Source organism: Patagioenas fasciata, chromosome 14 (assembly GCF_037038585.1).
Source record: "Patagioenas fasciata isolate bPatFas1 chromosome 14, bPatFas1.hap1, whole genome shotgun sequence".
Taxonomy (NCBI): domain Eukaryota; kingdom Metazoa; phylum Chordata; class Aves; order Columbiformes; family Columbidae; genus Patagioenas; species Patagioenas fasciata.
In genome coordinates this window covers 19,554,863-19,675,838 of record NC_092533.1, presented here as the reverse complement: position 1 = coordinate 19,675,838, position 120,976 = coordinate 19,554,863, and the positions used below count along the sequence as shown (strand labels likewise).

Genomic DNA, 120,976 nt, shown 5'->3' with positions numbered 1-120,976 from the left:
ACGTCATGTTTCTGAGCATCATGAGGCATCTGCATCATGGCATAAAAATGACTTCACCGGACCCCGGTTAGCTTGCTGTGGATGTGCAGGACCACACAGTGTACGGCACTGTCCCTTGCTGCGTGGTGCTGGCTGCAGCTGCTCCCTGTGGAGTTACTGGATCTCAAAGTCTGGTGTTGCTGAGTGTCTCATTTCAGAGGAGGTGATAACAGAGGGATGCTGTCCTGCAGTAAAACAACCTTTTCCAGCTCTGGGAGGTCTTGATCTATGTCTTTTTCCTTTGAGGTATTAAAAAAAAAAAGTGCTTGTGGCCACTTTGTCTTGCTCAGGGTTCTGTTTGCTCCTGTGAATCAAACCAGCTTGCCAAAATGGCACCTTGGACCCTGAGTGCTGTGATAACTGTAGAGCTGTATTATTTTGCCTGTGCTGCCTGGCTTGTTGTGGCCTTTGGAGAGGAACAACTGGAGTGTGGCTGGGAGAGGATGGAAGGGAGTGTGTGTGGGCTGAGGTAATGGAAAACAGGGCCAGGATGGGTGGTGGTTTTGGGCTTCTTGCCACCCAGACAGTCCCTTGGGGGCTAAGTTCATGCTGGAACATGCTCCTTGTCCTCTCCTAGAATCTTACCCAGATACCCCAAGCTATGCCCTGTCTCCTTTCAATGTGCTGTTACTGACTAGCAGCCAGACTCTCCCAGCTTCCTTCTTTCCCTGTGGAACAAGCGCGTAGATCCTTACTCGTCTTGCCGTTTTCCCAAGGAGGAATTTAAGACTGGATTCTACTTCATAAAATGTTACAGAAAAAGCTGCAAATGAATGGGGTGGTTTGGAGCTGAGCATTCAGTGGAGTGCCTTTCCTCCCTGGCCTGGTCTGGTGGGCAGTAGGTCCTGGCAAGTGCGAGGGCTTGTGTTGAGCGAGGTTTGGAGGTTTTGTGATCTGGTATTTATGAAGACTGGCTTTGTCGAAGTCCTGGCTCTCGTAATCTGAACGAGGAGAGCTGAGCTTGCGTGACTGGGCCCAGGAGAAGGGGCTCAGGACTACGAGGTGTGTCTGAAGGTGCCTGACTCGTCCTTTTGGCGGACAGCAGAGGGAATCCCCTGCACTCACTGGGGGATCTTACCTATGTTTATACTTTTGGCAGCAATTCTGTGTGTTTTGTTGTGTTGGATCAGCTCTTCAGTGACTGTTGGGGTTGTCTGTTACGCCAGAGGATTTTTAGAATGGATTTTAAGCCGTGACTTATTGGACCAAATAAATTGATCACAATTATTGCATGTTAATTAAAATTATGAAAGTGTTTCATGGAGACCACTGGACTCTTTTAATTATATGTGCACATAGGCTGTGGTTGGTTGTAGGGGGATGACTTTTGCTCTGCTCCTTCCTTCAGCAACTCTTTTCCCCTTCCACCACTTCTCTCAACTCTCCCTAACCAACCCAGAGGAGCTTTTCTGGGAAAAGGATCCTGTGAAAACACAAAGACTGAGAAAGGGCATTGAGTAAAAAAGAAAAAGAGTAGAAGGTGGTTGAGGGTTAGAAGTGAGAGGGGACCTCCAACAGAGCCTGCATCCCAGGGTGACCACGCGGTGGTGACATGAGACTTGGCCAGCCAAGGGAAGGGAAATCTGACAAAAGCAAGGAAAATAATTACGCCACTCAGCAGGATTGATGCACCTGGCTCATCTTGTTTGGTTGTGCTTGCACTACAAACTGTCTTTTTCTTTCAAACTGAAGGCAATTTTGTGAGAAGGGTCCTGCAGTCTTAAGATCCCTTCGGCTAATTGCTGGGGCCCTAAGCCTGCCAAGCCCTATCCAATTCTGTTGACTTATCTGGTATTTAAGAGGAAATAAGTTCCTCTTGAATGAGGATATAAATTTTCAAACTAAGTGTGAGGGGTTTTTATTTTTTTTTTTAATGAAAAATAGCTGCAGGGAGAATTGAAGGCATATTGTAGCTTGTCGAGGTACTTGGCATTTCGCTGCTGTAGCCACTTATCTGTGTCCGGTTCATGTAACTTTTCCCATTACTCCCTGCATTTGTCCCAAAGCTTTAATTGCGATATTTTCCCAAGAATGTCCTTGATGAGCAGCTTCTAGTGGTGCAGATCATGCTATGTTGAGACAGTATATATTATGCCAGCATTGCTTTGAGTGTTGCTTCCCACAGTATAATACCTGTGGCCTTTCACTGTTCCCTGTGTGCAGGTGCATGTGTGTGGACACTGAGAACAGTGGACAACTACAGCTAATAGCTTTCAATCTAGTAATAAAGCCACCTCCTGCTTTTAGAATGTTCTTCCCTGCCCCTAAACTCTTTCCCCCATTCTTTTAAGCAATTATTTCAAATTTTCCTCAAGGAAACAGGTTTTAACTAAGTGACCCTCTCATAGCTAAGGGCAATAACATGTCATGGGGTCACCATGATGGAGGGGACCCAGCCCTTGTGATCTCCAGAGACCACAGAAGGACATGAAGATTCTTTTTTAGGGTTTCACACTAGGCGATATGCTTCTGTTTGTCCCCTTTATGGTTCTGCATAGTCCCTTCCAACTCATTCCCAGTTCTCCATTTTGCTACAGCCTTCTCCTTGCTGACTTGGTCCATCCTCAGTCTTCTCTCTCTATTACTTCTGACCCTTCTCAGTTCCTCCTCCAGTCTTTCCCGCCCATCGCTGTTGAGAGTAGCACTGTCTTTCCCTGGTCAGCCTTGGTCTCTCGGTCTCCAGAAAAAGCCTGAACACCATTGCAAATGTGGCACTCCTGCATGAATCTGTTCCCCCTCCTGTGTTGCTTAGCCAAGCGTCCCTGAGAGCACACAGAGGCTGGTGCCCTCATTTCAGCCCTGGTGAAGGGTGCTGATGACAACAGCCCAGCCCTGCCTTGCTGCCGGACCTCCAGCTGGATGGAGCATCCAGCCTTACCTCCTTGTGGGGCTGTGACATGCTTATGCCCGAGGAGAATGGAGATGTCTCTTTGCTGACCTGTTTCTTCCAGAGATGCCTGTCTGCTGACCTGTGACATTGATTTTCCAGGAAGAGGCCACGTTTGGCTGTATTTTTGTGTGAACATGAAAGATGACCCACCCATCTGTTTTAATTTTTGAGCTCTTGCTCTGAAGGAAGGTGTGGCCTACAGCTCCTCTTCAGAGGATTAGTAAAAACATACTTCTTCCAGCGTTGTCCTCAGAAAGAGCTGTCCTGTGTCTGTCTCAGGGCCCACCTCGAGTTGCTCCAAGGTTGCTCATTCAGTTGTGCCATCCCTGAGGACAGTGGCATGGGGCATTGAGGGGTCTGGCATGTCACCAGATGTCACAGTACCTGCTGTGTGCAACAACACTGAACTGCCCTGAGGGTGACACGTGCCACGTGTGGGGACACAGGTGGCCCTGAAGCCCCCACCAGAGTGTCCTGCCGGTGGGACAGTGCCCGGAGCAGGAGCCTGCGGTGGTGGCGTGGGAAGGCATTGGCCATCCCAGAGAGAAGGAGGCTCCACAGCCAAGGGTTCAGATAGTGCCTTGCTGGAGACAGCTTAGTTCAGGAAACTTCAGTCGAAGAGGTCTATATTCAAGAGCTGTCGAGCTGAAAAGCTCCAAGTTAAGGAAATATAAAGTTTTGAAGCTTAACAGCTTGTGATATTTTTTTTTTCTTTTAGGGAAAAATGAAACCATGGAGGAATATAAATCCAAGAATCCGAGCCCCAGGATTTAATGCAGTGCAAAGGCTGGAAAGTGGAATTTCCCACTGTTTTGTGTTGGGTGGTTTGCAGAGGTTTGCCTGCTCTTGCCTCCTCTCTGAAGCATGGAAGCAGCTGCCATGTGCTCTCAGGGCAGAGCTGCAATGCTCCTGCTGGTGTGACCAAGGAAGAGCCCACCAGGGAACCACTCCACTGGTCTCTCCTTCAGCTTGACATGCCCACCACTTTCAGTGGTCTCATTTTCCCTCATTGCTCTGCTGATAAAGTGCCGAGATTTGTTTAACGAGCCTGCTGGAGTTTTCACTTCCCAAATACCATTGAAATTCAGAAGGTGTTTCAGGGGAGAAAAAACTTTGCAGACCCTGGAACCATGGCTGCTGAGTAAGAAGCTTTGCTAGGTGTGGTGCTCTGTGTGTTTTGTTTGCATGTTTGTTTGGGTTTGTGTCTATTATTTTTCTTACACGCTGATACACGCCAGAGTAAGGGTTGCAGTGTGCTGGCTTCTCCTTCTGTATGGGGCCATGAGATGTGCATTTTCCATTATTTTGTTCTTTTATGCTTATATTTGGCATGTATGATATGCTTTTTCAGGCTTCATTCTCCAAGGCAAGAGCTCCTGGTGGCCAAAAGGGATGGCCCCTGGTCATGGCAGTGAAAACTCCATCAAAGCTGGGCTCTCGCTTACCATTAAGGGACTTGAGATCATTCCTCACAGCTATTCTCTCCTTAATGCTGAATGATGGATGTGTTGTCTTTATCCAGGTTCCAGATAGAGACTTTCACCTCTCTCCAGCTGGTCTTCCCAGCAGTTGTTAAATAGCTAATATTTCTTGCTCAAAAGATGGGGTCATGCCACACCTACGTCTCAGTAGTGCCAGTATTCAGGTTTCTTGATGAAGACCTTAACCCAACCAAGTCCTGGGTCACCAGATGGGATTGATTTTTCTGTATTTGCAGGATTAGTGTCTCTCAGTCCTGGTGCCATCCCCACTGGCTGGTATGGTGTGGTGCAGCTCATGTGTTCCAGGTTGGCATCTGATTTGTAGGGATGGTGAAGCACAACTAAATGGTCACAAGCTAAAGACTTGGTGAGCGTAAGTCACCCAGCAGTGAAAGCATTCTTTTGGGTTCTTTAGATTGGATATTAGGAAAAAGTTCTTCCCAGAATGGGCTGTGGGGCATTGGAACAGGTTGCCCAGGGCAGTGCTGGAGTCACCATCCCTGGAGGGTTGGACAGACGGACATGAGGTTCTCAGGACACGGGGCAGTGCTAGAGTTGGGTTATGGTTGGACTCGATCCTGAGGGTCTCTTCCAACCAAAATGATTCTATGAAAGCTCTATTACGCATGTTTTGCTTTAATGTTTCAAATGCTTGGTGTAGGAATTCAGCATTTCTGCTTTCACTGTATTTATGCCTTTGTTCGGTCTTGCAGTTCATTTCTTATGCCTTCCTGCATTTTTTAAGTCCAGGCAACCAGAAGAGTGATTGCAGACACACATCAGGTCTGTTCTGTGCTCCCTGGCTCCTCAACTGTCTGAGGGCTTGGTGAAATCCCAGTGTAAAAGCTGACGAAGTATGAATTGGGTTGCTTTTGTTTTTCCATGGGTGATTTGTTTATGTCCAGAGAGAAACCTCAGTGTGCTAAAACCTAAATTCCATCTGGAGTGAACTGATAAGTGAGGCTGCCCCACGCCGTGTGGTATGCAGTGAAACCTGGGAGCTTCGGCGCTGAGCACCAGCACCTTTCCAGCCTCGCAGCTGCTGAGGACAACCCACAGTGAAGCAAGGTGCTAGGGACCAACCACAGCTGCAAAGCACTGAAATTCCTGAATGCCACATGCTCTTCTTGTGTTCAGACCGTGCTGTCACAGAGGTACGGAGCTGCTGCTTTCTGCTGATACCCATAAGCGCGGGGCCAGTGTCGCTGGGTGTGTTAGCAGGGTTGGGGGCTGCAGAAGGCCAGCAAAGCCAACCAAGCGGCTCCTGGCTGCTCTGACCCCCCCACACTGAGCACCTTGCCCATGTGGTTGTTTGCAGGGCTCTGTGTCAGGGAATGCATTTTCATTTGGAAATGGCAACTTTGCTCATTAACCTTTTGTATGGCCTTTCCCTCTCCTCTATGTATCAGCAGGGCTGTTGGCCATGCAGCCACATACCACACCAGTGATTTGCAAATTGCTTGCAGTATTTTCATGTAAGTTATATATATACATATATATATATACACACATCTATATGGCTCCATTCTTTGCGCTGCCAGTGCTTCTAATCAGGGCTTTAGCCTGGTGTTTTGTGGCTGACAATCTGTGTCTGGACTGTTCTTCACAGTGTTGCCCCGCAAGGCTGTGGCTGAATGTCATGGTGCTAAGACTGAAGTCCTGTCCTCCTGGGTATCAGTTCAGGGTTATTTCGAGGTGGCTCCTCTGTCAAATGGCAGTAACTGCAAAGCGTCCCCTCCCTCCCAGCCTGTCTAGGCTATGTGGTAGAAGTGTTTCTAAAATCCCTTCTTACCTTGGGATGAAGTTGCCTTTTTGTGTGTAAACTGGAGAAACAGGGAACTGCTGGAGAGGGTCCAGCGTAGGGCAACAAAGATGAAGGGAGTGGAGCACCTCCCTTGTGAAGAAAGGCTGAGGGAGCTGGGTCTCTTTAGTTTGGAGGAGACTGAGGGGTGGCCTTATTAATGTTTATAAATATATAAAGGGTGAGTGTCAGGAGGATGGAGCCAGGCTCTTCTCAGTGGCAAACAATGATAGGACAAGGGGTAACGGGATCAAGCTGGAACACAAGAGGTTCCACTTAAATTTGAGAAAAAACTTGTTCCTGGTGAGGGTGTCAGAGCCTGGCCCAGGCTGCCCAGGGAGGTTGTGGAGTCTCCTTCTCTGCAGACATTCAAACCCGCCTGGACACCTTCCTGTGGAACCTCAGCTGGGTGTTCCTGCTCCATGGGGGGATTGGACTAGATGAGCTTTTGAGGTCCCTTCCAATCCCAAACACACAGTGATACTGTGAAAGACAGAATAGGCACCGCAATCCCTTTAAAAGTTGTCGTTCCTTTTACCGAAGGTTTAATTAAAATGTAGAAATCCTCTTCAAGCTGATTTTCAGTAAGAACTGCTTATTGAAATGACCCAAGGCTGGAGATGCAGAAGATGACAGGAACAGACAGCACACAGATTCACTTGCCAGCAGCAGGGCTGAGATTTAGAGCTGAGCTTGGTCTTAGTAAAACCTCAACCTGGGATTTTTCTTTTTATAGGCCCTGATGGCACGGCATACCAGGTACAGCAGGGCTGGATCGTGCGCCAGCCTTTGCTGCCAGCTTCCCATTCCAAAGGCATGTCCAGTGGCTGGGACAGTTCCCATTGAATGGGTTTCATGCTCTGAGCAATGTCTGCTCATGGGTGATCTGGTCCACTGGAGCAGGGCAAGCTGATTTCACCGGGGCACCTTCACAGCCCTCCAAGCGAAAGGTCGTGCTGCTCAGACTTGGATTTGAGCTACTGAAGAGCAGTCACTAATCCAAGAAACCATCAAGACACTGTATTAATTGAGGGGTGAGTGACAGGCAGTAGCAGAGACTCTACCTGGCCCATGTCTCCCTTAACAAAATGTTGTGAACATCAAGCTCCCCGGAACACGCTGTGCTGGCCTTCGCACCCTGAGGAGTGTGCTGCATGAAAAATCAACAGGTTAAACTAAGGGTGTTCCTTTTCCCATGGGCACTGGCTGTGCTGGTTGGGTTTGCATTAGGAATCGGATGAAATAGCAGCCCCCAGCAGTGCAGCAATAGGCTTGGGCACCGAGCTCTTAATTTTATATTTTTATATATATATACACATAAAATTATAACAATGTGCAGCTAAGTGATATTTCTATTTTTCCACAGAGATGTGAGCTGCCTCATCTATTTTTCACAACCCTTTTTGTGAATAAATGTTTCAGAAAAAAGGGCTGTGGGGCATTGGAACAGGCTGCCCAGGGTGGAGTCACCACCCCTGGAGGGGTTTAAAAGATGTAGAGATGAGGTTCTTAGGGACATGGGTTAGTGCTAGAGTTAGGTTACGGTCAGACTTGATGATCTTAAGGGTGTCTTCCAATCAAAATGATTCTATGATTCTATTTTCTGTGCTCAGCTGAGTTCTTCAAGCTAGTTGCTTGAAATTCACTTAATATTGGTATTATTCTCCAGGTAACTATTGGAATTTTATACATTAAAGGGCTTTGTCAGACAACTGAGGCACAAAACATGGATCTAGTATAAATAAAGGTCTCCTGTAGGATTGCAAATGAAATGTTTTCATAATTGAAACAACCCCCCAGGTGTTGCCCTGGCAGTTTTCGCTTAGGAAGGCACAAAGTAAAAAAGCATGAACTTCTCTTTAGATGCTGTTGGCACCACTGGGATATACAGGTGTACATCATCATCCTACTTAAAGACCCTGAGGTCCTCCAGGCCAGCCCACGTGGTGGTAATGTAAAGCAGCTGATGCGCTTGGGGTGTTGAAGGTTCTGCTGGTGTGGGGAAGGCGGCAGGTTGTGTGTAGGATGCTTTGGAGTTGAAAACCTCACTGAGAAATCCTGACTTTTGTATTATATTTGCTAAGTGTTTTCTGTTCTAGCAGAAGGATGAAAATGTGATGTTTTCCATGGGCACAAAATGTCACCTCTGTGAAAATCTGAGCTTGGAGCCTTGGCAGGATGAACCTAATGCCTAGCGGTATCAGTACAGTCGCTTGGCACTGTCATGGAAAGGATGTGGATGAAGTTTCAGTTTCCTATTTTCTGCTTGGATCCTGCTTCCTCAAGGGTAACTCTGGGATTGGGAAGAGGGAATGGTGACCTGGGCTCTTGGTGGAGCAGAAGCCTGGTTTCAGCTGAGGGTGATGTTCTTGGTCGGGCATGGTCTGCAATGCGCTGGCACCTGTGGGAGACTCGGTGGCCTTTTTAGGAGCTCTGCTGGGCAGAGGCTGTGCAGGACTTCCCACAGCCACCCTCTACCATCTTGCCCCCTCAGTACCTTATTTATGGCAGATTGATTTTACAGCCTCACTTTTGTGCTTAAAGAAGAGTTAAAGGAAAAAAAAAAAAGGCCAAAGAAACCCACTGGGCCCCAACTCCTGCCCTGGGGCTGTTTCTGAGACAGTTCAGGTTATTTTTGTGATTGCTGTGAGTTTTGGTGGTGGGGAAAGCCAAGAAGGAGCAACCAGAAGTCATGCTCTCAGATGACAATGGGCAGCTGTGTTAGGGTGGGATTATTGCCTTCTGGCTTTGCAGAACAGCTGTGTGTGTTGTGCAGGGTCTCCTTGGGCAGCAGATACTGGATTTATCTGGGTGATGGGCTGATGCACATGGAAACCCTTGGCTTGACCCTGCTCTATGGGATGCCTTTCCCATGGGGCCCTGAGAAGTTCTTCACAGCATAAGGTGGCATAGGCTGAGTTCCTTCCCATTTAGGAAAAGAGATATAGCTGATGACTAGGAGTATATTGAATATTTTCCCATCTAAACTAAATGCTCTCATCCTGAGAGTCCCTGGACTCTGCTCAGACTGTTTCTGTGTGGTCGTCTTGGTGAGCTCAACTTGCAAGGCTCAGGAAAGTGGCTGTGATGGTCTTGGCCATCCTTGGAAACAGCCTTCAGCTGCGGCAAGGAGCCATGGGACAGTTGTGACAGGGATGTGTGGTGCCAGCTGATGTCAGTGGCATCAGTAACTGGCAGTGGTTTGGATTTTTTTGAGTTGTGCATCTATAAGACCAGAAGGGCAAAATCCATTAGATTTTCCACGTGGGAGCTGCAGGGCCAAACACTCTGTGCCGACGTGCGCTGTTACTCTAGAGAAGAATTTGGAAAGCTCACAGTCATGAGCTATGGTTATGTTCTCGCTTAATAAAGTGTTAACTGATGTTAGGCTCTCTTCGGAGAGTTAGACTTATGCGTGGAGGTTAACAGTTCCTGGCGTTTTGTCTGCTATAGCTTTCGGAGATGGGGCAAGAGTTACCGCACGCTCTCAGCGTGTGAATTCTTTTTTACCTTAAAAAAAAAAAGAAAAATCGGGAGGGGGAAGCCTGTTCGCTTCTACCCAGGGCTGCAGGAGCGTTGCAGCAGGGGGTGCGGAGCGGCGGAGCGGCCACTGGAGGGCAGGCGAACCGTGCCGGAGCGGCAGCCGTGCCGGCCGGACCCCGACAACCTGACCCCGCTGCAAACCTCCCGCCGTGGCGGCGATGCCGGGCTCATGGACCCGGCGGCCGCGGCGTTGCCCGGCCCGGGGGGCGGCTGGACCTGCCCTGGCGTGGGGGGGCCGCGCCGGGACTGCCGGGACTCCGCTGCCGCCCGCCCGGGGCTGGCCGGGGCCGCGCCGCGCTCCTGCCCGCTCGGAGGTAAGAGAGCACCGGGCCCCACCGCCCCCGCCCCGGCCAAGCGCGGGCTGGGAGCGGCCGCGCCTGACACGTGTCGGCGGAGCGGAGCGCGGAGCAGCAGCGGCTCTCTAGTGGTTTTTTCCCCCCTTACGTTTCACGCGAGCAGCGGCGCTGCCCGCTCCGTCGGGCCGGGGAAGGCGCGGAGGGGGCCGGAGCGCGGCCATGCTCCCTTCCCCCCGCCTTTTCATTGTTGTTATTTTTTTAAAAACACTTTCCCCGCCGCCCCTGCCTTCCCGGCCGGGCTGCGCGGGCGGTGCCAGCTCCGCGGGGGCTGCCCGGGCGAGTCCCGCCTCCCGCTCCGCGCCCCGCGCATCGCCATGCAACCCGCGCGGAGCGGCGGGGCGCGGAGCGGGGCCGCGGAGCCGCTTTATCCGCCTCGCAGGGCTGGCCCGGGGGAGCAGCGGGGGGGGCACTTGCTGATGATCGGAAGTTACTGACAATAAGCACCTTCATCCCCCCCAAAGGCGGAGAGAGAGGGAGAGGAGGAGGAGAGACAGGGGGAGAGGAGAGCTGATGCCTAAGCGAGTCACTCGGAGGAGGCAAAGCGGGCGGTACCACAACTTCTCGGCGACGCGGAGCGGCGCGGAGCGGCGCGGAACGGAGCTCGGCGGCCGGATCGCTCCCATGTCAGGGCGGCGGTGGGGACCTGCACTCCGCTAGCGTGAAGCCACTGACCTCCCCCCTCTCCTCGCCCAGCGATGTATTCACTGCTCTCCGCCTGCACTTGCCTGTAAGGATTATGGCATATTTTAATTTTTTTATTATTATTTTTTAAAGATTTTTTTTTTTAACTTTCATTCTGGAGGCTCCGGTGGCATTTTGCTTACAATCAGGTGGTAATCGTGACCCGAGCCTTTTTATAAGCTGAGCATAGCTCTGCACCCTTTAAAAATTGCAAACATAAAACAAAGAAAAAAAAAATCAGCTTTAACCATTTTACTGCAGCATTTGATATTTTGTTGCCTTTTTTTTTTCTCTTCTCCAGATGTTTACATTTCCTGCTGCTGTGCTTTCAGGTACAGGTACGTGCCCTTTCTGTCCTCTTTCGCTTTGGGTTGCAAAATAGAAACAAAGGCGGCGTGCTGACCTCGCAGTGCCAGACACTTTTGGCTTGGGCTTTCACTTTTTTCCCCCTTCTAGTTTTTATAGCCGTATTAAACCGATCCCTGCGCCAGATGCTGGAGTGTCACTGGCCCTGGGAAGGGGCTGCCCCTCTCACCAAGCTGCTTTTCGGTGTTTGCTGGTGCAGAGGCTCCGGTGTGGGCTGGGTGCAGCCGGTGCGCCGGTAGCCTCTGCCGTAACGGGATCCTCTGGAGTGCATTAGCCTGGCTAATGATGTGAGAAGGAGTGCTGGACTCTTCTCCTTGCACAATGTTGATTGATGCACTTGCCTTGGAAGAGCAGGCACTCTCCTGCTCGCCCTCCTTTTATTTTTTTCTTCTTCTTCTACCCCCCTCAGTCCCCCCGTACTAGCGAACTTACTCCTAAAAACTGATACTTTGAAAAACACGAGTTTCCCTAGCCAGGAGAAGGAGGCTGCGTGCTCATTCCCCATTATTCAGTAGAAAGCCGTCCAAGTCAGATCCTGCCTTTGATCCTGCCTCAGCAGGAACGAAGCCGTTGGAGGAACACCCTGAGTGCCACCGCTCTGCAGCCCGGCCTCCCGCGGGACACAGGGCTGGGGGTGCCGGAGTGGCCGCAGCCCTGGGGCCGCGCACCTCTCCAGGGTGGGGATTTTAGCCAGGCATCCTGGAGCAAACGCACCTGCGGGGCCGGGCAGAGCAGGTGTCACTGCTCTGGTGGCTCCAGACCACCATCCCACTGGGGCTGGGGGCCACTCATGCCACCCCGTCGGCCACGCATGGTGCTTTGACTGGGATTGCACCTGCTGGCCCCCTTGCAGATACACGATGGCAGCAAGGGATGGTCCTGGGTGAGCACAGCTGCAGCCTTGGAGGGGACTTCATCCCTCCAGCCAAGCTAAAATGCAAACCAACCCCATCCCCTGCTTCCCCACCCCGGTTGCATTTTTTTTCCTCATCCCCTCTGAAAGCTGCAGCTTGAACCTAACACCAGCGGAGCCTCCCCTCGGCAGAGCAGCCTCCTCGTCAGGAGAGGATCCACAGCTGTAAATTACTCTGCGGTTGGAAGGCATTTGCTATATTTCTCCGGTGCGTTTCTGTTTTTTTCAAACCCGAGGAATAACAGGCTGTGCAGGGCTCGTGGCGGCGGCACCCTCTGCAGCGGGGAGACGGTTTTTGCGCTTGTGCGGTAACTGAAGTTAATCAGCACTCCAGCCCCCTCCCTCTCCCCCTCCCTTTGGTGCTTTTAGTGAATCAGAAAAAGTTTGGCTGGCTGCCTGGAAAGCACTTGCTAAAATCTGATCTCTTACTTCAGCAGCCTTAAAACTTGGGAAATTATTGGCATTTATACAGTTGGAGCTTGCAGGCTTCCAAAGCAATAAAATAATAACAAAAAAAGAAAAAGCAGCTCAGTGCTCTGGTGCTATTAGAACCATACTTTGCTCCATTGCGTGCTGCTCTTGCAGCGTTTTGCAGGACGTGAGGCCAGGATGCGCTGTGACCGGGCGCCGCGGAGGGGTCTGGGCGGCCGATCTCACCGGGTGTCACACCGAGAGGTGAACGCTCTTTCAGTGATTAGCGTTGGGAGCCAAAACATTAGATTAGTCATACTCAAGGGCCTTTGAGTGAGTGTCTACAGTATTAATGGTAGATGAAAAGATGTGAATGCTGTAAGTTTTTATTGCCTGTTTTGTTACACTTTCTTTCTGGATTTATTCACGGGATTACATGTTTTGAGCCTGAATGGGAGCGAGGGATTATAGGATTTCTTTTATAATGATCAGTTTGGGTAGGAGTTAGCCTTCGGTGAACTGAAGTAAATTAATGCATCACTTAGGTTTAATATTTATTTAGGCTGAAGGAAGTTGTTTAGTTTTGCTTAAAGAGCTCTATGTTGTATTGGGGAGATTTAAGAGTGCCTGAAATGGATTATATTCTAAGGCTGCCTTTTGCCCTCCTGTGCAAGCTGCAATCAGTGGGTCGGCCCACGTGTTAGTTTTAGGATTAGCCTCCTCTGCTGCTGACTGTTGCCCCCTGGCTCTTCACGCAAAGGTAAAAATCCCTCCAGCATGTGTTGAGGCTGGAGGTATTCTGGGGCAAAATAGAACGGCTCAGGTATTTTGTGTCTTCTGCTAGTTACTGGTGTACAAAGGCTGTGGTGTGTTGGCATGCAAGCTGCCTTCATTAGGCAGTGTGGTGGCTCAGTGCTGGTAGAAAGTTTTCTCCTAGACCCTGAGGTCCTTGGAAAGCCACCCGTAGGTGACCCTGTCGGGTGCAGCATCACCCATGGGTGGGTTGTGGCAGCACAGGGGAGACTTTCCCCAGCCCGGACTGTGGGGAGGTCAGAGGGATGGGAATTTTCAGGAGCAGGATTTAGACTCCTGGACAAGTTGGGCTTTGCTGCTGGGTGACATTTCCATGGAGGGACACTGGGGAACAGTGTGTGGTGCGTCGGAGGGGAACGCAGGCAGCGGGTGCTGGTGGCTGTGAACTGGCACCACGAGAGCAGCCCCGTACCTTGCAGCGCTGCAGGGAGGACAGCTCGTTCTCCGCTCCCTTGCCCTGTGGCAGGAATGTCCCTGTCTTGTTTTCTTCTCTCGAATCTTGAGAAGTTCCTCTGCTGCTTGTGGTTGCTGTGGACCCAAAGGCAGCAGGGACACTGGATCTTCTTGGGGATACTGGAGAGATTAATTTATTTGCACAGGTTGTTCTTAGGGGTGCTGTTTCACTGCGCATTACTGTACTCTCCCTCTATCGCTTATCTTTAGCATCCTTCTGTTTAATTTTCCTGCTGCCTCTTCACACTTCCAGGAGCAATTTATCCTCCATGTGCTTTTACTCTCTGCATGTCCCAGAGCAGTTTCGGGTTTGGCCTTAGAGTCAGTCCCTGCTCTTCACATGGGCAGGAAACCTAGGAGCACTTTGGATGGATGGAAAGAATCTCCTGTGCTTTGCCGGCTCTGGCAGCCCTGATGGCCCTTAGGACATCAGGTTTGGGGATGTGGGACCTCAGGAGCTCAGAGGTTGCCCTTTGCCAGTGTGGGTAGGGGCTGGAGGCAGCTTCGGTGTCAGCTGGGCAACAGGATGTGAGGTTTTGGGTGCTTCCCTGGCTTGCAAGAGCTTCTAGCTCTTCTACCGCTGGGCCATCTCCATCGTCGACTGGAGCACAGGGTGACACCAGTGCCAGCTGCCCCGGCTGTGCCATAGAGCGCAGGCAGATGCTGCCTCAGCCTCTTTGCTGCCCTGATAAACCTCGGCATGTCCTTCTGCATGAAATGCATCTGCCTTGGATTATGAAAAAGGTCCCTGATAGGGCCAAATCCTTTGCTTTTATGGTTCTTGTAGGTTAAGATCCAGTTTTGGAATCTGATCCAGAAGCAAACAGGAGGTCAGACGACTGCACAAGGCAGCGCTGGGCTATTTTCACATCTGCTGGTGTTGTGTAAGAGGAAGGCTGCTGCACGCCATGCCAACAGTAACTTATGTTTCTCCTAAGCTCCTGTGCAGTGACAGACAGATATTGTTTGGGGCTTTGTAAAGTGAGGCACGGAGAAGCATTGCTTCCACACGTTCAGCAAGCCAGATCCTGTGGTCTGGCGGAGCCGCGCGCCGCACATGTTGGAGGCGTGAGTCTGCCGAGCAGCTCCCTCCCCTCTCCCCGCCTGCTCCTCTGTGGGCACGAATGCCACCAAATGATGCCAGGGACACTGCTCTGGCCAGGCCAGAGCGTGGTCTGCCCACAGCCTGACCGGCTTGGCTTGCCATGGGGCTTGTGGCCACCCCTTCTGTAGGCATGAACTGGTGCTGGGGATGAGGGTCCTTGCTCACCCTGCCCTCGCCCAGCGGGGTCATGCTCATGTCTCCCCTCCCTGTGGGTGGGCACCCACCTGCCTGCGCCCTCCCTGGGTGGCACGAGCATTCGTCTCAAGATGGTAGCCAAGGCTGCGTGTGCTGCTGGGGATGGAGGCTCTGATGGCCTACGCTGTGGGGTGGGACAGGTGCTGTTTGGATGCAACGAACCACTCTACTCCTTGTGGCCAAGCCCTGCATGCCGAGACTCTGCGGGGACCCGGCACCCTGCAGCTTCCAGGGGCATCCTCCCCTCACCACCTTTGCTCAGCCTGGACAGGGGCCACCGAGTCCTTGGCGTGGGGTCCCTGTGCCAACACCAGCTCTGTGACAGTCTCTGAAGCCCCTCAAATGACAGCGGTGCTCGTCCATGAGAACAGCTGAGGTCAGGTCTGCTTTCCAGCCTGAGCTCACCCACCCTGCACTAGTGTGGGGCTACTAATGCTCAGGCTGCAGCAGCGATGATGTGAAGGACAGAACACAGCAAAAGTGGTCTGAGAAAGGCTGGGAAGCTTTCTGTCAATTTTTTTTCTGATCACAGTCAACTCTTAATTACTAGGCAGTGAGAAGACAAGAGAAACAGCATAAGCAAACCCTGATTTAATTAGCGGAGGAGGAGCTCAGTGATGTTGATGAAGCGCATGACCCTGTCACAGGCTGGAGCTGATGAGATGGTCCATGGCTCTGGGTGTGTGATGCTGCTGGCCTCATGACAGGGGACACGATGTCTGTTGGTGTGGCTCCACCAGCCTGCCACCCACGAGACTGGGCTTGGTAGTGTATTAAATAATTTGGTCCTGTTTAAAACCCCCTTGCTCTCCAAGAAAACGACCATACCCTTGCCACAGGGATTTTTATTCCCTGTGCTGACTTCTAGCACTGGCCTGTGAAGTGTTGTGTCCTGAAACTGCCCCTTGTGTGGGCGCTGGTGCACGCTTGGATTCTCCTGTGGGAGAAGTAAGACCGAGATTCGTGTGGGGTGAGTGCAGGTGGGGGTCCCGCCCCTACACAGACGTGGGTTTGCAGCCCGTGCTCCGCTGCACCATCGGCTCCCGCCCTGGCCACACGCTACCTTGGCTTCCCATGGTCCTTCAACGTGCCGGGACAGGTCCTGTGCCAGGAGACGCCTCAAACACACAGTTAACAGGAAAACTTGCAAGGACAAAGCTGTTTCCAGAGTCCCGTCCCAGCGAGGCAGAAACAAAGGTGAACTCTCTCGGCACGTGGGAGCTTGGCGTTTTCTGGGTGTGCTATGGCAGCAGGCAGCAAAGCAGAGCTGCTGCTTGGAGGCTTCGATCCGCACACCCACCTGGATTGCAGTTTACTTTTTCAAAGCTCTAGAGATGTGCAAGATGCTTCATACAAACAGAGGAGGACTCAGGTGCTGAGAAGAGTACCTAGGAGGGTTCAGATTTCCTCTGTTTGAGATAGCTGGTTGCGTCGCGGTTGTTATATTTAATTTCTCTTTTGCTTTCCGTATTGCATATGGTGTGTCTAAGCGGGACAAGGTGAGTGATGCTGGCTTTGGAGCAGGGCTGGGTTTTGTAGGATGATTGCATGCTCAAGCCCTGCTAATTTTTCTGCTGGTAGAGTAGCTTGGCCGTAGCGTACCAAAGCAGGGAAGAGTGGAATGGGCATAGGGTGATGCTTCCCAAGCCCCGTGGGCGTGTTTGGGATGTGGTGATGCAGCTGGTGGCGGGTCCTTTAGTGAGGAGGAGGTGGGGGTGCCTGCTGAGGGCTTCTGGGGGCTCAGGATGAACAGCATTGCTGGGACTCAGGTGGCCACTCAGAATATTTGATTTTGCTGTAAGTTGATAGCAGCAAGCTGGTCAGCTGGGCGAGTGGACATCTCCCTCCATTGCAGGACACTGAGCTCAACATAAAGACTCTTCTGGGGCTGAATTCTTTTTTATCTATAAAGCTACTTCCTGGATCCTTGGGAGTATTTTTATGTGTCTCTTCCTTTCTGTAGGAGCTGGGAAAACCCCTGTCCTGCTGTCTCCTCCCTTCAACCTCACTGAGCAATAGCTGCTTTTGCTTTGATTTTACCCAGATACGGACACTTTAGGTATCTGATGTGATGAGAACAGGTGAAAAATGTGTTCAGGCAATGGCGTGATTTAAAAAGGAAAAAGAAGGACTGGCTGCTGTTGATGCCTGGGCAGGGTGTGCAAGGGTGGGTACCTGCTCCCAGGCCTCTGGCTGGGCTCTCTGCAAGCTGGGAGGGCTGGGGTGAGTCACGTCGTGTTGGAATCTGTGGTCCCAACAGGTCTGAACCTTATCTCTTTTCTTTCCTTCCCTGGGTTTTTGTGTTTTGATCACCTGCGGTTCCATTACAGCAGAAATCATGCAGAGCTGTGCATTAGGCTGCCTACCTGGTGTGTCACATCTGTGTCCTGCTACCTCTGCAGATATCCGTGGAGGATTAGGCACCCAGTGAAGCAGCTGGAGGAAAAATAAGAGAAAGAATGAAAAGAAAATATAAAAGACTGTCTGGCTCTGCCAAAGTATTTTCCTATTGCCATTCAGCAGCCTTACCATAGCATGAAGAGAAAGAAAGGGGAAGAGAGAGAGGAAGGAGGAGGCTTAGTCTGTCATGGTCTGCCTGTTTCCCTTTGTGCAAAGTCCCGGCCGCGCCGGGGGATGTGGTGGGTGGGAGCCGACGTGCCAATCTTCCCAAATCGACCGGGGCAGGTTGTGGGGTTCACCAGCTCGCTTCGATGTGGGATGGGGCTCCCTGGGCTTTGACACCTCCGTCTGTTCTGTCTGCACCAACAGCTGAATCTCAACCTAAACCACAGGGCAGTGTTTTCCACGTAGTGACAGCACATCCTCCTCTGGCACAGCACCGTGCCCTTCGCCAAACTGCGCTTACGCTCTGCTCACTGCGAGCATTTGCTTTTTTTAATGAGAATCTCTGCTTTATTCTGCTGCAGCCAGCAGAAAAGGGGTCGTGCTGGGGGAAAATCTGAAATGCCTTGAATGTCCTGACCTTAGGGTGTGATAGGGGTGTCTGGCAGCATCCTCCTGCAGACAGGTCCTGCCAGTGCGATGCTGCTCCTGCTGGCGATGCCAGCTGGGACCAACTCTGCTTTGGGGACAAACTGGGAGGAAAGAGGCAAGATCTGAGGCTGTTGCTGTTGGGTTATCACAGCCCCTGCCCTGGGGGCAGCTGAAACGGGATGAAAAGTGGGCAGCGGGGAGCAGTCCTGCTCACTGCCGCAGGGCTGGTATGGACGGGAGGTGCAGTTCCTCTGTTCGCATTTTATAATCCAAATCTCTGATGAATGCTAAACCTTGATGAAGGCCCCATATTGCGTCGATACAAATACCAGAATGCAGCAATTAATAATGGATTTCTTCTCCTGCAAGGTATTTCCAGCACTCCTTATTCCTCCCAGTTGCTTTTTCTCCTGCTGGATATTTCAAATCCTTTTATTTCCTGCTAAAATACTATCTTTGGCACCATTTTTAAGGACAGCTTGTTATAAAGCTGTTGCATCTTTTGGAATACCCAGAGCTACTCTTCAGCAGAAATGCAGAATTAACAGAAGAACACAGGGATCCCTGGTGGATGAGGGGGCGTGCACCTGCGTGCTGGGTGACACTGGGCATGGCTGGAGGGATGCAGAGCCCTGGGAATAGAAATTAGAGTGTGGGATGAAGGACAGTATTGATAGAAGGGCATTTTCCTGCTTCTTGGTTGCTGTTAATCCGTTTGAAGAGAGGGGTGGTTTGGAAACCCAGTGTAGCGGTTGCAGGGCTTCCCTCGCCCGCAGGTGGGATGGAGATCACCCCGTCCCAGCAGGCCCCGGGCAGTCTGCTGCCCTGCTGCTCCGTGGGCTTCTCCCATCCAATTGTCAGGTAGGGACCTGAACAGATACTAATATTTGTTTTCCAAAGTTGGATTCAAACTACATGCAGACTTTTACTCAGTTTTACAAATATACAACAGTGAGTGGGGTACGTACGCTCCTTCCAACCATGGTTTCCATCTATAAAATGAAAGCTGATTTTGACCCTCCTTAAGCTGCCAGACCTTAAGGTCACAATCCTGTATGAGGAGCATCAGTGACTCCCTGTGAGGCTGCACTGTAAGACTGCGTGGTGCACTGCGGTATTGATTATCTGTAAAATAAATTATGATGTATGTAGTGCAGGTTTCTGACCCCATGGTCGCGACCTTGTGGTGATTGGGGAGACTTCCGACCAGCTGAGATCAGAATAGCAAACAGCCTCCCAGCAATCAATACAAAAAAACCAGCAGGTCTGATTGTTGGGACCTTTTACAGGAATAACGTTGGATGCCACGTTTATGTGGCATTTTTATTCTGGGGACCGGGCAGTTCTATAAACTTTGCCTAAAATGAGACGTGAAGCTGTGTGGGGTGTTCTGCTCTGTGACAAGTCAGCCCAGCCATGGGGCAACCAGGGATGGAAAACTTGCAGCGCAAAAGGGCGTGTGATTCTATGTTGGGGTTTTTAATGATCAGCAAAGCTGCTGGGGCTGGGGTGGGACAGGAGGAGTGGGCACAGCACTGCCAGCACCCACAGAGGGTCCGCCCTGCCTATGTCGTGTATTTATTTTGTGAGTTCCAAATAGCGTTATCTCAGCCCCTACTAGAGAACTGTTCTGACCAACAAGCCAAACTGACGGATTCATGACAAACTTGATAGCGAGATTGCAGCGCTGTGTTTTCGGAGATGCGCAGGTGCAGGTACAGACTCTGCACCGTGCTGGGAGGGAATGAGCCGCCCGCTGCGGTGCTTTGCTGGGGCTGCTCCCCAGCCTGTGTGGGTGCAGCTGAGCCACCAAATTACTGGCGAGGTGGGGGACAGGACACCCCAAAAGCATCATTCTGACTCCTGACCCCGCTGGTGTGAGGATCGCAGCAGTGCCTCCAGCTTCTTGGTCATTCGGGCTGTGTTCCGCTGGTTTGGAGAGGGTGCGAATAAATGGGAATAGGCACAGGAACTGCTTTTGTGCTGTTTATGTTGAAAGAGTGTTTAAAAGGCATTTAGATGAGGTTCTTAGGGACATTGTTTAGTGCTAGAGTTAGGTTAGGTTATGGTTGGACTAGGTGGTCCTGAGGGTCTTTTCCAACTGAAATGATTCTATGATAATATGAATTTAATTGCCATTTGAATTTAACAAGCAAGACAATGGAATTTATTTGCACAGTTTTCTTTCCAGAAGCCTCATTTTCTCCAGCGTGCACCATCACTGTGTGTGCCAGGAACCTGAATGTCACCACGTTAAGTCTCGGGGTTTCACTTCTGGAGAAAACCTGAAAATCCGCCCGAACTCTGGTGCAGGACCAGCAAGGCTGATGTCGCAAAGCTGCTCTGTGGGCAGGGTGCTGGGCAGCTATAGGCATTCCCAGAGCAACCCGGGAGCTGTTCATACTGTTCCATGGGCCCTATTTGTGTGCTGGGCTCCGCACGCTCCCTTGCAGGAGGATGCTCGGGATGCCTGGACCGAGGTTTGGTGCTTTGCAGCATCCCGTTGCTGTAGGCACAAATGCCGGTGGTTCAAAGAAAGGGCTGTCGGGGAATCTCCAGTATCATGCTGTAAGGTCTCCTTTCTGTGCTTGCCTACAACTGGCCTGAATTTCTCCCCAGCAGCATTTTCCCTGGTGCTGGTGACCGGCGATGGATGCAGCGAAGTGTGTTGGGTTCCCCTGGTACTCTCCAGCTCTGTGGGGATGCAGCAACCCAAACCTCGGGAGGTGCCTTAGTGTTTGTAACACCTCTCTATCTTCCCCCCCCCTCCCCCCCATTTTAAATGTTTTGGAAAGGATTCATTTTCCAAAACTCTGGAGAATTGTTCCCTGAAAATGGGAAAGCTGGAATCTGAATTAATTAAAACCAAATGAAACTTTTCCCTCACTCAATAAAGCAGAAAGATAAGAAATCCTATTTGTCCAGCATTTGCAGTGTAAAGATTTCCATACAGGAGTGCAGCTAATAGATATCAGTGCAAATCTTGTATTAGAAAACAAACTGTGCTTTTAATTTCTGGCCCTAGGCTCACATGTTTGTTATATCTGATCCTGAAGGCAGATCGACAGTTTGGTTTGGATTAAGTTCAACACATGGTTTATGCCATACTTTTGATAAGGCTCAATATTAATCTGATTTTTTTGTCTCTGCTCTCTTCAGTACATGAGCAGCAGAATTGTCTGTTCCTAGGAATACTTTTGTGGTGAAACCATTGAGGAATTTATTTCTGGAGGGAAGATGAAATTACTGATTTTAAAAACTTTCGGGATCCTAAGTAAAGTTGAAACCCATTAACTGCAGACAATAAGCTTGACATGACCTGGGCTCGTTTCGAGCTATTTTATTAGCTGATATACACAGCGTTTTCTTTAAATATCTCTGGAAAGGCAGAGAGGAGGAGACTGGATCACGCAGAGGGACCAGAGCAGTTTCCTGTACCTTTACCACCAGCATCAGCTCACAGTTCTGGTTAGCCGGGAATGAAGATCCCCGCCGTTTGCACCTGTATGTGCTCATGAGCTCAGGTTTCTTCACTGAACTATGGGCGTTGCTGCTGTCTGCTGGTTCCCTGAATGACCTGTGGTGCATCCCTGAGATGGGCTTTTAGGTACGTTGGCCCATTAGGTACAAATAGCTGCTTATTTGCATGAGTGTGTATTTATTCCATTTTTGAATGGGCTTCACTTTCTAAAACTGGTGCATTTTGTCATTGGTCTGTTCCATATAAAGTGAGTAAAAAAAAAAAAAAAAAAAAAAAAAGGTAGAAGAATTGAGAAGAGAGAAGAGGCAAGGGAGAAGTTGCTTGTTGCCTTAGAGCTCTGTGGCTGAGCAGGTGGGTGCCTGGAAACCCGTCTGCAACACTTTGTTTGCATCCTTGCTGCAGGATGCAGCGATCTGTTGTGGCTCATTTTGGGGCCGCCTCCACTTCCAATGCAAACGTGACATCTTGCAAATGTGGTTATTTTATCAGGGGTGGAGTTGGTCCCAAAGCTTGTCTTGGGTGCTTGAAGATAACGGGTGCTGGCAGCAGCTGTTGGTTGGTTGTACGGTGCTAGAACTGGGTGCTGGAAAAGTTCAGACTTGGCAGTGATGCTGAAGGCAACTGAGATCCTTATCCCAACTATATGTTACCTCCACAAAGTGAAATTAATGAACATTGCTTGGGTCTGCATTGATTTAAAGTGGGTTGCACCCGGTGAGATGCTCTGGTGGACGCTGCTCTGCATGATGGAGCTCTGGGGCACCGTATCTCAGGATGACGTCCTTGTTTCTCAGCGTGATGGTGCCGGTTCCCTGTATCCCTCTGTGTTGGGTGAGCTGCGGATCCCCAGTCTCATACGGAAGATGTGTGTTTGCACAATTAGCGTAGCCCCTTCCTTCCCTGGGAGCAGAATGGTTTATTGATTTCTTTGGCCTGCTTGCCCCCACCTATTCAGCAATAATGACCCTTCCACCCCAACTCTAAATCATCCCAGCCCACCTCACCCGTAAGCCCTTTTCGGGTTGTTGTTGGTATTTATGCTTGTGGAGGTTTATGATCTGTCGGCGCTGGCTGCCGAAATGCTTTATTTGTCCATATGCTGGGCCACACAGTGAGCGTCCTTATTCTGGTATCATGTTCAGGATGCTGTAGTTAAGGTTCACGTCAGCACTTCCATGCACAAACCTTGTTATTCAGGGGTTTTGCAACTCCATGGAAAAGAAAACTAGTGACCTGGCACGGCAAGGGGAGCTCAGAGGCACACGTGAAAGCCCAGCAACAACCCACTGCCCATTTAGGGATTATTAGATGGGCAACCTCTTTCCTCAAGGAAAGCAGCCAAAACCATCCTCTTTTGGTTTGATATTGTGAAAAGAAAACCCCTCTTTTGTGTGCTTGTATGTGTCAGATGGGGAAAACCCAGCGAGGCAGGACCCAGGCTGGGATCCTCTCCGGATACTTAGAAAATAAATGTTAGGCCGATGCAGAACTGAGCTGTTTTCTCCTCCGAACACATCGTGTGCTGCAGAGGGTTGGGAGGAGGCAGCGCCTGCTCCCTGGCCCCGTGGCTGCCCGGCACCACAGCCCTCTGAACAGTAGGCAACAGGGTATATAAATGTGATTTATTGCCCTGTTAGCACAGGAGCTTGTGGGCTTATAAATTACTTGGAGATTTCTTGATAATAGAAGGAGTGTGGTATAAACAGAAGAGAAAACAGGGCTTGAGAACGTATTTCAAAGAACTTTCAGGGAAGGAGACATTAGGTGGCTGTTGGCAGGTGCTGGCTGGTGGTGGTGGAGGAAGAGCCTTCACAAACCATCCCAGCATGGATATTTTTTTAATTGCTCCCTCTTACTGGCTGATGTGTTTTGTGGGTGCTCCATGGAGCAGCCTGGAGCAGGGTTGATAAGTCAGAATGAAATGCTGGCGTAGCCGTTAGCCCAGGATACCAGGCTGGGTTTTGCATTGAGGGTATTAATTAATAACTTATTTAAGCAGAGGTGATCAGCCACTTGTGTCTGCCAGCAGGAGCAGGCAGGGATGAAGCACCCTTTGGCTTCCTCAGAGGGGACACTGGCAGCAGGGTTTTTATCAAGGGGAACTGGGAGTGCCGAATACACGCTTGACCCTTTTGTTAGCGTGACTGGAGTGACTGACAGTGCTGTTATTGCTCCAGAGCTGTTTTCCTCATCTCTGATGACGCCGACAGGTCTTGCAGCATATCGCTGCATTTAGCTGAGGTGACTCTATGATGGTGCACAAGATATGACTGAAAGCAGCAGTGATGGCACAGGAGCATCACTCTGGGGAGGGCTTCAGTGATTTGGGAGGTGCAGGAATATGTGCCTTCGGCTGGGGCCAGGGGATGCCCAGCTCTGGTCCTTCCCTCCCTCTCAGCCCTGGGTTTGCTGACCCTTTGGCAGGACACAGGGAAAGGGATGGGAACCTCTCTGCGGGCTCGTGAGAGCGCCAGGCTTATAGAATCATAGAATGGTTTGGATTGAGGGGACCTTCCCAGCTCCCCCAGTGCCACCCCTGCCATGACAGGGACATCTTCACCAGCTCAGGTTGCTCAGAGCCCCGTCCAGCCTGGCCTGGGATGTCTCCAGGGATGGTTCATCCACCACCTCTCTGGGAACCTGGGCCAGGCTCTCACCACCCTCAGGGCAACAATTCCTTCCTCATGTCCAGCCTGAATCTCCCTCCTTTAGTTTCAAACCATCACCCCCTGTCCTGTCACAACAGACCCTGCTCAAAAGCCTGTCCCCATCTTTCTTATGGGCCCCTTTTAAGCACTGAAAGGCTGCGCTAAGGTCTCCCCGGAGCTTCTCTTCTCCAGCTGAACCCCCAACTCTCTCAGCCTGACCTCCCAGCAGAGCTGTTCCAGCCTCAGGTCATTCCTGTGGCTCCTCTGGCCCCTCTCCAGCAGGTCCGTGTGTGTCCTGTGCTGAGGACACAGCACTGCAGGGGGTCTCACCAGGGCGGAGGCGATGAGGAGCATCGTGGGTCTGAGGTGGTTCCCCTCTCTTCTGTTTTCCCCTGAAGATTTTTGAGCTGACCATACATTTTGCTCACTGAACAGGAACTTCTGTGTCATTTTCGAACATCTTGGTCTCACGCTGGGGATGCTCTTGGTGTGAAGTCGTGCTTTGCTGATGGCTTCTGGAAACGCTGTGGCGCGTTACTGTGTGGCACCTCAGACCGTGCTTTCAGGTAGGGCCACCCTGGAGAAATGGTAGGAAACAGAAAAGGTTGTGACTTTGAGTTTTGCTAAATAAAAGTGGGTGTTCCCAGTAAGTTGATTTGAAGATATTTATTTAAAGTAAGGAGTGCATTTTCAAATGGAAATTAGTTCTGTCCGCTTCCCCTGTCAGCAGGGCTTCTGTGGTGATGTATTTGGGGTTTAGAGAGCTCCATCCTGCCTCATAGTTCATGAAATAGGTTTTGTAAGGCAAGCAAAGCATAAAACAAGTTCAAAAGAAAATCTCTTCCTTGCAGAAATGAAGGAAATTTTGCATCTTATGTTTCAAATAAGTGAATTACTGATCAAAATAATCTCTGGAAAGCCCTGTTCCAGAAATAGCTTGCTAGACTTCATGTACAAGGGAATTATGCAGGAGCAACTCTAATATTGCAGGTGCTTGGTCATGGTAACCTGAGAAAGTTTCAAGGAAACTTGTCAGCAATACATCAGCAAAATGTGCGACTGAAATGGGGAAAAGCCATCTGAAGGACAAAGGGATGCTCATCTCCATGGCTGTGATTTCACAAATTGCAATCTATTTTTAGGTAAATTGCTGGCCTTTTCACCCTGACTGCTCTTTTTCAACACTGTCACCATGGCACCTTGCTTTCAACGAGTCCCGGTGGGTTCAGGGAGCTCCAGGGCTCGTTCCTGGGAGCTGGGCTCTTGCTGGATTTTGCTGCGCTCTTGTCCCAGTTCCTGCTCTCTCCTCTTTGGGAGCCTCTCACATCATTTCCGAACCAAAACCTTCTTTGTGGCACAGCAGCGCTGGACATCTCTGGGCCCCTGCATCAACATGGCAGATGAATCTTATGTCCCCTCTGTCCCTTTTTTGTGAATTTTGTGCACTTTTCTTTTTAAAAAGAGGGTTGTGCCCCCCAAGTCAGGGCTCATCTGATGGACTTTTTGGGTATGGTGAGTGAAGTCCAAGGACAGAGAATATGTCACTACATGTTGTCAGCATCGCTGGTGAGTGGGAACTGGAAGGAGAAAAGGAAATGCCCAGTGGTGGTTGATATCGCATTGGGGTTTTAGAGCTGAGGAGAAGTCACCGTCTGTGGAAATCATAGCTTGAAGTTTGCAGAGATCTTCTTCACATACAACTCCTTTTCCTGTTTTGACACTGAAAGCTTTGGATCAGCCTGGCACTTGGGGAAGGGCAGGTTAAAGGGACCCCTCGTAACGCTGCCGCGTGCCGGCCATGCTCAGCAACACCAGTCCTGCTGCTGCAGCTTTATTTCTCTGGGTCTGGGATAAAGAGCCCGGAGAATGTGTCTCCCAGGCTTGTCATCCCCATCGGTGTTGCAATTAGGGTCTGAAGGAGAGATCAACCCAGAGACACAGGCTTTTCCCCCCTCAATAACTAATATTAGCAGGCTGGTATTCAGGGAACATGTAACCATTGAGGCTTCCGTGTATTTACCAATTCCAGTGATGTTTTGGTATCTTCCATAACATAGATTTGATCCTTTTCCTGAGCCTGCAAACATCTCCCTTCAGAGCAGTGCTGTTGGAGATGGTGGGAATAAAGAAGATGCTCAGTTGAGTGATGGAGAAGATAAGCTCTAAATGAAGGAGGGGAGGGTGCAAGCTATGGGAAGGTTTTGGGTCTCAAACAGCTAATGTCAGCCAGCCCTAAAAGTGGGCATGAAAAACTGGGCCGCAGGCTGGTGGAAATGAAGGCAAGGCAGAAGTGAGGTATCGGCACCACAAACATCACTGTGGAGTGACTCCTGCAATTCCAGTAAATCCCCCAATTGGCCTCTGGTTATTGTTAGGTGGATTAACCCCTCTGTCCTTGTCTTATATCCCAGCATGGTGTAGATGATGCCAAATGATGAGATGAGCAAGCAGTGACACCTGAGGAAGTCCCTTTCCCCTTGACACTGTTCCGGTGTGGGATCACTGTGTGTTATCTTGCCAGAATAAGCAGGAATGGGACTGGTTGGAGCTTGGTAATGTGTTTTCAGAGAGGAAACTTGATAGAGGAGAAGTGGCATGGGATAATTTGGTAGGGTCTGAATGAGCTGTGTGCTTTTGGAGAAGCCACCTTTCACATGGGGTCAGTGCTTGGGAGCCACGATCCAAGAGACAGTTGTTAGCCACATCTCTATTTTCTTTGCAAGTTCAATAGAAAAAGGCGTTTTGGAAATCCTGCCTGGAACTCGTGTGCACTGCTCGGCAGTTGCCATGTCTTACCCTAGAGGGAGTTGCTTTTCTGTGCTGGGAGCAGGATCTGTGTGTTCTTTGGACGATGTCAGGGGATCGGGACAAAAGGAGCTACCAGGGGAAACATCACATCACTGCTGTGGTGCTGCCACTGCAGATGTTTGGTTTTTTTATGGGGAGACTGGTCTCTGGTGATCTTCTGTCTCCTTCTCATGGTTGTGTTTTCCTGAGTATCACTCGGGTTTCCCACGTCTTGTGCTTTTGCTTCTGTTTTCATGGAGGTCCCAGCTGGGCTGGTTGGTGTTGCAGAAGAGCTGGAACTCTCACCTTGATGGGCCTGTGCCTTAAGCCGGTGTTGTAAGTCCTAAGGGTGAACGACTCTGCCTTTCTCCAGGGTTTAGAAAACTGCTGACCCATTTCAGGGGAGTGGCCTAGGGGTTTCTACTCTATCCCACTGTCGTGGCCAAACGCGTTTGCAACTGGAGCATCCGCCCCATGAGAAATTGCTGCTGTTGGATGGAGGGAGGGAAAAGGTCAGGAGTGCTTTGAACCTGACACGTTTTCCAGTAATTGGGCTCGAGTCTCATTTGAAGAGATTACTGGTAAGTATTTTTAGTGGGGTGCCAGCAGCTTTTGTCCCAGGAGCACCTGCTGGGTAGTACGATGGGGACAGCTCGGCTGGGATGATTTGGGATGTGGGGGGCAGCCCCCTCACCCTGTATCTCCCCTTCAGGCAGCTCCACGTGCTTTGTGCAAAGGCTTTTCCATTGTTTCGGAGCAAGCTGTCCACTGCTGCTGGGTTTGCTCCAGAAGGAACCTCTCCATGGCTCACCATGCGGGTGATACGTGCTCAGACACGGGTCAATGTGCCGCTGCCTTGCTGGGAACCAGGTTTGCTCCTCGTGTGATTTTACATTTTCCTCTCAAGGTTTTATTTCTTGAATGCCTGTTTCAAATGCTCAAAAATACTAACAGACAACTACTTGCAGCAGTTTGAATTGCTGAATGGTTTTAATTCGTGCATATCATGGCAGTTTATTTCAACAGGAGTACTTTCTCCATAAAGAAAAGAAACTTTCTTATTTTTGCTTAAGACAGTGAAAGCAGTTGTAGCATGCCAGGCTCCCCGGATCCAGCTGCCAGCTTTATGGATCCATGATTTCTCAGAGGCTGGTTTGGACTGTTCCACAAAGCCTCATTGCAGTTTTCTTTGCAGTGATACCAGTGCTGTGAGGAGGGACCCGGGCATGAAACTACTTCTGAGCAACCCTGTGGCCTAGTGCTGGCTGTGAGGAATGGGGACAGTGGCACAGAGCCAGGCAGGGGTCCTGGGTCACACGTGACCATGCGACACCTGAAGGACATTGTCACCATTCAGCAGAGCATGTGGGGAATGAATGAATGAATATTGAAACTTTCCCCTGAACAGAGAGTGGGAGACATGGTGGGAAGAGTGAGAATAATTTTTGATTTTATTTTGTTGAACTTTTCTTGTTGAACTTGATAGTGTTGAAAATAACTGTGGTGAAGCGGCAATGATGAGAACTTAGCTCTTCCCCAGCAAAACCATCTGGGGAGAAACCAACGGTAGGGGATTTCAGCTGTAAAGGGGAGTGTTTTGGAAATCTTAGGCTTGTGGAAGCAGTGATTTTTGCAGATCAGGACTGTTGTAGTGTAACACATCCTTCTCTCCGTGGGTTGTGTGTCTCAGGGTGGGTTTGACCTCCATGGTAGGACATGTCCAAAATACGGGCAGGGAGGTCTTGGTCCTGGAGGAGGTGCGGGGCCTTCACCCTGACCCTGGATGGCTCTGCCAAGGTCTAAGGTGAGTGGCAGAGCTAAATAAACAGTTGGGGGATACCAGGCCAGCTTATTCCTATGTGCAGTAATAGATGGGAACACTGCACATTTTGGAAAAACAGGTGCTGAACATTGCTACAAATTTGCAGCCCTGCAGCCCGGTCTGTCTAACCTCTGTCTGGCCAACTGGACTGCTACAGCAGTAACGCTTGCAGCTTCTTGCAGCCCAGGCTGCACAGAGATGCCCCGTCGAAGCCTGAGGTGACCTCATGAAACCAACTTGGAAACGTAATGTATTTCGGTAAGCAAGGGAGGAATCTGCATGCTGAGCTGCTTGTTTGGTTTTATTTTAATATCCTCTATTTTTCCCCCTGCTTATATTTTTAAAACCGCTGTTCTAATTATTCTGGAATCATCACACTATTTCGTAAAAAGATAGTTTCAGTAAGATGTGGTTTTTTTTTAAATGGAAATGCTATGGATCTTGTGAGACAAAATGGTAGCACTCAAGCAGAGCTCAGCTGCTTTGCACCCGCATAGGCCTCAGATCTCTCTGCATCAGTATCTCTTCCTGAGACAAAAATCATGTGGATAAATGTCAACTTTGAGACAAGATTACTGAGATCACCCTAAACTGGTATCACAGGTGTCCTACGAGCCCCCAGAGCTGGACACTTTAAAGCTCTGTTGTGATCTTGTGTCCCAGTTTTGGAACCCTAGAAGGGAAAACCAGAGTTACTTGACAAATACGCATTTTGGCGTGTCCATCTGCTACGTGGAGCATCTCGGTTTCACCCTTGAGACTTCGGTCGGCCAGTGGTCGGAGCTGCAGAACTGAGCACCTGCAGATCCCTCTGGGCACATGAGGACTTGCAGCGACCCTTCAAAATCATCCGGGGGGGGACGAGGTGCCAACACTGGAGTCGTCGCGGCTGCACAACGTCAGGTGGCCTTGGTCGGACCTTCCTTCCAGCATTGTCCTGTCTTGCAAGCAACATTTTGCCCACTGCAGTGGAAGTCAGAAGGACCACCCAGTTCTGATAAGGGCACTTGAGAAAGGAAGGGGAAGATTGTGAAAAGAGGGGCAAAGGGGCACAAAGGGAAGAAAAAAAACCAACACACCCCACTGCTGAACAAAAATGAAGATCAAGACCGCTGTTAAACACACTGCCTGCGAGGGAGGTCTCCACCGTGCCTTTTCTAATCTAGAGCCAGCAAGGATTGTATTAACAGCTTCAACGCAATGGAACAAATTAATCCCTGATGTAATTGAAATCGGTGAGGTCTCACAATAGGTGAGTTTGACCCAGTGGGATAGAAATAGAACAAGTATTGGAATGAAGGAGTGAAATGAAGTCACACTGTTCAGACATTGGTATTTCATTCCTAGAAACAAAGGCCAGACAAATGCAGAGAATACATGGCTCTGCTGGGCATGGTTGAAAGCTGCTCAATAATATCAAGCTTTGAAGGGATATTTCTGTGTGGAGAGGAAGTATATAGCAGAGATATAACAAGCATTAAAAAGAAAGAAAAACAAAGAAAGAAAGGAAGAAAGAAAAAGCCCTGCTTGCTGGTTGCCTGATTGATAGCTGTGGTAAAATACTACCAACCCATAATTTTTTAAAAATAAATAATTAAAAAAAATATATATATATATATATATATATATATCATGACTGGAGAAAAATAAGAAAGAATAATAATTAAGTTCTGAATTGTATTTCTGGAGAATCAGAACTGCCAAGAGCTCATGGAGGGGTGGGCTCCCTCCTACAGGCTACTGAGCTGCTGTTGCCCATGGTAATTTTATTAATAATGTGACTTGGGGGCTGCAGCCGGTGACCTGGTTCAGAATCCATGGGAACGGGCAGATGCAGGTGGAGATGTGGAGGACGGGGTTGTTGGAGCCTATTTAGGAGCAACAACACTCTCGTGCTGGGCTTTGCATGGCCCTGCAGCACTGGCTGGACCGTCCCTTCCCCCGGTTGCACGTGAGTACAGCTGGGGTTTTAAAGTCATTAATCAAGGCTGAAACCCTGCTCTTCCCCAGACTGAACCATTTCCCAGGGTGGAGCAAGTTTAAAACATCACCATCTCACAAATGGTGCGTTTTCACAGTTCTGGCTGAGGCTCACTCCATCATCAAATGGAGAAATTTGGTTTTCTCGAAGGTGGCATCATCTTTCTCTAGAAAATGGCCAAATAGTGACTGATGGGCCATAAAACATTCGTTTCCTCAAGCTCTGTCAGGCTGCAGTTTCTTTGCGCTCCCTGCTGTGGTTTCATCCCAGGCTCGGTAACACTGTCTGCCGTCCCAGGGCTGATGGACACGTTGCTTTCAGGGAGCGGGACAGCAGGGGTTCACGGCTTGGCAGGCTGGCGACATCTCGGGGAGATGCTGGGGGGTTGGCTGAGCCGTAGCCAGATTTCTCAGAGACTGCGTGTTTCAAAGAGACGGAAGGCCTGACGCTGCCCAAGGAGATTTAATGTATGGCTTCTCTGAACGTGGCAGGCAGCTCTCTGGAGGAAAAGAGACTTTGCTTGCCGAGCAGCTTCTGGATTCAAGTATGTGTCACCTCGCTGAGCTGTATGTCCCCTCTTCCAAGCCCCGGAAACTTCTTCTCTTTTGGTCTTGTTTAACATTTCTGAAATCCGAAGGGATGGGCAGGCTCAACCCCCTCATCACCCCATTTCCTTCTCCTTTCCAGCTCCATCCCTACATGCACTTCACTTAGACTGCATTAAAAACCAGACAGCATTGAATTTCATGTACTACAGAGACTTGAAAGTGCTCAAGTCAAAAAAGTGAGGCGCTCAGTTTTGGAGCAGAGAGAGCTCTGGGTTTCTCTCCGTGATGGGCTGATGTCCCCTGCATGGGCCATGCCAGGGCAGAGCTCAGCACCTGCCCTTGGAGTAGGAGCTCTTTGGTGACGAGGGATCCAGAGGTCATCTGGTCCTTGGCTTTTGTCCTTTCCCAGCACAATGAAATGGAAGTTGGGAGGAGAGCAGGAAGAGGAAATCGCAAGGGGGAAAAGTATTATTCAAGCTGAAGGATGGTGTTGGTACAAGAATAAACAGATGTGAACTGTATGTATGTATATGAGTTAGAAAATTAAGACAGAGAGTATTAGGGAGGTGAAAGATACTTCTAAGGAAATAGCCAAAAGATGGTTCATGATTCAATTTATGAATGGGTGATAGACTGGTGCAGCTCTTGTGGGGTGAGGTCTTTTGGCATATGGGTTTTAAATAGGACATCCATGCTTGTCTGATGGATATTTTTTTCCCACTGAAAAAGAAAAAAGAAGGCAAAAAGCATTTCAAGTGTAATCCTTTGTAAATTCCATTGGTGGAGTCTTTTGTGGAGTTTGGGAGTCTTGTGTCTTCTAAACAACCACTTCCATGGTGTTGCCCGTCCTCACAGCGCATCCTGGAGCGTGCATGGTCATCGTCAGAGGTGACGTCTCCTAAGACCAAGAGCACGATTTAGCTTTTTGGATATTTTTCAAGGAAAAAAATACTTTTCCTTGGATAGCAGGAGGAAATCACTTTGCAAAACAACACAGAAACAAAGGTCTAAGTTCTGTTATTTTGAAGGGTTTACTTACGTTTGTGCAAATCTGTGCCCTTTGCTCTGAGCTCCTGCTGGGCATTGCAGTATGGAGCTGCTTTGTTTTAGATGAAATTCTGTATGTGCTTCTAAGGCCAAAGAAGTGACACGTTAAGGCAGTGCACATCCACTTTTGCCTTGTTTCGAACCGCGCTTTGTAACCTGAAAGTAACAGTATCCTGGTGATGGATTGACTTTGCAGTTAAGAGGAGGAAAAAGCAGAAAATAAGGAGTGCATTGTGTTTCGCTGTACGTTGAGGATGGGGAGCTCGCAAATCCCGCTGTAATTGGCATAGAGGAATTCTGCCAAAGTCATGGGAGCAAAGTGGTTTGTTACTTGCCTTTGCAGACTTGAGAGAGATCTGTCTTGGATATCCTCTTGTTGACCTTTTCGAGTTAACTTTCATGTGTTTAGAAGGTCATGGAGAAAATCATTAATATTAGATTGATTTGATGGCTGAAAGGTAGTAAGTATTTCCTGCTTATCAGATTGTGTTTGAAAGGACTTTGAATAGCTTGTTTATCTTTTGCAATCGGTATGGCCCTTAGTGAGAGGGATTTTGTATTCCTAGCTCAGTTTGGGGAATGACATACGGTTTGCTCTCTGATGAGGCTTGGAGGCTCCATAGGATAAAAAGCTAAAAATCAGGAAATTCTGAAGTCCAGCTCCCAGCTAACTTGGCCATGCTGTGGGTCTTGGACATCGCGTGCTGTAACGCTTTATGACACGAACAATAACAGATTAATATCCTATTTTACTGGAAAGCCAAAAATAGAAAATTCAAGCTGTGTAGAGGCTGGTTGGATGGATGGAAAGGCAAATCCCGTAAGCATGGCTTGGCACCGCGAGGGTTTAATTGACCTTGGTGGGGCTGTGGTTGCTTTCTGTTCAAAACAAGGCAGAGATGTGCTTGTGCAGGACTGACATCGCCCTGCTGCTGGCAGAGGCCCTTGCTGTTCTTGAATGTTTCTTGGCTTACTTAATGTGAAACCTTGGGCTGCATCAGCAAAATGGTCTTTCCTTCACCCTCCATCTGGGACTTAACAAATAGGAGAGTAATTCTTTAAGCTGAAGGATTGTTGTAGAGCCATTTAAGATGAAATCCACTCATCGTTTGAGAATCATTTGGCAAAAAAGCGCTTGAAGAATCTCCCAGTCAGAAGACAGATGTCGTTTCTGGTTTCTGCGGCCCTTTGGAACAGAGGAAGGACTAAACGTGCTTACCCGGAATGACTGAGCAAGTACAGCAGCGGGGAGGGATGGCTGCTTCTTTCCAGGAGTAAGGCAATTCTGATGCATCCGTGGCTTGAGGTGGTGGTTGGTTTTGAAAGGAATGCAGTTTAATCCCTTTCATAAACTCCTGTATTGACACCTGTATTTTTAGGATGTCTCTGTAGATGTATATTGTTGCTGAAAGATGTTGTGATAAATAAATACTAAATAGTTGGGGAACTGCTTGAAAAGAAAAGAGGAAGAATAAAAATGAAACTGGATTTGATGCTCTGGATTTGTTGCCTCTGTATTAATGACTGGGATTTTGCAGACTATAAACCAGTGCCACTGAACAAGATGGAGTTATATGAAACCCGCTATCCCGAGATGCTGAAGTTGTCCTGGACAGACAGCAGCCCGCAGCAGTTTGACAGATTTGCAAAACAGACCACAATACAACCCCAAATCCCACCAAAACACTGGATGAGACACAGTAGTGCCAAAAATCCTTTTCCTGTCCCCGGAGAGTGTCCTACAGGGTGCATTCCTGCTCTGGAGCTAGAAGGTGCCAACAGCTGTCATTTCAGGGACCTGGACCCACAGTCTGTAGCCTCTCCTACCTACAACACAGATGTGTGGATGACCAGATTAAAAGGCCAAAAAAAAAGTAATCATTTTGTGTATGATGTTTTTATTTCCAGTAATAACATATTAACAACAAAAAAAATTGCTTTCGTGAACAGAAGTGGAAGCTTCTAAGTTTTCAGGTGGTACTTGAATCACAGAATCACAGAATCCCAGAATGTCAGGGGTTGGAAGGGACCTGGAAAGCTCATCCAGTGCAATCCCCCCATGGAGCAGGAACACCCAGATGAGGTTCCACAGGAAGGGGTCCAGGCGGGTTTGAATGTCTGCAGAGAAGGAGACTCCACAACCTCCCTGGGCAGCCTGGGCCAGGCTCTGACACCCTCACTATGAACAAGTTGCTTCTCAAATTCAAGTGGAACCTCCTGTGTTCCAGCTTGAACCCATTGCCCCTTGTCCTGTCACTGGTTGTCACCCAGAAGAGCCTGGCTCCATCCTCCTGACACTGCCCCTTTCCATATTGATCCCCAGGAATGAGTCCCCCCTCAGTCTCCTCTTCTCCAGCTCCAGAGCCCCAGCTCCCTCAGCCTTTCCTCACACGGGAGATGCTCCACTCCCTTCAGCATCTTGGTGGCTGCGCTGGACTCTCTCCAGCAGTTCCCTGTCCTTCTGGAACTGAGGGGCCACAACTGGACACAATATTCCAGGTGTGGTCTCCCCAGGGCAGAGCAACGGGGAAGAAGATGACATTTCTGCATTTGTTTTTGTGTGGTCATGATTGTTACAGACATGTGTTTGTGGATGGATGGACTTGGTTTCAGGTGACCTTCTTGAGTGAGTGTTGGCAATCAGTTGCCGGAGGAGGTGTATGTTACTGATTTTTTTGAGATTTATGAAAGAGAGCCTCTCTTATGATATATATAAATGGACTTTCTTATCTCAGTAAAGTTAGCTGCTTGAGGGAGTATTCTCTTAGGGCAGGGGTACAATGAGAATGGATTTCAGTGATGACCAAATAGGTTTTATCTCATGAAATCGACACTGCATGAAATTTTATTTCAGAATATTGATGCTCTGTGCTGCGGGCCGGATGCAGCCCAGGCTGGCACGGCTAATTCCCCTTGGCCACATTCCAGCAGATCATCCTGTTTCCACTGAGTGGTTAAGCGTGGACTTATCTTGAAGCAGGCGGCTGAATCCTGGTGGTTTCACTGCTGTGCTGGACCAGGGGATGGGGCAGGTGCAAGGAGAACCTGTGGCACGTTCCTCCTCCAGGATTTCTTCCCTGGGTTAGAGCTGGCCCTGTTGCAGAAGTGATGGAGTCATAGATGCTCGAGCTGACTTTGTCAGGCCTCAGTGTCCCCTGCTGATCCCCGCATCAGGTGGCCGCTGGGCTTGGACAAGCTGTTGGGATTGTGGGTGACAATGAGAAGGAGATGTCATCTCTCCTGCTCTTCTTGTGATGTCAGGAGAAACTTCATTAGCTGATGTCGGGCAGGAGAACTGTGCCAAACATGCGCAGGTGGGTTTGTGCCTGTTCAGAGCTGCCCACGGTGCAGGACGGCACCGTGGGTGCTGGGGCCTCTGTCTGCGAGTGTTCCAGAGACAGTTAAGACAAATGATTAAAACGTCTTTTGGAAAACAGATTGCCTTTCCTATTTGAAGTTTCCAAGAAAGCAAAGCAACCTGCCCTTCCCCCAGCTCCAGATCCCACCTGTTTTGCTTTTTTTCCTAGAAAAATGTGAAATTCATTAACATGTGGCGAAAGCAATGTAACAATATCATCTTGATATAAAGTCTGTTTTAAATCTTATAGTGATGGAGCCAGAATCCTAACTGCAAATAGCCTTGCAGGTACCAGGCAGACTGTCAACATTACTTGAACATCTCTAATTTTATTAGCTAACCGTCCTTTGCAACAATATCATTTGGAAAAAAAAAAAAGGCAAGAAGAGATGTAGGAAGACAAAAAGAGCTGGATATTATTCCTGTTAAAAGCCAAGTCCTGTTTGCTGTGCTGAGATACAGCCACGGGAGAGGAGGGTGAGCAGAGCCTGGCTCCATGGTGGCTCCAGCTCCATCCGCGTCCCACGGTCCCTCCTGCACGGGCTGTGGCTCCTTTTCCTCTCGCATCCTCAGCTTTGGGTCACGGCTTCTTGCTGAACTGTTTTCTGAGGGTGGGGAATATCGCTACGATTAATTGTGTAATTCTTGTTTGTCGCTTGTGTTGGTGCCTTGATTGTCTGTTTAGACCCAGTGTTGCCCTGAACCTCCTGTGGTGCAGCCTGTGGGTTCAGCTCCTGCAACCCCTGACTTTGATGGTAAAGTAAGAGAGTGAAATTGATTTTTCTCTTAGGGCTTGGGATCCAAACAGTGTAATCCCAGCATTTAATAAGGGCAGCAAATGTGATCCTGCAACATCCCTGTGAACCTCATTGCTGTTGCCACTGTGCTGAATATCGTGTTTGTGTTTGGGTTGCTTAGTGAAGATCTGGTGCTAAGCAGCACTGCCTGCTCAAAGTTCTCCTTCTGCTGCTGATCCATGTGTCTGCTTGATAACTGGAAATGCTAAAAAGTTCTTTTTGAGCTTTTGACTTTCAAGGAGTATTTGACTTAAGAGATATTTGCTAGTATGACAGAGGCAGGAGGCTGAAATGGGGCTGGTTTGCCTGTTGTGGCCACTTGTTTTTGTGAATTTTAGCCTGGAATGGACCCGAACAAGCATTTATTTACCTTTTTTCATTTACATTAGCAGCTCCATCCCCATACCAATATATCAGAACACTATTGCTTCCACACGAGCAAGACAAGCATGCCATAGTGTGAATGTGTTAGGAGTAGAAGCAGTAACTCCGCTAGGAGTAATTATTGTTCCTCTGCCAGCCCCAAACCTAGGCATCATTAAATTTCTACATGATGCTTATAGGCATCATTAAATTTCCATGTGATTCTCATTTTGTGGTGGATTTTGCCTCTTACATGCGAGTGATGCACAGCATTAGAGCTCATCAGCAATCAGTAGAATTGGAATGGTCTTTGTCTTGGTCGAATTAGAAAATTACCTATTGTGCAGTAGTTTCCTGTATGTGCTACTCGATAATCTTTTGCTTTTCACTTCCAAATAATTTATTGTCCTGCTCTCAGGGACAGATTCATGGAGCAATTTCTGAGCTTTCGTATTCTTCGGGTACAAGGTGCTTTTGGGTGCTTTCTGCCCAACTTCCCTGTCTGGAGGGCATCTTGAGAACATCGTGGTTGTCAGATCCTCTGACCTTGGGCAAGGCGGGACCTGTTTCAGTGTTTCTTGGGAACCACAAGGTAAGATAGGAAACAAGATCTCCAGAGAAGTGCAGATGAGTCAGAGAAAGTTTCTGATAATGTTTTAAGGCTGTAGTGAATTCAAGGTTAGTTTAATCTGTTGGCCAGAAGAAACAGATGAAGTGGCTCGAGCTCTTGCTGCTCCTCATTATCTCTCCCAAAGCTCCGACCTGGTTGAGGCTAACAGAGACCCATCCTTAGATAGTCACCAATGAGCTGGCTTCACATAAAAGCAAAGCTGGCAATAAAGTTAGGCTGAAGAATGGCCATGCACAAATGGTGCTTTTATCTTAGTAGATTTTATGCCTGTGCGTAGCTAGAGTCCAGTCTGCTAACATCAGCATAAATAGGTTTTTCCCTTGGCTTCTTCCCTGCAGTTAATCTGGGCAATAAACGCTGCTGCTGAAAGTGAAATACAAGTTCTGTGAAATCAAGTTGTCCATCCCCTTCCTCCCCTACGTGTCTGCGTAACCTGGTAGAGACTCTTCATATGCAAAAGAGCCTAATTTATGGCCAGCATGTCTGACCAGGATTAAATCAAAGCAGGACCAAGCAGAAGTTTTTACTCAACATCCCCCCACCCAGTTTCATTGTAAAAACCCAGGTTTGCTTTACTGTCGAGAGCCAGCTCTGGGTAGAATTACATGTTGAGAGCCTGATCCTGCAGCTGTTGGGTGAAGGACACCCAAAGCCGAGTCCTCCTGCGCCAGGTTGACGGGCGATGCTTCTGTCCGAGGCGCTTGTTTTGTTTCACGGGCTCCTCTGTTCTCTCTCCCCTCCCCATCTACTCTCAGATGTTTGCTGCCGAGGAGAACGTAGATTTTCGGATACACGTGGAGAACCAGACGCGAGCGAGGGATGATGTGAGCAGAAAGCAGCTTCGGCTCTATCAGCTTTACAGCAGGACAAGTGGGAAACACATCCAAGTGCTCGGCAGGAGGATCAGTGCCAAAGGAGAAGATGGAGATAAATATGGTAAGGATATTTACTGGGATCCCCCAGACTCCAAGTCAAAGGCTGTAATCCTGTGTGGTGGGCTGAGGGCCTCTTGGGAGAAAAATAAGAAGAGCAATAAAAAAGGATAAAAGGAAAAAAAAGCCTTTCCAGGTTAAGAACATGGGGTTTGTTGTGTTGGAGCAGGCTGTCAGCCTGGCTCCCAGCTGCAAGCAGTTCCTGCAGGAGCATCATACCCCAATTTATTAGTGTATGTTGGTGCTTGAAGAGAAAATTCTCTTTCTGCCGATCGGATGAGCTCACAGTGTATTGACTATAATTTGTAAACCATACCGAGATAGGTGACTGGGGATGTCTTTCCCCATGAACTCTGGGCTTGAATTTGGGTGAATCAAGTGCTTTGATGAAAGACTCTAATCTTTCTAGGCAGAGGGGACATTTGGTTTGAGCTGAAGTTAAGCAGACCTGGGAGCTTTACAGAGTCCCAGAGCTTAAGCTGAATCTTGAGGTGTGTGGATCCTGCAGGAACGCAAATAATTGAAGTTCCCCTGGGCTAGCAGTGTGTTCAACTACTCTTTGCACACAAGCAGCATGCTAGAAATGCTGCTAGTGGGCTGAATTACAAAAAGCTCTGTAATTCTGGTACATTTTGAGATGGTTGCAGCAGAGATACTTTTTCTCAAGTTGTTTGCTGGATTTGAGGGCTGTTCAGAGAACTGGTCCTTTGTGTTTTAGGGACGTACAGCCCCTGTGCATTCATGCGTTGCTCTGTGTGTGTGTGTTGGATGGTGTGCACGTTCGCATGAGGTTGATTTCAGGGGGAGCACTGGTGAGGTGGAGGTAGGATATGATGGTAGCAGATTGAAATCTGGACAGGGTTGTTCCCTCAGGGAGCTGCAGGCGGGATGAGGCACGTGAGGGCAGCTCGTGCTGCTGCCAACGCGGCAGAGGAGCAGGGTGAGCTGTGCCACAGGAGGTGACAGCTCCAAAGCACCCGCCTGCTGTGAAACGAACCCCCATGGCTGCTGCGCAGTCATCCGGTCTCTCAGAGAAAGCCCTGCCACAAGGTCTCATCAACCTTGTCCTTTGTCTTTCCCAAATTTCCAGATGAAACAGGAGTGGAAAGCGTCACTGGGCTGCTAATTATTGTGTCATTTTATTGTATTCATCCCCCTAAGGTTTCATATGTAAACCAGTCGCTGCGCTTGCTGCCACTTCCCAGGGAACACTCCTGCCCTCAGTGTCTATCGGGTACTGTGATGGAGTTTTCCTCGCCATAAAAGAAGTGGCATTTACCGTGGGGTGCAGCAGGGAAGTGTGCCCGTGAGCAGCTGACAAGTGCTAATTTATGTGTCAAAACCCATCTTGTCCCCTTCATGCATATGCAATCGTGTCTGAACAACAAATCCTCGCGCAGGAGCATGCTCCTGACCGATGCCGATGCTGCACGGTTGTAGATTCCCTGTCTGGGGAGCTCCCTGGTGCCTGCGTCGCCACTCACCGCCGAATCCTCTCCGCTCCCGGCTGCTGGCATCCTTTTGCAAGCCAAGGTGCTCCAGCTGTGGGGGGCATTTGCTGACACCCCCGCCTGCTCCCCCCACCGCTGCATCAGGCTGCAAAGCCTCCCCATCCCTGGCCATGCTGAAAGGTTATGGAAATCTGTTCATCATCTTGCTTGGCATGGGAACACTTAGAGCATGATAATCGGGGAGACAGTGAGATGGGGCCTGGAGGTCCAGGATGTGACCACACAGAGCTCCTGGCTGTGATAATGAAGGGGGGAGAGATGTCAGAGTTACTGAAGTGAGAACCATCTGTGTTACAGCCAAAACTGGATACAAAGGCAATGACACAGGATGCATTATGTGCTGGGAACCCCTCCCCCGTGAGGCATTATTATGGAGTAACCTTTGATCAAGACCAGAGAGAGGCTTAAACCAGGTCTGGGGATCTTAACAGTTGCAAACTTTTGATCCACATCTCCGTCTTGCTGGTCAGATCTGCCTCTGAAGGAGGATGGACACCCTTCCTCTCAGCAGATGGCTGGTTTTCCTCCTGCCCTTTTCCTCTCCTTCCCTCTTTTACTGCTTCTACACCGGGTCAGTCAGAGCCTGGCTTAGCACTGGGGAAAGCCCAGCTCGTTCCTTGGCTGTGTCACCCTTGCAGATGGTACGGTCTCCCACAGCTTCTCCGTTGGCTTAACCCTGTCCCACTGCCCAGGGAGATGATGGTGGGGGTGATGTGGGTCGATGTTCTAAGGATTACAGCCCAGGGAAGTCTTTGGGAGGATGAGTAAGAGCTGATATCTGAGAAAAGATGCCCGTGAGCTGGCTCCAGCCCTGAATTCTCCCAAGAACTCAGTACCATTAAGAGGAGGCAAAGGGAGGCAAGGGCAAAGCAGATTCAGTCTTCATGTGGGCAGCTCGGTCGAGCTGTGGCCATGGTCCATAGTGCCCATCACCAGCAATTGACACCAGTCACTTTTTTTTTTTTTAACATTTTAACACCTTTGTCTCCTCTCATACGTTCACAACTGGTTAAACAGCAGTGTCCAAGTGTAGAGATGATTTAGCTTCCAAATGGCTGGCTTGGGAGCGTTGCCCTGCCTTTGAAGGGAGGTTAGTTTTATTGCAAGGTTTTATTGACTTCTGTAAAACTTCTCACCTCTTGGTTGAAGAGAATGCCCAGAAAAGAGGGGAAGTGGCAAATCTCAGGCAGCCACCGCGAGCACAGCAAAAGGACCGACCGGCCCTCGCGCGGGGAGACGAGATCCCGTGGGATCAAGGGGAAAACCCCCTTGAATGTTTTATCCAGATCTGCAAATGCCATGTGCAAGGATGAATGCGTGCTCTGCAGTGCAGAGTTTTGCTGGCATAATAATTCCGGGATGTGATTTTTGGTTTATGTGTTCTTTGGGGTCAAGATCTGGCCCCATGTGTCAAATTATTAAATGGCAAATTAAGTCAGTTAATAGAATTAATTGAGTCGATGTAATCCTTTTAATCAGATGGATTTGATCCCTTCTCAGATGAATTAGAATCCATTAACAGATAAGTCAATTATTGGACTAAATTAAATCTAATAATAATGCCTGCTGCTCACAGCAACACTAATTAATCTAAATACACTTACCTATCTCCCAAGGTGTTTTTTTTTCTTTTTTAAGGCTTAATTGATGTTCCTAAAGTGCGCCGAGATCTTTAGATAACAGGTGATGTATGTGAGCAAAATATTATCTCTTAACAGTCTATAAACTAATTAAAAGCCTGATCTATTTACAGATTACATTTTTACTTTAATCTCTTCAACCTATTCAGGAGGAGTTTGCACTGGCCCAGAAAAACAATATTCCTGCTATAAGCTTATTATTACTTTACAGGTTCCTAAGTGGTCCTTTCATTCAGAAAATAAAAGAAGGAAGGAGAAAAAACAACCATTAAAGTGCTGACAAAAAAAAAAGGACCTGAAACCTTTATATTCTACCTCCGATAAATGGTACAGATAGGGAAGAGAGGGATCAGTGACCTGAAACCTTAGATCCTTTCATTTATTTTCATTTCACAAAAGGCAGAAGACATTCTATCCTGTTTGTCCGTGATCTTTGTATCCGGCACAGTTGGGGAGACAGAGCTCTCTTGGTTGGGTGAAGGCATTTTTTGCTTCATTTGTATTTCACAGCCATGTGATTTTGGTTTTAATTTGTCCCTGGCTGCTGCTGTCCTGCGGGCGATGAGAAGCAATGGCCATCAGGAGAGAGGCGAGGGGGCGCCAGGGGCCTTGGAGCTTGTCTGCTCTGTGGGGTAACTTGTGTTTGTGGTGAGTGCGGAGGTGTTGTGACTGCTGGGATGCAATATGTGTGGGTAGGTGATTAGTCAGTGTGTTCCAGGTTATCAGCTTGTGGTATATTGTCTGTTGACTTAGCCTAGCACAGTTTAAAAAAAATCTTGAGTCTCCTAGAAGGTGGTAAAGCATCTGTCTTTTAAACCTTCTAGTTTGTAGCTTGGTTTGAGGACACCCCGCAGCACACAGGTACAACTTGTCTTCTTCTCAGCGTTCGTATCTCAGCGTCACCCCTACCAGCTTCTCAGCCACCCGGAGGGATGGACCCCCAGCCGGTGAAGTCCTCTCCAAGACTCTCTCTTAGTTCAGTGGGGTTTAACTCAGGAGATGCTCCAGAGACAGGAGGTTTGGGGAAGCTCACAAAGCCTGGATTTAACCAATCTGGGCTCAGGCAGAGCAAGGAGGGAAGCAAATCCAAGAGGTGTGCAGGCATGATGCCAGGCATTACCTCCATGTGCGGTGAGCGTTGCTGGTACAAGACATCACACCATATACAGATGTGCTTTTTTGGGTGGTGCGGGTAAAGCGAAGAGCTTGGGAGATCGGGTGTCTCCTCCTGGGGCCACCCCAGGCTGGGTGATGTGCTCCACAGCTTGCAGTCCCACCTTCTGCTCCAGCTGGAGCTTCCCAGAGATGCCAGTGGACAAGCCCATGGAGAGCACATTACAGCTGTCTAGACATCGTTTGTGGTAGAAGTGGGCTCTGTTCCATGAGGAGGTGTAATATGTGTGGAAAATATTATTATAGCAAAATAGCCTCCTTTAATTGACTCTAAATTTTGCAGGATTCCTTCCTAGGTTTGGGTAATCCTGTGTTCTGCAGAATTAATGAGCTGACATAGCACTTCTTGGGGTTTGGCAGCCTGACAGCTAATTTAGAACTCCCTAAACTCATTTCACTAATGGCTCCCATTTGTTCTATCTCAAAGCCTGGAAACAAATGCAAAATACCAGTGCCATTGTCCCATCTTTAGCAAGTCAATTCTTTCCCCTTGTATTTCTGGCACCTTAACAGCAAGCTGCCTTGGGAAACCTGATTAACCCTTTCCCTTCCCAAAATGGTTCAAATCAATTTTGATCCCTCTCCTGGGAAGCTTAGGAAGAAAAAACTGAACTCATTGTGGCTGGAAGGCTCAGAATTAACCTGCAAGAAATACGGGAGCTGTAGCCCAAAGAGTGGTTTGGTTAGTTAAATACAGCTGTATTTCCACAGGCTGGATGTTCAGAAACCTGCTTTTCTTCCCAGGAAGCAGGTATGTGCGCAGGGGCCGTCCGTCCCGGCACAGCTCATGCATGAACTGCGATTTGCTTTGTAATTTATTCCGCTGAACCCTCAGGATGGCTGTTTCCTATTTAAACACCATATCACTGCCTCCAGTCTCTTCCCATTACAGTTTTGACATGACAACAAGACAAATAATTTTTTTAAAAGACCTTTTATCTTCTAAACCATTTATTTTCACTTACTTAGCCCGGGGGCAGAGCTGACCTCAGCGGAGGGACGATCATTCACCGTGGCAGCTGTACAGTCAGATGGGTCCTGGGGACTGGCCTGAGCGGCAGAAACCTTCGCTGTCCAGCTGCTGTGTTGTGATTCTGCTTTTTTTTTTTTCTCCCTTCTGCCCAACATGCCATGATTGCTTTATTTTTGTTATTTTTTTTTCCTTGAAGCGCCTCCCGTTTCCATCGGCAGCAGGGCAGGTGAAGTGTCCTCGGGGAGGAGGAGCCCTGCGGCCCGGCCGCGTCAGCGCGCACGGGGCGGCCCGAGCGCCCGGAGCAGCGGGGCCTGGGCTGCCCTCGCCTCCCAGCCCGCTCGGGAAGGTTCAGCTGCCGTTTGAAATGCTCCGTAAGCATCTCACATGAACCTTCTCTACATCTAAGACGTTTTTATTTTTTATTCTGCTGTATTCCGTGCCTGTGCCAGGCTAGGGGAAAGCTCTGCTTAAGGCAGGATGAGAAGTTTGGGAAGAATTATCCGAGTGGCTTGGTTTTTGATTTGTGACAAACCTATTTCAAACAACGTATTTTTTGGCAATTTCCTTTGCTTTTGGTTTTGATAGCTGCTACCCCAAACTGCACTGTGGCCAGCCTCACACCTGACATCCAACTCGTTCTACAGCAGTCCCTCTTTTGTACCTCTAGTAACAGCAGAAGCTGTTTGTTTTTCCTCTGACACTGCAGTGATTTTTGACTTCCCTACTTCTGGAGCTAAACATAGCTTAAAGACCCTTGACTTTCCTGGGAAAAGAAAATTTTAAAAGTCAACTTTTAGCTCTGTGTCCAAACTTCAGGTCTCCGTAATCACTGATCAGGGTTTGGAAAACATAGGCCTGTCTGTCAGTAAATATTAGGGACCCAGAAATAATGAGGAGGAGTAATTTAGAGGTCTGCTGATAATTTGTCATTTTTCATTTCTGTGTGGGGTGGAAAGTGAGCTACAAAGTGAAAAACCTTTATTTTCATGCAAGTCATAAAAGGGTTTTTGTTAACAGTTTGTGTGTGTATATAATTCTGTGCTGTGACTGAAGTGTTCCCATTAGAAATGCAGAATAGGAAATAGGATCCCATCTGTGAGCAATTTAAGAGGAAGTGAGACAATGGAGTCGATTGCTGCTTCAGTTTAGATAATCAATACAAATATTATTAGTATAGTGATTTATCTTGTGAGACGCTTTATGAAAATGTGAATGCCAGACCCTGCGGACAGGTCAATATGATACTATCTGTTCCTGCCTTGCTGTGATGATGATTTTTTTTCCCATGAAGCTCAAGCAGCTGCTTTACTAAATGTTCTCTCCTGGCTGTGATGAAATAATGTGGAAACAAAATCGGGGCTTCCCTTTCCCCTCTGTGGCTCTGGAAACACACTGTGCATATTAGTCCAAAGGTTATTTTTATCTGAAATTGATACTTGGGGGCTACTGGGTGGATAGTGGGAGATGATCTTTAAGGTCCCTTCCAACCCAGACTGTTCCATGATTCTGTGATGAAGTTCTGGAAGAAGTTTGCATAATTTTGAACATATTTCTAGGCCATGAGTTATTCCGTGCACAAACGCTGAGAGAGCTCCTTTGAGTTTATTGCAGTTGTTTTATGTTAGTGTCTGTTATCAAGTCTTGTATTGTGGTATCTGAGGTTTTCCCATATCTAAGCATTTGGACGGTGATGAATTCAAGTCAGCTGTTGGGATGCAGTCAAAAGAACCCTGCAAATAGGCTAGTCCGCATTTCTGAAAGGGCTTTTTAATTGTTTTTACTTTGAGAGGGAGGAAGGAAAACATCGTCATAAAATTGTCCTGTAAATTTTGGCTTTGGTGTACATTACCATGCATGTTGTCAAGTGGCCACTGAGATTTGTCCTTCATAAGAAACATTTGGAGGAAATGAAAAATGTCAGTAACCCTATTAAGAATGTGCTTAGATTGGGTGGTGGGGCGCTGAGGCTGGAGGGAAGGAACTTTGCTCCTCACGTATAACAAAGTGGCACAAATTTCATCCTCTTAATGTGTCCCTCCCTCATCTCCAAAACAAGGGTTGCACCATTCCCTCACCTCATGGGCGTGCAGCCAGGGTAAAAGCATTGCAGATGGAGAGGTGCTAAACAGACAGTGGTAACAGAGACCACATCGGTAGCCTGGTTAGAAGCAGTTATTTTGTTTTAGATGCTGTGAGACCATTCCTGTTTTCACATTGGGGTTTCCTCAAGTAAGATGTTAGACTTTATAAAAAGTAAGGCACTTCAATTGCTCAAATTTCACCTCGGCTCTTTTAAAAACCAGATAGTCAGGAATTTCCGCAGCTGTGAGGTGGAGCACAGCAAACATTCACAACATCAGGAGCATTGCGTGGCTGTCTGGAAGAGGAGGGAAGAGCCCCATCCCCTGCAAAACTGCGCTGAGCCTCAGCCCCGGTGGAAAGGTGAAAAATAATAAAGCTCCAAAGAGGCGAAATTGCTGATGTGTGATGCTTGGAAATCTGGAAGAGTCCAAAAAGGGAGCTGAAAATACCCCCAACAAATGACTATCTGTGGCTTGAACGAAATAGTGTCCGATCAGCATTCAGAAACCGCTGAATTCAGGCCCTTCCAATACTGGCATTTTCCAGACTGCCTGCCAGTCGGATGTAGAGGAGAACATGTGTAGAGTGTCTGCGGTCTCGGCGCTCACAAGGGGAAGGCAAGCTGGAAGTAAAGGGAGCAAGAAGGCCCAGTAGAAAAACCCTGTTTTTTCTTACTGTGAGGAAGAAGGGGTGTACTGGTGTTAGAGGGCAATGGTTGTGTGGCTGCAGTCTGTGAGCATCCCTTTTAATGAGCTGTACCAGCAATAAATAGCGCACACTTTTGTCCCCAATGAGTTTTAAGTATTTTCTGCATGCTCGTAGCAGACTATTCAATGCTTTTATGGTGATGGAGAAGCTGAGACCTTCTAAATGTCTCCTGAGCTTTGTGTCCCTTCTTCTGCTGTGGTTGCTTTGGGGATGTCCCTGTCCTTTGCTGGTGCTGCCTGGAGTGGTTCAGCTTGAAGAATCACCGAGTGGTGCTCAGATTCGTTTTGCCCTGAGAGCTGAAAGGAGTGCCTGTAAGGCCTTCTCCTCTACATTTGCAGCTGCCAAAAAGGATGCCTTTCTTCCCAAAGCAATGAGAAAAAAAATCCTGCCATCTGCCGTGACCCCACCACCTTCTAGTTGTAATGAGTTTTGGATCTTCTCCAACAAGCGGTTTCCCAGCAATCGCAACTAGATGGCGGCTGTGCCAGCTGGAAGGATTCGGCCCTGGGTAGCACAGGAGAGTAGTCCTTGTTCTCTGACACTGCTCGGCTGCTTCTATTCCTCATCCAAGAGCTGGGCTGGAGAAGGAGCGGCAGATGTTGTGCCCAAGCAGCACGATGGTGATGCAAGCCATTGGCGTTTGAGCATATGGTAGATGACACGTACTTGGGATCCTGGCTTCAGGTTGGCACGGCTGGTGTGGTTTGGTTTATACCTGGTGTTCTCAGGTGCTTTTGGAAGGACAAAGCAGGAGAGGATGTGAGAGAGGAGCTCCGGCAGCAGGAGACATCACGCACAGCCACTGGGAGTCCATGAAGTCCTCCAAGCAGCAGCAGGAATGGCTAAGGAAAGGATGGCACGTAAATGCCAGATAAATCTAAAAACATAGTGTCCCGATGGCCTTAGCACTTGGCCAGAGGCAGTCATGAGGCTCGCAGTGTGTCCATGTCCCTTGTGTGGTTTGGGTGTGAGGGGTGTCCTCGCCACAAAACCCCTGTTTCTGCTTGGCGATTTTTGCAGGGGTGAGTGCTGAAGCAGCCCAGGGGGGCTTTGGGTTTGTGGTTTCAAATCGCACATTGTGTTGAGGCAGAAAGTGAGCTCCTCAGCTGCAGAAAGCTGATCGTGTCCTGTTGGGATCAGTGATGTTGTCTCAGATTCCAGCAGCAAAGCAGCTTTGCCTGAAGGTAATTTCAGTATAAATCCCAAATAACGTTTCTGCTGGTTGCACAGAGGGATGGCAGGGCTGGATCTCTCTTACAACAGGGGCCTGATTATCCTCTTTTCTACACTCACGAAACTCCACCGACTTCAGCAGAGCCATTGCTGGAGCTCCTGTGTGAGACTGAAAGGAGATTAAGTGCCCAGCAGTGCCTCCCATTCCTCCTGTGTCTTGCACCTTTGTTCAGACCTTGCATTTCAAACCATTTTAGCTGGTGGGAGGCAAATCAAAGCTGTTAGGTTTTAGCTGGTGACAATGGCGGGGTGCTGCGTGGTGTGCCCAGCCCCTTGTCTTTGTGCGAGGTTTGCTCAGCGGTGATTCTTGCCTTTATTTCATTTGCTTCTGCATCTGCATTTGTAACCGCTTTTTTCAAGTTAAGTTTCTGACTGGTGACTCATTAGGAGTAAATAGGCAAAAGGATATTGACTTTACACCTACTAATTTGGGGGTGCTAACAAGCAAATGTAAGAGCTGTATAGTCACGGGTGAATTGTTCCACCTGGGAGGACTGGAGGAGGGGGGGAAAAAAAGCTGCACTTTTGTTTTTCTCTGCTAGCTTTGCTTGTTCTTGTGACCGTAATGAGTTTGGATGAACGTTTGAATGTCACCATTGCTGTAACCTGTTTTGAGCTTTGCTAGGATTTTCTAGCGCCGGAACTATTAGACCTATGTGGGCACGAGAAGAAGCTAAGATCCTAATTAGAAGATGCTCAATATGTTCACTCAGAAATGAGGTGCCTTTTCCGGTGGCTGCGGAACAAACCCTTCTTCCTGCAGCATATGTGAGTGCCGGGCAGCGATGAGTCAGGATGCGCCTCGGTGCCGACGTGTGGCTGCGCTCGGGGGGGGGAGTTCGGACATATAGTAGCTTTAATATAGCTAGTATAGCTACTGACAGCAGCAAATGTGGCTGGTGTGGGATGCCCATTAGGTAAATGCGAATTGGCGTGGCTCTGTGAACTGTGGCTGCAGGGATAGGATCATAGAACCATAGAATGGTTTGGGTTGGAAAGGACCTTCCCAGCTCCCCCAGTGCCACCCCTGCCATGACAGGGACATCTTCACCAGCTCAGGTTGCTCAGAGCCCCGTCCAGCCTGGCCTGGGATGTCTCCAGGGATGGTTCATCCACCACCTCTCTGCCCAACCTGGGCCAGGCTCTCACCACCCTCAGGGCAACAATTCCTTCCTCATGTCCAGCCTGAATCTCCCTCCTTTAGTTTCAAACCATCACCCCTTGTCCTGTCACAGTGGGCCCTGCTCAGAAGTCTGTCCCCATCTTTCTTATGGGCCCCTTTTAAGTCCGGAAAGGCTGCACTAAGGTCTCCTCAGAGCTTCTCTTCTCCAGGGTGAACACCCCAACTCTCTGAGCCTGTCCCCACAGGAGATGGCAGAGCTCATGATCACCGCCATGGGCAGCTCACTCCCCTAAGCTCTGTGCTCACTTTTGCTGATGCTGGGGCCCACGTCGGCTGCAGATATGTCTGTCCCTCTGCAGCCACCTCTCTGACAGGCTGACCAGGCACCCTTAGGTGTGCTTAAATCGAGACAGGGATGTCGGCTTTCTCAGGAAGAGCAACCTGTAGCAGGGGACCTGGAGCACAGAACGATGGTCTCTAGCCCTGATGGTCCTGCTCTGGATGACCTCTGGAGAGCCTCCCCAGCCTAATTTATTTTGTGCTTTGATGAGTGTCTTTCAACAGTGTGTGTCAACAGAACTGGCAGATAAAGTCATCAATGATCTGTTGCTTTGAAGGCAGAGGTTCTCCTTTGGATGCATTCGATGGGGCCCTTAGGAAGTGTCTTTTTGTGGTTTATCCCTCCCTTTTCTCCTTGTGATTTTTGTATTGAGATTTTTAAGAATTTAAATTATTTTAAAAAATTGAGTGTAGGCAAAGTTTTCCGTTCTACCACTTAAGTTCTTCTGTCCTTTCCTCCAGCTTGAGGTGACACACTTATATCTGTAAAGATGATACCATCTGCACAAAGGTATATGAACTGTAGTTCATCCTGTAAAGTGGGTGGAAGGGAAGAGTCCCCAGCCCAGCTGTATCCGATGTCAGGCTCCTTTTCACCAGCTCCTGCTCTGCGGCTGTGGCTTCAGCCTCCTCCTCCTCCTCGGTGCCTGGCCTGGCTGCAGCCAGTATCTGTCTCTCAACAGGAGGAATCTGATGAAACACAGCAAACTTCAGCTCCTGGGGCTAAATTGTCAGGCTCTGTAACAGCAAACTGTGTTGAACTAATTGACAACCAGCTTTAAATGTACTCCGATCAAGCAAATACATTGATTTATTTTTTCCTCTCTTAGCGAGTGTTAAGCGGCTTCCAGCTTGGTTTCCTCCCCAAGAACTGGATAACTCATCTATTGTTTAGTAAAACTGATGGGCAGTTTTGACCTCTATACAATCATTTCAGTATGTTGAGGGAGGAAGGAGTTTCTTATACTCCTATGAATGTTTGACCACTTAAAAAAAAGCAAAACAAAAAAAGCCCAACCCAAACCCACACACAACAACAAAAGATGATCCATTTTCTCTGGATGTCTTTGAAAGAAGCTTAGTTTAGAGACAGACTGGAGAGAAAGGCTATTGATTTTGTTTGACCTCCAAACAGACTGCGGTCAGTATATTTGCCCTGTTGGAAGCGGTTCAGGGCTCTGAATTTCCGTGTCAGCGTTTGTATTCTGAAGTGCACTGGAGCTTTTGCTGCTGCTTCAATAAATAGCAAGCTGTAGGGAAAGGTAATGCTGGCATATATGTATTTCCCTCTGGATCTGCCCTTCTTTTCTTTTTCTTTCCTATATAACTTGGTCATATTGCTGATTAAGCATTTACAAGTCCTTTTCACTGAATGTCAGGGAGGTTAGTGGCTTAAGCTGGGACTACAAGCAGCAATTTTGTAATCCCTGTCTTGCTTTTTCCAGTGCTGAGCCAGGTCCTCTTGCCTGCACCAGCACCCATTGCTGTACCTGGCACGAGGAGAAAAACACCTACTTGTACATAGTAATAAACTCTCTAAAACATACCATCCCCTTTTCTACCCTGATTATTCTCAACCTTTACACAGAAAAGCCTTCCTGATCTGCACTTAGGTCTCCTGCAGTGAGATGGAGCGTTGTTTTCAGTGACTCCCATAGTGCTGGAGATGCAGTTACTGCTCTGCTTAGTACGGGTTTGTGTGGTTTTGTAGCTGCCCATGCGAAATGGCTTATGACAACTGATGTGCCCTTTCTCGGACAATTGCCTGTCAAGGCGTAGGACGTGTTGATTGTCAGGTTTCTAAATGAGCTTCTCAGAGCTTCTTTGAGATGAGTACCTCCATGCCGAGGTGCTGACTGCATTTTCTGCTCCTAATTGTACAATAATGCCTCACACGATGTGGTTTTGGTTTGTATGCTTCTGCTGGCTTTGTGGCAAATTCGACACAGCAAGTTTGCGGCCGTCAGCACTTCAAAGGGCAGCACGATAAACCCGCCATGGTGCAATCGAGGTGCTGGCAGAGGGTCGCTGATGTTGGGTGCCAGCTGCTGGGCTCCCCTGGTGGCTTTGGCAGCTTAAGCTTTATTTCTAGCCCACACGGATGGATGTTCCTCTTGGTCCTAATGCTGACCCCTCTTTAGAGAAAGGGTTGGTCTTCAGACCACTGCTGGCATCACAGCTGCTTCCAGGTGGGTTTTGGATCAGGGTGGAGGGTGCAGGTGTGGGTGTGTGGGAGCCTGCCACATATGTGGTCTGCTGACAATTATGGAGCATCAGTTTGTAACTTCAGTGCTTTATTTCCCAGACAGGAATAGCCCACTGCATCACTAAAAGATCATAAAAGGTGGAAGATGTATTTGCACAGCCTGTGCCAAGCCAAGCTGAGGTTACCGCCTGCGTTGTGTATCTAACTCTAGTGACTCCTTGGAGCAGGGCTTCAGGTGTCCCCTTGAGCCTTTCCTTGCTGTCTTTAGCCTAACCCCCCCTCCTTGCATCTGAATATTCAATTACCTTAACCCTTTGCAAATGGCTCAGTGAACACCTTTGAGAGTGGTGAGAGAGAGAGACCTGTGACTGTTAAAGCTCTGCACAAACATGAAGGCAAGGAGGTGATGGAGGGAGCTTGCAGGAGGTGATGGACTTGCTCCCGGAGATCCCCTGGCAGGGCATGAGCCTGCCCAGCACTGCCCAACCGCTCCCCGTACAGATCCCCATGGCTGGAGCTGCTGGAGGTGGGTCCCAGCCTGCCCAGCCTCGCTTGGTGCTCATGTCTGCCCTGAATACCAGTGCTGCTAATTGTCCTCCAGTTCCTAAGACCTGCTGGTTGAGTGGTGTCCCCAGTTTGCATTGGGCCGTCTGGCAGAAGAGGGCAACGCAGAGGGGCTGCCATGCTGTCTGGGGTGATTTAGTAATAACACAGCAATAATGCTAATCAACCTGCCGTTTGCCTGGGGAGTAAGTCATCCTGGGCTTGCAGTCCAAGCACAGACGGGTTTGCGTAGGTATTACTCACCTCAAAGATCTCCTGAAGCTTTGTTATTTAATAAGCAGAAAGTTTTGCCAGAGCTTGGAGTAGCAGGTGATGTATCAGTAAAAAGTCGTTGGAAACATAGGCTATCCCTGGGAAAGCAGCAATGCTATCAGTTACCCTATTGCAATGGTTCCATAGGTGGTCTCCAGAACATTGTGATGATGGATCAGGAATATGACAGTTTCTTTTTAATGATCTAAATCAAAAACCAGGCATGTGTAGAAAAGCAAAGATGTCCTTGTGTTTTAAGTGCCTGTAATCTGTTTCTAAGAGCTAGGTACCAAAATATCCCTTTGATTCTCAGAGGTAATTGTACCTCTTAATTAGCTGGAGGGAAAAAAAAAAAAAGCACAGCCTGAGATCTTGCTATATAAATTATAATTAACCCCTTGGCACTGGAAGTTGAGATTTCCTGCCCCCGAGCACAAATGCAAAACACATTAGCAGCACTTAACGTCAGGCACTCTCGCCCACCACAGCCGAGGGGTCAGTGCGCTACCCCATAAATACTGCTGCGCTCCCCCGGACGGGGGAAGATGGCAGGGAAGCCGTGGAAGCCGGAGGGGCAGCACTAAATACGCCATTTGAGGATGTTTAACCTGCTTTTTTTTTTTTTTTTTTTATTTTAGAGCCCCAGCAGGAAGGACAACACAGGAAAAAAAAAAATAAAGAAACAACAAAACCCAAATCTCAGTGAGGAGATAGGAGCAAGGAGAGAGACGCTTCCCGGCGAGCGGTTTTGTTAGCCGACATGGCTGGTTGCTTCGCCGTGAGAACGGCTCCCAGCGCGGCCGCCTCACACACCTCCGGTGAAATAATTGTCTGGTGCCAGACACACTTGGCTGTGCCTGTTGTATGCGCAGCCCGGCGGGCAGGGGCCGTGACCACCCACTGCCAGCATTCACCAGCATCCTGCTTTTTTGTCTCCTTTTCATTCCTGCCTGTTGGGGGATGAGCTTTAACTCCTCGCACCGGAGGTGGACCTGCGGTGAAGCCCCACGTCCAGGCAGCCTGGCGGTTGCTGGTGGAGGCTGGAGCTTGGCCCAAGTCCCTCCCACTCCCCTAAGCCACAAAGGGTCCCCAACTCACTTCATGACCTGGGGGGAGCACCTAGATTTAGGGCAAGCCATCTGTTTTCCCTACCAGGAGCTTGCACAGAAGCTCCAAATTCAAGTTAACTGGGTTCCTTTGCTCCTTTGGGGTTCTGGATAGAGAAATATCTTTCTGCCATGGGACAGTTCCAGGTGGCTGCAACTCTGCACCAGGCTACAAAGCCCTTGCAGATAAGGTGGTGTTTGCCGAGGGCTGTTTTAAACTAGAAGAGGGGAGATTCAGGATGGACACAAGGAAGGAATTGTTGGCCCTGAGGGTGGTGAGAGCCTGGCCCAGGTTGGCCAGAGAGGTGGTGGATGAACCATCCCTGGAGACATCCCAGGCCAGGCTGGACGGGGCTCTGAGCAACCTGAGCTGGTGAAGATGTCCCTGCTCATGGCAGGGGGGGCACTGGATGAGCTTTGGAGGTCCCTTCCAACCCAAACTATTCTGTGATTCTGTGGTTCTTGCTTCAGGGGTTGTGCAGTGCGTCCTCGGGCTCCTCCGTGCTGGTGGCTCTGCAATGGGGGATGTCATGGGCACCTCCTGCAGCAGCAGAGGTCGGCTGAGCTCAGGTGGCGTCAGCAGGTGTGGGTCGGCTTGGCCACCTTGGCAGGTTTCTAGGGTGGCTGCATCCTCCTGCAGCAGAGGTGAGGGGCAGTCGTGCTCCTCGGGCTTGATACGGAGATGTGGCTGTCAGGACTGCCTGTAAATATTTCAAGTCTGCTATGTATAAAATAGTGATGGGGAATTTCCTTCTCCTGTCTGCTCCAAAGATTGTAGAGGGAGATAAAATGGGAGAATAACAAGGTGTCCTGGTGGGGAGGAGGAACGTGCTCACTGGCACGTGGCAGCGAGTGCTGGAAGGATGGTTTGTCCTTTGGGTTTCCTCATTTGTCTGCATGTCTGAAGATTTTTCGAGTGAATTATGTGCTGATTAAAGAGCTGGCCAAGGAGCCCTCCAAGCTGAATGAGTTCTGTCTTTCCGTGTTAGGACGGGTACAGGCTGGAAACCTACAGCAGTGGTGTCACCATTGTCTCGAGGGATTGTCCCCTGTGCAGGTCCAGGGTGGGCAGAGGAGGGATGGGTGCTCTGGTGCAGAGAGTAGAGAAAAGGGATGAGAAACATTTGGATGGAAACATGGGACTGAGCCTGAACTTTGTAGGTGACATGGGTCTCTAGGTAAGTTGAAATTGGGATAAGTAACAAATAGCATAATATGGATTTTACGTTGCCAGTGCTGATTCTTTAAAGCCAGAATACCCCAAAATAAGCTGTTAGAGGTATTGCCTCTTTGCCGCTCGTTTATAGCACCACAGATGAGGACTGGCTTAGTTCTGTACTTTATTTACTTTTTATATTAATATTTAACATGGGATCTCCTTTTCTTAATCCAAACCCTTATGGTTTGAATGCAGAATTATATTTGAGATTTTTAAAGCACCTTTATTAAAATGTAAAACTAATTTTACAGTTCTGAGAGGTCTTATTTAAATACCTAGTGCCAGATGTCCCAAATGACTCTAGGGAAAAAAAGAAAAAAAAGACTTTTAAAACTTCTCATGCAATTAAAATGCAGTAAAATGCAAGTAAATAGTCTTACTTGTGCAGTGGACGGGGGTAATAGTTTAAGAAAAGCCCTGTGATGGATGTGTTTCCAAAAATAAAGATATGAAACCAAAGGTGCTAAAGGCAGAGTTAATGTGATACCTGTGTTTTTTTGTTGTTATTTCTGTTGCTGCTGCTCTGAGAATAGTAGAAAGAATTGTGCTGTGTCTATATGGAGAGACCTTTCCCAAGGGACTGGTGCAGGGACCCTCCAAGGTGCTTCACCCCAGGCACTCGCTTGGTGGTTCTGGAGGATCTGGGTTCCCCAGGTGCTGTGGAGGATCCATTCTTGTCCACCTCTTTCAACCTTTCCCCAAAAATAGTCACACTCTCTTATTCTTATCTAATAGTGACAACTTTCTATACTTCGTTTAATAATACGTTATCTTTTATTTGGTAAAAGTGAGCTTCAGCAGCACAAGCATTAAAAAGTCAGATATCTTTGAACTTGTGTTTGTGTCCGTTTGTAAGAGCAAACCGCGTTTAAAATCGTTAAACACAGAGGGATTTTCCCCATGTGCCAGAACATTTTTTCTGGTAGGTTGTGCTGCTGCTTCTGCTTCTCCGGGTTCCAGAGCCACAAGAATCCCGTTGAAAATACTGTAGCATCCTGCAGCTTTATTTTCAGCATATTTTTTACTTGCTGGAAGAAGGGAAGGTTACAATGAGCCCCTTGAAGAAAATTTGTGAGCACACTTATATTCCTACCCATAAAATTAATTGTCATCATTTCAGCTTTTACTGGAGGGCACAGAATAATAAAACCTGTTTGGCAGAATGTGGCATCGTCGTATATCGGGCAGGGCTGATAGTATTAATTTATCTAATGCTGCAGATACTTCACAGATTTCTCCCAATTAGCCCCATTTTGGAGCACTCACAAAGACAACAGTGGAACCCTGGATGGACTGACTTTTGGAGTCCGTGCAACCATCAAGATGTTGGCATATGGAAGAGATTTATGTGTTTGGGACTCCTCAGTAAAAGGATACGCTGGTGTGAACATCTCGCCTACTTCATCGCTGAGCCCCTGGCTGCCCGTGAGAGGTGGGCGAGCACTGCAGAGTCACCGCGCTCTGTCCTCCGCCCCGGCCACAGATAAAGCAGCTTTGGAGAAGTGGGAGTACGTGGGGTTCCCAGAGTTGTCCTTCTCCGCCTGTTGTTGTTTTGGTGTACGTCAGTATTTTTGGGGGGCTTGGCTGAGCCTGGGAATCAGAGAGTCAATGTAACTTGAGCAGCGTTTGTTCTGGTGGTAATTCCAACCCTCCTCAGAATGGGAGAGGTTCATGCGATTTCCAGACCCAGGATACTCCAGCACTTTGGATGTGTTTCAGCCAGGAGCCGTGGGCCAGGTTCTGAGGTCCTTGTATTAGGCTTCACCATGTCAGTAGGAGTCTATTCAAATGAGAATGATCAAAGACATCGGGGTTTGGCCCTTTATTTTTCATTTTAGGTGCTTTTTCAAGCATAACAGAGCTTCTGAACTTTTTTAAATCTTTCTTGAGGCTCATCCTTCACTAGTTCTGGACTCGGAGCCTGGCAGCTTGTCAAGCAGTTCTGCCGCTGTAGCAACAGTGTCCGCTGGAGCTGTGCTTGGGGGCGGCAGGACGCCCCGGTGAGATAGGGGAATTGCTGTGCTGACACTTGCAATGCTTCCCGGCCTCCTCCTCAGTCACTTGCGAGTGCGCAGGTGGCAAAGTTCAGTGCAGAATTTGTTCACTGCCTCTCCCCGCCCAGGTGTTTTTAAACCTATCGCCTCCAGTTTTTACTGAATCTCGTCTAAATAAGCTTATTACTGAAGCAACCGCCAAAATATTTTAGTGTCTCTTATAGCAAATTGTGTATAAAACATCTGCAAGAGGCCAAGTTTGGTTCTCCACTACTTAATCCTGTTGCTTTACGTCTCCAAATGAGTGCAAATGGCTTTGTGTCAGAATGGCAGTATTTTACATTCATTTTTAATGTGAATAAATTATGACCAGACTCTGGGTAGTGCAGACTTGAGCCAGTAGCATGGTACTTACAATTTTAATATTGTCCTCAAATATTTTTTGTTTCTGACAGAATCACAGGTTCTGTGATATATTAACTTTTTATGTAAGTTGGGGAAAATCTGTAAGACCTGCCTTCGTATTTATTCTGGTCTTGCATGAGCTGAATTATCAAACGATTTTTCTGTGTGTGGACCTCAAATTATGAATTTTTTTTTAAGCTTCTCCCAAGATGCAGTGAATGGAGTTATTTTACAGGGACCATCTCTGGAAGCTTCAGGAGGCAGGGTGGACAGTTTTGAAGAGAGTGCTTGTGTTTCAGAATATTCTTTTTTTTTCTTCATTTTGCCATTCTAACATAAGCAACACATCTTCAACAGGGTGGGGAGGCAAGTTCTCCCCAAGGCGGTCCCTGGGATGCTCAACATTGTTCCCTGGGCACGTCTTGTTAGCCAGCACTGAACTGGTAGTGAGAATTTTTTGGGATTGGTGTCCCTAAAGATGAGACCACTGTAATGGTGTGACAGACTGAAGTGGTGGAGGTTTCAGAAGCGTGAGTGTGTGCGTCCCGCAGGGTTAAGTGCCTGCGGCAGCGCGTCCTGCTCGCACATCTGTGCTGGGCTGGGTGCTCGGGCTGGCGTGGTTGGCACCAGCCTGGGTATTTCCACGTCTTGGCCTCGTGTCACGTAGACATGCCCAGTTAACCCCAAGGGGACAGTTCAGCATCCTGGAAATGGGACAGGACACCTTCTGGGTGTTAGATGGTTGTTTGCAGATGAGGGTGCCTGAGCCGTTCCCCAGCACGTCCAACCATGCAGCCGGTGACACAGCCGGGACCCTGAAGCCATGCAGGGGTCTTTATCAGTGCTCGAGGGACTTCCGATGTGTGTCAGGTCCTTCGCATGAAAGTATTTGCAGGATCAGGTTGTTGCAGTGTAAGTGCCTTTGAGGTCTTTGCTGCATTATAGGTTCCCTTCTGATGTCCCCCATGCAAATATTTAACCTGTGTGCCTCCTGAGTGCTACTAAGGCGGTTGCATGGGTGACAGGTTGTCTCTGCCGCTTTTCCTTTGTTCACACGGAGCCCTTGGTCCCGCTCCCCTTCCTGCCCCAAAACCAGGCAGACAGAAGTGCCGTGGGGGACTCAGCGCTTGGCATGGAGTGGTGTGTTGATGCTCACGTCTTTTTCCTTAACTGCATCAGATGACCGAGTGAAAAAATAGGATGTTTAAATGAGGTTTAAAAGAAAACCTAATTTAGAGAGATGGCATTTTAACAGCCTGGGTTAAGATGGGATGTGCTTGCTCCTTGTGCGCTCCCCTGGCTCTGACACCGGGTGGTTCCCTTCCTTGTGCATGGTGGTGGCTTAAAAAAAAAACATACCTGGAGCCTGGATCTTGTTACTCCACCTCCCCATGACCATCTCTTTTAATAACTTGACATACATGTATCCTGTGCTTGTTCAAGACAGACTCGATGAGCTAATTGCAGTGGTATGTGGGTCAGAGCTCTGCCCTCCTGAGCTCCAGCCTTATTGATTTTGGTGGTAACTCCTGATTTGGACCTGAATAATTGAGAAGGGAGTTGGGTTATATGTGTTATAATTATTGAAAATTATGCAGTTTGGAGGAATATATGTGTGCGCAAACAAAACTTGAGGATGCAGCCTAGATTCCCTCACTTGTTCATAGCCTGGGGGCTATATTAGACCCTCCAGATTTTACCAAATTTTGGCATTATTACCTTATCATTACATCACGAATGTGAAGTGGAGACAGGGTTGTTCTGTCCTATGTTGTGGTCATGTAGGGGATTCATGTGGGTTTGGTAGGGGCAGGCTGTGTTTGAATGGGTTTCAACTGTTTGGCCATGCTGGGGTTCACACTGGAATATTCTGTCTTACCAGAGAGTAAATTTTATTCTGCTGTCAGATGCGATATAAGCTGTGAACTATGGAAATGCACTTTGTCTCGGTTCATAGCATCAGAATGAGTTAACTGGGAAGTGCTGAGAATGGTTTCTTTGATGTTCTCAACAAAAGCAGTGAAATCTCAGTCCCCAGGAAATCTGTTTTAGCTGCTTCGAGGTGCCTGTGGGCAGCGTAAGAGGCTGTAGCTTCCTCTTCTCTGCAGCTTCTTTTGCAGGATTTATACCTGAAAAAAGAAAAAGAAAATAAAAAGGAATGGTAGGTAGACTCAAAGTATCGAGTCCTGTGCCTCTGTGTTTTCCCCCTTTATCTCTTCATTTATCTGAAACTGGCTTACACTTTTGTGATAGGTACATGTAAACCTCACACGTCTCAGGTGTCCTCTTTCTTCTTTCTTTCCACGTGCTTTCCTGACTCCTGTCCTCCCACTCCCAGGAAATATTTGAAAGATAATTTAGCATATTTTCTGCCAGCTTTACATATCTCCCTGACTTCATGTTTTCTTAGCTGGAAGATAGCTTTTCAACATATATATATATATGTATGTAATCCTTTTCACCTAGACATGTGAGGAATTCCAGTCTCTTCCAGTGGGAGTTTTGATGAACGTTTAGGTTAAACAGGCCAATAAGGCAAAAGCGTGTAGCAGAAGATCTCACCCTCTGAAGACATCTTTTCTCTTTAGCTCTTTCTGCCCCCCCTGCCCTGGAAAATGTATCAAAATATCTAGCTGTCAAAGAATTTAAACAATAATATCTGATCTGAAGGCTGGAGTGTAGGGCTTTTGAAAATAAAGATTGTAATCTCTCTGTGGTATATGCAGGGACTAATGGAGCTGGAAGTCAGGTGTCCTGAGCTGTGGGGACACCACTCCAGCCTGGGGGGACTTCTTTTACCTGAGCTCTCCGTGGAAGTTCCTGTGGATTTTCCCTGGCACTTTCATTGCGGCTATAGCATCTTTATCATAGAGACAAATGAGACGGCAAACCAAGCTCAACTGACTTTTATTTATTATTACTTATTGTTGTCTACAACTATCTGAAAGGAGGTTGTAGCATGGAGGGTGTTGGTCTCTTCTCCTGAGTAGTAAGTGATAGGACAAGAGGAAATGGCCTCAAGTTGTGCCGTTGGAGATCGGGGTTGGATCTTGGGAACAATTTCTTCCCCAAAGGGCTGTGGGGCATTGGAACAGGCGGCCCAGGGCAGTGCTGGAGTCACCATCCCTGGAGGGTTGGACAGACGTATAGATGAGGCTTGTAGGGACTTGGTTTAGTGCCAGATTCAGATTACGGTTGGACTTGATGATCTTGAGGGTCTCTTCCAACCAAAATGGTCCTGTGATTCTATGATTTGTTTAAATCCTTTTGGTGGTGACTGAGCTCTTCTCCTGCCGCGTGTGATGGGGTAGGCGACCTCAGCAGCACCTTCTGGATCAGCATCCATCCACCAGGGATACGTGTTGCAGTATTCAGGACTAGGATTTCTCCCAGCTGATTTTGGCTGACTAGATGTGTTGACAAGGTCCCCTATCTCGCCTCCTGATAGAGTTTAGGGAGATTCCTGTTGCAAAAAGGAGAATCAGCAGTAAGGGGTGCCTTAGGCTGGAAGCCAGCTGGGTTATGAACCCAACCCTACAGCCACGTTGATTGCTCTTGTAGGAAAGGAGGTCAAGGATCCTTAGAAATCAGAACACATTTCCAGCATCTTTTTCAGAAGTGGGTACCGATGGGTGGCTTTAGCCTGCGCTGTGTTAACTGGGGTCATAGCGGGGAGCAGACAGCATCTGCTGAACCTCCTGCCCTCTGCTCCCCACTCCTGGTCGTTGGGGGCAGGATGATCCTGGGGGCTCTTGAGCCTCCTTGGGGCACTGGGCTATGGATGCTGGTGTATTTACTGCCGTGTTTACTGGTGCGGGTGTCGCACTGGATGCTTGCCCAGCCGATGCTGCTCGGTCCGTGCTGTGACACAAGCCCGGGAGGAATCTCAGCGCCAGCATAACCTTTGCAGCCCGCAGGAAAGTTGACTTCCATTTAGTTCTAAATTATGACATTATTTTATTAGATCTTTAAACTTTATTTAAATTCTCTATTTAAAAAGGGGGAGAAAAGTATCGTATTTTAATTAGTAGCGGTGTCAAAGGCGACCTAGATTAATTACTTGAAATCACTCCATCCAGATGGTTTTAATTTTCACAGCAGGGAACCGGCATCTTTTTAAGGTGATATTTTTCAAATTAAAATCAGCTTGGATATTACTCATACTGGCTGCAGAGCGAGGGGGCGGGGAAGGCGAGCTGGCGTGCCCCGTTTGTCCATCCGACGGGACCCACATCGGAGGGATGCTGGTTGCCGACTGTCTGGCAGGACCGCGGATCAAGGCTACTGCTTTGGAGTGCTTTATCGACGTTAGCTCCTGCTTTGGCCGACCAAAACCCGTACCTGATATTCAGCATTATTCTTAGAATTTTTCAGTTGCGACACTGAGACTGGAAGGGCCAGGGAATGCCTTGCAGCTTGGACGGGAACTTGCCATATCCTCTTCTTGCCCGTGTGGAAGCTGTGGAGCCCTCGGTGGGTGGCTCTGGGTCCACTTGAGTGCCTGGGTAGGTTTGGCACTGCAGATATGTGGGCAACTCCTTGGCACTCGGAGTGTTGGCTGTGGTTCTTGGATCGATCTTTCGGACCTCTTGTGCTGGCTCCATAACCTCCTCTCGTGTGCAGGTTGCTGCTCTCCCCAGCTGAGGCTGATGATTAGTCCTCTCTAATGCCCTTGCTCATTTGAGGAGACGACCTTTCCCAATCCCCTCTTTAAAGATAGTCCTACCTCTGGCTGTTCCCTGATTCGTTAATGCTGTGTTGCGTCTGAGCAGCCTCCCTGAACTTCTTGAAGCCGTGGGTGTTCAGCAGGTTATGTACCATGTTGCACATCTTCCATGTTGCACATCTTCCCCTTGAAGACCTGTCTTTGACCCCGTGCCATCCTCCCCCACCCTGACTCTGCTCATCTTTATGTCCTTACTATGATAGGACATTTCTGGTTGGCTTGGCCCTTCCTCACTGATGTGTGTGGATGGTCACTGCTTCAATGCCACCACAGGGGTGCAGAGGGAAATCCTGCAGCAGCCACTGCCGCTGCCAAGCTGCTGTCCTTTGCAGATACCCCAAAACATGATGCATTTCTGAAATACTTAGATGAATATCCATATTTATGCGGAATTGCAAGTAATATTCTTTGATAATAGAGACATTATCCCATTTGCTGTCAGAAATAAGTTATTATTTATATATATCCCCTGTGATAACAGGTTTAACAGATTTATCAAAATAAATGTAAACAGCTAGTAACTGGAAAACCCTGAGCTTGCGTGTGTGACTGAGTTGCAAAGGAAGAACTCTGTTTAGGGCCCTTGTGAGTTAAAGGTTTGTGATATTTGCAGCACTGCAGAAGCCAAAAGCTGACTTTACAAGTGGGAAAAATATTAATGTGTTTAAATGAAACAAACTTCTATTTCTATCCCCATGGTAAATCCTTACAGCGAACATACTTGCTCTTAGAGGGTTTTAAAGTTTGAAATATAAATGCCAAAAAGAATGTGACTTTTTGCAGTGCAGATCAAACATTCTCCGGAGTTTGGCAGAAACCGTGTTTCTGCGGCAAGGCTCGGGTCGTACAAGCGTGAGTGTTTCCAGAGCAGGACCGTGGATTTGCACTTGCTGACACTTACACATTCTTGCATTGTGTTTCGACTGTGTCTCCTCTCTCCCTCTCTGTATCGGGGATGGATCTGAACCAAACTGTCCAGTCTGCCTGCTCCTGGCTCTCCAGGGAAATTCCTGGAATCCAAACTTCGAGCATGACTGGAATTTGTGTTTAGATCAGAAATGGAATAAAACGCTGAATTTGGATGGGGCTAGGTTTTGAGATGATGATGGCACCCTAAACATTGGGGTGGCAGCTCAGCAACTTCTGCAAATACAATTGTGTCGGTGCGGGAGGTTTATGAAGATGTGGCAGAAATCTGTCCTCTACCATGGCTGCTGACAATGCTGCAAACCAACTCTGGCCTCAATAAGCATGTGAGGCACCAAGAGATTGGCCATATTTCTCCCAGCTGGAGCTATTTGGACTGCCAGAAAGTGAGTGACCTCCTAGGAACATAACACAGAGAGGATGTCTGCAGGGCGGGTGTTCATCAAAGAGAACCAGCAGCACCCACTTTCTCCCTTCTAGGTGTTGTGGTGATCTTCAGGAGGTCACTGCGATGTTTTGCACCTTGAACGTGTGGCTTGACCGCTTCTGTGAAGAGTGTGACGGCTGCTGGCTGTGAGGAAGTGGTTTTAATTCTTGTCATGCTAATCTCTTATTTTCATGAGACTAAATTCCATGTTTGTACCCTCTGACAGCCCTCCTGCAGCGTGAAGAAGAGCATCCAGCTTTATATTGCCAATGGGGTGGTGGGGTTGATGCGGACTGCTGGAGCACACGTGTGTTTGTGCACATTTTGTGCTAAACTGACATTACATCCGGAACATTTGCATAGGAGTCAGTGGAGATGTGTCCAATCTGCACCTGGAACCAGGCCTGGAGCTCAGCTCCGGGGTGGTTCCTTGGGTGGTTCATTGCATAGCATTCCAGCGTAGTGGGGGTCAGGTAGAGGTGATGGGACAACACGCTGATGAGCTTTACACGCTTTGACTTAATGGGACCACATTGGTAAGTGCTTTTTTTCTTTTTATTCTTCCTTTACAAGCCCAGCTTCTAGTGGAAACAGACACTTTTGGCAGCCAAGTCCGGATCAAAGGGAAGGAGACAGACTTCTACCTTTGCATGAACAGGAAAGGCAAGCTCGTGGGGAAGGTAAGTGTTTCCTATTAATTCATTTGTGACACGAGTGGTACCTTTAGTAGCCTCCTCGAGGCTGTAATGATTTGTTCGAGCTTTTCCTGTCAGCCTCAAATGAGAAGCAGGATGAGGGGATGTGGGGTTTGGGAGGCAGCCCCTGCCCCTTCAAGCCCCCCCATCTCCATAAAACCAAACTCTGCACCAGCCACAGCATCCTTGGATGACGCTCCGGATGTGGATGGGTTTGTGCTTTGTGGTTGTGTTAAACTGCTGTGAGATGTCTCAGCATCCCAGTATTGCGGCCACCTCCACAATAACTTTGTTACTTGCTCTTTCTTTGGAGCAAAACTCAGAATAAAAGGGTGAGCAGAGTGCTGTGCTGGGCAGGTTGGTACTGGGGGGTTTGGCTCTGTTTGGTGCTGAGCCAGGGGATGCTGTGGCAGAGCTAATCCTGGAATACCAACGTCCTACCGGGGCTGGGCCTCACGCTTCTAGCGGTACAGGAGGATTTTATTACTTTGGATCCCCACACAATGGAAGCATGTAACAAATTACAGCGTGTTCACCCATCACGCTTAACTTCTTTGCTGAAGTCATATTTTTTATGTATTAACTTGTTTTTGTAACTTAGGCAGTTCTTTTGTGTTGTTGGCGAAGCTAGAAGCTTGCTAAGCAGACAGGAGCTTGCTAAAAGCTAAAATATCACGAAAAATTAAATATAAAATATCTCATCCCTCAGAGGCCCCTTCCTCCACTGCTTGCACTTTGCAACACCGGGAATTAAAATCTGGCATCTTTGTGGCGCTGAAAAAGGGAAGCGGAGTTTTGTTTTGAGTGAACACAGCAAAAGACACGCTCCCAAACAGAAACCAGAAACCAAATTGCTCTGAGGAAGCATTATTTACTTTTGTGGTCCCAAGAGTGACACTTGCAGGACAAGTGCCTTCCCCGGAGGGTCTCTCCTACCATTCCGTTTTCCTGGTGAGCAGGGCAGATGCTTCTGGCAGGATCAAGCTCCAATCTCTTGCCAGCAGCTGCTGCCCATGGCGGGGACTTGGACATTGGTGCTGCGGGAGACTTGGAGCGAAGCAGCCGGTTCTGTGCTTCCTGCACGTCTGCCATGTGATTGCCGCCCTGCACGAGGCACCGTCGTTTGAACCTGGACAAGGAAGTTGATTTTTTAACCAGACTTAGACCTCTCGGGATGCTTTTTAATATTGCACTGAACCCAAACGTGGCACTCGATTTATTTTTTTTCCTTAGTTTTCCATCCTTTAAATGTGATAATAGCATTTTCCCCTGAAATGTTATGAGGATAATTTTTTTAATGTTTATGATGTGCTGGTATTGAGACCTTAAAAGCATCCAAATTAGGTGAGGTAAAATGAGCATGAAATCTTACCATTTCTTCACTTGACCTTACCCGGGGTGGATCAATGGTGGGACACAGCGCAACCCACATCCTTCCTGATCCGTGCCAAGTGTCCAGGAGCGTCCTGGCAAAGCCAGAGGCTGTTTTTCAAAATACATAGTATTTTTTTGCAAGATTCAGCCCTTGATTTGGCCCACTGGGCACCAAGGCAGGACAGTTCTTTAGCTTGTTACCTTTCATGCAGTGGAAAGCTTTTTTTATTCTTCTTGATGTGCTTTCCATTACTTTAAGTTGGCAATAACAAATATACTGTAGATGTGCATCTTCCCGCCCCAGACTGCTGTCACGTTCCTAAACCGGCTGACCTGGGCAGGAGCGGGTACCGAGCACGGCGTTTGGAAGGAGGATGTTCCAAACGCGTAGGCCGTATTAACAGCTTTTCTTGAGCAAAAAAAATAAAGTAATAGTGTGTCTTCTTGATACCAAAGAGTGTGGTTTTAATTAGTATCATAGTTTCAGCTCTTTTTGTGGCAAGAGTTCGAGGGAATGCTTTTTAACCTGAATGCTCTAAACAGCTAGTAAACCCCAAGGAAAACATGACATAAAAGTTATGCCTGGGCTTATACAAATATTTAAGTTTAGTCTGGGGGTGGAGGAGAATGAAACCCATAAACTAATTGTTTCACAGTCACCCCGGTATGTTCATTTGGCAAGAGAGGAGCTATGGGACCAAACCGGGTCTTTTTCTCATCTAATTTCCCATTGCCGTACACTGCATAATCGCTGACAATACCAGCATATGCCATCTGGCTTTGTTCTCCTCCTCAGTCAGCAGTTTTGGATCCCCCCCAGTTGAAAACCTGCTTTGAATTTAGTCCTTTTTGGTTTCCGTAATCACCTAAGAAGGGTTTTACAGCCTGGAGCAGGTTGTTGCTGCCTCAGCCGGTGGTGGATGCAGGAGCTGCAGAGCCAGGACTCGCTCCTGCCACGGGGCCAGTTGTGCTGCAGGCGGACAGAATAACCCCCAGGGCTGAGAAGAGCAGCTTATTTTTCTTTATTTATCAGAAATAGTGCCTATGCCAGCATTTATGAGCAGAGACCATCTGATGGAGCTTTCTCAGGAGGTCCAAGCTTTGTGTTTTCACCCTCATTACACACGTGGCCAACGTTGGCCAAAGGGCTCAGATGTGTTTTGGGCAGGATCCTGACTTTGTTCATTGTCACAGCATGCAGCTGCTGAGGTCCCTGGCGCCCTCCGTACTGCTGGGGAGAACTGGAGGCAGGGCAGCTGTTGTACAGGGAGCGACTTTTCTGTTAAAGGTGGCAAACCAATGGGATCGTGTTTCTTCATTGATTCTTGGTGGTGTGTTGAAGAAGGCTCAAGAAAGATTTAATGGTTTTGGTTTGTTTGGTTTGTTTTTTCCTTCTGACCATATTTTTTTTTTCTGCCTGGGGGTTTTTGTTGCCTCTGTGTATACACATGTAGAAATTGTAGGTCCTGTGTTTTCTGATTTTGCTGAAGTCTTCTATGGATCACTGAGCTTTAGGGTGGGGTTATATTACAAAGAGTGAGATTAAAACATGAAAACTCAGAACAGGAATACTAGGTCCTTTTGTTAAAAGCTTTTTTGTGTTTTTTTAAAGTTGTTGTTATTGTTTGTTTCTCTCAGGCTCCTCACAAGTCTGGGGGAGAAGGGGACTCAGAGGTTCAGCTCTCCTTCCAAGGAGGGGCACAATGTGACTTGCCCACTTGTGACAGGTACTATGTGACTAGCCACCTAGAAGGCAAGAACTCTGAATATTTGCCATGATTCAGTGTTAGGGGAGAAGAGGAGCTAATGGTCTCTTTGGAGGAACTAACTGTGGTTCTCCTGGTGAGTCCTGTGGTTTTTCTCTCTGCCCCAACTCCTTTTATCTCATACATTACGATAAGGATGTCAGTAGAGAGAGGGCTTCATGTTTGTAAAAGGCTGTCAAAGATAAGTCTTTAAAGTCTCCAGAGCAAGGAACAGCAATTCGGGGTGTGAGCAGGTGGCTGTTAATTAGCTTGGCCACCTCTGCTCTTGCTGCACTGTCCTTACAGCAAATCCCTGCTCCCTAGAACTTCAGGACGCTGTGGAGATTTCCCTTTCTTGCCCTGTCCCAAGCCCCTTGTCAGCAGAGCAGTGATGTCTGTGGAGCTTAAACTGCATCTGTCGGCACCATTCCAGGCTCACCAAAGCCTAACCCCTTCCTTTAGGCGCTGCTCGGGCTGGTGGCTGCCACATGGAGATCCGAGCATCTCCTAACCCCAGGCACTCTTGCTAGGGAATTTCCCTGGTTCTCTCCCAACCACCCATGGGATCACAGCCTGGCCAGCACTAGTGCTCGGGTTGGAGCAGGTATCTGTATCTCCCAGCTATAAAGGGAGAGAACAGGCCTGTGTTTCTGGGCTGACCAAGGGCAAGAATGGACCTTGCCTTCCTGCAGAGCTGCCAAGAGAGGGAAGAGAGGTTGCTCTTTGCAGACCAGAGTGAGGGCAGCATCAGTTTTCAGAGCAAGATAGAGAAGCAGGAAGGGTAAATAATGACTGGAAGGAACCCAGATTTGAGAAGAACGGGAAAAGAACTAAGCATGTCTTTGATTCGGTCCAGAAATTTATTAAGAAGATGCTCCAAGCAATCCCACTGATGTTCTCTCATGGCGATTAGGTGGATTACATCTTTTCCAGATCCAGCAGCAATATTGTTCCTGGTGGTTCCTCTCTTGTTCTCTGTTGGTTGCATCTTGAGAACAGCTCCATCTCTCATTGCATTAAGTCACTTCTTGATCTCCTCCAGACAGGGGAAGGAGGTGGTGGGTGCTGAAGCCATCTCCTCGGGGTGGGATGGGACTCAGAGTGTGGGTGGAATTGGGACAACATGGTGACCGTCAGTTGTGTTCTCTGCTCCCGTGTGATGTTGCTCCATGTGGTGTGGCTGTCATCTTGATACTATGAGTCTGCAGAAGAACCCCACACCACCTTAAATGTGGGCGAGTTCTTCTTCTGAGGTAGGATGTGACTATGGGGAAAACTCCAGAAATAGGGGCAGAATTAGGAAAGCGATAGACAGAAAGAGGTCTGTCACAGGTATCATCCCTGCCAGCTCTACAGAGAGAGAAGTTGTATTCCAAGAAGTCCCTGCTCATTACAGCAGTTCATCTCCTTCTAAGAAGCCAAGCCTGAGACTGTGTGATACTACAAAATAGGTGATTTCCCACCAAATCCACATACTGACTAGCACCATCTGTCTTTGGGTTATCTTTCACAAAACACTCAGTTACCTGGTATACACACTCTCTGAAAATCGTTATAGTTTATACACATTATTTTTGATAAAGCACTTTAATAAGTTTAGGTGTGTTCCTCTTTCCTTTATGCTTAATATGAACAGCGGGAAGAAGCTGTTCAGTGAAAGAAAGGCTATTTGGGGTGTCTGAGGCATCACTTCAGCTTGTTGCCAAGTAACTTGGGACCTTTCTGGGGACAGCTTTGTTGATGCCGTGTCTGCCGCGCTGAAGCCCTCCTGGTGCTCACAAAGCACAGATGGGCATTGCTGAGCCTGTGCCCTCGAGCTTGGTCCAGCTCCTGAAGAAAAGCTCTGCCAGCCAAAGCGTGGCTGTGCCAGGGACATGTCCTCTGCGCTGGGGGCTGGAGGTGACACGGCTCTGCTGGCCACCATCACCTCTCCTCATGCCTGACCAGCACCGCTGTACCGATACCACTTACAGCAGAGACCTGCCTCTGAGACTTAAGATTTTTTTCTGGTGTGATAACTGCTTTCCAAGCCAATATATTTCTTAATGTTACCAAAAAGTTGCTAATACCATATGGCAAGGCTCTCTGTATTTTTGCAGGACAACAAACAAATTGTTGCAAGATGCCAGACTTCTCTGGCAGAGCTTTATCACTGATGCCTGCCAGCAGTAGCCTTTGGAGGATAGTAATAATTTGGGGTTGTTTACATTGCAGCTTTAAAATAGGGGTTTTCTTGAAGTATGTGTGTGTTTAGTCAGGAAAGTTGGCTGAAAAAATCTCTAACAGCATCAAAGAGTGTAGGCACTCGCTACGGCCCATGCACGCAATCTTGGCCCTTTATAATACATCTGGCCTTGGAGGAGAAGGAGCGTGTTGTGTTACAGGAGCTCCAGGTGGGTCAGTGGGAGCCGCCCTTTGTAGGACAAGGGGGCTTACCTGGGTTGGAGACACCGAGTGGCTTTTCCGAAGCCACTGTATCTGGACCAGCTTTGTCATCAGTTGGCTTTGGTCAAGGCTGAGGTTGAGTTTTCTTGAAAAGCTGCCTTTGCAGGGGTGTTGGACTGGATGACCTTTGAAGGTCCCTTCCAACCCAAACTATTCTATGATTTTATGAAACATGGATGGTGGGAAGCCAGAACCTTGCTTAAAGCCAGAGGTCTGTGTTAGCCTGAGACAAGGAGACTCGGGGACAAGCTCTGAGCCTGATGCTTTGCCTGTGCCCAAGTCTTGCGTGGCCTTTGGCTGTGAGCATTCCCCGGTGCCTGTGTGCGCCGGGGCTGTCCCCGCCGCCAAACGTGCTGCGAAGATGTTGGGAGGTGCCAAGGGCAGAGGGGCACTCAGGGCTTTGCAGCTGGAGACATGGATGTAGTAGATGAGGTGTTTGCACTCCTCAGCTTGTATATTTTAAAACCACGCCTAACTGCATCTTGGATTTGGGGCAGAACTCTGAATTTCTCAGGGTTTTGGTGCTTATCCAGAATTATTCCCGGAGTTGCACAGTATCTGGGTTGCTTGAAAGGGGCTTGTAAAACCTCACAACTTCGGGGGCTGAATGCTGAATTTGCAACAAAACCATGACCAGAATTAGTGGGGTGTTGGGTTTAACAGCATATGTTTTGCAGATCTCTTTGTGACATGTTCAGCCGTGAAGTATTTTGACTTGGCATCTCATGTGAAAGCAAAACTTGACATGGCTTTTGCTGGATCTTGTTTTGGACTGTAGTCTGGTCCCTCATATATGGTGGGATTGGTCCTTTTTTAAAGTGAACCATTGCCAGGATTTCGCTCCCTTGGGAGTTTTTTTAGTTTAAGTCATCTAAATAAACACCTTCAATGGAACCTGGCGCCAAGCAACCTTGGAAACTGTCATTCTTTGAACAGGGACCTGATCTGAAACCAACCTCAAGCCTCCGAAAGTCATGAATCAGGACCTGCAGGATTGCAAAGGTCTTAAAAGCAGTGAGACGACAAAAGAAGTTTTCTTTCATTTGAGCAATTGTCATTTTCTGCATTCATCTAATCAGGCTTTTTCCTGCAACCAGTGTAAAACATTTTGCGTGATTGTTCTGAAAACTTAGAAGCTGAGATTCTCATGAAATTAGAAGCAGAAGTGGAAGCTGAAATCACCAATCACCCTCCTCCATTCTAAGCTCCCAAATACCATGAGGCTTTTGGTAGCACTTCCACCTTTCACACCTGCTCCTTTCCGATTTCTGGGCTACCTGAAGTGTCACATTCAAGCTTTTGTGGATGCTCGTGGACTTTGTACCATCTGGTTCACTTGTTGCATTTTCAAATCTGTACAGGGCTGGAAATATGTCAGAATTCCCCAAGGAGGGGTTGCAAGATGTCATGATAGGGATGTTGGTATTGATGGTTGCAGGGTATGTGGGCACAATAATTTGTCATTTTGCATCTTGGGTGTTACCCGGCTTTTCCAGGAGTCCTCGCTTTGGGTGGCACAACTGTGTAATGATCCCCAAAAAGCTGTTTGTAGTTGAGCCCAGGGTAACTGCTTTGCAGTGTCTATTGTGCTGGGGCTGCCTTGGCACAAGTATGGATGGGCTCCCACGCTGCAGTGGCTCCTTCAACATGGCAGGAGCTCTGGCAAGCTCGCTGGACCTTTGCAGTGTCAATATTTGCTCTGAGCAATAGGCCTCTTTATGGTTCTGCATTTGGGAGGGTTTCTTTACAGCAGCGTTTTGCACAGAAGTCTCTCTGGGGGTGGGAAGGAGAGGGGAAAATGCCGTAAATGTGGGGACTGAATTTTGTGGAAGAGGTTTAGGTGTTTTGCGGTGATGTGGGGTAGCAGGTGGCTGATCTCGGTGGTGCAGGGAGAGTAGAGGTCATTTGGAAGTTCTGTGTGTTCAGAAGAGGGAGAGGAGTTTGGTGGCTACTGATAAACCCTGGATGACCTCAAGGCTTGGGAAGGACAGGTGAGAGAGTTTACAGAGGGAATGGGGACAGCTGGGGGACACTGGTGGTGCTGGAGCTCACATATTGCACAGGATGTTGAGGAGGTGGAAGAAACCGGCTCACATGGAGAAGATCCTTTTTACTTCACAAATGGTTGGACTCTGCATCAGTTCTTCACAGATCATGGCCTTGGGGGATGGGGAGGAGGGGTGTAAGTTTGAAGTTTGAATGCCAGAGGCCTAAGTGCTGAGCCAGAGGACTGCGGTGTTCGTGGCATGGAACGAGGAGAGAGGCTTATGCCAACACATGGACCATGTACCAACGTCCTCTGTTTGCTGATGAGTTGTTAGAGCTGCGAGTCACTTTACCTGCATGGTCTGATGGATTTTAGGTCATGAGTTTCGTAAATGAAGTGCATCATTAAGCACATTAAAGCCCAGACTGTGCTGCTGGGGTTGGATTTGTATTTAGCTGCTTTGCCAGGCAGAATCACAGAACAGTTTGGGTTGGAAGGGAGCTTCCCAGCTTCCCCAGTGCCCCCCTGCCATGAGCAGGGACATCTTCACCAGCTCAGGTTGCTCAGAGCCCCGTCCAGCCTGGCCTGGGATGTCTCCAGGGATGGTTCATCCACCACCTCTCTGGCCAACCCGGGCCAGGCTCTCACCACCCTCAGGGGCAACGATTCCTTCCTCATGTCCAGCCTGAATCTCCCTCCTTTAGTTTCAAACCATCACCCCCTGTCCTGTCACAACAGGCCCTGCTCAAAAGCCTGTCCCCATCTTTCTTATGGGCCCCTTTTAAGCTGTCACCCCTTGTCCTATCGCAACACGCGTTTACAGTGTTCGTTGGATGTCATGTAGCATCTTATATAAGAATAATGTGAACATTTAAGGTCTATGCCAAGTCTTTCTGTGCTACTGTCAGTTCTTGGCAATCTCTTAAGTGCCCCGGGTGGATGCTGATTCTCTCAGGCTGGGCAAGGACAGGAGGTTTGGCTTTAATCAAACTGGGGGTAGAGGAGCTGTGAACCCTGTGAGCAGGGAACATCTGGTGCTTAATACATAATCTCATGGGGCAGGCCAGGTGGTCAAGAGGTCCTTGTAACCATGTTTTAGCCATATATGAACATCTCCAGTTAACTTAAGCTTCTCAGCACAGCCACAATGCTTTACGTGTTTGCTCTAAAATAAAGTGAAAGGTCCTTTTGTTTTAAAAATATGTATCTTCATGGGAGGGAGTCACAGAGCTGCAGATGTGAGTGTTGGACTTTATCTCTGGGTTGTGTCTGGTCACCAGAGAGCTGTGTGACAGGTTTATGGATTTCTTGTGATTCCGCTTTAGCAAATTTAATTGGAAATTCCTAAAAAGCACCAATTCTCTTGCTCAAATCAGAGTTTTGCAAAGTCAAGGTTCACGTTGTAGACAAGCTTGACCTGTAAAACTTTTTCTAACCCTGTGTCTGGATGCTCTATATCCCTTTCTAGGGGAAAAAAGTTGCCACCTTCTTGAAAGCTATGTGTCAATTTAATTTAATCCTTTCTGTGTTTGAGAAGCAAGTGTCACCATAAAGCTGCTAACATCCTGTCCCCTGTGTTTCTTGGTGGCTGCAGCTGTGTGTCATGTTGGAATATTTCAGTTCGCTAAGGTTAAATGTTAATTACAGTTGTTGAGAGGGGATCCGTGAGCCCCAGTCATGCCTCACTCTGGGCAGAGACAATGTGCTTTATGTGTCTTGTGCTGACACTTGTATCAGGTTGAATTTAATTGCTTTTCTCAGAGCATCCTATCTCCCAAGTATGATTTTTCTTGGTACTGGACATCTTTAAGATCAGGGTGATGTCTCTTCTAAGTGTTATGTTGCAAATACATGCATGTATTTAACTCACAGCGAGCAACAAGCAGTGCAGCCTTGTCTTCCTCAGCTGGATGCAGGTGAGATGAACATTCAGGTGGATCCTGTTTCTACTTGATGCTCAGTTTGGTTTTGGAGATGAAGTGAGAATAAAGGCTAATTTTGAAGTGGAGAATAAAACCTATGCTCTGACAGCAGCAAGAGATAGCCCGTTTGATACGGCCATTTCGATACATTTAAGGTCAAAGAAAAGTAGATCTTGCTTAAATATTTTTTTTTTCCTTGACATTTTCTTGCATTGTCTTTTGGATATTTAAATATATTAGGTTTTCCTAGAGGAGGACAAGTCTCAAAAGCCGTGCACTTGTCGTACACAGAAGGAAGTTTGTTGTTCACAGGCTGGAACAAATCTTGATTATAATTTTTTATGGAGGGCACTTGATTTTATCATGGATTTATCTTTTTTCTTAGTCATATAATTTGACACGAAGAGAACTAATGCCATCCCACAGACAATGAATGACCTTTCTTGGTCCTAAATTCCACTGGTTTAGACTTGGTCCAGGGAAACAAGTGACACTACCAGAATGCCAGCTGCATGAGATAGCACTTGTTTGAAATGATAACTTTAAATTCAGTGTGTATGTTTGTTTAATGTGTATAAACCTGGGGTTCACCAGACCTGCTATGAGGTCAGCAACTGTTACAGTCCCATATTCTGGCTCCACTCGTCATCTAGACCTGAAGTTTCAAACTTTTTTCTGTGGTGCCCCAGGTCCCTATATAAGGAGTTTAAGCAGAATGTGCTGCTGTTCTTATTTGGCTTTTATAGAAGGTTCAGGATGGGCCTGTGAGTGTCGGTGGAGGCTGAAAATGTCTGGGGTGAAAGAAAACACAGCAAACCCATCAGTGTATGTAACCAGAAGCTTGTGCTTTGTACAGCTGGGTAAAAATGCCTTCCCAGCCTTAACCGTAGTTAGCATCTAGAAACATATGTGCAACTGGATCAGGTAGGTGCAGGTAATGGTAGATGTCTTAGATGTGCTCAGATGTCATGTCTGAAACCTGCCTGTTGCTTCACATCTCCTGAAGCAGTACCTTCCAATTGCAAGAAACCCACAGTTCCTACATTTTCTATTGGTTTCATAAAGGTTATTTAAGAAGTGATTGATGTCTCCTATCATTAATAGTAAGTACACATAGTTCTCTGAGAAGCAGTTAGGAATTTCAATTAAACAAATGTACATTTTGCCAGGTGCAGCCAACCTCATTTTCTCTAATTAGAGATATGTGCCGTCGTGCTGGCGGTAACTGTGCCTGTGGTGGAAGGAGCCAGTTAGGAGACACATCCTGGTGTAGCCTCAGCCTGGCTTGCTTCATCCCTTTTCATCTCTGTATCCGCCTGTTCATCCTGGGACAAAATGCTCTTCCAGAGCAGTGTGAGGGTTCCTGAACAGGTATTATTAGAAAAGTGGAATTTTTGAATGAAAGGTAGAAGGAAACAAAATTTTTAAATGCTTCTCTTCATTCCTTGGTTCTTGCAGCTTGCTCTGTGTCCAGCACAAACAGGGACAGGGCTCTGCAAAGCCTGTAGGTCCCATCTCAGGCATGCAAGGCCGTACCCATTTTTTGGGATGTACCCCCAGTGCATATGGGCAGGTGTGTGCAAAAATGGGCAACACTGCACTGGGTCTCTGAATGGAGATGTACCCTCTCTTCTGACAATCTCCCCTGCATGGGTTTTGTATTTCTTCCCTGGTTTCACTTAGATGTCCTGTATACATAATTAACCTTTACGCTGTGCTGGCAGACACTTTTATTGAACTGCCCATCATGATTCCTCAGTATTTTTCTCGGAGGATTGTGCAGGTTCAGAGGCCAGAGAGCTGGAGGAAACGTGCATGAAGCTGAGTAACCCTTGGCAGTTATAGATGCAGCTTTTCTGATTTTCTAAGAGGAGCAAGAATGTGCGTTTGAGTCAAGAGGTGTCTCTGTGATTAGGATGCCTTGCCATAGATCCACGATGCTGAACATCAGGATGCTTGTGATAGATCTGCCCCTATAATGCCTGTAAAGTGCACAGGGATGACTGGGCCTAGCTTACCAGCAGCCGGAGCGCTCAGATTTGCTGTGCTGCAAGGGGGTAATATTAATATTTCTGGTGGCTCTGGTGGCTGCTGTACCCACCTCCTTGTCACATCTTCTGACCTACCTTTCGAAGGCGTACCTTTGAAGGGGGCGAGGTGACAGTGCTAAAAGTTGTGACATTAACTCGTTCCTGCCCTAACTCGGGATTTTCCGAGCCAAAAATGCAGAGTGAGTCTGAGCTCTGACCTTGAGCTGAGCCTGTGCAAAAGCACAGAGAAGTAATATGCTTCCTGAAAATCCCATGTCATGGGGTACACACTGTGTAAACAGCTTTAGAGCTTTATAGGGCGTATCAGTGACGCTGGGTGCACCAGGCCTTGATCCGCAGCTGGGGATGCTTCAGGAGTGGCTCACTGAGGCTGCTGAGCCGCACATCTCCTGAAAACCCAAGACTTGAACATTGTTACTGCTCTGAAATTTAGGAAATACAGGGCAGGATTTCTCCTGTATAATGCAGTGTGTGAATCGATAATAATAGTGACAGTATCTGAGGGAAATTTGCAGCAAGCCTTTGAAATAATTGCTGAGCTCAGTGGGTGACCCTGTGCCTGGGGGTGGCGTGAGATCCAGCACCAGGGGTTGCTCAGGAAACTCCTCTGTCTGAATGTCTGTGGAGGGGAAAGGAGGGATGTAGAACAGGTCCATTTTCAGGGGTTTTCATTGAAAAAAAACCTAGGTGTGCACACCTCTTGGAAACCTTTTGCTTCAGTGGCAGCTTTCCCTGCTCCAGGATTTTTAGGAAGACTGGGCTTGCTTTCCTTGCACAGAGAAACGATCCTTCTTGTATGGAGAGCTGGTATCTCCACAATTTGACTGTGAGCATGGGGGGCTGGACTTGCGGAGAGGTGATAGTTAGACAGGAGAGTCATCTCTGCTGAGTCTCGCTGCGCCCTGTGCCAAGCCAGCATTCGTGGGTTGTCACAGTGGTGTTTCCTACGGTTTGATGTTCGTTATTTGCAGCGCATCACCAGCGCATTCAGGTGCCTGACCCAGGGAGCTTCTAATTGCAGCACTGCTTGAGGAGGGGGGGAAGCGTTTTACATAAGCTTAGCTAACAAGAGCTTAACACAGCACCACTCGTAGGGCTCAATTTGTGCCCTGATCTTTGCAAACAGAGAAACCTTTCAGTCTTGGAGGCATCTCTCCCTGCACCGCAGTGTTACCCGAGCGACTTGCGTGAGCTTATTGTTGCCATAAAAGCCGAGTGAAGTTTGGATTTACCGGTGCCCACTGAGCCAGATTTGTGAAGCATAAATGAGAAAACCTGCCCTGGCCTCCCTTTCCCATAAAAAGCTGCTCAGGTGGCTTAGTGGGACAGGCTAATGGGGAGAAGGCGGAGGCAACTGCTGCACCTGCTAATGCTTTGGCTGGGGCTGGTGGCACAGAGGCGGCCACGAGGTCCCCCTGAGCAGCAAGCTGTTCGTGCCAGGAATGCCACGCTCGGAGGAGCTCTCCTGCTATGACAACAAAGGGCCCTTTGATCCTTTCCATTTGGAGAACTTAAAACGAGAAAGCCAAACTACAATAAGACCAAGTTGGGTCATAAAAAAAGGAGAGCAGGAGCACCAAAGCACTCCGGAGTGTAATTGTAGAAGCAGCAAATGCTTTGGCACTTAATTCTCTTTTATTGTCAGTTCAACATGTTTCACATTTAATACCGGAGAGCCCGTCACCAAATGCTCTGCGCAAACAATCTGGTGCTGCTCCTCGGTAAGCTTGGGGCACTTGGGGAGCCCCTGGCTCCAGCTCAGCTCCTCCAGCTCCACGTGGAGTTGGCCAGTGGTGTATGAACAGTCCCATGCTCGAGATGTCTCCCAGGTGGGAGCCTTGGGCGGCTGCTGCCGCTCTAACCCTATCTGGGAATTATTTCTGTGCACAGAACTGAGCTGCAGGTTGTCACCTCTGCGGTGGCTCAGCCTTGTTGCACGGCCAGGCAGCAGCTCCCAGGAGCAAAACTGGCGATTTGGGGGTGTCTCATCACAGGCCCAAGGAGGTGCTGACTTGAAGAGAGCCCACGACTCGCACAGGAGCAGAGCTGTGCCTGTGTGACAGCTCTCGCCCTGCTCTGAGCAGGGAGCTTGGCTGGAAACGTTGCTTGTGGGATGGTGGTGAGCAAAACGCAGGAGCAGTTTGTTCCCACGCATGTGTGGGACATCACCTGTGCCTGCCCTGCTCTGGGGGTGTGATGGGGATGCGGGACTGGGTATGAGTCCTCCCCCAACACGTGGCAGTGCCATTGCGCTGGGCCAGGTGACTCCTGCGCAGCTCTGAGGCACTCAAGAACTTGTCTTTAAATAAAGAATCAGTTCAAAACATAAAACCTTCGTGTTTTGAAGGGCAAGCGCTCTGCAAGGTGCATCCTGACAGCTAAGTATGTGTGAAATGCGGCTTGGCAGCATCTCCTGGCTGGCGGCAGAGGGTGCAGCCCCAGATCGTCAAGCGGGCGCTTGCACCAGGAGCTCCTGGGGAGGCGGGAGCAGGGAGTGATGCTCGACCAAAGCCGTCTGCCGTCCCTCTTCCATCCTCCTCTCTTTGGAGGAGCAAGAGCATGGGTGACAGACCCAGTGAGTGTTTTGCTGCTGTTTAAACGGGGACATGATTTGACCTTAAGTGATGGGCATCTAGTGAAAACAAGGTCACACTTAAAAATCATTCTAAACCCTTATAAATTGCATTTTCCCCTAATAGATTACCATGGGTCCAGCTCTCTGTGGTGTAAATAACATGTGCAAGTGATTTATTCTATTGGGGATTAGAACAGATGCTGTAAAATCAACTTGTAAGTATTTGAGAATAATTTGTCTGTCTCTGATGTGTCTTAGCACGTACAGGAATGCTCTGTTTGGGGAGGTGAGGTCCTTATCCTGATTTATCTCGGGGTACTTGTAAATGTTACTGTAATTTCATTTTATCAAATCATTTAGCTCTTCCTCTTCCAGAACAAAGTTCTTTTATCTCATGCACCTTGTTTACTTCAAATTAGCCCTGAGGTTGGCCCGAAGTTGCACCTTGTTATTCCTCCAACTCCTGTCTCCGTCTTAAGCTCTGTCGGCAAATTTGAAGGTATAAGTAAATACTTTTTTGTTATTAATAGAATAACTTCCCCCTCCTACATGCACGCTTTCTTTTCATTCCAGTCTTCGTTTTCCATGAGAACCTGACATTGCAGGACAAGTGGAAACCTCTCAAATTGCATGAAAATGCCTTAATTCTCCTAGCAACAAGGTCAGGGCTCAAATCCAGGACCTTTCCACAAATGTGGGGGAAATGGCCCCTCCAATTACCTGCTTCCCCTGCGGTCCGGATCCGGTCGGTTCATCAGCACCTGGATTTGGGTGGATTTGAAACTCAGCCATGGTATTGTTTAAAAATTCTCAATTCATTGGAGAAGGGTTTGTAGTGGGCTGAGCCCTGAGAAACCTGGGGCTGGTTTTATGGCTTCCCATTGAAACCTGGTGGAACCCCATGGTGTCAACTGATTTCCCCCTTCCCCACTCATGTGGCTTTGATCAAACCCAGGGCTCGGAGAACGACCCCCCCCAGGAACTGCAACCGCTGAGCTTTGCCCAGTTCTGCCATTCATTAATGTGTTTGTGAGCTTCCAACTGTCAATGATGAAATTCGGACCTTTGTGCCTAGCCTGGTGTGGAGATTGCTGGTCCTACGGCAGAGCTGCCTTTGCCCACATACAGGGGGCACATATAGGGATCACAGACCCTGGATTAACATTCTTGATACAGAAGCTGCTGTGATCTCCCCACCCTCTTAATGGGACCCACATGTGGTAATGAAACCTTTGGGCAGGATAGTGCATTAATGATTTTAGGGTAAACATCACACATTGTTGCACCAATAGAACTGAAGCTCTGCTAAAGGTATTAAGCCAGGGAGGGATGGCTGGTCCAGGAGGCTGGTGATGATGGTGCTTTTCCCCTCTTGTTGCCTGTGTGACTCCAGCTTGGGTTGTTGCACCTGATGGTTCCCATCTTGCAGCTCCATCAGAGCATCTGATACTGTTTAGTTTGCATGGAGAGAGTTGAATAGTAAGCATAGCAGTAAGCATAGGCCTGCAGTACTGAAAAACTCATTATTTGACTTCAGCGTGGAGTTGAACTGGGCTGATACTATGATGGAAATCCTTCCTTTGGCTTTGCTGAGCACTAGATTGAGTCCTGTGTGATGCTCTGTACTGTGCTTATCTGTGTCCAGAATCCAGCTCTGGGTCTGTTAGTCTAGATCTCCAAGCTGAGATGAATCCTGTGTGGTGGGTTGAGCCTGGCTGGACATCAGGTGCCCACCAAAGCTGCTCTATCACTGCCCTCCTCATCTGGACAGAGGAGAGAAAATATAACAGGAGGATCATGAGCTGAGGTAAGGATAGGGAGATCACTCACCAGTTACCATCATGGGCGAAACAGACTTGACTTGGGGAAATTAGTTTAATTTATTACCCATCAAATCAGACTAGGATAAAGAGATAAAAAAAAATCTTAAAACACCTTCCCCTCGCTTCTCAACTTCACTCCTGATTTCTCTGCCTTCTCCCCAACTGCAGTGCGGGGGGACAGGGAACGGGATTTATGGTCACAGATTCACACATTGTCTCTGCTGCTCCTTCCTCCTCAGGGACAACTCCTCACACTCTTCTCCTGCTCCAGCGTGGGGTCCCTCCCATGAGACAGTTCTCCATGAACTTCTCCAATGTGAGCCCTTCCCGCAGGCTGCAGTTCTTCACTAACTGCTCCCTTCACTGACCTTGGTGTCTGCAGAGTTGTTGCTCTTACATATTCTCACTCCTCTCTCTGGCTGCTGTTGCACAAGGTTTTTTTCCCCCCTTCTTAAATCTGTCATCCCAGAGGTGCTACCACCATTGCTGATGGGTTCATCCTTGGCCAATGGCAGGTCCATCTTGGAGGCAGCTGGCATTGGCTCTGTTGGACACGGGGCAAGTTTCTAGCAGCTTCTCACCAAAGCCACTCCTGTAGCTCTGCTACCAAAACCTGGCCACAGAAGGCAAATATACCCTGTTTGCCAGCATCTCCAACCAATGAGCGGTTGAGGAGCTCCCAGCCCACAGCAGTTATGTGCAGGTGGGTTTGAATGAGGCTGCATTGAGAAAAGAGTCCCGGCAGGGTGGATGGGGAGCAGTGCTCAGGAGCTTTTGACCTCCAGCTCTGCATCTAATCCTGGCTCCCTCTGTGAGGAAGAAAGTCTTACGAGGAAAGGCTGAGGAAGCTGGATCTGATAAATATCTCAGGGTGGGTGTCAGAGGATGGAGCAGACTCTGTTCCGTGGTGCCCAACGACAGGATGAGGGATAACGGGCGCAGACTGAAACACAGGAGGCTCCATCTGAACATGAGCAGAAACTTCTCTGCTGGGAGGTGCCAGAGCCTGGCCCAGGCTGCCCAGAGCGGGTGTGGAGTCTCCTTCTCTGAGCCATTCAAACCCGCCTGGACCCACCTGTGTGATCTGCTCTGTGACCCTGCGTGAGCAGGGCTGGGCTGGGGATCTACAGAGGTCCCTTCAACCCAACCAGGCTGGGATTCTATGTGATTTGGTGATTTAGGGACATGGTTGCCTAACCCAGGTACTTGAGCTCTGGGTGGCTTCTTTTAGGCTGAGATTGAAAGATGGGGAAAGAGGGAGGACCACGTGCCCTGGGCCACCGGAAATGAGACCCTCTTCCAACCAAAACCCATCCCTGAAAGAGCAGAGGTGTAAAACCGGGCACTGGTGGGGGAGCTGTGGTGGATCTGGTTGCTGAGGACACTGCTGCAGTGGCATGGGGACATGGGTGGGATGCCGGCCTGTCCAGGGAGACAGCCCTTTGTACCATGAGTGCGGCTCAGGGGTGTGAGCAGGAGCCGGGCCCTGGGTGTTTGATGTAGCTCTGAAATCACCGGCTGTGTCTGGGGACTGGAGTGGGGTGAGGACCCTTTGGCACCGCTCGGCTCATCCCCAGAGCTCCACGTGTGGTTCCTTGGCCGGGTGTCACGCCTGGGATGCTGTGGTGAGAGTTTCCAAAGCACTGGGAAGGCTTAGACTGAGGCTTGTAATCGTTTTAGTGGGATTGGGGTAGTCAGGGATGCAAGCCCATAAGGTATTTCGGAAAGCATATCAAAAGTAAGTGGTAGAAGCAGCAATGCTGTTTGACCCGTATGAGATTCTGATGTTTTTAGGTTTTTTTTCTGTTTCAGTGTGATGTTTCCCTGGCATGAGTTCAATTCATCCTCCTTTCCTAATGGGAAAAAAATAAAGCTAAATGTCTTGCTTTGCTTGCAATCGAAGGAGTTGGGCTGGATAAACTTAACTGTTGTCTTTGAAATTTCTTACTCTCCTTGGATAGCAGTGTTTAAAAAAAGAAAAAAAAGAGAAGTTATGACCTCATGCTTTCGTGCTTTTTTTGAAAACCCATTTCTCTTTAAGCTGATGTTTGTTACAGTTCCTATTAACAGCGTTTGAACCAAAAACAAGGTCCAGATGTGATGATTTTATTTGTGCCAAATTGGGTTTTGGTCACTGAGCTTGCATTTGGATAATGAATTCTTTCTTTCTTTCTTTCCTTTTTCAGCCTGATGGCACCAGCAAGGAGTGTGTCTTCATTGAGAAAGTCCTAGAAAACAACTATACGGCACTGATGTCAGCAAAATATTCAGGCTGGTATGTTGGATTCACCAAAAAAGGGAGGCCACGGAAAGGGCCCAAGACCCGGGAAAACCAGCAAGATGTACATTTTATGAAGAGGTACCCAAAGGGGCAAGTGGAGATACAGAAACCTTTCAAGTACACAACAGTCACCAAGAGGACTAAGAGAATACGACCCACCAACCCCAGTTAAAAATAGGCAAAAAAGTGTCACAATAATAAACCACAAAAAAAAGAAAAAAAAAAAACTGCACCAGAGGAATATTTTTACATTAAAAATAAGGAAGAAGCTCTATTTTTGTACATTGTGTTTAAAAAAAATAAAAATAAAAAAAATTAATAAAAGACTAGATGGCAAACGCTGGGGAAAAGCTGTTAGGGATTTATTGTGACTTGAAAAACAAAATGAACTGCTCTATTTAAATTGACTTCTTGTTGTTGATGACACACAGGTGCTTATTTTGCTTTTTTGGAAAGGACAACTTTTCAAGCATATCCCCAGAGGGAAAAAAAAAAAAAAGTAATTATTAAAAATTAAAAAAATAAAACCAAAGAAAACCAAAGTTGATTCCCAAAGTTACTGACACCCTGCCCCAAAAAGTGCCAGTTTTGCAGTAATCTATTTATTGTCTGCTGCACGCCGGCCCGAGACGAGATGGTGTGCGCTGCAGTGATTGAGTTTCCGTGGAGTTCTCAACACATCGATCTTCTGTAACCTTTCTGATGACATAAGGTGTCACGGCTCCGTGATCCTGCATTATGCTCAGTTCTGGAGAATGCTGCTAACTACATTCAAGTGACTACAAGATGACCTAGTACACCAATGATAAGGGAATATTTTAAAACCAGCTATATTATATATATTATATATATATAAGCTATTTATTTCACCTCTCTGTATATTGCAGTTCCATGAACCAAGTATTACTGCCTCAACAATTAAAAAAATTATTTAAAACTCATGTACATATTTTTGCTGTTCACACTTCTTTTCCCTCCCTGAGCAGTGTTTCTTTTAATGCACATTCATCTTTTGTATGAGGGCAGACGGATATGTTTGGGGTAGTTTCCCCAGTACAAACTTCATTGCTAATTGTCTAATTCCTCCTTTTCCTTAATACCGTCTTCCTCCTCCTGCCCCGTTGTTCCCACAAGGAGGAAATCTCGTGTGGGGTGATGAAGGGCTGAGAGTGGGGGAATCCATGCTGGTGTTTTTCAACAGCAGCAAATTTGATACTTTTTATTCCAATGAATATTTCCTAAAGCTTGGGCCAAGCAGAAGGTAAACTGGAAAATTAGCGTCTGACTCAATTAACACATACTTACGTGTGGCTTGCATTTCCTTCACTGGAGGTTTTGAGAGGGGCTATTTGTTTCAGCTGTTTAATTCAATATTGTGTCTTTTAAAACAAGCCCTAGACCAACCAGATCCCCCTCCCTTGCCCCATGTGGGGCTTAGTGCTAGATTTAGGTTGTGGTTGGACTCTATGATCTTAAGGGTCTCTTCCAACCAAAAGGATTCTGTGGTTCTCCCTGTCTCTTCCACGGTGTGAATCTGACCCACGCAGTTTGTTGGATGAGACAACATTAGCCAGAGAGTGGGGATGAAATAACTGACCTCACATTTTAGCTCTAGGGAGACGCTCACTAGAGTTTTCCCTCTCAGTGTGCAGCCATTGCTACACTCCCCGAATCAAGCCAGGGCTGAAAACGCTCAAAGCCACTCAGCTTTTTTCTTGTTAATCAGAAGAATAACTCTCCCCAGAACAAGCTTTCCAAGATAACTTTGAGAACTGCAGCCAAACCCTGCAGATCAAAGCCATTTGGGAGATGGTGTAGATAAGCGTGCAAGCTTGAGGATGCTTATCTGAACTGATCTCCAAACCTTGCAAGCCTGGAGAAAAATGAGCAGTGCTAAACAGGGTCACTCCGTGGAAAGCTGAGCACCCTTACAGGTGACACCTCCACCCCAGGTAAACACAGGTGGTCACCCCAGCAGCTCCTCTCCCAGTGAGTATACTGGGAGCTGCTCTCCTGGTGCAGCTGGAGACCAGCAGGGAGGCAGGACCCGATGGCATGGTGGTGGAATTTGATGGTGGGGGCTGGAAGGCTTTGCCAGCTTTGCCTTCAGATTGATTCGTGTGGGAGAGATTTGGGGAAAGTTCAGAGGAGCGCTGGGGGTGGGAGATTGGGAGTGGCTGGAGATTCACTGTGTTGGTGCCTTTGAGAGGAGAAACCCACTTGATTTCCAGCATGAGAAAGGATTTATGGGGGCCTTTTTTCTCCTTGAAATATCACCATGGGCCATGGCACTGACGGTTTCACAGTCAGAACAACAGGGTTGGTTTGCCATCAGGGAAATTCAAAGGGGTGGAGGTGGTAAATGCTGGCAAAGGCTGGGCAGAAGGGATCTCCTATGAGGCTGAGAGCAACTGAGGAGGATCTGCTGCCTGTCCCACAATGCCCACTGGGTTTGCAGATTGGCCTCTGATACTTGTGTTGTTGGTCCACAAGAATATTTACCTGACAGTTGTGAGGTGGGTTCCTTGGGCTGTGAAAAGCCGGCGTGGTGAGGAGATGTGGTGCTCAGCTGGGTTAGGTGCCGTCAGGTTTGTTGGCTGAGAATGGTGTGCATGGAGTGCTTGTGTTTGAACATCTGCTCTTTAGGCTTTATTAACAACAACAAAAGCAGGGGCGAAGATGAGAATCGTTCACACCATGTTTCCTTCAGAGCACCTTCACGTTGAGCAAAAGGGTGCTCTGGGGAGGAGACGTTCAAGAAATGACCAGAAATAGGGGAAATCCGTCATGTGCCCAGGTACGGACAGCCTTGTGCTTGCGGCCACCAAGCCTGCGGTGGTTCTACACCTGGATTGGGCTTGGTGGTGAGGCCAGAGGTTGCATGTGGTTGTCACCATCCCCATTGGGCAAGACTCTCTGCTGACCTCCAACCTAAAGAAGCAGCTTGTCTGTGGTGTTTAATATTTGTTCCTTTCAGAAAGTCTTTGAGCTCCATGAATATGAGCTGAGATTGTGTAGGCTGTTACATCTGATTTACTTTATAATTGAAAATTGTTAATGAGGATTTAATTACTATTGTGGAAATAACCTCAAGAGTGAGGGGCGTAACGCTAGGCAATTGCTTGAAGCAACTGATGGCATCAATGTGTGTGGAGCTCTGGGTGGGCACACTTCAAACAAATACGCTGCTTAATTGGGTTTAATAAAAGCATATTGTAGCTACTTTGTCAGAAATACAGTGTGATTTGTAGCAGAGTTTTCATAGCTGCGATCAGGTAGTGGCACACTCTGGTGATGCCACGGTTGGCTTTGTCATGAATGTGCAGACACTGCTGGGCATGCCAAAATGTAAATCCATCCTAGGAGGGAAGCTTTGTGAGTCCAGGAGAGTTTCTTGTCAATATTTTTGATTGTGTTGCACAAACCAGACTGCTGTTTGGTGAGACCTTCCAGGTAGTGGGTCTCCCGTGGTGGCGAAGGGTTGGCAGTCAAAGTTCAGCTGGGCTCTACGTCTGGTCCAAGTAGGACAAGCCTTTCATCATGATGTTGTCATGACCTGCATGGGGCTCACCACAGGCTGAGGGGATGTGGAGTACCTCTGCAAGGTGTCTTTCAGCTCACCAAGGGACCTTTCCTGGACCATGGAGCTGTCAGCTGTTGACCAAGTTTACATCCCTGCAGCTGAAGCCTTGAAGCTGGTGTGGTCTTTGCTGCTCGACAGCCAGTAGTTTTGTTCTGCCTCTGCCTCATTGATGCAAATGAAGGTCCTCCTGCAGCTCCACGCCGCAAAACTGGGTGATTGCTGCACCTGGTCTGCTGCGTTTGTGCCTGGTCTGCCCCATTTGAGCCTGATCTGCCTCTCTTGCCAAGAGTCAGCTTTTGGCAACCTGTCTTTCAGAAGCACGAGCACATGAAACTTGGTGCTTGTTTTCTTGGGCTGCACTTGCAGTGTTGTTTAGCTTGGGATCACCTCCGTAGCTCTGATTCACAGGCTCACAGTTAGAGATGAGCTTTTTGCAGATGTGAAGCAGCGTGGAAGCCTCTCCCAGGATCCTGCTTGCAATTGTAGCTGTGCGAGGGGATGGCTGCACCTGCCCAAAGCTTGCCTATGCAGAGGGATCAATTCCCTCAACTACCTTGCCTCTTACACACCAGTGTGTATGATTTCTGCACAATTAATATCAACTTTTGGGAGCATAGTTGATACATCCCTCCAAGAAATGTCACAAAGTGAAACACGATGAGGAAGAAGCAATCAGGTCAAAAATAATGAAGTCCAGGGAAGGGATGCTGCCCTGATGCTCGGTACTGAGAAGATGAGACCATGACATTTACACTCATGACTTCCAGAGTTAAGGCGCTAGTGCCTGTAAACCTGGTGTGTCTGTGGGGAGATGCATGTGGGAGCAGAGCAGAGCTCAGAAGGGATCCTGGAAAGCACTGCGAGGCCTGAGCTCGGCTCAACCCTGCCACCGCCTTGAATCATCTTGGTCTTTGCAACTGATAGTTTCCCTTTGCATGTGGAAACACAGCAGGGTGGAAATCAAGCCTGGTTTAAGCAAATGCCCAGTATATACCAGTCTCGCAACAAGGCTTGACAGGCATGTACATTGTGCTACGGGCAGTGTTTTGCCCCGGGGACGCCAATCAGCTTTCCGGGTTCACAGAATGTTCTGGTGTCTCTGTACTTTGACAAAAGCAGTGGAATGAGATTCCAGCCTCCAGCTGGAGAAGCTGGTCTAGCAGGGATTGTCCACCAAGGAAGATCTGACTTAGCAAACCAAGGTGGGATAGGTTGGGTAACAGAAAACATATGTGAATTTGTCTCTAAGAGCATGCTATGTTACCATACCTACCTTTGAAAAATAAGTTTGTAATAGGTGAAAATGTGTGTGTGTGTAGTGGTGGTCCTTTTTTAGGGCACTGAATTGCTCTACGATGTGCTGATGAAGGAGGAAGAGGTGTGTATATGTCAGTGTAGCTGTAAATGCCCCCTGCAGAGCCCTTTGTCCCAGCACAGCCCAGAGTCCCGCTTGGTCCCGCTCGCTCAATGGAGCAGAAAGGACCAGACAAAGTGTGGGTGTCACCCAGGAAAAAAGCTTTTCTCTCCCATCCGCTCTCGGGGTATTAAACATGGTAATTTTTGTCTGCTGCGAGGGAAAGCAGGTATATTCCTATGCATAATTTCCTCATGCGGTGCCAAAGGCTGGAAGTTTATACTTAAGATTCACAACAGCTGTTTAAAATGCCTATGTCTCGTGCCAGCTATACCACCTGAATGGCCAAGGGATATATATAAAACTTCAATTATTTTTTGAAAGTTTGTTGTTATTCATTTGGAGACGGATGAGAGGAGATTCCTCACGAATGATGTAACCTACGTAGACTCTGTTATTTCCAACGGTGTGTACTGAAAAATTAGGGATGAAAAATCAGGTCAAACCAAAACTTTTTTTTAAGTGAGACAAAGTACTGGGTGGAGAGATTTGGGTTTACCAAAAACATTTAATTCACCCTGTTGAACGATTTGCTTAATCTCTTTAAATATAGGTGATTTTAAAGGGAAGAAAAAGAAAAAAGAAAAAAAAAAGGAGAAATCAGAAACTTCACTTTGAAAGCAAAAAGCAATATTTGATGTGTAAAAAGATCTTACCTGCCTACTTCTCAGCTGACACTGTTTTCAAAGTCTCTGAATGATTTGACCCCTCCTCCAAAGCTCCACTTCTGTGGCTGTTTACCATTTCTTTAGCAACCGCCACCTTGCTCCACTGGCCAAGGCCTGGATGATAATTCCCACCACCTTTCCCTGGAGCCTGCTGAGGGGTCCACAGCCCAAACCTTCTCTGGGTTGGCCGTGTCTTACCTATTTCTACTGCCTCCCACTTTTCTCTGGATGCTGAATCCTGGCTGATGGCAAAAAAGCTCACGACATTGTTTCCTTTCTCCTGTGGCATCCCCTTGGGTGTGTCACCTGCAGACTCCCTGTCCCGCAGCAAGGTCTGGAACACCCCAGGGTGTCCTGGCAGTAAAGACACCTGGATTTAGTGTTTACCCAGAGACAAGCCAAGCCGTGAGCTGCAGGCGGGTGGCAACCACTGCAGTACCTGTCTGTGTTTGGTTTGGGTGGGACTCGCTTCTACTCAGAAAGGTGTGGAAAGTTGTAGTCTGAGCAGGTGGCTGGCACCCCCCCATGCAAGAGCTGATTTCCAGTTTCAGAGCAGACAAAAGAGTAACTGTCTGCACATCCCGGTGTCTGCTGGGTTGGGGGACCCGTGGCTGAGCCACAGGAACAAGAACTGAGTTAACGCCAAGCTTCGGAAATGACTGGTTGAGTTTCCCAAGCCACATCAAACCCATCTGAAGAGAGATGAATTGGTCTGCTCAGGCCTAAAGGATAGAAAACACTGCCTTTGTTTTGAAAAAAACAACCACAGCGGCCAGGAGTAACAGGAGATTAACTGCATTGAAGTCTCTAATGGGAGTTTCTTCCTCGGTTAAGCAACACAAGTATCATGAGGTTCCTGGTGCGTTTTGAGGGATGTCCTGGATGCAGGACAGCATGGCCAGGCTGGGGGAATCACCGCGGGTGATGCTGCAGTTCCCGCTTCCCAGCCTGGCACCGCTCCTCCCCTGGGCTGCATTTTCATCGGTTTGTGCAGTCCCAGGCTTGGAAAGGTCACTTTTTTTTTCCCCCTTTCTTCCAAAGAGGCAATTCTGAACCTGCTTCCACCCTGAGTAGATGGAAGGAGCTACAGAAATTGTGGGAGAAATTTGTAATTTGAAGATTTCACCCCAAAACTTCCCAGCTAGGGGATCTGGAGACATGCACCCATTTCAGGGTACACCACCTCTCCATCGGTAGCTGGGAGAGATGCGCCAGCAGAAACTTTGGCATGGATGGAGCAGAAAGGACGCAAGGGAAGAATCTCCAAGTGTCTTGGGAGCCTATGTGGAGAGATGGCTCGAAGCAGACCCATCATGGCTGGGTCTGAGCCAGCTGTCTGTGTGAGGGATGTTGTATGCAAGGACAGGAGGAAGCAGCACGGGGAACAAGGAGGGAAAACGATGGTGTGAGATAAGCCATGGCCTGCGGCACGCCAACGATTAGTGCATTAGTTCCTGGGAGGTAGCACATGTTACATTGATCATATGATCGTATTTGCACGAATCAGAATGTAAAAATCTTGGCTGGTGTTTACAAAGGGGCCTAGAGGAATGAGCTGCCTATCTATCTATCTATGTATCTGACACGAGCACATAGACAAAACTCGTCCACTTCTTCGTGGGACTACTTTCCAAGAAGAGAAAGCTACGTGGAGCTTAAATGTTGTTTGCAGCTATGGCAGGCTTTAGGGCTGTGATCATCTCTGCTCGAGAGGTTTCAAAAGGATAAAATGAGCCTCCTTTTATAAGGGCTGAAAATGATCCCAAATGAATAACACACACGCAACCTTCACAGGCACACATTTCTGAGCCATTGGAAATGTTGGCACATGCAAACAAACAAAAACACATGTCTCGGGTCTCTGTTTTTCATAGATTTCTGCATGCCATGACATTTTGGGGGATGGCATTGCCAAGAGCTAACGAACCAGATTCCCAAGCTTGGCTTGCAGAGCTGGCTCAGTGACACAGGGACTAAGAGGGGAGGCCTTTGTGCTGGGGACAGGCTCCAGGGACTGGAGCTCTCCAGGAAGAGCCTTCAAGGGGTGCCCACCCTTGATGACAAGGTTTACAAAGGGGAGACTCTCTGGAGGCAACCTGAGACCAGGGACCTGCACCCACCTCTGCGTGAAGGCAAAGAGGTGATGGGGAGCAAGTGCTCTGAAACCTGCAGTCAATGGTGGAGCCTAAAAACACTCCCTGGAGAGAAAATCTGGGCGAGTTGCATGTGTGATGTGATCCTAAAGTTGCAATGACAGTGACACTGGCAATTGCCAACAGAGCCAGCACCAGCCTCTGGGCACCCAAGGCAGGGGACAGGGACACTGCGTCTGCTCAGAGCCACTGAGAGCTGTGTCTGTCCAGGCTGTGACCCACAGAGCTCACCCAGTGCCTGTGCACCGTCTGTCTGCCTGTCTGTCTGTCTGGGTTGCTTGGGAAAGGTAAAACATCGTTTCCTGCAGGGTCAGATATTTTGGAGGGGGAAGAAAGCAATTTGTGGCTGTGTTGTCTGCCTGATCAAAAGTGTTACCGGACTCAGCTACACAATGTGCCCTCTTTAAAGCAGTCCCAATTAGCCCTTCTTGCTAATGCTGCGTTTCATTCCTAGGAGACTGCACTGGGAGAGCTGTTATGACTTTGTGATTGTGCACATACCTTTATGTGCTTTCATTCTTAATCCCCTTTTTGCAGAAGCCAAAAGGTCTTCCAGCCAAAAAGGAAATCAAAACCTTTTGTTGGCTGCTTCATAAGAATTAAGGGTGGGATGAAGGTTGTAGCAGGATCTTAATTAGCCATTGTAAATAACAAGAGCGGCAGTGCCTGCAACCATATACCACCTTGGGTTGAGATATTGTCAGACCACACAAAGCTAGGTGAATGGGCAGCACAATGGCAGATAAAATTTGCCCCTGACAACTGCAAGGCAAGGCACGGCAAGGAATAACTTGAGCTATGCATGCGCATCATCAGGCTCCAAATTAATTGTAATAATTTACACTTTTATTGAACTATCCACAATGACTCTGGGATCTTTTTTCCTTTTTACTGTCGGGAAAATAGAACAAAATATGAGGATGGTTAAAAAGCAGGATTTAAAATATTCCTGAAAACTCGCCTGCTCACAGCAGAGATCTGGAGGAGACCCTTGCTAACATGCCAGGCTCCTCTCTGGATATCTGATCTCAAAAGGGGATATAGTGGAAATAATAAGTGTTCAGAGGCTGACAATGAAAATGATTAGAGGCCTGATGAGGGAATGCTTTATGGAGGTATTGAAAGGACTGTGCCTGCTTCATTTAGAGACAGGAAAGTAATGAATAGTCTAGACTGCAGAGAAAGTAAATTGGGATCTCCCGCTCACCTGCTCTCCTAACACAGGCGGGGAAATTCAATGAAAGGCAGCAAACTTCAAAACCAGTGAAAGAGAGCGGGTCTTGCCTTGGGAAAGTTAACATACAGCATGACAATTAACCTTTGGGTTCAGACCATGAGAGGCTGGAGATGAGAAGGAAGGGGCATTGGGCAGCGAAACCCTGTACGGAGGAGTGCGTCTCTCATCCCAGCTAGTGCAACCACGGTGGTTCGTCCTGGTTTCATCCACGTTAAACAGCTCTGAAGAAAGCGTGAGATTCTTCCAGGTGTGCCTTGGGTCCTTTTCCAGTCCCATCACATAGGCCTGTCATTTCTCACGCTGGCTGAAGGAGCAGCAAAGCAGCTCTGTGATGGCCTTACAGAGCCCTCGTATGGTCCATCCTGTCTTTGTTATCTTTCCATCCCCACAAGAAGCTCCACAGGCACGTCTCCCCAAGGAGACCTTTGCCCAGGTGGCAGCCACCCAGGTTGCAAACCCCAGCTTGTCCTTTCTCTTGGTATTGTCTGGATCCCAAAGTGTGCTGGCACTGATCAGTGTTGTAGGGCCACCCTCGCCAGCCTGTTGGAGAGGAGAACTACCAGCTCCTGCCTTCACAGTGTCAGCCAGGTCTTTTCCTAACCTTGCTGCCTTTCACACCAGCCACGCCAGGCAACTAAATGCAAGTGATGCAAGTGGTCCCGTTCTGGGGGCAGAGAAGCTGAGATTACTCGTTTGATCTTGAACATGGCACGTTTAGACCGCAGTGTTTCGGAACCTGATTGTACAAGCTCCTCGCATACATTTGGGCTGAGATCTTTCACTGCCTGGAGGATTTGGGTGTTCAAGTCACATCCATTTGGCATGTTGCAGCCAGATTTCTCCTGTGATTTTGGGAGGAGCTCCATGCAGTGGGCCTTTTGCTACAGGAAATGGAATGGCTGCATGGTGCGATTTGCTGGGAAGCATCAAGAATAGCTGCTGGGTGAGAGGCAAGTCTGCTCCAAAAGCTCTGGGGCACTACAGAGAAACTGGGTGTCCTCTCCATCAACTGCATGGGGAGCAGGTTTGGCCTGGCCGGCAGTGCTGCTGTCAGACACTGCAGTGGGTGGTCTGAACCCAGCCCAAGCTGCTCTAATCTACCATCTGTTGGAGCAGCCAAGTTATTCAGGGCTGGATGTTTGCTTCGTACCTCTTCAAGGTGTGAACTGCGATCACGTCATGCTCTTGAAAGGAGACAACAAAAACAGACCCTCACCCTTCCCAGCTGGCTTCTCCAAGCAGACAGCAGCTCTGTTTGGGTGGAGGGACTGACCACCACCAGCTCAGCCCGGATTCCTCCCTGGGGCATCACTCTCCAAATATATGGGACAAGCCAGATAGCAGTTCACTACTGCCCCAGGAGGCAGCGATTGCTTTGAATAAAGTGACCGATTAGGGAATAAACCAAAACCCTGCCCTTAGGTGGAATTCATGACATTTAAATTTATGGGTGGTTTCTGTGTAATGCTGCATTGCAGGGGAGCTGGGAGCAGGACGCTGTGATGAGGTGCATACCTTTATGGTATGTGCTTCATTAAACACCTTTCCACCCAAGCCAAGTGGTTTGTACACCAGAACAGCCATCAATGCCTCTCCTGGCAGCTTCACAGCCAGAGGCAAAAGGGCCACGCTGTGCCCTGGGACACGGGGACAAGCCTCCGGGGAAGGTTTGGCAGCAAGTGGGTGGGAGCATCAGCACCTGGAGCAGCCCCGCTGCAGGAACACATCCTGAGCAAGAGGTTGCCCGTGCAGGCAAATGGCAAGGAACATCACTCCAGGAGAAATTACCCCGAGTTCTTGAAAACGGCAGCCATGGAGGAACGAAAAATGGATCAAAGGAGCATGCAGAGATGAAAGATTAGCCATAGTTATTTCGTCTGGAAGTTTCCAGAGAAGCATTAGTGGGTGTGAGGGAAAAATGTGACTGTGGCCAGAGACTGGAGAATCAGGGAAGGGTTGGGCCTGCATCTGCTGGCAAATATCCCAATAGGAGCATTTTACTGCATTATCTACTTTTTAGTGGTTTATTATCGGCTTCACATCTGTCCTGCAATTTCTCCTCTGCTGTTTGAAGGGTGGTGTTAGCTCCAGACGAGTAATTACTCCATCTTCCCAGAGGGCACAGGGACGCTTGCTAGAGATGGCAAGTCGGATGCACCGGAATGATGGAGGTGAAGATGTGAGCACCCACCCTTACGGCAGAGTGCAGGGTCTTCCTGGCTCTGCCCTATTTCAACAGCCACACGCCCGATGTCAGGGATAAATTGAGTCAATTATCTCCCACCATCTCTCTTGAAAGTGGTACTTAATCCTTTCCTCTAAACCTTTTATCTGACATTAACTGGTCATTAGTTTAAAAGAAAAAAGTTAAGCTGACTCACTTTCCAGCTGGAAAAACCTTTATAATTGCAGTAAAAATGCACTGAGGACGTGTACCAATAACATTGTTTTAGGGAACAAACAAAAACCACTGTCAGTTTTGCATTAATTAATTTTGGAGGACAAAGGATTTAAACAAACAGGACCACTGATTTGTAACTTGTGGGCACATTATTGTGTTTACTATTGGGCTTTCCTGGAAATTTCCTGAGTTAAAAGAAACATTCAATTTGTAACCAGCTACACGTTTCTGGTGGGAATCGTTCCCGGTCATAAATAAAAAAATATTCTGATGAGAAGGAATTCAGATTCATCCCCCAGTGTTTCCAGTCAAAAGCAGGAACCCACGGCACTGCTGCGCTGGGTGGACACTCTCGAGTGAGGGGCTGGCGGGAGTCCGAGGATCGATGCTTGGGTGGGTGAGAGCAGGAGACTTGGCTCGTTTGCTTGTCCTGCTCCACAGCCTCATTAGTGGTTTGCATCATTAAGCAACCAGCCTCTGCTCTCGGCTTGGCACCCACACCGTGATGAGCACAGTGGGCCTGTTGGGCTTTTTCAACCCCCAAATTGGAATGTTATTAGTGGCATCAACTCCTCAGCAGCCCCCCTTTGCAAAGCTGGAGGGCGAGCAGTGGTTTCTCTGTATTAATTCTGTATTAACCCCCCAGCGACAAGCCTGTGCTGCCTTCCAGCTTTGTCACCGTCCTCCCAGTTTGCACAGTGTGAAAGGAAGAGGGAGGGAGCCAGGGTTACTGGGGGTTACTGGGAGTAAATCAGGAATTAGCTAGGGGTCTGGTGAAATGGCACTGGGATGTTTTTTCCCTTTTGCCTCAAGGATTAAGTTTTGTGGGTTTTGACGAGATTTTGTATTGCCTTCCTAAATTGATTTTTGGGGTGCCTCCATGCCAACTAGTAAATTATAGATTGTGTAGGCCATTAGCAACTCTGCTGGTGCTGTCAAATTGACAAGAAAGGATGAAGTTTCTGCATTGAAACCCCTTGGGTGGCTGTGGAAGGCTGACCTTGTCACACAACATCCTGTTGATGCCCAGGACAGTTTTGCCATTGGCAAGTGAGTGGCAGCTGGCTCCAGCCTTTTAGGTTGTGCCCTGTATCCAAGCCTATGTCTGTTATTAGTTAGATGAAATTTTATTAATAAGCCATGCAGCCCAACTGTGGCTGCCCCGTGAATGCCAGGGGTTGAGATAATAAGGTTATTTGCAGTTGTTTCAATGTTTTGCTTGTGCTGGCAGCGAGCCCTCTGGTGCTACCTGCTCTGCAAGCAGAGAAGAGTGACCATGTGTATCGTCTGCTGCAGCTGGGGAGCTGGCAGGGCCGAAGTGGCACCGTGTGTTGCATAAGAACTCAGTCCTGCAACGCCTGGCAGAGTTATGTGGCAATAAGAGTGATAAAACAGACAGACTCGAAGACAGGGATGAGAGCAGCTCCCATTCAGGTGCCATTGTTGCTTGTGCATGGGGGCAGAGATCTCCACTTCGTGGTTTATTGAGACTAAGCTGGAAGTTTGCACAGGATTTAGCACACCAGGGTCTTTGTATGGGAAAAGCCATCATAGCTAAAGGGTGGGACAAAGCATGAAAGAAATGCTGCAGAGCACAAGCCCCTTCTCTGTCCAGCAAAAGTTGCAAGAGGCTCCTGTTTGCATAACGAAGCAGCTCAGCTTTTGCTGTCTGCCTGGCTCATTCATGCTGTTCTACAGCTCCTAGCCCCAATCCAGCCAGACTTGACATTAGCAGATGCCAAATGAATATTTGCACAAATGTTCACAAGCGAGTTTTCGTGCCGGTACCTCCCTCAAGGTGGCAAGTGTGGGTGTGAGAGCACTACCCGTGTTTGTGAACATGTCCCTTTGAACTCCCCGGTGGGGAAAGTGAAAGAGAGGGGAAAAGGTTTTCCAAGCAAGAAAATAGATTAAAAAAAAAAAAAGATAAATAAAATCATTTGAACAGGTTCCAGCCTCTGTTATTTTGTTGTTAACCCAGAAACCTGTGGATACTGGAATCTGGGAAAGGAGCGGAGGAACAGAAATGGACTCAGTAAGAGCGGGAATGCATCGGGAAATAAAGCAAACCCAAAAAAGCCCAAAATCATGACTTTGGTTTTGTTGATATGAAAATTAGACACATACAAATTAACTAGGAAATATCCTGTTTCTCTAGCAGGGGTTGGGGAGCAGAAGGTATTAACCTTATAAAGGGAACTCTCCAGCCAGCCCAGGGAGGGTGTGAAGTAAGTGTCGGGTGATGTGTTGACTTTAATGCAGGAAAGCAGCATTAATCCTGCGTCTGCATTGGGGCTGCAGTTGTTCGCATCCTCCCTTGTCTCCTAGATGTAAGCACTGCATTTAAAGCAGTGCCCAGAGGATGCTGCCGTGGGCACAGTGTCCCCCACCCTGGCTGGAGGGGCTCAGGATGGGGAAGGAGTTTCCAGCTGAGGAACCCAAATCTGCTCATCCAGGGGCTGCTGGCAGGCACAACAGTGAGGATTTTGCCACAGGCAGGCTCTCAAAGGGATTTGGTACTGGTCCCCATGGGAGCAGGATGGACCATTCCCATTCCTGCACCCTTGAGCAGCGCCGGGGGTAGCAGCCCCGTCCCAAGGCAGGACTTGGCCACTGTCCTCAAACCTCCTCAGTTTGACGTTTGTCAGGTCCAGCCAGGTTTGACATGGAGCCTGTGAGGGGGGAACAGCAGAGAAAAGCCTGAGGACTGAAGAGTTAAGCGCAGCCTGGCAGTGCTCCCTTGCCTCCCCTCCCCAAGCTCATCTAGCAGATGGGGGAGATACTAATTATCCCCCAAGCCAGTAGCTGCGCGGTGAGGGTGATGCTGTCCTGGAGCTGTGCCATGCAGTGCGCCGGCATCACTGTGGGAGAGCGGGGTGAGATGTTTTGGGGTAAGCCGTTTCGGGGTCACCTGCGGGGACACGATGTGACCAGCTTGGGAAGAGTATACTGCTGCAAACCCTGCATTCAGGAATAAAAGCAAGGTGCTAGCAGGGCTGGGGTGGAAATAGGCTTGGCTTTTCCAATCTCACCATACCCTTGTGTTGGGCATGCTGCTATCTTTAACTACTCCTGGGAATTCCCAAAAGAACAAGTAGTTTTTAATGGCTGCAGTACATCGTAGCAGGTAGCTGGAAAACTACTCTGCCACAGACTGTTTCCTTAAAAAAACAAGCAGACAAAAATCCATGTATTTAACATCTCTGAGAGATGCTGAAGGTGCCTTGTCAGCGGGCAGCTTGTCCCTGGTGTTTGCTGGGCTTGGAGGGGCTGATTCCAGCTCTGCCTTTTGAGTGAGGGTCTGGGTAACTCCCCCCAGCTCCCAGCTCGCCCCCTGCAAGCCCTGGGCACTCGCGTCCCCTGACACCGCCCCGGCCTTTGCAGATGAAAGCTGTGTTCTGAACAAAGCATTATTGACAATTATCCCCTCAAATTTCAGAGCGGGCTAGCATTTCATGTGCACCATGCAGTCCGTGGGCTTGCTGGAATAAATAACACATGGGAGCTTGTTCGTATGCCTAGTCAATAGGGATCTGTCAGCTTACATGCCATTTCACACATTTTTTCAGCTCGCTCAGCAGTCCAAATGCAAAAATCCGGCAAACAGGGACATCGTGTTTATTTCTGACAGTCCCTGGGGAGGGCTGTATCTGTAAACCAATGAATGGATTACACTCATCCATAGATGATGCGTTTTTTTCCATCTGTGACAGATATTATATGGAAAATCTCCATTTACTGTCTGATCCAAAAATAATTCAATACAAGTGAGTAATATAAGTTGAAAATATTGTAAATTCTTCTTAACACTTTCAGGGCAGTATGTGCGGGTGGGTGGGCAGAAGTCGGTGGAAATCACTTGTGAAATGAAGGAAGGGGAATGATGCTTTGCAGGTGGTATCTCAACTTAGGGAACTGACATCCATACAGCTCTTGGGAATACAACTTGTGACAAATTTATCAGGTTCCAGCTCTTCTGAGAGGCAGCCTAAGAGCCCGGCTGTACAATGAAAGAGGGGCCTGAAATGCGGAGGTCGCAGGCAGATCTTGAGGAGATGTCGGCACAGCAGGAGCTGGTGGAAAGAGGGTCTTCTGGATTGGTCCAGGATGTCCTGCCTGGATGAAACACCCTGAGTGTGGACCAGCAGCTGCAAAATGGTGATAAACTATGAATATATGGTCATTGGTTCGGAATAGATGTTTAGAGGTAAACAATTGTGTTGTGGGTTGTGCAGTGTCAAATGGGGCTGTTGGCATGGTGATGTCCTGCAGACCAAAATGGGGTGATAAGGCTGTTGTGTGAGATTCCTGAGCAGCAAAGCCCTTCAGCATAGACACACTCTGAGCAGAGAGAGGTGATGCTTCTGGCCAAAGGCTTGAAACATTGTGATCTTGAATCTTCCAAAGGTGGCTTCCAGGAATTCCTGACCTGGTTTGGGCTGGGTGGAAGAAGCAGTCCATGAGTAAAAGACTCCAGATCTTCTGAAAACTCACCAATGTGTCCTGGAAACAGTGAGAGTGGCTGAGACATGAGCTGGGTATCAGAAATGGAGCTGGAGCTTCTGCTTTCTGCTCTGCTAGTCTGGCATTCAAAATTAATGTAGGACTGAATTTATATCAGTGCAAATGAGATAGGCTGTCACAACCATTAAATGATAGTGGACCTTTCCTTTCATGCTCTGGTTCTGGCCAGAGGGGGAAGCCAGGATAGTCCTTAACCTACACAGTTATCATCAAATGAGTAAAAAATCCACCCTCAGCTGAAAAGCCAGCACCATGTTCTCCTTCCCTTCTACTCTGCCCTGGGGAGACCACACCTGGAATATTGTGTCCAGTTGTGGCCCCTCAGCTCCAGAAGGACAGGGAACTGCTGGAGAGAGTCCAGCGCAGCCACCAAGATGCTGGAGGGAGTGGAGCATCTCCCGTGTGAGGAAAGGCTGAGGGAGCTGGGGCTCTGGAGCTGGAGAAGAAGAGACTGAGGGGGGACTCATTCCTGGGGATCAATATGGAAAGGGGCAGTGTCAGGAGGATGGAGCCAGGCTCTTCTGGGTGACAACCAGTGACAGGACAAGGGGCAATGGGTGCAAACTGGAACACAGGAGGTTCCACTCAAAGATGAGAAGAAACTTGTTCCTGGTGAGGGTGGCAGAGCCTGGCCCAGGCTGCCCAGGGAGGTTGTGGAGTCTCCTTCTGTGCAGACATTCAAACCCGCCTGGACACCTTCCTGTGGAACCTCAGCTGGGTGTTCCTGCTCCATGGGGGGATTGCACTGGGTGAGCTTTCCAGGGCCCTTCCAGCCCTTGACATTCTGGGACTCTGTGATATTGGTGTCTGCTAAAGTACATGGAACCATGTCCAGTGCCACGTGTCCTGTTGTCAGCCCTTGCTTGGGTGACACTTATGTTGAAAAGATTTTTCCCATTCCTGGCTGACTTTCTCAGGAGCCCAGGGTTGGGCTTTTTGTCACACACAATGAAAATTAAGAATATTCAGAATATTGAAACTTCTGACCACACAAAGAACTTAGACAAATTCCATTATCTCATGCTACATCAAGGCACGCTGACATCCACTCAGCATGTCTCCAGAGCCACTGTGATGGCTGGAAGTGTCTTTTGGTCCAGCAAAAAACAGAACACTTTGATTTTCCTGCTGGAAGAAGCTGCTCGAACAGAGCTCGCTCTGCAGACATTTCCATTTCAGTGAATTCCTCTTTTCTGATGGGATTTTTTTTTCCCCCACCCACCCAGGAGAAAGAAGACACTGACTGCCAAAGGCTGGACCCCACGGAATACACATAGGTATAGATGCAAATAGAGATACAGATAGAAAAATATCAATACATATACATACACACAAATATACATACATATGTATACATCTGTGTGTGTGCCTCCCTGTCTTTATTGCTACCTCCCCAGCATCCCAAATCTTTTGTCCCTGACCTTGGCGATGTGTGGTACTCACGCTCCGAATGCAAGCAGGAGAGGAAAGGCAGCAGATGGGTGCAGACAGAGAGCGTGCGTGGGGAGACGATGAGCCAATATTGCTCAGTATGATAGACAGTGGTCTTAGCACACCAGCAGCCTAATTCTGTTTTTTTTGCTGTCAGTTCTTCAGTAGATATGCTGGCAAAGGATGGATTTAAGGAGGACTGTGGAGCAGCAGGGCTCGCTGCTGTTTGCAGAGATCCTGCCAGCGTGGAGGGTGCGCTGGAGGACACTGGGCACTGAATTCGGTGTGTGTTTTACCTGCCTGGAGATTGGATCCCCTTCTGATAAACTGTGGGGTTTAACTGTGAGGAAAAAGAAGGAAAAGGAAAAATAAGAAGGTTTTGTTGTAATGATGGAATTTCATATGGGGTAGACTTATTTTAATCTTAAGAGATCATAGCATCAGTACATATATATATATATTTACACATATATATGTATATACACAGAATATAGGGGCAGAGGTTAGCATTCAGAAATCAAGATACAAATGAATTTTGTCCCTGAACAATCTCTCGGTTCCACCCCTCAGCCCTACGTGCCACGGTTAAACGCCTCCATCCCTGATGGTCTCTTGTCCTCTTCTAGTCCTGGGTGTTGCATCCCAGAGAGGTTCTGGATTCTGTTATCCTCTCCATATTCTTAATTAATACTTTTAATCTTCACATCTTCTGATTCCAGTGGCACTCAGAACTTGGTAATGTTCCCCCTTTTCATCCTCCCCACTGCATTTTGATGCCATCAGTGTGTTAGACGGGATCCTACCGTGTCCTGTCAGCCACGGGCTCCAAATGACTATGCAGAATTCAAGAATATTTTTGGAACATATGTTCCCCCACCTCTCCAGGGCCAAATATTTCGTTTTGCTTCAAATATCAGCGAGGAAGTAATCGACTAACATGTTCATTACTCATTTCTGGTACAGCACACAGTCTAACATCTGAGGTATAATCCACGCTTTTTCTGGTGAGAGCCATATGAACTCACATTTAGATGCTAATGATCGTTACAGTGCAGCACTTGGTATTTGAGAAATGAATCCAATTTTGAGTCGTCTTGGTAAGCAAAAATTATATCATCATTACTGTCTTGTAGATTTGGATAAACCTGCTGCTGTCTTGAAGATACTTATTTGCGGTTAGAGCCCTGCTAGCTCTTGCAAGGCTTGTATTGTGGTTTATAGCGCAATATAATGTTTGTGTGTGTCCTTATACTTCTACCGTTCGATCAGTGAGCAAAGAAAGAGGAAATAAGATTTGTTAGCAATAAAGCAGTATACAATAGCTATTAAAATGGGGTAATTACATAATTAGCACGGTAGTGGTAACTCACCCAGCATGAACAACAGTAAAACAGGCCCCTGTTTCCCTTGGTCCGACTTGAGCCGAGACCCTAACAAAACCTCCAAAATGGTTATTTAGTTGAAACACACACAAAAAAACTTAAAAGCCATCGTAAAACTGAGAAGGGAGGCCCAAAAAACCACAGGGAAGCCAAACACTTTCAAAGAAACAATAGTAAATTAGGTGTTAAAGATATAAAAGCCTGTTCCCTAACAATTTAATTAGGTAGCATGTCTGTTACAGACATTATGCTGCTAGTTTTGGAACCCATGGCAGGGCCTCACAGCTCTCAATTCACACTAACCCCCAAGAGAGGAGTTTGTTATGAAGGACTGATGTTCTTTCTCTACAGAAAAGTGTGATGGTAATCAAGTGAAAATGGCAGGTAGCACAAGAAATTATTATTTTCTTCCCCTTCGCAACTTTCCCTGACATATTTTTACAGTAATTAAAAGCCCAGTTTGAAGAATAGTGCTGGTTTTAATTAGCACCTGCTTCAGTTTCAACTGAGCTCATTCCCTCGAAGAAGGAACAAAACAACAAAACTCTCCTGGAACAAGGCTGGAGTTTGAGCGGTGTGAGATAAGCCTGGCTCTAACTTGGGTCCTGCGGGCTGGGCTGTGGAGGCAGAGCCCTGTGCTGGGTGTGCAGATCACAAACATACCTTGGTGGGGTTTCATTTATTTCAATTCCTCCTGTAACCACAAACTGTCACTTGTGCTTGGACCTGAACCTCTTCGTGCCCCATCCTAAATCTGTCTGGTGGGATTCTGGCTCCACCAAAGAAAATAAAAGTCCTGGTGGCTTTGCCTGGGGCTGAGTTCACTGTTAGTGGCTTTTAAGATGAATCTCATTAGGTGCAATTGGGGACAGGCCTGCCTGGGAAGGGAAGGGGATTGCTTGTTAAGAGGCTGTTGTTAAATTGAAAGAACAGTCCAAGTGCCTTGCTGCTTCTTAGAAAGTCACCCCATCACTAGATACTGTGATAAATCCTCGTTGGAAAGCCTGGCTTTTACCTCTGAGGCTCTAAAGATGCAGTTTTTACTGTGAAAATGGTTGCATTTAATGACTGCTGCAGGATCTTGTGGGAAGATTCTCCCTGACCTCTTCTCAAAGGCAGGGTACTGAGCAGTACTCCTGCTGTGCTGAGGGTAATTTTCAGGGTTAAAGTTTCCATCAGTGTGTTGCTTGATGGTCTGTTCTTCCATCACCTCCCAGCAATGTTTATGCCCAGGAACACAGAATCCATCATGAGTCAAGGGGTCATTCATTTTTAGTGGAGTTTCCTTGTGAAAAAATGAGGACACATCCCTGATGGAGTTAACTGAAACAAGTGGAGAGGTCCTTATGTAATCTTTCTGTTGGTTTGCAGGCTTTGCCTTGATGCTCAGTCTGATTTTTACATCATCTGATGGTGAATGTGCTGCCCTGCAGTCAGCACACCATTGCGATGCTGCTCTGCTCCACCCTGAGTCGTTTGTGCTTCTCATCCAGCAGATCTCAAACCAGGGACATGCAGTCACCTGTCCAAACAAGACCAAGCCCTTTGGAGAACCAGACCTGCTCCCTCCAGTCGTGTCTGTCTCCTCCTCCAGTTTGGTGTTTGTCCATCTCAGAATGCAGAGACACGTGGGTCCACTCCAGCATCACCAGTCGGAGAAGAAACCAGAGCTTTTCACTTTTAGAGTGATGCACAGGAGTTTGTTCGAGCACTCCAGAGAAGGGTGACAGCACTTCTACCTCGTTTTCTGAGGCTTCTAATCCTTACTTGTGCTTTTACAGGTGTTTTCAGGCATATATTGCTGTGCTCAGCGGGGAAAAGGAGTAACAGGATCGAGTCTGCTTGAGTACTTCGTTGTTCTTAAGGACAGGGTGATGAGGGAAAAGAAGGTCTCTTGGGGAAGAGCCACTCCTGAGCATGGCCCACATATTTTGAGAGCGGGGTTTATGTGCCAAGGATGAGCCTGGGCTGAAGCTCTTCTGCTCGAGAGAGGCACGCACGCTGAAGGACCTGGTGATGCTCCCATGGAGCCGTGGGCAACCAGTGCTGGCAGAACTGGTTCTCAGTGGTAGCAACCAGCCTGATTGGATGGATGTCTTCCTCTGACCCCATGTCAGCTGCTCGGCTGAGCTGCAGTCCTGAAAATAAGGAGCAAAGATCCAGTGACTTCTCTTACTCTGGTATCCATGTCCAAAATTTCCTCCCCGGGCCACTGAGACTCCACTTCTCCCAAAGTAGCTCCAGCAGCTCCCCTCCCCAGGGGGCAAAGGCTCCTGCATTTCCATGCTGTTGTGTGTGTTGTTCGCGAGTGAAATCTTTCTCACAAGGCTTTTAAAAAATTTATTTTATTAGCACTTCATTGTTTTTTCAGGGCTGGAAACATAAGCTCGGCCACCCTGATGTTATATTGGACATCACACCTCTACTTGACCTAAGAGAACTAAGGACAGCTGCAAAAATACAAACAAACAAATAACTTAGAGCATTGGATATGCTTTAAATCACTAATGAGCTAAGTCTAACAACCCCCACAGGGGGCATATATTAATTTATATATTTTCATTAAATCTAGTCTTCAGCCTTTGGATTTGTCTGTGTGGCATCACAAAGTCCTCAGTGAACAGGGGAGACAATGGTAGGACTGAAGCTTTGGCGAGAGTGTTTGCGATCAGAGCATTTTCTCATACTAAACTGCTTGAAAAGGTGGTGTGACGGGATGTTCTGGTCACTGCATGTGCAGATAGAGCAAGCAGGACTGCAAAGAGCTGAAATAACATACGTAATGTCAAATAGTGAGGAGGAGGATGGGGTGGATCCTCAGCTGTGCGCGGGAGCCTCCACCGACTGTCCATCCCTCCGCGGGACTCTGGGCCAGGGGCTCATTTTTGCCAGAGCTGCAAACCCCTGCTTGTCTCACTCCATCTCATTCCAGCTGAGCTCAGATTTCCCACACCCAGGAACTGAAATAGGGGGAAAATAAACCACTTGAGGAAGGGACGATAATATATCCCCACCCCCTTGCTTTTTGGTGTTACTAGATGTCAAACAGTTCTGGCATAAACAGCATGTTCCCCCCTCATAGCTTTTTTTTCCAGCTCATTCCCATGAAGCTGCAGTTATTTGTGACTTCACTCCAGATCTATTGCTCTGGGATTTGGGAAGCGCTGCCACTCCCTCAGCCCACATGGCTGCCGGGTAGAAGGAAAAATGGGGAATAAACAGGGGCTGACACCTTGCATGAGGTGGGAGATGGAGCCTGCACCCTCTGCCTGACCCAGCTGCAGCCCCTGGGGTGAGGACTGTGGGGCAGGAGTGTGCGGGAAGCTCTAGGAAACCATCACCTCGGTATAAATAGAAATGTGAGATATTCACATAACAGCTGTGACAGTAAAGCGCTGGACATGTCCATGCCCTGTAGCTCCTCCTCTGTCATGTCTTGAGGCTCATGCTGTGCGTTGGGTGGTGCAGCCACAGAGGCTGGTGAGGTGATGGAGGAGGCTCCATCACACCTCCAGCTGTCATGTTGCAGGCACTTGTGCTCACCGTCAGCTACCTGGCCCATGGGAGATCATTCACAACCTGTCTTCCTTCTTTTACACAGGGCAGATGTGTCCACTGGGATTTTTGGCTGAGGTGATCTGACCTGTGGAGCCAATGCTGATGATCAGAAGGGTGTTGATGAAGCCAGAGATGCTCCTTGCCCAGCCCCGCAGCAGGCAAGGGCACATCTTCAGAAGTTGGTGCTGGTGTGACTTGCAGCAGAGCAGGGCCCACTGTCTTCAAGCGTCATTTTGGTTAGAGGAATGAGATGGGTAAAAATAGCAGCTGACTGTTGAGGAAAACGGCTTCCTGTCTGGGCCTTATTTCATCAGCCAGGCCAGTGCTGTGCAGCTGCAGAGCCACAGAGCCCTCGATTCACTCCCAAAGTGTTCATGGTCAGTGCATCTAATCACAGCACTTCAGGTGGGACCTCTAGTCTCCTTGAGGGCAACCAGCCTCAAGTAGTTGGGGCTCCACATCAGTCACATTCAAAATACATTATTTTTTGTTTATTTGCACTGAAATTGCCCTAAATGGCTTCCTAGCTCTGCTAGGAAGTTCCCACCCTGTTTTACTTATGATCTAACCTTGTAGTTTGTAACCCTTTGGCTGGGGGTGGGCATCTGTGGGCTGAAAAACTGAGTGACCCTGTTCTTGTGACAGGAGTGTGGTCATTTCGCAACTGGACTCATCTCCAGTTGGATGGAAAAAGCTGTAGGGCCCTCAGGAAAGTGGACAGAAGAGCAGGTCATAGGATGGACACATTCTTCTTGAGTGTGATCCAAAGGCTTAGGTAGAAATGAATATTGGTGGGTGCTGGAGCAAAGAATTTGGTCAAAATCAACCTGGAATTACCTGGTCTTCTAAATTCTCCTACCAATGATGGGCGAGGTTCTTCAGCTCCTAGGACTACACCATCACCCTTGGTTTGCCTGGTAGAGGTGAAGTCAATTTACAGGTGATCTTAAAAACAGCCATAAACCTTCGAACAGGTCCAGAGGTTTTATTTCTAAGGCAAACACTTCCCTGCATACAACTGGATTTCTGGGATGGCTCCTCTAGAGAAGTGCAGAACCTGCAACGACAACGAAGGAAAGCAAAGGGGCAGAGCATGGTTGATTTGCCAACACTGTTTGGAATCAGATCTCATCCTGCCGGCTCATGCTTCCTCTGTCTTTCTGCAGATGACTTTCACTCCATGTTGCACCAGCCTATGTGGCCACCCACCCTCTCCTTCACTCCACTGTCAGGGGATGACCAAATGTCCTTTCCAATGTCACAGGCTGACACTTCAGTGGCCTGAATTTCTTCACATTCCTGTATTTCCCTCTTTTTTGGTCAAACTACATTCAGATTTTTTTTTTTTTTTTTTTTTTTGATTTTTTTTTTTTCCTCCTGTCCGATGAGTAAAATAACTCTGAGGATTTATTCCACTACCATTCCTCTTCCTGGAAGAAAAGTAGATAAATATTTTGAACTGCAGCTGATTTAAGATCTGATTTCTGTTGCTGAGGTACATTTTCCTTGCGAGGAGGACAGGCTGCATCAATGCTGTGAGGATTCACTGAGTTTCGCTGGTTTGTCAGTTGTGCTTTCTGGCTGTCACTAGGCCTGTGAACCAGCTCTACCTCGGACCTTCCCCAAGAGCCAAGGGTTTCAGCTGAGTGAGGGCAGAGTGGCAACAAGAGCTGGTCAGAAGGTATAATTTCCACTCCAGGAGAAGCTCTGACACTCCCTGATTCTTTTTGTTCTGAATCAAGTTGAAAAATTGAAATTGGGAAGTTTCCTATGAAATTTAAATTTAGAAACTATTCAGGAAAGAAAGTCTTATTTACATGACATTGATTTTGTTTCTACTTTCTTATTACACAAAAATGGAAAAACTAAGATGCTAGGCAGTGCAAAATATAAAATCTGTAAAAGGTTTGAGTCAATATTCAACTATGTGCAGTAGTGGAAGCAAAAAGACCATAATGAAACGAAGCACGTCAATGCCATTGGAAAGAACCACAGTGGTGGTGATGAAACACCATGTTTTGACATTTTCCTGTTGTAAAATTTCATTGAAATTGACAAACTGCTGAGAAATATTTTGATTTTTTTTGTGTAGACTTTACTGGATGAGAAATGGCTCTGTTGAAAAATTTTCAGCTGGCTCTTTTGCAAACTGAGTCAACAGCTGAAGAGCAGACCATCATCACTGCTGGGGAGGGCCAGGAGATGGTGAGGCGAACACGGAAGGGTCAAACCCTGAGCAGTTTAGCAGTTGCGCATCAAAATACCATCTGACTTGAGCAGGAAGCCGGACTAAATAAGAACGACAGTGTTTGGCACTTTGTGGGTGTCCAGATGGCCCAGCATTAGGCGTTGGCTTCTAAGAGTGGATACAACCCAAGTTGTTATCAAGGCTTCTCACAGCAACCATTGCAGAGATTGACAAGTCAGAATGCTGTTGTTAGGAGCCAAAGTCAGGTCTGCTAAATCAACCTCTAAATTTCAAGCAGATGCAGGATGTGAAAGTATGAAGATGGCAAGAAGAGTTGTTCTCTGAAACAGACGTACTGGAACGTGCACTCATGTCTTCTGCTGTAGGGGCCTCTGCCAAAGAAGAACATCAGTTCCGAGGAACTGCTGTTTCAAACAGACATTTAATCTCCTCAAAAGGGATTTCATGTATGCCCCTGGCACACAGATCTTAACTGTCTGGTAAATCTGAAAGTCCACATTGTTCTGCTGTCAGCTTCAGAGCAAAAGTTAACAAAACTGCTTGAGTCCACAACCGCCTCACTTCCAGTAATTCCTTTTAAACTAGTTAAAGTATACACTTGAAGTACTAAAAAATAATAATAATTTAACACTGAAGACGAGCTGCCAATCAGAAGAAACGTGTGCCCTGGTTTTAGGCACATAATGATGTGCTGCTTCGTCTTATGTGCAGAATTCAGGCTAGGCTCAACTCAGCCTGAGGAGATGGAGGTGTCACACACATCCACACAACCTGTACGACCTGACCCTGCCTGCTTTGCTTTTCCTGACCCTTGGGAAGCTTTGATACTGCCTTTGATAACTTCTTCTGATTGCCTCTCAATGTGGATTGAAGGTTAGAGGTGGTCAGGTAAACCACTACTGGACAAAAAAGATTTTTGGTGCACAGCAATGGGTTGTAGACCTACAAAACGAGGCATCTATGTACAAACGTGCACACAAACACCAGCACTTTTCCAGTTTCTACTGCGACCTCAGCAGCACTCCGTGCCTTCCCCATGAGCCTCTCCCAAGGCAGCAGATCCGCTGCTCTTACAAGTGAGATTCACAGAAGGGGCAGTGAGGAAGCTCCCACAGTGGGTCCCAAAGACACCTTAATCTCTGGCTGATGTAGACCCCGTCTGTTGCTGCTCTGTGGCCGTCCCAGCCCCACAGAACTGGTGCAATGTTGGTGAAGCATCTCTCCACGAGCTTGTGGAACACCTTTAATTAACTCATCGAATGCCTCTCTGCAGTCTGTGTTGTGAGTTTTATTTTTGTTCTTTTTTTCAGCTGTACCTGCTCTGCTGATGAGAACATTCTGGTATGTGAGATGTATGAAAAGGCTGGATTTTTCCCAGAGAATCTTGTTATTTGAAAAAGTTTATTTGAATAATCTCTGGGAAAAAAAATGAACAAACCCCAAGAAAATGTTTGCCTGTAGCTTATTAGTGAATTGTTTGTTGTTAGTGTTTGATAGTTCAAAGCCAGACTGTCTTGCATGCATGCACACAGCTCATGCGGGCCTTAATAAAGTCAATCTAAAGTCAAAGGGAGCCTTCCCGCTGGTGTTGTCTGGCCCCGGAGTGGCCTGTGCAATGTCCTCCTGCTGGGAAGGGTGCAGGCAGTTCTCAGAACCAGGTTTCTCTCACGTTTGCTCCTGGCTGCAGGGATCCATTGTGCTTGCTGAGACTCTTCAATATTGACTTAAAATTTGTCAGATCAGGGAACAAATCTATTCAGAGATTCCTCTGGCAATAAGCACAAGGGAGGTTTGGGCAGTATCCTCGTAAGCTCAGAATTTAGCAAGAGACTTTTTTAACAGGTTTTGTGAAAAAAAGTCTTGGGCAGAAGAGAGAAGACAGCCTGGTATTTACATGACTACAATTTTGTGGGATAATTTTTTTGAAAGTGCTTTCCCAGTTTTGAAGCACAATTCTCACTTTCTTTCCATAGACTTATGTCATTTCTGCCTATTCCAGCTCTTACTGTTGGCTTTATTCTTGACTCCTAACGTTTAGGAGTGCCATGCTGCCTGTCTCTCTCCTGGAGCCACCAGAAGAAGGTGGGTCACATGTGGGCCATGGGTCCCCACCAGTTACAATGAGGTACCAAGACTTGTTGGGAGTGGAGCTTCCAGGACCTCCAGTCCAGAGTGTGCTATGACTAGTTTCAAGGGCTAAATAAGTGGTTATGAACTCCCAGTTGGAGCCTTCTTGTATCTTTAGAGACCTTTCAAAGTGTGAATCCCTTTGAACATCTGCAGGAGCACTTAGGCACTTTGGAAAATCCCCCTCATTCCCATTCCTAGTGCTTTGGCTGCTGGAGCGTGTCAGACGCCTTGTAGCCCACAGTCCAACTGTGGTAACGTTTACAACAGCTCCTGGAGGAGCTGTAACCACATGTGGGATGCAGCCAGGGTTGCTCTGAGGTTCATGTGGAGTGTGTCACAAAGCAGGGATGGTCCCCATGAGTTCATGGGCAGTGCAGCATCATTCTCCTTCTTAGAGCACAGAAATGCTGAATGACAGTAAGATTGCTCAAAGCTGCTTCTTGAAACCATGTAAGTACTGAAAATAAAACCTGATTTCTGACAAGGAAAAGGGATCCCTTGCAACCCAAGAAGGTTCAGTGGCTTGTTCAATTGGTTGGACAAGTCCCTTCTGGTTCCTGATCTTTCCATCGCCTCTGAGGTTTGGTTGGGAGTCTGGTCCCCACCGTAAGCAGGTTTCCTCTCATGATGAAAACTCTGCCATAGCTGCTGCACCCACTCTTGTCAGCCCAGACTCCAACAGAGCCTGGCCCTGGCTCTCCAGAAAGCTGCATCTTCTCCCTCTCCCCAGAGTGGTTCCAGCTGGTCTGGAGCCCAGGAGCCAGGACAAGGTCTGCTGCCCACTAACGGCCTTTTCCACAGTCTACCACATCTATAAAACAGATCTGAACAGGAAGGATTCGGTCCAGCCTTCACCTCACAGCAGATTGAGGGTTTGCATCCCTTCCACAGCACATTGTGAAGTCCAGACCCAAAACCATCCATGATGTATCACTGTCAAGCACATCCAGAGTCCAGCTTTTGTCTCCTTCCAGGCTTTTCTGCAAAGAAAAGGTGAAGAGAAGGCAGAATGGGCGATGTCTTTAAAGTCAGAAAGGGGTGATATTTTTTGGTGGAGTTAATGCAAGGAGGGACTGAAAAATAGGGAAAGACCCAGCCTACATAGCTGTGCAGATAGCCAAGGGTTAACCAGCACGGAGCAAGAGCACGAGGCCATGACAGGAGGCTGGCGTTGTATCATCTCAGATAATTAGTGCCTCTTGTTTTATAAGCGAAGTTCTGGGGGAGGAAATGTGTAGAGAAGTGAAACTGGTGATTGCACAGGCAAGCTGGAGGTTGCGATGGGTGGGCAGTCTGTGGGGGCTGCTGTGTTAACTCCAGCCAAGGAGAGGCACAGCCTTCCCAATCTCGGCTATCTCCATTTCAGAGCTGCAGACAACCCATCAGGGTGTCATTAACGAGCAGTTACTCCGCTCTTGTTGCTGCGCTCTAAGGAAATATGTCAAAGGCATTTCTGGTGAGCCAGGGCTCGGTGCGATCAGATTGCTCCAGCCTTCTCACAGCATTCCATTCAGATTATAATACACAATAGTTCAGACCCTGCTGTGTCCCATTACTCAATTATGAAATTGCTTTAGAAGTTGAGAGCTTACTGATTGGCTTCGAATGATTTCATACCCATCATATTTCTGTGTGTTTGTGCTCTCAGGCTGATTGCTCCAGCTAGTTGGTTCAAGACATTTTGTCCTTCTGTTTCATGCACTAGAATAAATTTTATACCTCTCTGTATCACCAACAAAATCCTGCTCAATGTGCTTTGTGTCTTCATATGAGGCAGTGTAAGTGCAAATTACCTTCAAGGTCAATTGTTGTGGGTGTGGAGCATTTGTGTTGTTGCCTGAGAGCCAGGAGAAGTGGAAAGGTGAAGTGAGCTGAAGTACAGCTCTTCTGCCTTACCTGTCTGGCAGATGTGCAGCTCCCCGTGAAGGAACAAAATGGGGAAAGAAGCCTGGAAAGGCAACTGAATTTATGTGTGCAGGTTCTGCCACCAAGACTGAATCCTAAAGCATTTATCCTTTGAGCATCATAACCATTTAATCCACTAAGCATCACAACCACGCTCTATAAAATCTAAGTTTGTTCACAAATTACATGCAAGAGGCAAGGAAAGAGTTATATCGATAGTTTGTACAAATCTGATGTGGTTTTGTGTATCAGATCTTTATGTATCTGTTTGCCTTACTGCCTTGTTCGTCATGGAGTAAACAGTTGTCAGTGGTGGGAGACTTAATGGAGAGAGGCACTAATGCTTTATGTGAAAAATACGGATTTTACACCTGTTTGAAATAAAACCCATGAAACCTGAATGTATGTGGTTTGATTCTACTGAATGACCCTATTCATCATATGCTCTGCAAAAGGGAAGAAAACAAGAATAAAGTCAGAAGGACGAAGCTTGTGCATCTTTCAGATGTTCAGTCCTGTTTGTATCCATCCATGAAGCAAACTCCTGTTCTGAATTAAAATAATGTCATGTGTTCTAGTTTGGAGAGCCAAAATAAACCCAGTCCTTGAACTTCTCTAAAACTCACTGCAAGTGATCACTTTGAGCACCTATTGTTAATAGCAGCATCAATACTCAGGAACATTTTGTACCACCCAAAGCAAAAAAGGTGAGACTGATAAACTGATAGTCCGATGTGTTGCCAGACCCTGTTATAATCACATTCTTGACATCTTCTAGGGAGATACTGAGTTTAGAAAAAAATATGGGTAATAACATCCTTGGTATACAATTCATAGTTTTCTCCCTTCTCCACCAATAAAGGAATGTGATGTAGAGTCGGAGTGAACCACTCAGGGGGTCAGATGTGTTTAGAACCTTGTAGATACGACCGAGCAACTGGATGCCATTGACCTTGCACTCAAGCCCTTGATCCACTGTTTGAAGGGGAGAGATTTCTTAACAAAAAGCCTAAACTCTGGTGGTCCCTCAAGAGTTTTTCTTAGGCCAAATCTTGAAATCCTCTCCAGATTAAGTCCTTGGTGGAGACTTTTAGATAAATGCAAAAATAAAAATGAAATGAGGACACCAGATCTGTCTGACTTGTTTTTAAGGAATAATTTCTTTCCCAGATTCAGCTTTTAGCATTTTTTCCCACTCCTGCTCAGGCTGGGCCACCAGCAGGTTCATTTCTACCTGTAGGTGTTTTCAGGGAATTACTGAAAAGCAACATGATTTTCTATACCTTTCACGCTGTTAAAATGATGGTCCCTTTTGCCTATGCAGGGCTGTAGCTAGAAGGTTTTGAAAGGTTTCAGCTTATGTTTCCAAGAAGAACCACTGATTTTCTGATGAGTTAAGGCTTTGGCAACAGCAACAGGATTCTCTCACCTGCCAGCAGATAAGGATCATCATAAATGTTCACCGTTTTGGGCTATGTTATTCAGTCAATTGAATACTTAAAAAACAAAGCAAAACAAAGCAAAGCAAAGCAAAACAAAACAAAATAAAACAAAACACAAAACAAAACAAAACAAACAACAACAAAAAAACCCACAAAAAACTCCCCACAGTATTGTGCCACCTAAATATTCCCCTTTCAGACTTTCCACTGGATGTCATCATTCTGACGATCTGCCATGCCACTAGCACACAGAGGTGCTTATATTGCAATGTTATTTCACGTATTTATTAACTCATTGTGTTTACTTATTTAAATATTCTCTGCAGATGAGACACATGGCAAATGCTGGCCAGCTTAGTCTCAGCTGCTTTGCAAATCCAGATGCTAATATCATTTCATAACTTGGCTTATGCAGTTCAGATCTGTACCAAAAGACTCTGTTTTGAATTACCGTTATATTTGATATTAATACTAAGCATACTCACAGCTGTCCTACATTGCTGTTTCCACCCTCCCTGGGATTTGGCTCTCAGACAGAGGACATAACACTCTCGTATGTCTGCCTCACAGGCTTTTAGATCTGTCCTGGACTCACAGCGTGTTGTCTACAGCAGAGAAGGTGTGCTGATTGCCACTGCATCATTCTCTGTTTAGGAGCTCAATGGCTTTTTCAAGCCTAGGCCTAACCTGGAAAGTCTTTCCAGCATCGTAATAGTGACTTTCAACTAGGCAGTCCAGGAAAGATTTATGTGCAGATCATCCAAAACTTCTGAGGGTATTTGGGATAGGATTTCAGAAGTATTTAGTCACCTAAAGATGAGGAACGGTATCTAGGTGGATTTTCCAAACCACACCTGGCTCAGATTCTTGGAGATGTTCTATTTTGCCTTGGTGAAACCAAGGGAAGTTGAGCACTGAAGCATGCTGAGGGTGCAGGAATCCATGCCCACTTCTCCTGGACACATCTGACCATCTTTCTGCATCTTTAGGAGCACAAACACCTGGTTTGCTGAGCCCCAACCAGGCAACTGAGCTCAGTCTCACCTCTGGACCTCGGTCCTGCAGACATACTGAAACAAAATGTCACAAACTCTGTGTGTTTGGCTGCTGTGTGGGAGCACACAGCCACCCACTTGTGGTGTGGAAGTGCCCAGAAGTAGCATCCCCAGCTTGCTAAGGGCAGTGATCCACCAGCTGAGGCTGCAGAAACATCCCTCAGCAGCGGGAATGACACTTCGGTCAGTTATATGACTCAATATTTTCTTTTTCCCACAGAGGCAGAGTCATTCAAGTGAGGAAAAAAAGCAGTTCAATTTCTTTTGCTCTCTGGATGAACAACACCCAGAGTCACCCTTTTGTCCATGGCCACTGAAGTGCCTTGGACAGTCTTTTTTAGCACAAGAGCAGAATGTGGCCTCCTGCTTATGAGTAGCTCAGCAGTTACTCATTCTAGAGAGACAGGGTCTTGTGCCCATGCTCACTAAAAACTAAGTATTTTTGTTGGTGATGAACTAACTTATCACCTTTTATGGATGGAAATGGGAGAAAAGCTGTAAATGCAACGTAATTCCCCTCCTCAGCAAGCCCCTCGGGAGTTAGCCCAGAGGTGTTAGGACAAATCTTGGGTGACTTTCAGATTTCGAGGAGTTTGGCAGCCTTGGCACACACCCATTAAAATCCACAGCGTTACAGCAGGCATAAATCTGGCCCCAGCAGTGAAAGGTCCTGGCCAGACATGAGTTCGAGGTGCACCTCGCCTGGGAGGTTTCCAAGGTACACCCAGACACATGCTGTGCAGCGGAGAGTCAGCTCCTCTCCCTCCATCTTCTACTTGCTCCTCAGGGAGGATTCAAGTTTATTTAATCTCAGATTTCTTGCTGAAAACTGCTCAGTGAGCATGAAATGCCTTTGAACTCTGGGAGTATTGCTACTGCTTGCAGTAAGGCTGGGTAGCGGGAGACAGCCACTTCCGTAACTACTGCAAACACATCTGCACAGTGTGATGCAGGGAGCATCGAAATGCCTCTGTAGCCTCGCACACTTTTGCAAACACATTTGGAAACACAAAGGACACAGCTTGTAACCCACATGCCCTCTCACCAACCTGCAAGCAGTATGCAACAGGGGCAAACTGTTGAGCTTAATATAAAAGTATTTCCAGCTCAGACAACGATCAGCTGCGAGGAACTTGGAATAGATTAGAAAGCGAATAGCCAGGAAACCCTTTCCATGAAGTGAAGAGAGGATTTAGTTGCTGAGCACTGCAAAGATGCATACATTTTCCTAAAAAAACATTTGTGGTGCCAGCATGAAGATTCAGTGCATTGTCAAAACAAGCCAAGATTCTTATTAAAACCAATTGCTTTGGTTTGTTAGGCTACTTTACTGTGGTGCCTTTAAGCCAACATATGTATTTGGGTTAAGGGCTGTTTCAGCCGAACCTTGGGTGGCTAGAAATGAACGCGAGCTGAGCAGATGCAGGGTGTCATTTGCCCACTCCTGTCCTCTGGAGGCTGTTCCATGGTATGTGGTAAGTCAGCTGTTGGCTTTCTCTGTGTGAGCAGATGGCCCCGTGATGAAGCTGTACGGTAGAACCGCTTCAGAGGTACAGGCGATGCTCTGGAAACCTGAGGTGCTACTCATTTGCATACATAGTAATGTAACAGAAACAAGACAAAATACACATGCTGTTTCTTGCAATCTGGGATCATTTGGCTGAACGTCACAAATAACAAAGACCATTTTGAAGAGAGAGGTAATATCTTTTACTAGGCTAACTGTGGTGATACCAGCAAAGCAGAATAAGCCCTAGAAAGCTTGTCTGTTTTTCCAGTTATATTGATCTAACAAAACACCATCGTTGCTACAGCAAAGCTACAGCTAGTATAAGAAATAAACGGTGTTTGCTTCTGAAGTGCAGTTCTACTGTTTGTGGAAGCAGGGTTGTTCCACCCATGCCGATGGAGACAGGTGGGGTAAAAGAAGTTGGAACTGGGCGTGGTGTGTCTCTGGTGGATGTGCTAATACAAGTATTAATTTACTACCTAAGCAAACAAACAAAGACCTTGAAAAATCTCTTGAATGTATATTTGAAGCTGGAATTACTAATGTTTCTTTTATTCAGAACATGGCACTGGAAGATTTGCTCTGTTTTAACAGCACAAACCAATCAAAGGCTGACTTTAAGCGGGATGGGTAGAGATGACAGTTCCAATACTAAAACGCACCAAAGTCAGGAAGATGAGAAACGGGAATTCTTCTTTTCCTGTTTCTTCATTGAGCCTCTTAGTTCCTCTCACCTGACATCTCTATTGTGTTCCCCCAGACATGATTGTTTCTGTGCTACGGTCATTGCTGCTTCTTTCATCAGACACAGAGGGAAACCTGAAAGATGCTGTTTGGGGAAGAGACTGGTGAAAGCACAAGGGTCTTCAGATTTTCCAGAAACTGCAGTTGAAAGATATTCAGCCTCAGACTTCACAGAGTTCTGTCTCCGCAGCCCCTGTGTGTGAGTTTGGCTTCTGACTCTCCCTGTAACATGCTTTGTGAACCTGATCTCATCACTCTGTGCTGATTATCTCTTCCCTGTAAGAATTTAACAAGCCAGTGATGTTGTAATGAGCTGGCTGGTGATGCCATCATCTGCACGGTGCAACGGGTTGAGCTGCTCTATGCTCCCCAGTTTGGGAGCACTTCATTTCCAGTTGTACTGGGGAAGAGCTGAAAAGACCAAGGGGCCCATTTCATGGCTGCAAAACAGTGAATCTGTGCTCGGTGTCCTTGATGTGTCTACAAGTGCTGTGAGACATGAAGACCTCACAGTAAACTCGAGGGTGTTCCTCCATCTCCGGAGACCCATGGACCATCATCACCTGCTGTTTCCATGGGCTGCCGAGGGCCACTTAGCACAGGCAGCTTTTTAAAAGCAAGGATATACAGCAAGTCCTAGATTTCCATGATCTGAGTAAAACCTCAAATTCAGCCTGTCTTCCATGAGCGGTATTCACACATCTGAGCCTTGAGGCGAGCTCCCAGCCGAACTATCAGACTCTTGGCAGTAATTTCCACACCGGTTTGTTGTATTTGGACTCGAGATTCCCCCTTGACCCCAAAAGTCACACTAAAATGCTAAAAGTATTTTCTTTACTTGCTAAAGAAAACACAGAGGACTTTATTTAGTTACTCAGAACTCCTCAGCCATTGTTCAGCCACTTCATGAGTTGCAGAGATTGTATCTGTGCTGTTGTCTCCCGGCTCGGGTGGCTCGGAGGGGAAGGAAAGCTGTTACATTTCATTGTCCTCAAAAGAGGGGAGAAAAATCCGACTCCTGCTCCCAACCCAAACAACTCTGCTGCCTCGCGCATTTTTGACAGCCAGCAAGGCTCCATTGAAAACCATCTGTAGCCTTTAACTCCCTTCTAACAAGTTGCCCATTTCCATAGAGAAGATTTTTTCTCCCCTGATTTATGAGCTTTAATTTATATGCGAGCCTAGAATACTTGCCTTGGGAAGAGTTCTACCTCAAGCCAGGCGAGCACTGAGATACACCGCACTTTGCATGGTATGTTTGGTATTTTCATGGTCCAGTCAGTAGCAAGCCAAAAACTTCACGTTTAGGAGCAAGCCGGGGTGTAGGTGGTACTGAGTACCCTCACTTCACAGCCTGGCAGGGCCAAAAATGTGAGTTACTGCGTTAGGTGGATTTAGCACATTTGGAAACCCTCTGCATGACCCAGGCAGGCACTGTCTGTGAGTGAGCCTGGGCTCCCATGCAGCCCATACGTGATCTGGGAAATGGTTTAACGATGTCTCAATGGGTGGTAACGGGATTTTCCAATCCGGAGCTCACTTGCTGGAGCCCGGGTGTAGGTAGGATTGTGCTGACTCCGCCGTTTCCTTTGGAAGGGATCGAGAGCATTTGGCACTTCTTCGCATCAGATCAGGAACTCCTGACTTCTGGCTTCTCGTCTGTGACGTGTCAACTGGTGATGCGCACCCTGAGCCGTGGTAGTATCCCATTTTGTACCTGCTAGGAGGATCCAAATTGCTGCTACAGCATCTCAGCAGAAGGTTGGTACCTTCCAGCTGAAGGGTGGTGAATTTTCTATATGTTTTACTAACTTCACTGCTTGCAATGCAGGACCAACATGCTTTTCATGTGTTGGTTTGTTATCACTATCTGTAGCACTGTGTTATATATACAAAGGAAGGGATTGGCTTCTGTATTCTTAAAATCTGAGGAGCCATGTTAAAATCACTGGAGTTTGGTGGAACACGGAAGCACGCTTATTATACTCAGCCCTTCCTGCCCTCTCAGACAGAAGTTGTAATACCTAGGAAAAATGCTCCATGGGCAGCCTTGTTGCTTCCACAGGAGCAGAGGCGTTTCGTGCTGTGCCTGGAGGAGCAAGCTCAGCTCGAAGGCTGCTGGGGTGGTCGAGATCCCCATGGGCAGCACTTATTGCAGGGAAGGAACCTGCAGATTTCATTTTGTCAAGCAGAAATTGCCAGGCAGCATCTTTTGGGAGTGCCTTCCTTCAGCCAAGTGAGCAGGGTAAGCGTGGTTGCAACCCCGTGATTGCTCAGCCATGTACACATGCCCTATAAGTACTTGCACCTGTACCCATGGAAAGTCATGCTGATGTTTAGCTCCCTGATTCCCATTGATGGCACTAAATACCTCCAAAGGCTTGAAATGAGTGTAGTGGAAGGAAGCACGTTGTCTTTGGAGGATGGTAAGGAAGCCCTGTAGGTTGGATTCACTGACTTAGCATGGCATGATGATGCTTACACATCCTGGAGACATGCACTGGAGACAGTGAGACCTGTTGGCCCAGTGGATCACCTATGCTGAAAGGTGAACTAGGAGCACAGTTTACACAGTTGCAGTTGTCTAATATTGACTGTTCGCCTTAACTCACATCAACACTTTCACAAGCCTCAAAATGCTTTTTTTGGTGCATTGAGATTGATGTCTTGCTACCAACTGTTAGGCACCCTCACCTTTCTATGGGAATAAAGACGTGGTGCTCTAAAGTATGCTCTGCTTTAAGTAAAACCAAGAAGGGGCTGGGTAGATGAGGAGAGCTGTTGTCTTCATAGATGAAATGGTGAGGAGTTCACTCAATAGTGTTTGATTCTTTGCAGCTGGTTTGTTCTGCTCAGTGCCCAAGAAACTGGTCAAACTCGTCACCCTTGCCCCTTGGTGACAGAATCAATAATTGATCACTAGCTAGAGCTGAACTTTGGAAGGATCCTGCTACATTGAGGACCTCCTTTCATCTGATAGATGGCTTCTCTGACTATGTAGCTCACAGGAGCCCACCAGGTTACCACTGGCTGTAGGAAGATTCACTGCACCTGAAAGTGCACCTAGAAGGCCTCCCATGGAAAGTGATGTGGGGTTTATGGAACAGCTTATGGGTACGTTCAAGACCCGAGGATGCATGTAGGTCTGAATGGGATAGCGTGACGGACATCCCACGAGGATGGGTGTGTGAATTTGGATCCGGGCACCAAGGCTTACTCACACCCTTATGATAAGATGGCTTGGAGGAGAGGCATAGAGTTATTTATCTATATGTTTGGCAGTAGACAAGGCAATAAAAGGTGATCTCTTAGCCCAGAATAAAGAAACCTGAGTCAGAGACAGCTCAGCCTCCTTGGCTGTTATCTATGTTGTACTAAACAGGATAATTAATCACTCTGTCTGGCTTATGTAAAATTACACTCTTGAATATGTCCTCCCTCCCAGGACTCACTCCACCCACCAGCACCTCCCTGACCTCATGTCCTCTCTCCCTTCGCCGCCGGCACTTACTCGTGCAGCACTGGGGCTGGGTGCTTGCTGCTGACCGAGTCCACTCCTGCAAAGTTTGGCTTTTGGGTGGAATTTGGTCTCCTCTCCCTGGCTCTCACCTTCCTTCTACCCTCCAGCTTTCCCCCTCCATGGCTTCCTCATGATCCCTCTGAAAATAGGCTCTGTGGTTTGGGAGTTTCCAAACAAACAAGCAAAAACCTGTGGAAGATTGTGGTTTCTGCTGCTTTTGTTTCCCTTACTTGGAGTGAGGAACCACCTTCTTGTGCAAAGATGTCACCGTGCATTGCACAGAATGAAGCCAGAGAAGAACACAGTGGGCATGGTACTTTGGCACAGCTGTGGATGTGTGTCATCTGAGATGGTCCCAATAGAAGAAGGAGCACAGTCCTAGTGGTGCCTCTCCCATCCCCACCCCTCTGAGCTACAACAATACGTGAGCTCTGTCTGACTGGTAAAGAAGAGAAAACTTGGAGATGGTCATTATAGCAGCTTGTTCATCACATGAGGAACATTGTTCTCCACCAACTTAAGCAACATGGGATGAATTGAGCACTCTGGGTTGCATTTGCTGTTGGGAAGCAGATAAAATGTTGATTAAAATGCACAGGAACTTTAGGTGTGACAACTCCACTGCTTGATCGACAGCTGAGTAACTGGGAAAAAGGTCTCAGAAGCAACAACAACAACAAAGTCTAAACATATTAGTATGTATATAAATATAAATCTACATATTATGTGTCAGGACTATAACCTGTCTGATATTAAGATCCCATATTCTGGATCCTGGCAGGGTATCTCCCAGCAGCTTTCTGGCTCTCTGTTTCCAGATTTGGGCAAACATGAAAGTCTCAAGGACTCTGTGGGCATGACAAGGTGCCACTGTGGCTATGCTGGGTGATCAGAGGCTTTCACGCAAGAGGCAAGCAGTGATGGCCTCACAGAACAAACCCTGACTCACACCAGCCCCGAATGAAGAAAAATTGGACTGAATATATTGAAGTTACTGTCTGATCATGGTTCCCTGTCTGGCTGCCCCAGTTATTAGGTTACTTCTGCCATTTCTTGATTTTCTTAACAGGTTCCCCAGCACTTTAATTTCCTCCTTGCTTTAGACTTTTCCTGTAGGTCGGTGTCTGCCCAGATGGATTCAGCTACAGCATGGCTGTGACAGTGCTCCCTTGGTGGGGTCACCAAACCCCTACGGGCATTACTGCCTGCAGTGGGGATCTGTTCAACGCTCCTATCAGGTCCTTTTCTCTAGGAATCTGCAGCCCAAAGTGTGCTGGAAAATGTGATTAACATGAACAAGCTTGTGCTAAGTGTGTGTTTGCATGCATAAATAATTATCCTGGTGCAACGCTCAGTGCTTGCACAGTCAGACTGGTGCTCCTGTGCCTTCTCCAGTGCTGACTGATGCCTTGCCCAACCCGCATGCCTCCTTGTATCAATAACCCCAAATACCAGCCCATAATTGTTCGTGGTGTGAGTTTTCCACATGGATTCCAATGATTTCAAACACAAACCAGACTGCAGATCTTTAGAACACATGCTTTGGGGAACCTGCCTCACAGGTTGTCCCGTGCTCCTTCTGTTGATGCCCTTTTACAGGAAAAAGTGTTTGAACTGGAAGGACGTGTTTGCTTTTTATCAAGGAAAAGGACAAGAAAAACCCCTGTCCTAAAGAACTACCAGTTGTGTTCCCATCACAACGGATTGGGGGAATAAAACCGCAAACTTTTCCGACAGAAGTAATATCTTACATATCTGACCTGTAGGCCTAAAGGCTTGGCAAGTAATTTTCATCTACATCAGTTTGTCTGATAAAATACACTACCCTTATCTCTGCAAAACTTCCTTTCCAGAAAAATATACTGCATGATTTCCATAATTCCTATGGATTATGAGATTAATAGAACAATCCCTGACCTTTGATGTGTGGGAAATCAGCAATGTATTGCAACAACCTTTTGTAATGTTCTTGGAGCTCCAGGGATGAGCACTGCTACATTACCTGTATATTGTCCTACTGGGATGTATTCCTCTTTGCAGCTCCTGAAGTCACAGAGCTGCATGTCTTGGATTTCTTTGCATTTTGCAGTGTGAAGAAAAAACCCCAGAAGCCCAAATTCGACAATGCTGCCTCAGTCCTTGCTTCACATTCAAGTCAGGGGTCTGTT

General features: G+C 47.8%; 1 protein-coding gene across 1 annotated transcript; it reads left to right on the top strand.

The window, feature by feature from the left end:
- Window positions 1-10,059: 10,059 nt before the first annotated feature.
- Window positions 10,060-82,177, top strand: FGF18 (fibroblast growth factor 18). The gene is given in 7 exon segments (XM_071814893.1): window positions 10,060-10,689; window positions 10,691-10,786; window positions 10,788-10,837; window positions 11,093-11,129; window positions 38,260-38,440; window positions 63,618-63,724; window positions 81,848-82,177. Coding segments are annotated over 7 exon segments (807 nt in total). The 5' UTR covers window positions 10,060-10,620; the 3' UTR covers window positions 82,115-82,177.
- The last annotated feature ends 38,799 nt before the right edge of the window (window positions 82,178-120,976 follow it).